This window comes from Typha angustifolia, chromosome 15, assembly GCF_048772165.1.
Source record: "Typha angustifolia cultivar Huaian chromosome 15, ASM4877216v1, whole genome shotgun sequence".
NCBI lineage: Eukaryota > Viridiplantae > Streptophyta > Magnoliopsida > Poales > Typhaceae > Typha > Typha angustifolia.
The window spans coordinates 8,464,160-8,606,475 of record NC_133253.1 but is presented as its reverse complement, the minus strand read 5'-3'; the positions used below and the strand labels follow the sequence as shown (position 1 = coordinate 8,606,475).

The window sequence follows — 142,316 nt, the reverse complement described above, 5'->3', positions numbered from 1 at the left end:
TTTGAGGTATGTTCACCTAAGAAACCTTACATTTATTGATCAAGTAGAGTTGGTATATTAATTTTAACAGTATGACACACTATTAAGGGTTATTAAATATAATTATGATCACTATTCCCTTAATAATTATTGATTGAAATAAATTAAAAATAGACCGCAGCGATACAGGAAAGAATGGCTCGAAGTCGACGACGGGAGGCTACCACATGTAGCCTCCACCGGGGAATGGAACAACCCACCAAGGGCATCACTAGTAAGAGGGTAGCGAGAGAGAACGATTAGGACCGATGGTGGAGGCACAAGGTCGCCACCTTGCCAGATTTTTAGCAAAACCGAGAGGAAAGAAAAAATGGGCAAAATAAAAACATTAAATACTTTATTAAACCCAAATTACTAATACATAGTTGAAGAGGACATTCCGGGGCATTGTTCCATGGGGTTAGCGTCCTTCGGCGGCTCTTTGACACGGTGAGAGAGTAGATTATAGTGGTAGTTACGAGAGAGAAAAGAGGAGAAAAAAAGAAGAGATGGAGGAGGACGTGGGATGCCCCCCCCCCCCCCCACCACATGCATTATTATTATTATTATTATTATTATTATTTTAAACTGTTACGGGATGTTATAGTAGGTGACTTGAGTTGAGTTATATATTAACAAAAGTTATATTTTACTATTATGAAATTATGCCCAATATTACTTTACACTCTTGTCTCAGATTAATCCCTGTAATTATAACTAAAGTGAGATAATTAATTTTAGGTAAACAAGCCATAATTAGAATAGTATATATATAATGACAAACTTGCTGGAAGTATCACAATAAACCAATCACAGGTACCTGTTTGTGCTTTTTTCTTTAATTATATGAATGTTTGTGATATTATTTGTCAAATTTAAAATAAGAGAGAGAACAAGAGAAATCATACCACATGACTCCATCCTATACTCCATTTCTAATTTTAAGGGAAAGTTAGTCATAAATTTCTTCATTCATTGAACACACATGATACACAAATTGACTTTAGAAATGGATTGACCACTCTTTGACACAAATCTCCCGAGTGGTTACAATAGTAAATATCATAATAAAATAATATAAAATATTAAGTCCGAGGGTACCAATAAAATACAATAAGATGGATAACCTTAGTAGATAGATAGAGTGCAAAGGACTTAAGATTAATCTGCTATTCTATCACGATCCAATAGTTGAACGCAATCCTATGAATCTCCAAAAAGCAGGAGAAAAATCCTCAACCAACAATTTAAACTTTACATGAGAACAAAATAGAAAGCATAACACACAAATAGGTCTAAGAAAAAAGGGGGCTAGCATTCCATAGCCACAATGTAGAGGAGTGAGTCTAACATCGGTGGTGCGAGAGATAAGATAACTGGGTTGAGCTAGGGAGGAAGAGATTGACTCAGAGTAATGAAATCGACTGAGGTCGAACAAATAATGACAGTAGACATAATTGATAAAGAAGGTAAAGGGTTGGGCAAACGATGACTAGAGAGAGGATAGCGACGAGAAAGGGAAAAGGAGAAAGAATGAGGGAGGTGGAAAGAAAATGAGAGGGAAGGAGAAGACCTTTCCCCTATTCAAGCCATTTGGGGAGGGGATGATCTCGACAACGGTGAGAGAAAGACCCCTTGAAAGAAGGAGAAAAACACTTGTGTCTAAATCATAGCAGTTCTAGTGGGTGCGTAGAGAAAAGGGATTAAAGATATCCTATCTCTTATTTATCTGCCACCTTTCGATATTTTGCTGCTTTTAGATAGTTTCACCAAGCATGACATCACATGCTCATAGTGATTTTTTTTTATCATTCATGAGCCCGAAGGCTAGATTTGGGCTAGACAAAGGGCCAACCCTCCGTAGATACAGAGGCACTTAGGCCCCACCGAGCTATTAGTTACCTAGTGTAGGCTTTAAGCCATATGCGTCACCGGACAATTGCTTTGAACCAAATGTCGTCAAGACTTGCTCTAAGATATTGCGTTGTCAAGCTAACCGCACTACTGAGCCGTCAATTGAATCGAGCCAAGCCACTAAACCACCAACTACCAACCACCAACCACCAATCACCAACCATCAAATAATTTCTCTACAATATTATTTAGAATTGGAGTTGAACTCATAACCTCCTTAATTACTCATAGTGATTTTAGATAAGAGAAGTAATTTAACATGAGCCACATATATTTATAAAGCCTCTGTATATCGTTAGAGGTTATAACAGCATTCATTTTTCTCCGATCTAGATTAGAGGCAAAATATCAAATCATTTCTACACTACGTTGGAAATAGTTTTCATCTAGATTAAATCTTATATCACAGATAATCTAATTATTTTTTTGCTCTTAATTTGACTAATTATTTAAAAATCTTATTAGACTATTTATTTTAAAATTTTCCCTCCTCTCTTCCACCATCTACATATCTCCATTCACTAAATTTTTTGCATCTCTCTTCTCTCTCGTACCACGCACCTATACTTTAGTTTAAATTTATCTATCAAATCAGGAGTATCTAAGCTAAGTCCTACCTCTTATTTATACTTTTAACTCAACCTTATATCAAAACTAAAAATATTAATTATACTACTATTTTAGTTTACAACTAAATATCAAATTATCCTAATACTATATTAGAGGTACAATTATAGAAATAATAAATTAGAATAACTACTCTAAATTTTTTCTTCTTAAACCGAAGACTAAATGGGGCCGAAGCAAACTGAGACTGAGAAAGTTATATAAAGGACTCGTCATGACCTATAGATGTTATCTAATTTTCACCCGGGCTGTTGGCTGGAGTCTTTGAGCCACATAACAATGCGCCAAACTCCTCCCATAGCTCTCCTCCTCCTACTCCTCCTCCTCCTCCTCGTCTTTGCCTCTGCTTCTCCCTTCAAGGGCCACGTCATGTCGTCGCCTCTGCGGATCGTCAACAGGAGGCTGTCCCTCTCGTCACCGCCACCTCCAGCCGGCAGCCAGTCAAGACGCTTATCTCTGCCTCCTCCTCCACCTCCACCTCGACATCCTCGACATCCTCGACATCTTCCTCCTCCTCCTCCTCCTCCTCCTCCTCCTCCTCCTCCTCCTGCTGCTGCTGCTGCTGCTGCTCCTCCTTTGTAAGCCCGGAGAAATCCGCAGCATAAAGGAGGAAAGCTGCTTTCTCCCCCGCCCCCAGCAACTCCGTAGAGTAACGAGAGAAGTTGTATGAGCGAAGTAATTAATGAGGTGGAATAAAGTATGCTGCACTAATCTTTTCTTGTGAAGAAAAGATTATGTGGCCAGATATAAGTTATGACGTTCAATATGCGTTCCTCTTCAATGCAGGAGAGAGGAGTACTCCAGTATCTTAAACTTGTGATCATGTCGTCCAACTTTTTACTCTCATTTTGAAGCAAAGCCTATGAAAAAGAAGAAGAAAAGTTTCTTCCATATTGTCCTTGTATTTTGAGTTGAAGTTGAATTTGATGATATTTTCATAGACTCGACCTAACTCGCTTGATTATTATATTCCTGTTTATGTTCCCTGCCGACTAGTCCTTAGTAAATACCATTTAAGGAGCACACGGTCTTTGACTCACTTTCCTTGTCCGCGATGTTCAATCCAATTATCTAACCAGCATCTCTTCATCGAGAAAAATATAAATAGATAACACCAAAAGTGTTTGTCTCGTCCTTCAACAAAAATAAGATTAAAAAAAGAATGGATGGACTACATCCACGTCAACGTCAACGTCAACGTCAACGTCGGAATGGTAACTTGTAAATTTTTTTTAATAAAAATAACTTTAATTAAAATGTGTTCAAATAGGAGGTTAAAAACTGAAGAAAAAAAAATAAAATAATTAAAGGAAAACACTCAGCTAAGGTTTGCGAGATAGTCAGCGGCGAGATTAATATCTCGGTGAGTATGAGAGATTTTATAAGATTGGAACTTTCTTAAAGAGTTTGAGATTGTCCTAAGTGAGTGCTCTAATTTTTCAATGTGGTTGGGTAACTTTATTAAACATTTTGATTAGCGTTTGCCAGCTCGCTTCTATATATAATTTGGTAATGCTTAAGTGCAATATTGTCTTAATAGCAGTTTGAATAACTATTGCCTTTGCAAAATTGATTGAACCCAACCTTCGACACCTGCAACCTACAAAGATAGGAGAACCATCAGGTAGGCTTACCCTACCTGCCTCAGTGGGCTCTACGAAAGAGCTGTCCGTATTGATTTTTACGCAACCATTAGATGGAAGAAACCACCAATTTTTGGGGCTAAGTGCGGTTCGCCTTGTGACTTTTAATGACTTTTATTTGAAATATTCAATGGCTAGAATTAATGATCATTGTCAAACCTTATCTTTATCTGCAAACTCTTTGAGGTTTCTAAACAACACATTGTTTCTTCTTTTTCAAATTTGCTAGTGAATGAGAATGATAACCACCTTCAAAAATACCCAATTTACCCTAATCAGACTGTGCCCTTGGAGAACTAATTTCCATTTTTCTATTTTTGCACATTGAACAAGTTTGCCTAGAAACTTTCTCTAACAACATTCCATGGGCTAGTGGCAAATGTGCATTCATAAAAAAGATGGGAAATAAACTCTCTAACAATGCCATAATTTAGGCAATCTTGGTCAGGGCCAAGGCCCATTTGAAAGAGAATATCACCAGTCTGAATTCTGCCCCAGCAAACTTTATAGAGGAACATTTTGATCTTGGGCGGTATACTTAATTTTCAAATATAGTTCCACCCCTTTTATGATTGCTTAGAGATAGGTAGATAATGCATAATAATAACATAGACATTTTTTTTGCTGTAGCCAGCCCACTAGGATGGGGAGCCTAGACCCAAATGTCTGGCTTATCCATCTTAGAGAGATAGATGTCAAGAACTTTATCATTCAGATTTTGGCCAAAAGAATTGCAAATTTGATCAACATCTAAAGTCTCATTCTGCATGATGTCACTGACGTTTTTAATTTGTCTGACATTATCACTATTAACAAATGTGGGCCATTTATTAATGGGAACGTGGCCCATCCATAGATCGTTTTACAGAATAGTGTGGATCACCTTAATGGCCATCTATGATAGCCTTTGCAGAGTCGGAGATCAACTTCTAGCTCCAAGAGCTTTTGTTAGGCCTAGGTTCCTTCAAGTGTGAGGACAATCATATTTAGCAATGGCAAGACTTGTCCATTGTAAGTTATCCTAATTAAGAATGTTCAAGACCTCTATAGCAACCAAAGACAGTCTAACAATCCAAAGGTCCCTAATGGTGAGACCCCCCTTCCTTTTTAGACATAGTAAGTTGCCTCATCCAATTAAATTAAGACCTCGAGTATAGTTCGACTAATCCCACAGGAACTTATGAAAAAGCTTGGCAATCCAATCCACCACTGAAAGAGGGGTCCAAGAGGAGAAAAAAATGCACAGGCATAGAGTATGGAGTTTGTAAGAGTAACACACCCAGTTTGTAAAAGCATTCCATCTTGAAAGTTTAGCTTCAATTCTTGCAAAGAAATTCTCGTACTCATAAAAGAGTGACCGTTGAGGTGAGATTTTAGCTCGAAGATACTTGAAAGGGAAACCCCATGGCCTTCTACCATATTGAGAATGCACAAAAAAGATATCTCTACCTTGCAAGGGGCCTAGGAGGGAAAAACTCCACTGACTTGCTATAATAAATGCGCAGATTTGTAATACTCTCATACTTTCTAAAGATATTCATAAGATTTTTATAAGATAACTCAGTAGCACTAATATAAATCAGTAGATCATCATACATAAGGTGGCTAATAACAATATTATTGTGAATTTTAAGAGGTTAAATATCAGAGTTTAATATAACTTCTTTCATAAGAGCTGAGAAAATTTCATAAACTAAAATGAAGAGGTATGGGGACAAGGGATCCCCCTATTAAGTACCTCTATTAGTTTGAAATTATTTAGATGGAAAACCATTTAACAAATCAGCAAAAAAAGGCAATGAGATGCAAGTTGAAATCCAATCTACAAAAACTTATGCAAAACCAATTTGAGACATAGTGACAGTGACAACCTCCTACTTTATATCATAGGTTTCTCGAGATCTACTTTAATCACAATATAGTTCTCACTGGCTGCAGAGGCAACAAGAGAGTGGACTACTTCCTTAGCTAAAATAATATTGCCATCGATAGGTCTACCAACAATAAAGACTGTTTTATGTGTCTACCAATGATAAAGACTATTATGTGTCTACCAACGATAAAGCCTGTCTGCTCAGGTCCCACCAAAGAGGTTAGGGCAAGCTTTATCTTATTTGCAAGGATTTTAGCCAACACTTTACAGTTTACATTACTAAGAGAAATGAGCCTATAATCCACAACCTTGATAGGATTCTCTTTTTTTAGGGATAAAAGGAAAATAAGTATAACCCCAAGTCTAGGGAATAATATTGGTGTATTGAATTTGTGAAATAGACTTATACAAGTCCTCACCTATGATATCCCAATAAATTTTATAAAATTCACATGAAATATATCTGGACCAAGGGCTTTCCTACCCGGTAGGGACCACAAAACCTATTTCACCTCCATAAGATCAACATCATAATTGAAATCATCATCGCAGATAGTCCTAAGGTAAGGAACCATTGGCTAGTCCTTTGAGGACATATGTTCCTCGACCTCCTTGTGCCAGATATTCATATAAAAATCAAGAAATTTATTTTCAATGTCATGGAACTTACTAATTATGTCATCCATCGAATTGGTAATATTCAAAATCTGGTTTCTCCGACAGATTTTGGTATAAGCATGAAAGAATCTAGAGTTAACATCTCCATCATTGAGTCAGATTATCCTAGACTTGCTCTACCACTTTAGATTGATCTATCTAAGCAAGGTAACATACTTATGGTAAAGGGTAGAAACTACTATTGACCTCACTAAAAAGTCTCAGGTCCTCTTTGACCTCAAGCTTAGTGATATTAGCTTTGGAGGTCAAAAGACAAGTTTTCAACTTACCAAGATAGTGCCTATTCTAATTCTAAAATATAGTATCTGACTTTGACTAAATTGTTGTTTAATTTAGAAAAGGGATCACAGCTATCCTAAGAAAAGGAAAGAGCCCAAATTTACTCAATAATATCCCTAACTTCAGGGTACTCAAACCATAACCACTCAAATCTAAAGGGAATAGGGTGTAATTTAACATCCATACCAAAATTTATCACCATGGGAGCATGATCAGAAGCAACTCTAGGTAGATGATTAACAAAAATTTTGGAAAACATATTCATAAGAGCTTGGCTACTAAAAACTCTATCTAACCAAACTAAAATCCTAGCGGTGGTGCTATGACGATTATTACACAAAGTAAAAAGTAAATTATAAAAACCAAAGTCGATCTGGGCAGCTATAGGAAAAAAATCACATAAAGTCTTAATAGAATACGTAAGCCTAAAGGAATTTCCACCAAGTATGTTCTTGGAATTTAAGATGCAGTTAAAATCTCTTATGATACACCAAAGTAGATTCCCATACTTCAACTAACTAAGCTCATGCCATATCCAATTTCTATCAGCAACTGCTGTATAGATAGAAGCTAAGTAGACTTACTTATCTCAGACACTATACAGTGCAGAGCTTGGGGGAGGAGCTAATGACAGTAGTCATAATCTAATCAACCTTGAAGCAGATTATAATGCCCCTTACCACACCTAAACCCACCACAAACACTTATCATAAGTAGGTCTCATTTTACAAATTAAACCCAAGGATTTGGTATCATTAGTATGCATTTCCAACAAAATAAACATATCAAAATTTTAATAATTTAATAAATTGAACAGAAAAGTATGCCCTTCCCTTTTTGCAAAGCCCCTACGATTCCAATAAAGGATCTACATTAGGAAACCATGGGGGAGGTGTTGTCTGTCTTAGAAGCAGCAGGTGCCTGTAGGGAAGCAAAGGAAAACTTTTCACTAATTCCTTCAACTAACCAGGCTAGGCTTGATTGACCCAACCTTACCAGCTTTGTTCTTATTGTTGACTTTTGCTAAGACCATTGCTTTTTGGATCTTAATTTTGTGGATAGTTGGACCTTAGGGTCCTGGCTCAAGATCGCACTCTGGAGGTTCCTGAGGCATATCTATGTTGGTTAAGCATACTCGGTAAGAGGCAGCCCAAAACACATTAGCTACCTCCTTGAAGGTAGTGAGAGGTATGGTGGTGGCGAGATTTGAAAGGGCAAGAGTGGGTTTGGTAGATAAGGATGGCTTGGAAGACAATAATAGTGAATAAGGTAAGGGTGAAGGATTTAGAGAGGAGAAAAAAATAAGAGAGGATACTAGAAGGAATAATCCTATTAGCCCCAAGTTGGTTGAAGGAAGTCAAAGTGATGGCATGTCCATCAATAGCCATTAATTCTCCTTGACAAGGATCATCAAAGCTGTTGGAAGGGTCAATAGAAAAATCAGGATAAACGGCAATAGCATGAACCTTATGAGCATCAATCACATCAACATTAACATCTAGCCCAACACTTATACTATCAAAGGCCACATCAGCATGGCTCGGGGCGAGAGGAGCATTTAATTGACCCCTTTCTTCTTAGGTCATACTAACCAGCTCGAGCTGCCCATCGGTAGGATCTTAGATCTTAGAAGATCTAGCATCAGGGAAAGGGTCCCGAGGCAAAAGATCCTTGAGGACACCCTTCCCTTTAAGCCTTCTTTCCGTAGATCTACCATAGTGTAACCGTTTAGGCTGAGATAGATTGGATCTAGTGGGATTAGACCCGGTATGTTTTGGACTAAAGATAGACCCGATAGTTTTAGCCACCTTAGGTTCGCCAAAACAACAAAACCACCATCTCGCTCTTTTCTTTCTTCAGTGCTACCTTTTTCTTTCCAATAGATACTTCTCGTGGAGTAGGTCCCGCATCCAACCAATCCTTTTTTCACAAAGAAACGAGGGAATTCCCACTACCACTGTCTGGCCATTCGGGCCATGAGCGCAGTGGGAACGGGCTTCCCAAAAATTGGATCTTTCAGCAATCCACCCCATTATAGCTATTCTTGGGTTGGATAAATTATCTAAGAAGGATCTTTTAACTGTAGCAAGAGCACAAAAAATTGAGCATTTCTTATCGCAACTCTTCTTCGTGGAAGAAGTATTTACTGGTTCTCCAAGCTCTATGCCACTACATTGCACCCAACTATTTCGGAGCTAAGGGGATCATTTACCATATAAAGAAAGAAAAATAGTCAAAGAAAAGATGATTCAAGTCAAGATGTCTCTGGTACCCGATGTCAATAAAAAAAAGAAAAAGTAGAATATTTGATGGAAGAACAAGAGATCCTTTTGAAATTAAAGCAAATCTTGGTTTTCTTTTCCCTTGTGATGGACCTGGACGAGAGGAGACATGTCAAGTCTCTGCCTGGAATCTATTCATTGATAAGAAAAAGAAGAAACGTGAACGGTGATTGGATTGATTATAAAATAGAATCCTAGGTTGTGAACAGTGATTCAATTGATGACAAAGAAAGAAAATTCTTGGTCCAATTCTCCAGAAAGTCTGTTTTATGAAATATCCAAGAGATTAAAAGAAAAAGAGTCATAGATGGTTTGTTTATCACCAAATAGAGATGAATATTATATGGCCACAGCAAGAAATTCTTTAGCCTTGAATCTCGACATCGTGGTTCGTAGCCATGTGCTCTAATCCTCTGAATAGACATTACATACACTCAGTGTGACCTCCCAAACCATCTTTTTTTTTTAATTTCATAACATAAAATTTTGACATATTTTATTTTATTATAATTATGAGAATCAATCCTACTACTTCTAGTCCTAGGGGTTCTCCTTTTCATCATTCTCCAGTTAGATTGGCGGTACATATACATGTTCCTACGGCTCGGATGAGTATAGTGACTGTTTTAGGGGATCCGACAATACAAAGCAATAAGTTAGAATTCAATCTCAAGAAATTCATTCAACTGAAAAAAACGAAAAAAAAATCTTTGTGTTCAATACTAGAGGGCACATAGGGTATTGTACTATGAAAGTCTGGGTCTCCCAAAAAACTTCTAGCTAGGCTATTGGCTCTACGGGATCTGCTGAGTATCAAACTGCTTGCTTATGTCAAGATCAAGATACCTCAATGGATGCTTATGTTTATTTTCAACTTTTCCATTTTCCTTCTTATTTATAAATCTCCAATCAAGACAAACCGAACACTACGGTGAGACGTGAAAACACCCGATCCCATCGCGGGGCAATTTCAAAAGTAGTTTATTTATCTTATTTACTTTTATATTTTAGTGAGAGGATCCCAAATTGCAGGGCGATTTGAAAAGGAGTCTATCTTCAATTTTTCCCAATAAATGATTAGCTACAAAAGGATTTCTTTTAGTGAACATGTCACAGCTAATTACTCCTTTTTTTACATTTTAAAGATTGGCATTCTATGTTCAATATCTCGATCTAAGTATGGAGGTCAGACACTGTGAAAGAAGATGGAAAAAGCAATAGCGAAGATCCCGAAGAAGGTCTTCTAGAAGTCAGAACACAGCCGGTTATTATCTTATCAGAGTTTTTATTTATTTATTTATTAGAGTAGTTTTGATTAAAGTTTCGTTAGTTTAGTCTAGAAATGATTTGTAGGATGTCGCAGCTTATTAATAATTTATAATCAAACTTATTTTCATAGTACGCTTACTAGTGACCCATTGGACCAAGGTAGGCTTACCACTATGAATTCCAGGAGGTATGGAAATAGCTAGTTGGTAACCTTAGCACCTCGATCAGGCTCATTCACTTTCTCTTGCTGCACCACGCCATCACTACCAATAGAGGTAGCGGCGGCGCCACAAGAGTTGTGGGGTTGTTTTTCCTTTTTCTAGACTTTAATCCACATACCAATCTTGGCTAGCGGTAGGAGGGTCGGTGCCCTTTTCAATGTTATGCTTTAAAATACCTTCACTTGGGGCTGAACGACCCCTCTTCTATCGTCACTGGCACCCGGTTCCGGGCTATCACAAGTCGCCAAATTATGCTTGATCCTCCCACATCAAAAACACATCGTGGGAAGGTTTTCATAAGCCACAAGTTTGAAAAAAAAAATCACCCGATGGTCCAACCTCGGTGGACTACTTCAAAGGGGCGAACATATGTATTTCGATATAGATCTGCTCGAAGCATCCCCTCGCCTGAGCCAAAGTATAAGCATCGATTTTTATGGGGCAGCCAATATCAGAGGACACCTCTAGGAGGAGATCTTTCGGCTAATATTTGATCGGTAAGCCCAGAAATTGGACTCATACTAGAGGCGACTTGATCTCCTCCATTAGTTGTTGGAAATTTAGGCGCCAAGGAATTAAAGTTAATACCAAACGTCTAAAAGTCTAAGACTCTCGTATAAGAATGTTAACCATATAGCTTTAAAACTAAATTTGAAAGTGAAAAAACCTACTGCCACGTTGAGGACTTGTAGGGTTCCTGTCTCCATCTCTCATCGTTTCCTTGCTTAGATAGGCCAACGACGGGGGCAGCCTAGAAACTTTCTAATAAGGCTAAATCTCTATTTCACTGTACTATTTTATAACCTTTCTGTATCAAGGTCCACTCTGGTGGATGACGATGCCTAAAGCCTTCTTAGAATGGAGTTGCATGTGGAAGTATCAAATGGAACACCCGCAACCTCATGTCCCTTTAAACAATTGGGCCCAAGAGGTGGGAATCGTATCAAGTTTTGTTGATGAAGATGTTGTATTGCTTTGGCAGGTCGCATCATCTTTAAAAGAAGATGTCTTTGACACCAAATGGGGTAGGTGAACTCTTGGCCCCACTCTGGGAAGGCGCCATAACTTCATTTGGAGGTAGGGGAGGGTCAAGAGCTAGTTGAATCAGAGTTGGTATGCTAGAAACCATAGACGGGTTTTTCCAGCCATCTATCCATGACTCATACTCTTACGGATTCAACTTGTAAGCTGAGTAGCATTGGCAGCACCAATTAAAATTCACTTCGCTACAACCATCACAAGTAAAAGTAGTACCACGCTCTATATATCTAATTTATTTCACTTTATTTGGTTATTGTAAAATTAAAATTGCTATTTTTTATTATAATTAACTAATTTATATGTTGAATTTAAAATATTTATCAGAGACAAATTTACAGATAATTAGATAAGCTTTTCAATATAGCTAGAATAATACTAATAAGATTTCATATGATAAAGATATGATGAATATAGTCTGAAAACTGGTATTATTTTAAATGTGTTCGAGAGCTTATTAAATTGTTTACAAGTTTATTTCTAATGAACATCTTTAAATTTGAATAGATCGATCAAATATGATAGAAAAAAATGAGTGTAAATATAATCACAAGAGAAAAATTAAAATAAATAAAATTATAGGAGATAGAATAAATTTAAGCCTTAAAACTGTAAAATATAATATAGTTTCTCCTAAATTAATTTATGTATTTAAAAAGTTAGCATCTCTATCGCTATAAGGAAAAAAGGGGGGTATAAAATCTTATTAATCTTAAACATTTATACATTCTGATCTCTTCCTTCACCACCAACCTCGCCCTCTTCTTCCCAGATAGCTAATTAAGCCATGTCACTATCTCCTTATCTACTCCTCCTCTTATCACTTTCGTTGTCGTCGGCCACATCGAGCAAGTGGCGCTCTGTGTCGCCGCTGCCACTGCGGTTCATCAGTAGGAGAAGCGGCCTCCCGTCACCGCCGGCTCCTGTGGGCAACAAAGGTAGGGGCTTCTTCAAGCTGCCATCGCCACCTCCTCCGCCACCATCCCCCTCTCACGCGTTGCCTCCGCCGCCGCCAGCCTACTAACGGTGAAATCATCATTTCGTTTGGACTATTTCCTTTGCAGTTTATAAATGGATTGATAAATTCTCTCTTTCTCAAGGCTAAGGAAAGAGAGATCTTCTACATGAGGAAAAGGTATAGAGACATAAGTTGGAAAATGTGTGTAGTGAATTATGCTGTCTAATAATTTCTTGATCTGTTATTAGAGCAAATTAAGTTGGAAAATTTGCTGATCTCTCTTCTAAGAAGCCTTTCAGAACAGTCTCTTTATTCCAGTAGCTTGTTCTTTAAGAGTTTGTTTATCTCAAATTCAATAAATTTTGACCAAACTAAGTACTTCATTAGGGTAAACACATATTTGGTTTACTATATTTCACAGTATTGTAGTGTGATGAGTACAATGAATAAAAGATGTAATTTTGAAATCTAGAGTTGACAGAAGTTAAGTATAGATTGTGAATTCTTTAGAGTAATTATAAAAAATTCCCTTATCACCAAGGTAATCCAAATTAAGATAGAGAGAAAACAAACCTGGTCCTCAATCAGCAGAGATCAAATCCTTTGGCAGCAACCAAAAACACTGCTACAGGTCCTGAAACTGTGAACTTGAAAACAAGATGTAGACATAACTATCACTGATCATGTAAAAAATTCAAATAAAACCTTGTTTGAGCACTCTTCCACTTCTTCATACTCTAATCAAGCACTCTGCAAAGATTACGAAAATGAAGTCTCAAGAAGGTTACATAAAACTTGGTTACAAATATGATATGAGTAAGTAAGTACCTGATAACACTGTTATGTTTGGTCCTTTGAGCTTAATGGGATTGGATTTAAGTTTGTTAAATAAGCCTATTTTTTAAAAATTCTACTTGATACAGACGATGAGATGAGAGGGTTTACGGCAGCCAAGATTAGTGAAAAGCCTTTGTAAATCGTCAACAGTATTCATTTTTCTCTGCTCTAGAACAGAGACCAAATATCAAATTATTTCCTACTCTGTTAGAAAGACTATTCGTCTATATTAAATCTTCTCTCCTCTCTTCAATTGTCTACCTACATTCAATAAACCATAAAGTTTATACTCAATTTTTCACCTATCTCTTCTCTCTCCTGCCACCATTTATACTTTAGTTTAAATTTATCTATCAAATCAAGAGTATTTAAGCTAAGTTTTATTTCTTATTTATACTTTTACTTCAACTTTACGTGTACCAAAATAATTATTACAATACTGTTTTAGTTTACAACTAAATATCAAATATATCCTATAATATATTAGAGGAACAACTATAGAAATAAAAAAATTAGAAATAGCTACATTAAATTTTTCTTAAATCGATTAAATGGGGCCAAAGCAAACTGGGCCTAAGCTAGAGTCTTTGGGCCACCTAACAATGCACCAAACTCCTCCCATAGCTCTCCTCCTCCTCCTCCTCCTCCTCGTCTTTGCCTCTGCTTCTCCCTTCAAAGGCCAGGCCATGTCGTCGCCTCTGTGGACCATCAACAAGAGGCGGTCCCTCTCGCCGCCGCCACCTCCAGCCGGCAACAAGGCAAGTGGCTCTTTTGTGCCGCCTTCTCCACCTCCACCTCGACATCCTCCATATCCTCCTCCGCCTCCTCCTTTGTCTGGCTATAAAGAAGTTGTATGAAGGAAAGTTGCTTTCTCCTCCGCCCCCAGACACTCCGTAGAGTAAAGAGAGAAAGAAGTTGTATGAGCGAAGTAATCAATGAAGTGGAATAAAGTATGCTGCACTAATCTTTTCTTATCAAGAGGAAATAAATTGATTTTTATATTTTATTTTTTAACACTATCGTAGAACCAATCAAGAACACAATATGTAGAATTGTTAGACTATCGGTCCTTCATTTTTGCTAATAGATGTAGGGAGAAAAGATGAAAAGCAAAAGAGAAGATTATGTGGCTAGATATAAGTTATGTAGTTCAAAATGCGTTCCTCTCTAATGCAGGAGAGAGGACTTCAGTATCTCATACTTGTAATTATGTTGTCCATTTTCTTAATCCCAGTTTCAAGCAAAGATGAAAAAAGGATTTTTTTTTTCCATATCTTATTTTGAGTTGAAGTTGAATTTGATAATATTTTCATGGACTCGACCTAACTCGCTTATTAGATTCTTTTTAAGGAGCTATAATAAATGTTCATGTTCCCTGTAGACAACTCGTGCATAGTTAGGGCTATCAAAATAATCAAGCCGACTTGAGCTCAACTCAAAATTAAATTCGAGTCAAGCTTGATCTCGAACCTGCTCGATAAAGCTCAAATATATATATATATATATATATATATATATAATATGAGTAATACGAATTATTATATTCTTTGATCTAATGGCTCAGCTTCTCTCTCCCTAAATTAGATCTTTCCAGAATGAGAATTGAGAACTCATTCTATTCTCTCAAGTCCCAATTCCCAAAGCTACCACCAATAGTCGACACCGACACCTCCGCACTAACTTTGCACGTCGGCACATCAACACCTCCGCACTTCTGCATGCCGGCTCCACCTTTGCACCTCCACATGCTAGCACCTCCGTACACCCTTATCGACTCTTTCCTCCACGCCAACAAGCCACTCCACCTCGGCATGTCACTCCACCTCGCACTTGTAGTCTTTTTCAACTCCGATCATCCCTACTACTTGATAGGTATGTATTTATAATGAATCTACTAATTTCTTGATAGGTATTATTTGTACTTTTGATTTTGGAATCCCTCCTGCTTGATTCAAGCCTAAATTAATTTAAACTTGATTTAAGCCTAAATTAACTCAAGCTTGCTCAGGCTCAAAGATGACTTGAATTGATAAAGATTAAAATTAATAATTGAGCAGTTTGTTTAAGCTCAAACTCGGCTTGAGTTTGAAATAGGCTCGAATTGAAATTATTTCAATTCAAACTTGATCATAAATCTAAGCTTGAAATTAATTTTAATCTAAACTTGATTAAAGCTAGGCTCGATCAAACTCGGCTTGTTTACACCCCTATTTATAATAAATACCATTTACAGAGCTCCCATGAATTTTTGACCAAACTAGCTATATTATAAAACTTATTTGTTAAAATAGACAACATCTAAACTTAAATACCAAAAGAATTTTATTTTACTATAGCGCTAACTAAAATGCTTAACTATTAAGTATTTTTCTAAGTATAGACTTTTCTAGGCTAAGGGATATGAAGTATTATCTAAAATATTTAATAAATATGCTGATAAAATTAACGTTTTACTTACATAAATAAAATGCTTAACAGTTAAGTATTTTATTTAAAAATTTGAATGTTATCTATTTTGATAAATAAATTAAAAAAATATGTCAACGTCAACGTCAACGTCAACGTCAACTTGTAATCCGAGAAACATAAGCAGCACCGACTGTACTATTGGTCTCTGCAAATTAAATTAAATTATATATGATTAAATAAATTTTATTTTTTTATATTTACCCTAAAATACTTAATATTAAAGTAAGACAGTTAATTTTTTCTTTCAAATTAACAGAGTACAAAATAAAAATTTTAAAAATTGAATAAAGAACTGAATTCCCTTTATTTTTAATTTTTTATAGATAAAAATGTCAATACTCCATATATATATATATATATATTTTTTTTTTCCTCTTATTTTCTAAATTATGCTAAATATATAATAAATTTTATTAGTCTCTTGATTCAAGTATCTTGCTGTTTAAGAGAGTGTTTGTCTCAAATTCACTAAATTTTGACCAAACTAAGTACTTTAGTAGGGTGCTATATAGAGTGGTACGTAAATGGTGTAAACCGAATATACGTGTATGTGTGTTTTATATATTTCTGTGATTAGATATTGTTAGAAATATCATGTATTTTAAATATGAAATATTTTTAAAATTTTTGAGCTAGATTTAAGTAGAGGTGTAAACGAGCCGAGCTTGATCGAGCCCGGCTCTAATCAAGCTTGGATTGAAATTAATTTCGAGCCTATCTTTGTGATCGCGAGTCAATTTCAAGCTTAAACGAGCTGCTCAATTAGCAATTTCAAGCTTTATCAATTTTAAACAATTTTTAAGCCTGAGCAAACTTGAATTAATTTAGGCTTGAATCAAGCTTAAAATAAAACCTAATTCAACTATACAGATATAAATATTACCAAAATATAAATTATAAGTAATAAAGATGAATTAGAAAACTACAAGTAACCAAAATATAAATTACAATTAACAAAGATAATTGTGTCAAAAAACTACAAGCAATCGAAATATAAATTACAAACAATAAAGATAATTATGTCAGAAAATAATGGCTGAAATTCTAAATGGGTGAAAGGATTTTAATTTGCTGATTCATATTAGTTTGATATTACTTATATTATACTATATTATATATATATTCGAGCCTTATCGAGCCAACGCGATCGAGCTGGCTCGAGATCAAGCTTGGCTCGAATTTAATTTCGAGCCTAGCTTTAATGATTAAGCTCGGCTCAGTCTATTTTTAAGCCAAGCTTAATCGAGCATTATCGGATCGAACTCGAGCCGGCTTGATTATTTTGACAACCCTAGATTTAAGTGGGTCCATATATTATTGATGATGAATTAATGATGAAATTGAAAGATAGAGTGTTTTTAATGTCATATGTTTATTTACATTTATAAAAAAAAAGTGAATAAAAATTAATTTTAAAGTGATTACCAGAAGCTCGACCCATTATGTCGGTCGTAGAATGACTCGTCAAGCTCACTTATTTAGTTCCGTATCGAAAGTTTAATTGTATTGAAGACTACTATATAGTAGTATTTTCCTATCAAAACTAATCAAAATTTTATGGTGGTATAATAATATTTGTAAAATATTTTTGATATTCGATCCATTATATCTAGTTCGAATCAGATATCTCACCAACTAATGGGCGGTAATAGTAAAAAATATATTTCAGTCCAATCCAAGATGGTTCATAGGTGCGCTGGCTTATTTATAGAGGGCCCACTGATGATCAGCTCTAACCTCGAGGGAGTGTTCGTGTTCCCTGCCGCCTAATAAATACTATTTAATGAGCAATGACCTCAATTAGGGGTACCGATTGGGTCGAATCGGGTCGATTTTACCCTAACATGAACACAGCCCGAGTTGCATTTATTAGACATGAATATGACATGATTATTAAACGGGTAACACGACACGATTCATCTAACCCGTTTAATAAACGAGTCGTGTTAACACGATACGATAACACGATCCATCTAATTCGTTTAATAATAGGTCGTGTTAACACGACACAATAACACAACCCACCTAAAATTATAATTCTATTAATTTTAGCACGAGTAGATCCTGAGCACAAAGAAGAGCAGCCGCCGCTTTGGGAGAAGCGCCGACGATAGCCATTGGGAGGAGCACCGACGACAGCCGCTGGGAGGAGTTGCTAGATCTGAAGTCGACGGAGAGAAGGGAACAGAGAGTGAAGTAGATTAAGAAGAAGGAGCAATAACAGAAAATAAGAAGAAACATATTAACAACTTTCGTAAATATAATAACAACTTTCGCAAATATAATAACAACTTTTGTTATTTTTTTATAGGCTTTCTATGCAAGTATTTATTAATCATTATCTTTTTTTTCTATACAAGTCTCTATAATCGCTCTTTAAATAATAAAATAAGAGATTAATTAGAGATAGTGGTGAGAATTTACATTTCGTTGTCTTTTAACAACTTCAATGGTGAAGTAGAAAGAGCAATTAGAGACTTATATAAGAAGAAAATTAGATATTAGAAATTAGACGGCGATTAGAGACTTCCATTAAAAAAATAGAATTAAGAGAAAAAAGAAGAAGAAGATGAAGAAGAAAAAGAGAAAGACGAAGAAGAAAAATAATAATTACTAGTAGCATATGAAGTTGAAGATGAAGAAGATGAGTACGGATTATTTCTCTTTTTTTATAGTGTCCCGTCAATATTTAATGAGGCACTAAATGACAGAAAGGGCAAAGTTGAAAGAAAAGTAAGAAAAAATTCTCAAGTGCAAAAAAAATCAAAAATAATTATGAGCTACGAAATCGAAAACTAAGTAAATTTTCGATGCAAATAACCCGTGATAAAATTATTGACTGTTTTTTCAAAAAAAAAAAACTTATTCATTTAAAGAAAAAAAAGAAGAAAACTTATAATCCATAGAGCATGACCGACGGTTCCTCGATCTGCCGGTCTAAGTGGTTGGCATCCTATTTACTAGCAAAGAGATTATGAATTCGACCTATTATTGTCTGGGCTTATTGTGGCTTGTTATTTAGACAAATTAACACATTTATCGAAAAATCTAGCCAATTTATCTTCCCTCGCCTTTATGCATTCTGACCTTCACCACCGACCCTCTCCCTCTTCCACTTCTTTCTCGGTGCCCTTCCCAGTAGCTAATTAAGCTATGTCACTGTCTCCTCATGTCCTCCTCCTCCTCCTCCTCCTCCTCCTCCTCGTGATGAATCCAATCTCCTCATTCTCGCTGTTGTCGGCCGCGTCGAGCAGTAGCCGTTCCGTGTTGCCACCGCCACTGCGGTTCACCAGCAAGAGATACGGCCGACAGCTAGCGCCGCCGGCTCCTTTGGGCAACCAAGGACCGCATAGCAGGGGGGAGCCCTTCAGGCGCCCACCACGTCCTCCGCCGCCATCCTCCTCCTCTCCGCCGCCTCGAGGGTCATTTCCTCCTGTTGTAGGAATACCCAACTCGTGTCCGCCGCCTGCAGCCTATTGATGGTGAAATCATCGTTTCGTTTGTATTATTCCTTCGCAGTTTATAAATGGATTTATAAATTCTCTCTTTTTCATTAGGCTAAGGAAAGACATCTTCTACATGAGAAAAGATATAGAGATATAGTGAGAGAGAGAGAGAGAGAGAGAGAAAGGAACAAAGGAAAGAGAGGAAGAAAAGAAGCAAACAAAAGAATGTGTGTAGCGAATGATTTCTTCATCTGTTATTAGAGCAAATTAAGTTGGAAATTTCTTTTAGTTTCTCTGCCCAGTAGTTTTTTTAACAAACTAATTTGTCTAGTAATTAGACAATCATCTTTCAAGAAAGTATTGGCAGATTTCATGGAACTCATATTCAAATTTGCCTTGCAGTTTCTTATACTTGACAGCAACGAGCCATATCACGCTAACTGAAAGCTGGAGCCCTGCGCCGGTCCTAGCTCTGCTAGGCTTTTGCTCTTCCTCGAGGGATTTTCCTCCTCACGCGCCGACGAAATCTTCTCCTCTCACGCGCCGGCGAGATCTTCTCCTCCCCTCCTCTAAGAGAGGGAACAAATCCCCTTTCATTTTCCCTATCTCTCTTTCCCTTCTTCTCCCCCAAAATCTGTTGTTTTAATAGCTCCATCGCTACTCCCCACAGCCATCTCTCCGCTCCCCGTCGCGGTCGTGCGTCGACAACCACCGCCTCTCCACTCCCTTGGACCACTCCTAGCCACGGCCAAGCTAGCTTACTCGACGCAGCCGCCCTCGGTTTCGGTTTGCTCAACCGTTGTTGCACCCTCATCTTAGCCTCCACCCTCACCTCTTGGCGCCGCAGTCCCTCTGACCACCGTCGCCACCGCTACTCACCTTGGCCTCCACCTTCCCCTTGGCGCCGTCGTTCATTGCCACACCACCACCCCACACATTCTACGGATCCACTGCCCACTGCACCGGCCTTGGTCCCTACACGGCGCGCTCGACTACTGCCATTTCTCACTGCAGAACTCTCGCTCCTTGCTAGGCCTACCATTGAGGGCACCAGTGTCGGGGCTGCTGCCGATGCCGTCTTGCTGGTTTTTTCTAATGTTATGCTAGGCTTTGTTTGTTAAGATCGCTTGGGTTATGTTCGAGGCTTGATAATCTGCTTACTTGTTTTGTTTAGGCAAATGTAGGGCTTGTTAAATAAATGATGTCCTATTTTCTTTCTTTGTATTTTCTATAATGTTGTAATAATTTGCAAGATAATAAAACATCAATCTATACTAGGGGTGAAAACAGATTCAATACGGATTGGATAGTGCTCAACCCACATCCGTATTTATAACTTTTATTCGGATACAAATATTTAACGGATAACAAAAATTAAAATCATATCCTAAGAAAACAGATACGAATAGTTTTCAAATACGGATAAGATAGTTTTTGGATCTTAAACGGATACATATCATTTCTTGTTTGAATTTATATTCTTCTAGCATTTCTTCAGTAATTATATTATGCTTGTTCTATTCTAATTTCTATAGTGTAATTTAAATGACAATTATCGATGTTCTTATGGGAGAAGTTCTTTTCCTTGACTTTATAATCAAATCATACATGGAAATAAAATGTATTGCAAGAGAAGGGATAGGTTTTCTTGTAGACCTTGCAGCTTTGACAACATGGTACTTTAGAATCTTTGCCCTTGCTCTGCTGTGCAGCAATTTCATCAAGAAAAGCTTCGCTAGTTCTTTTATAGTCATATCAATAATTGTACTATCACTGTGAGAGATCCATTCCTCTGTAGGGGCAAAAACTAGCTCCAACATTGATCGATTGAGATCATAATATTCTGTAGATTAGGATGACTATAAAATGAACTGAACTAGTTTTGAGATACATTGACATAAAAAATGCAGTTTAGGTAGGATAATTAACATGAGTGTAAGGCTAACCTATTGACTCAAGAGATGAAGTGAAAACAGCGCATCCATATGCAGAAAAAATGAATCTATATTTTTGCACACAAAATTCTAATAGAATTTCTAGCATAGCTTTTTAGTAAGGAGAAGCAAGTACGATATCAAGATGACGAGAACTTCAACCATGCTTCATAGTAGGCTTCGCTGAGCACAAGCTTTAGCATCGTTCCCTAAGATTTCACTTTTTAAAAGCAAAGTGGAGGGAGGACCGGTGGAGGAGGGAGGATCGAAAGAGGAGGGAGGATCGGAGGACCGGTGAAGGAGGGAGGGCCAGAGGAGAGAGAGGACGGAGCTCGAGGAGGGAGGGCCGGAGGGGGAGGACCGAGCTCGAGGAGGGAGGACAGGAGGAGGGAGGGTGGTGATGGCGACGAGGGATTTTAGATGGAGGCGGCGACGGACATTTCTTTCGTGTTACGATTTGGGAGAGATGGGAGATGAGAAATAGAGGGGTAGGGTTTAGTTGGTATTTATATAAGTGAATAAACGGATATCCGTTATCTGAATCTATATCCGATAAAATTAACTATAGTCATATCTGTATCTGAATAAAAAAAAGGCTATCCGTATCCGAATCCAGATTCGAACATTTTTGTAAATGGCTATCCGTATCCATATCCAGATCCGGATCGAATAGGATTTTTCTATCAATATCCGATATGTTCCGGATCAGGTAGCGGGTCGGGTTGGACTTAATCTGACCCGTTTTCTCCCCTAGTCTATAGACTTTCTTTAAAAAAAAAGAAAAGAAGGAGAAAAAAAGACAACAACCAGCAATGCCTCCTAAAACAACCACAGTATTCTGGCATACTTGAAAAGATGCCAAGTTTTCATCCCAGGAAATTCTATGGAACAAATAGGTCAAGAGCCAAATTAAATACGTGTACAACTACCTTAACCTTAAAATAGTATATAATAGTATATATACGGCACAAGAAACTATTTCAGTCATACATGTAAGTTCTGATCTAATAATGATCATATCCAACAATGATTTCCTTCTGAAGTAGAAAATTAATAGTAACAGATAAAGTTGGATGTTATTACTCTTACAATGTACTTATACTGAGATTCACTTGCAAGCCTCACGTATAAATATCTAAAGTTGCTTTCAAAATGCTTTTCCAGAAACAATCTTTATGATTAGCAAATGTGACTATGTTTCCTTTGAGGGTGGTCTCGGCAATCCTCTTTCCCCTTATTGGATATCTCTTAGTCGACCTTGAAACTAATAAAGTTACCAATTAATTGACTCATGCTAATACTGCTCGTATCATCGGTTATAGTTATACTTGGACTAGAGCCTACGGGCCAATCTTATACATATTTTAGCCTCAGATGATTCTAAGGCATTTTGTAATTATGGCGATTAATTAATCTAACTTCCTGTCTCATAGTCTTTGTGGGTGATGTTTTGTGCCAAATGACAATTTTATTGTAACAAAGAGAAATATCAGGATAAATTATAAATTTCCTTTCTGCGGTCTAAACTAATATGAAATTATTATGTTTTTCATCTAAAGCCAAAGAAAATTTAAAAATTCTTATCCGGATTTTGCCCACCAGAATTGCCTTTCCATCTTGTTGGTTCTTCAAACTTAAAAGAAAATATATTTTTTCCCTTCTATCTTCTCCTACTCTTCTTCTATTCTCTCCTACTTAAGATTACAAGCATTAGATATTGGTTATCATCTATCACCATGTCCTCAATAATTTAATAGCATGTCTGATGGATAATTTGATTTTAGACATAACTAATTTACCCTAAATAATACAAAGGTTTTTCTCAAAAATAAAAAAATAAAAAATAAAATACGAAAGTCGTTGGGCCGGCCCAATTCCAATTAGTGGGCCGCCAGCTCACGCAGACCTCTTAATTGGTTCCTCTCATCTCTTGCTCTTCCGCCTCTCTTCTCTTTCGTTTCGATTCCCTCTCAAATCTCTCGCAGGCCGGACGGCAAAGGCACTAATCTTGGCTTTCTCCCTGCTCCGTTCGAGTTTGTTGCTCCAATTCGGATATGGGGAAAGCATCCAAAGACAAGAGGGTAATTTTTCTTTTTTGTTTTGATCGTCATCGTCTTGCTTGTTAGTATTCAATCTCCTAACGTTCTGTGTTCGGATGTATGCATGCGCAGGATATCTACTACCGGAAGGCAAAAGAGGAAGGCTGGCGAGCGCGGAGTGCTTTCAAGCTCCTCCAAATCGATGAGGAGTTTAACATCTTTCAAGGTCAGGTGTTTGTTTGGTTCTGAGATAAGAATGAGATTGCCATGCCTAACTCACTTTGCTTGACTCGTCATGGATTTCTCCCCGTTAGTTTTTAGTGTACGCTATTTTTGCTGGTAACGATATTTCTTTGTAACTTAAGTTGTAGGTTAGTTAGGATTCAGTAACTTTCGTTGATCTTAATGAGGATTAATCTATTGAAATCAGTATCTGTAACAACAAGTATTATAATTAATAGTTAGATGTTTTGCAAAAAATCAAGAGTTAGATGACTTTAATTGGAATCAGTAGACTAATTTAGTAGTGACAGCATTGAATGCAAGGCTCTTTCAACAACAGAAGGAATTAGAATTTGGGGGTGAGAAAACTATGTCTATGTTAGCCTATTTCACCCATTTTAATTGTAAAAACCATGACAGTTTATTCACTTTTTAGCCTTCGATATCTAGGTATTGTCATGTCACTCTTAGATCTTTTGTAATGTTGACAATCTTTAAGTTGTGTGAGAACAACTCTTTCAGTTGGTATCTTTTGATTCTTTTCCTAGTTTCAATAAGTTTTGTGTAATGTTTTCTATTGTCATGTAATGTTTTGCTTAATGGTTTCAATAAGTTAAAAACCATGGCAATTTTTCTATTTTCGTGTAATGTTTTGCGTTTGTATTTCGAGTTTATTGTCCATTCACTTGCTTAGACACACTTTTCTATTATTTGTCATATTTCTATGTCTATATTTACACCGAAAAGCCACAAAGATATAACTTTTATATACCAAATGATCTATAAAATTTGAAACCTAAGACTGGTAATCAAACTAGTTTTTGAGTATGAAGATTTTGGTATGCAGGAGTTAAGCGTGTGGTTGACCTCTGTGCAGCTCCTGGGAGTTGGAGTCAGGTATAGTGGGATATTGATATGCGGTTGGTGTGCATGTTGATTTTCATCCAATTACTCATTTTGTGTAATTGTGTATCATATTTCCTTTTAGTAATTATCAAACATGAATAGCGTGGAAGCATTTCATGACCAATATTCTTTTCCATGCTTGCTCTCAAAATATCCTCAAAAAGAAACTGTTTGCTATCAAAAGTTTTTGACTTTTTGTATGATCAATGAGAGGAATGGTGAATGCCTTTTATTTCTCTATGAATAACAGAATTTTGGCATTAAACAATTTGGTGACTTATTGTCAGTTACTTCTGGACTTATCAGCAACTAGCAAAGAATAACCACTTATTAGGATTGGAGGAGACTATCTTTACTATTCTATAGTGCTAATAAATTTTCTCATAGTATCATTGGTGTAATTATGCTGACATGCTTCTCACAACTCACAAGTACTGGAATGACTTCTTCCTTTCATTATGTTTGTCTAACTTGTTTGGTCAAGTCTGCAGGAAGATGAACTATACCTAGAAGGTTCTTAAATTGCTTAAGCAATGGACGCCAATTGCAATTAAAGAATATAGATTCTTAGACAAGTTAGAAAAAAGATTTCCTATTTAAACGGTTGGATAGTTGGCAGTAATTATTTTGGATATTGTTGTCTTATTACATGAGCCTCCCCCTAATGTGGGGGCCCGGTAAGGAAGGTGTATGCAAGTGGTTGACAGAATATTTGGGAAGAGAGATGCGTCGGTTAATAGTTGGGAAGAACAGAGGAGGTGGGATTTGGGAATTAGAAGAGTGGAAGACGACGGCTGGGTAAGGGATTTCTTAAATCTCAGTGAGTTATATATATATATATATATATCGGATTATTCAGTTGGTGGGTTGGCAGGTTTACCTGACCCGAAACGACCCGTATAATCAAACGGGTTAAATGTGTCAAAACTCATTAAAGGTATAAATCCGAATACGATTCAATTATTAATCGATTAAGCGAGTTGATCCGTTTACGATTGAACCTGATTAGATAAAATCAAACATTTTTGGGAGTCGGGTTATCGTATTGGATTATCGAGTCGGGTTGATTTTTGCCACCCCTCTCTATGGTGTGCTTGTTCCAGTGCCGGTCGTTCCCGTGCATGTTTAATATCAATATCACATTATAAGAGAATTGCAAAATTCACAATTATATGAAGATCATGTGAGACGTAATAATAATCAATACTATTAATGAATAACTTTTAATTATCGATAATATTTAACATAACATTTTCATGTTATTTCTGTGCTGATAAATGAAGTCTTTGATCATTTATAACATTTTATGTTCAACTAAGTATTAGTTTTTATTATTGAATTATTATCAATTAATGAATGTATTTTTATTATAATATGTGTTGAATAATGTTTCTATTCGACTTTTGCTACGTCTTTAATAATATAAGTTATTTACAAAAATAATCTAAGGATAAAAAGCTCTAATGTAGACTTTAATATATATTTGTACTAAAAATCAAGGATTGACATGCTAAATACCTAAAAATATCTCTAAATACACTTTTTTTTTAAAATATTAAAAGTGTGTTAAAGGCATGCCAATATATGCTGGTGGCACGTAGGATTGTGCCGACTGGGGTCGGCATTGCATGTGCCTTTGACACATCCATTGTTGTATTAAAGTAAAGAAATATTGCAGTAGGATCTATTTTTCTGCAGGAAAGAGATTAGAGGGGTGGAAACCTATGATTTGAGTGATGTTCTGCTGTTTGGGAATTGGGCAATTTGAAACAACAGGTTCAGTACTTCAGTAGGCTATAAATCAAGTGATGCACTACAGCTCTGGGTTGATGATATCATGATAACATATCTAGCTGTTATTCTTATTCTTTGAAAAGCTTTGTCTGTGCGCAAACAATCATGTTTGTTTTCATGATTCCTATATATCCCACATGCAGGTTTTGAGCCGTAAGTTATATGTTCCAGCTAAACAGTCGCCAGATTTTAGGTGAGTTATCTGTTTATTATAACAATATTTTCAATTACGAATCTTTGTTCTACAATTCTTGCCAAATTTACATATAATGATTGCATCCTGCTGCAACAAATTATGGTGTGATAATTCTCTGTGTTGCAATTAGTACTACGTACTTTTACTTCATAGTGATATAAGCTTTTATGCTGTTAACATGCTTCAGTTCGTGTGCATGTTAAAAGGTTGTCTTTGGTAGCTTGGTGTTGAATTGAGATTATACACCATAACTTTTCAGAATACGGTATAGACATGGAAATCATTCTGTAATTGTTGACTCACAACTTGACATTATTTTAAGATGGGTGTAAAGCAGCGCAGCGAAAAAGGTTAAGTTTTCTACCAAAATAGTTTACAGTGCACAGTGTTGTTCTTATCACATAAAAAAGTAAAGCTTTCAAGCTTTACTTGGACCGTAAATATACAATCATGTCATTACACAATTGTATTATATCTATGCGACATATTTCTGAGTCCTTTAAGTGGAAAGAATGATTACAACTAACCAAAGTAATTTACAAGTTGTTCTTTCTTCAATGAGAAGAATGATTACAAGTAACAAAAGTAATTTACAAGTTGCTCTTTCTTCAATGAGAACAACCAATTTTTATTAGTTTCTCTTATGAAAATCTTTGCAAAGAGTAGTAGTGTTTTTGGTATCCTTCCCCCACTATCTCAACCACCGCCACCAGTGTTCTCCTCTTCACTTCTATAACAGTTGCATCTATGAAATATTTCAAAAATTCATGATTGTCCATAGAAAAAGTTGACCTTTCTACGTGAGATAGGATTTTTTTGTAAAGAGGCAGAACAAGTATCAGTTACATCTGCTTACTGCACTACTGCATATGGTATTAAGTTCAAAATTGTCCCAAAAACAATACATGGACAAATTTCATCACCAAGTATTCCCTGTTCAAAATTTACAAATCTCATTGGATTCTTTTTGTGATGCTATTCATCGTTATACAGAATTAATTATTTCTTATTATTCCCTTATCAACTTGTTGGATATTTTTAGGGATGGTGATCTGCCGCTTATTGTTGCAATAGATTTGCAGCCCATGGCTCCAATAGATGGTGTAATTCAAGTACAGGGTGATATCACCAATGCTCGAACTGCTGAAGTGGTAAGCTGCAGATTTTTCATTTGAAATACTTTTTGCATTTATTTGAAATCTTAGATAGAAAACTTGCTTTTTGGCAATACTTTTACCTGATCTTTTGTACTTTAGCTCCTATGATTACAAAAAAACATTCTTTTCATGGATTTGAAAAGTTGGCATTGGCTTTAAATAAGTTCTAACTTGTTTCTTCAAATTGCTTGTTAAATCTTTTTCAAGTGCATATGTTTGTGATTTCGCTTCACATTTTACTGAAAATTATTGATTTTATTTCAGAGATTGAATGTGACGTTCATTGGCTTCTCTTTTGAAAGCTATATGTTCCACTGTAATTAAGTTACCTCGAGCTACTATTAATGTCAGTGTAGTGGACCAATTTTTATTTAACTGGGGTAAAATGGGTTTTAGGTTATCAGGCATTTTGATGGTTGCAAAGCAGACTTGGTTGTCTGTGATGGTGCTCCTGATGGTAAGCTAGGAGCTTGACACAAATTTCTGAATACATTCCTTTTCTATTTTCTACTAGCACAACCAATATATTTTCCTTAATTGTGATTTACAAATTGGTTGCAGTTACTGGTCTTCATGATATGGATGAATTTGTTCAATCTCAACTTATATTGGCGGTGAGGGCAATTTGTTTCACGTATTTTTTTTATTCAATCTGAATCTTATTCTTTAGCTTTTATATGTAATTATCTTAGTTTTGCTTGAGAGTTGGATATTTTTAGTTGACATCAGTATTCAATAACTTTTTAAATGTAAAATTCCTGTTGTTTTTATTTGTTGATGTTTGTTTCATCTAAATTGTATTTCTATTTTTTCATAAACATTGTCTGCTTATTTCTTATCTGATTGATCTTTGATTGATTTATCTAGGCACTAACAATAGTTACTCATGTGCTTAGAGTGGGTGGAAAGTTTATTGCGAAAATATTTCGCGGTAAAGATACAAGTCTCTTGTATTGCCAAGTAAGATGCCTTCTTCTTCTTCTTCTTCTCTCTCTCCCTCCCTCTCTCTATCTCTCTCTCTTCAAATATGGGTAGTGATATATTACATTAGTTGGTTTGTTATCAGGTGATTCATTCGTGGAAGAATATATAATGTTAGTAGAGGTAAGTTGAAATTAGTTAGTTTTATCAATATTTAGAATATTCATGGGCACTAAAGGCTGTCGTTAGAAAGTACAGATATGATTCAGGACTAAAAGAAGCTACATCTTTTACTTCTCCAATTTAGATAATTCAATTGGCTCCATTCCTTAATTAAGCACAATCTGTAAGCAATGGGCAGAAGGCATGCATTGGCTAGTTGCTGCCACCAGTTTCTTTAAATGCTTAAGCTTACAGAGAACAGTGATTTTCTTCTTTTATACTCAAGATTCCCCATTGCTTTTGGGCTCAAGACATTTTAATATGCCCAAAAGTAAATTCGAATTAAATTGTTGGAGGTTTCATATGTTAAATAGTAGATAAGTTTGGCGGGATTTAAAACTCAAGACCTCTCTTCTGATACCATAATAATTTATTAATTTATCTAAAAGCTTAAGTTTATAGAAAACTGTGTCCTTTTTCTGTTATATTCTTAACACATTTGAATCTGTATTTGTGGCTAGGCTATAATGTTGGACAAACATAAAGAAATAGCACAGTTTTGTACAAACACAATGTAGAAGACAAGAAAGCTCAAGGATATATAAAATTTGTCTCTATCATTATACTGAAGTCTGAAACTCTCTAATTAATTAAGAAGATCATGAAGATACTTCTGATTGATAGTGAGAGTTTTATTCAGTGTAATTTGTGACATTCATCTTGTTTATAATTGCTTTCTTGTCTAAGTCATCTGGTGCTTTCCCTTACCCAAGTTTTTTTGGTTTTAGGAAGTTTCTTGGCAACATTTATTTAATGATTTTTCTTTTCGTTTGCTTTCTTGCAGCTAAAATTATTTTTCCCTCAAGTTACCTTTGCAAAACCAAAAAGCAGCCGCAACTCAAGCATTGGTGAGGCTAGGTCCCTATGTCATGTCATTGCCAACATTGCAAGATCTTGACATTTCATAGATGTAACATGCTAATTCAAGTTCCTGCAAGTTCTTTTCAGCATGCACTGCTTAGGCATATTGCTTTTAGTTTCTTCCAGCCTAAGTATGAATTCTTCTGCATTTGTTAGCCAATGTCTTATACTTGCTGTTTCATGCTTCTAAACTATGAAATTGTGGACGAGACTAATACATGGTTGCAAAAAATTTAATTGTTTTTGGGTAATAGGCTCTTTTCCTGTTGCAATTTTTTGCTACATTACCTTGAATTTGCATCATTCTTTTTTGATGATATGCATCAAGCAACTTGTGAAGACATATTCATTAGGGAACCTGCTATTCCTGAAGCATTCATCCATGATTATTTAGGAACTTCTTTTGTTTAGTAGCACGTTCTTGCTACATCATTTTTGATCCCTGATTGTACAGCACACAACTGTGCACTCAATTAATGATAATCATCTAGCTGGCTTTTAGTCAACAACCCAATAAATGATGTCATATACTCATAGTATGATATTATGCATTCTAGAATTAAAAGATGAACCTACATGATATGGATTTAATATTTGTTACCTTTTCTTCTAAACAGAGGCATTTGCAGTTTGCGAGAATTATTTGCCTCCTGAAGGATTTAGTGAGAAGGATCTGTATCACCTGCTGGAGAAAGTGGGCACTCCTTCTGGAATCGATGATTTAGGTGAGAATGATATACATAGCCTCTTCATGTGTGAGTTCTCCCTTCTTTCTTAACACCTTCTAAGTTATATGCATAATGATCAGTTTCTGTCATGGATTGGAAGAATGTGCTGATTCTTAGTGGTCTAGAAAGTACATGTTAGCTTGCGGTCTATGGTGAATAGATTGATCAAAAGAATTTTGGATGGGGTTTCAGATGAATAGAGCCTTGTGGATTGATGTGGTTTCAGATGAAAAAAGTTGCAAAAGTAAATCAATTCTCAGGATATTGCATTCTGATATAATAACTTTTCAACAGAATCAAATATGCATTTTGACTTTTTAGGAGGTAGAGAAGATGGGAAATAATGTTCCCAGTTTTGATTGGTCCCGATCCAGATTGATCAAAATGCATTGGGATTAGCCATAGCCGATCCCGATTCAATGCTGGTTGCAGTCAAAAGATTGATTTCAATCTAGGATCCGCTGGATCTGCCTTCCCGCCCTCCCTCCCTCCCACTCTTCCTCTGTCATTCTCTACCTTGCTCTCTCTCTATCCCCCTCTCCCTCTCTTTTCTCAGCTGCAGCAACCCTTCAATTGTTGCGGCAACATAGTTTCTATCTTACAAAATCCTATTAACGAGAGAGAGAGAGAGAGAAGGGGGTTGGGGGGACAGAGAAAGAGAGAGTAGACAAGGAGAATAGACTACAAGGTTGTTAACCTCTCTAGAGAAAAGGATTTTCTTTTTATGGTCCGTCTTTTGTGAGAAAGAAAATCTCATTAACTTCACATAGAATAATTTATATGGAAATTGATAAAAAATTGCCCTAGAATTTTCTTTTATTATCGTTTACACTCGACCTTATAAGTATTTATCATTCGACCCCTTTACTTCGGGTTGAATCCTTAAAACACCCCAATGTTAGTTTTCTTAACTGAAACTAACTATATATATTAGTTAAATTAATCCTAGATGTAAAATGACCAAAATGTCCTTAAATAAGTTATCCCTCCCTAACTCTAGTGTCACAGACTCCCAACTTCCCGTCTCTTTTCCCTCTCCTCATCTTTCTCCTTCTCCATCTTCCTCAACTCTAATTCCTTTATCCTTCTCTTGTCTATCTTCACTTCTTCTGCTCTTAGAGATTAACAGCTTCAGATAAAGTTGTTGCCCACACACCACCATCTCGGCGTTCATCTACTGCTACCAAGGCCATGATCCCCTAGGTTTCACCAACTTTGCTCGCCTTAGCCCTCGGATTCCCTCCCATCTTTATCCGCTTCCTCTTTCTTCCTCGACGTGATCCCTAGGATGGCATTGGGGTCTTGCACCAACCATAGGACGCTAACATTTGCACTCGTCTTCAACCTTCTCCTGTCCCTCCTCGTTGATCTCTTCTGCTCCCCCCTCCACCACCAAAGTTGGCCACCATTCGACCCAAAGACAAGGATTCTATGAGCGCTGCAGAGGCGGCCCAAGCGGATTCGTCAACTCATTCCATCTTGAAGTTTCCTTTCTATGCTTGTGGTATCATGCAAGCTTCCATTACTTACCTCCTCACTAGCCCCATATTAGAAACCACAGCGGCGCCAATTCCGATGTCGGATTTAAAGCCTTTTAAGTGTCGTTCCTCGATCATGTCATCTTCCTCGGCTTTCATGAGCCTTTTAGCTACAAATTGCTTTGTGTACATCTTCAATCCTGTGTACAATGAAGTTGGTGGTGGAGGAGACATCGATCTCGATGGCAATACGATTTTGTTTGAGATGTTGGAGACTTAGCCTTCGCATCTGGGTTTCGAAGAAGAGGAAGAAAGAAGACTAATGAAACCGGTTTTTACTATAAAATGAGGAGTAATTTATGTATTTAAATTTTTTATATTTGAATTAATGAAACATATTCTGTATTCTATCATTGGTTATCGGGCTAAATTTAAGTCATGGGGTTTTTGGGGATTAAATTCAAGATGCAGGGGTCAAATAATAAATACCCATATGGTAATTTTATACAATAACAAAAGCAATATTTTTTAATTAATTTCCCTAATTTACATTATGCTATTTTTCTTTTTTTTTTTAATTTAAAATTTTTTCCTATGTATTACAATATTTTTTAGAATTTTATATAATATTAGTCCAATATTGAAGCAACCGATGCGGTCGATACTATCAATCCATACTGTTTTTCCAAGCAACCGATCGAGCTCCCGATTTTTAAAACTTGATGGGAAGAATACTTAGGTATTGTTTCGTTGCTATGTCTTAATTTTTAAAGCTTTGTTTTATAAAACATGCATTGTTCTATCTTTTTATAAAATAAGCTTTAGAATTTTGTTTCTTAAAAAAAAATGGTCTGTCACCTTTAAACTATTTACAGATTTAGGTCTTTTCTCTTGTCATTTGTCATCACATCTATCTCTGCCACATCACCATTTTCCTTTCCTTTCTCTCTCTCTGATCTGTATGAAGGAGATTATCACACGATGCCTAAAGAAGAAGAGTTGAGACTAATGAAAAGAAGGAAAGACTCTTTTTATTATAGGAAAATTTGCATATGATACCCTACCTTATAACAAACTAATAGTTTATACCCTACATTTTTACTATTTATAAATCGAGCTCTATGAATATGTGTAGCAAATATTCTATTGTTAGATCACCTTCTGTTTCATGTGGATTCATAGAGTGAACAAGTGTGCAGAAAATATCCATCCACCTGTTTGAATTCAACTGTATTGTTGGAGGTCGCTGGTGCTATCGTCTTTTTTCCTCAATCATCCTTCTTCCATTTTTTTTTTTGGAAAAAGATCAGGATGTAGTTTCCAGCACTTCTTCTCGTGTCCTGTAATTTTGCAATGCTCACAGAACTTGATGAGGAGGAAGAGTATACTCTCTTACCTTTTTTCTTGGTGTGGCAGTTGTTGGAAATATAGGCTATTCGTCCACATCTCAATATTTGATGATGCCATCTAATTTATACAGATAAACTATCTATTCTGATGCCAGTCAGGTTAATGGGCTTAATGGAGTTTGCCTGAGGGCTGAGGCGAATGACTATTAATTAATCTCCCGATTACTGCTTCATCATAAGTTAGAGCATATCATTTTAGAAGTGAAATGAGCATAAGATACATAAGATGCGGTAATACTGGTATATTGTTTGTTACAATTGATTTCCACAAGCTGTCTAGGTGAGATAATGAACCATAAATCACCTAAATTTTTTTCAACATTAAAGGTTTTGAAGTTTGATAAATGCAGTAGGTAGTAAGATTTTTCCAACTTTCTTTGGAACATGAAGGCATTAATTGTTATCGATTGTCTTAAGTTATTTAATTTTTTAATCACTCTTGGTACCTCTGGCATGATGCTTTTTCCTGTATCCACTAGGAGCATTTGCATCAGTTTCTCTAATTCTGAGAATTTGGCTACTCTTTTTTATTCCATTCCCTAAACTATTTAAAAGTTATAGTTTCCAAAGCATCATCATAGCATTTAAAGGAAGGGAAGCTACATTTCTTGTTTAAATGTAGAGAAGCACTATAGCTTTCTTCAAATTTAAGGAATCTAGAGAAGCACCGTAGCTTTCTTTAAATTTAAGGAATGGATAGGAAATGTGATGTGGAAGGGATTTTAACAATTTTAAGGCAAACAAGTAGCACTTTGTTGTCTAAATTTTAGTATAGAGAATGAGTTAGAGACTGAGGAATGCTCTAATATGTTATACTTCTACTTTAGTTTGCCAAGCTTTTACAGTTCTATAGTTTCAGTGGAAATCGTAGTTGTCACTCTTCCAAACTTTAGGCCTTGTTCACATTAGGAATGGATGTGAAATAAGTATAATAAATATAAATTGTTATTATCAAAATGAGGAATTTATTCTAGGAATAATTATTCTTATGCTTATTTGTATTATAAAATAAGAATGTAATAATTATGTTTGATATGATAACCTGAAGATAAAAAAGTTAATAAAATACCCTTCAATTTGATTTAAAATAGATTGGTGGAATAGATGATAAATAAATTAATATATTTATGTATGTAATACTTTGGAGTTACATATTCAACGCTAAGCTAGGACATTACATATGCAATGCTAGGTTAAGACATTATGTATGCAATCTAGAGAGATAGATATGTAATGCAGTACTAGAATAAAAAATATAAAACGCAATGCTAGAGAGATAGATATGCAATACTTGTGTTTATAACGAAAAATATTTTAAATATTATTATATTATATAGTCGAAGTTAATAAAATTTTATTTTTCATGGAACATATATCTTTTAGTATATCTTGCAAAATGAGATTATTAATAATATTAAAATACTTACACTTCCATATGTTTTATTTTTAGCTTATAACATGAAATTATTAGTAAAATTTATCTATGAGTAAATATTTAATTCAATAAAATATTAGTTTATTAATATTAAAGTTTTGATGTTACTTATTAGTACATATAATAATTATTTTAATAGTAAGATAATTTATAAAAAATATTATATTAATTAAATAATATTTTATTATGAATTTTACAATATTTATATTTATATTTAACTATATACAGTTAAAATAAAGATGTGCTTATTTTTATGAAATATGAAATATTGATATTTATTCTATTTAACTTGAATTTTATTTATTTAGTATAAAATAAAAAAATATGATAAGAGAGGCGGGAGAGTAGAAAGGAGTAATAAATTATGATAAAATGTTGATAAGATATTAAGAGAAAAAATATAGGAGCAATAAATTATAATAAGATGTTGAGAGACACGAGAGGAGCTGATATGTCGTAGAAGTCTATTAAAGTTAACTTTACAGGTTTTCATGTGAAGCTAGATATCATTTGAAAGGGTGCTCATTATGCCATAGTCTGGTCTAGATTGTTACATTATAACCTGTATGACCAGTCTCTTAACTTTTTCTTTGTTTTAAGATTTTATGCATCATCCTATCAAACTTTTAAGCCAAGCAATTAAAATCTGAAACTTCAAGTTAAATCTTTCAGTCTGGTGCTTAAGCTCTAAAGTTGTGGATACTGCTGGTTTAGTGGAATTTTCCCCTCTGTTTCCTAAGCTCCTTCAAGCAGATAAACTATCCTTGTTTTAATATTTTCTCCGAGCATAGCCTTTGAAAAAAAATATATAATTATTTAAGGCTTCCTTGACAATGTCAATATCCTTTTGACAGATTGTCGAAGTGGATGGCTGGAGGGCCCAAACAAGGTTTACATTCCATTTTTGGCTTGCGGGGATCTCAGCGGCTATGATTCGGACCGTTCATATCCTCTTCCAAGTTCTGAAGGTGGTTCTTACCAGAGTCTGGATCCAGTACAGCCCCCAATTGCTCCACCTTATAAAACAGCCTTAGAGATGAAAAAAGCCTCTAATCATGGGATTGTAGAAATTGACAAGCTCTCTCTGGATTCTTGATCTTTTCCAGCATTTTCTTTTAATCTCCATATCTGCAAAACGATGCGGTAGCATTTATAACTTTATTCAGAATACGTTACATTTCCATATTGGATAAGTACTGTGCAAAATTCACACTTGCACTAAGTTATCTCAATTTCTATTTCACACTCTTTTTTCCGACTTCCCTGGCTGCCGTGCTGCCCAGAATTATTATTAATTACTTTTCATACTTTTTGTATTTGAAATAGATACTGCACATTCTCAGTGTTTAATAGATCAGTGGTTCGGCATATTATGATTGCCTATTTTAGGTTCTCTATTACCCTTTTTCCCCTCTCAAGGAGTAATGGATAGAGAAGTTTATGCCTACTCATCACTAAGAAGGTACTTACATATGAAAGTAGAAAGAAACTGGATATGTCTGCAGCTTACTGGTGGTTCAGGGCACAGGAGTAGCTGGAGAAAGACGTTGGACATGTCCACTGAGGAACTAAATAATGGACGAGAGAATGAATAAAAGAAGCGTTAAGACGAATTATGCGCCAATAAATTGACTCTTAAAAGCTTTGGAGGACCAATTAGCTAAGAAAAAGAAATCTTGGTTGTAGAAGGCGTGGTACCCACAATCTGGATCTTAACATTGTTCCTTATACTTCACCCTAACTTAAGAGCTGGCACATAGGGAAGAGAATAAAATGATAAAGAGGAGGCAGAGAAAGAGAAAAGGTTCATTATTATTAGCTGTTGCTGGTATTGATAATGGTGTAGATTCTACAATGTTTGTAGAAATATTTATAGACTCTGTCGCATTGAGTTTTGTAACTAATGGGTGCCATTTTACACTAGAAGTAAATCCTTGCATACTGTTGAGATAGTTAGGATGATATTAGAGTTCAGCATCATATGATATTTTTGGTGAGCCTTAGATAACTTTGAGATACCTGTGATAAGATTAAATCTTGGTGTATTATATTTATTGTACATTAGATCTGTTGCAGCAATTTAGTACTTATTCCTTCTTCTTCTTGTTATTTTGATGTGATTTTAATGTGCATATATATGGACATTTGGTCTTGCTTTGCCAAAAGGTGGTATTAAAGTTCTGCATAACTCCTGTCAGTGAATTTGGATGGACACTCTTTGTTAACTCATCAAATGTATAAAGCTATTAAAGCATTTTACTTTTTATATTACCAAATTTTGTTTTGCTAGATGTCAAAGAAAATTGGACAACATATCACTATATATATATATATATATATATATATTAACAGGTGCCTAGATAAAATAATAGTGAATATAGATTATTAGAAGCTAATAGTCCGAGTCAAAGACAAAGATTATCATTAGATCATTGGATGCTAGTGGAGTCTGTTAATTATTCATTTGTTTGGTATAGCAATGTTGGTTGTCCCAAACTGATCGGGAAAGATTAGTTCTTTTGTCAAATATGGTGATTTTCGACAACCAATCTTGCTAGGAGAAAACGGAATTCTTGAAAGGTATTCAAATTGATTTGTTATGCTAAGTCATGGAAGTCCTGCTTTAAACATTGACTTCATGTTAGAATGAGCAATGCTCAGTGTTCTTTATCATGTTGTCGATAAATAAGATGACCCATATGACAGTTTCTTTTTCTATATATATAAAAGAATAAATGAGAATTTGATGATGTCTCAATTAAATTGATGTGGCTAAATTTAAACTCAATACATTTATATAGTATGAACTTCTTTGATGATCAGTTTTTGATCGAACTAGCCCTATTCTATTTTTTTTTTAATCAAAATAGACTACTCCTCAAACTTATTATCAAATGAGGTCTAATTTACTAAACTAATCAGCGTTTTATCCCTAAGTAAAAATATTGATCAGTTTAGCGGTTTTGTCTGATTTTAAAACGTTAAACTGATCAGCGTTTTATGTATATAAATTTCTTTAACTTAATCTTTCAGCAGTTAAGAAAAAAATTATCTAGTAAGAAAAATACAAACTAATCAGTATTTTTATTAGAACTATAATGAATTAGACTTCATTTGATAATAAGTTTAGGGAATAGACGGTAAAAAATAAATAACAAAGGGTCTAGTTTGAAAAACTCCCTCTATCACCTGAAGAATTATTGGGAGACTTATACGACAAAGTTAAAATTGCAAAATGGTAGCCATCATTTCATTCTGATCCGTACAATAAGTTGCAATATTTATGAATTATATTTTTGTCTTTTGTTATCCAGATCACACTATCAATTGGTAGCATTTAAAAATAAGTCATAAACGACAATTTGCACTATTCATCGTCTGTCATTCTTGTTTTTTTTTTTTTTTTGTCTTTTTAAAAACAATGAGAATCTATAGTATTTCAATTAAACCATGAACCATTGATTGTACATACTTGTAATAGTTCAATAATTTTCTAATAGAATTTTTGATTTCTCTTGAAAGACTCTTGGACAAGCTATTATTAATTGGACCACTTGCTTTTCCTCCATCTAAAATGTTTATAAATCAAACCCCACTTTGTGTTACATAACTAATTCGGCTCATTCCATCCCTATCGATGGATGATTTCTCGTGTGGCATGAGAGCCTACCATAAAATGCTATGTCAATTCGTTTCCGTTGGCGTGATCTCCTCTGAGCGATTTTTATAGATTTCCACTGTCATTGTGTTGTAATGAAGGTTCTTTTTTGAAATGTGAGCCTATCTTATTCTTAGATTACAACGTCATTTGTTCGCAGAAATCCGAATTTTTTTATCCCTCCCCCTCCCCCTCCCACTCCCCCTTCCTTCTTTGCTCTTGTGGCTTAGGACTTGGCAGTTGGGTTGGGTCAATGTCTATAGTGCTCGGGGGCAATTCTAACCAATCAGTTCTTATCAACTTTCTCTTTCTCTCTCTTTGCCTCTATAGGGTTCCCTATAAAGGCACCTTCTCCCTAGTGACCTTGTTAAAGGACTACACTAAAGGTTACCTATTTTTACTAATGTTAATGGGCCCATCATAATTAATGAGAAGGAATCTTTCTAAGCCGAGCTTCACCTTGTTGTTGTAGCCTTTAGCGTCATCAGATTCTCCTCGAACTACTCGGGATTAACTTACCCTAGAGACATGGTTATTTTCAATAATTTTCTGTCAACAATAGGCTTCATTAATAGAGCCCTCCTTTCTTTAGGCTAGGATCAGGCCTTCTCTAATTCCTCTTACTTTGCCCTTTGTTGCCCAATGTCAGATCATGCCCTTCTGCGCTTTGCTACTCGAGATTCAAGCCAATTTTGTCAAAAGGACAAGGTAATACACTTATATTACAGGAGGGGAATTTCGTTTATAAGTCACCCTCCAAAATGTTTAGTTGTCTAGTGGAGGGTTCAAACAGTAGGGGCCTTCTAGGTCAGGGTGTTCTTTAACTCGGGAAATAAAAATTGGATCAACTTTTAGTCCAATAAGTGGTCTCAAAAAAGTGCTTTGAGATCTAACTTTCTAGAGCTTTCCTAGCTTCCACCAACAAGGATTCATGCCTGTTTGATATCTCATCTTTAAAATATCCTAGAAAGTTGGACATCCACACAACTTGGGAGTGGGAGTCCCTCTTCGACCTCCTTGATTCCTTTCCTCCTCAACATTGGATTTTCTAAAAAATGCCTTTTTTGGATCCTTCTCTACTTGCTTTCTTGCTATTGTCCTTTCTTCAGGGGACACTTCAATGGATTCCTACCTTTCAAATTTTGGAGTTATTCATATTGTCCTATTGGTGCCATGGATTTTCTTAATTCAATGCACACACCTATTAATTCTTGTGGAGGAGTCGTCTCTTGCCTCCTTATAAACCCCTCTCACTCTCCTCTTGTGTAATCTTTCAATCAGGTCGAGCACACTTTTCTCAGAAAAAAAAAGAAACTAATAATATCCATGGTTGGTCTCCTCGATATTGAATTTATTTTCTTATGCGAGGCTTATTATGAAGCGTAGACTCAATGCAAATTAGCTCATGCATATTAGCTTGTGCATATCATTAAATATATGTTAGCACATCGATCATATACATTTGACGATTCTAATTGTACCCAAAAAAGAAACAGGAGTTGTAATATTTAAATGAGGGCAGTTGGAGTTATCAAACGTGCGTGTCGATCCGTTGGCAAGCATATTACAGTCCGCTTAGACAATCTCATCATGATGCATTTAATAAGAGAATTAATTTAATTATTCAACCTAATTATTCAAAAGGTCATAGGACTAGATTGTTCATATAATGGATAATAGTTTACTTCACATCTTTTTCCTCTAGCAACATAGCATCATCCACCAATACATTTATTTATTATTTTTTAAATTAAAGGACTATGAATTTTTTTATGAGTGTTTTACAATAGAAATATAGTGAATTTTTATTTTTATAAATCAAGCCCGTTTTTTTCTTTCAATTTTACACTTTTGATACGATGTGATGGACCCAAAAGTCAAAGTGTCTAGAATCGATTAAATTACAATGCATTTCTTATATTAAGTAAGTAATACATTATAATTGAACATTAAGTATGTAATATATTTGAATTGAACTTATGTTATTTTGTTAAGTATATGTTACGATTCGACCACATGAGTTAAGTTGAATCAAGTCGAGTTGAGTCAAGTTAGTTACTTAGCTTTATCTTAATATTTTAAATTTTAAATAAATCGGATAATCCACATGTGGATCCGATCCGCTAGGGATTTTACTCCTATAAATAGGGGTGGACGTGTGTTGATAATTATCATTGAAGGGAATCATTGAAAGAAATCTGAATTTAGCATAGTTATTATTTTGTCTTTATATTTTATCTAGCTGTTAGATCGTTTTATATTTTTAGGAGTAGATTATAGCCGTAGAAACATTCCAACCTTTCAAACCCTAGCCACCTCTTATCTCCAGCAGCCATTCTACAATACGGCCATCCGCCACCACCTTTAGCCGTCCGCCACCTTTCAACGACCGCCGCAACATCAGATATTTTTCGTTCTATCCTTTCTGACCTATCTCCACTATTTTAATTTATAATTTTTCATCCTGAACTCCAATTTAGCTGAAACTTGAGCCATTAGAATCCTAACTCACAATGCTACATCCACCTAAATTTTTATAATTTTCTTACGTTCAGATCACTCCAGATCTGATTCATAACTAGGGCTGTCAGGCTTGATGAGCAGCTCAAGTCCGGCTCGGCTTGGTCAGAGTTGAGTCGAGCCTGAACCGTTGTAACAAGCTTGAAATTAATATCAAGCCAAGCTTGAGCTGAAACCGGCTTGCTCAAGCTCGGCTCAATAGGCTTGATAATCTGACTAGCTATAACTAAGGACACATAGCATAAAGATATATTATCACGTGTTCCTCACTAACCCACTATCACCCTCACCCGAAACCCATCCAGCACTGTCACCTATGCCACCCTCACCCATCACGTCACCCTCCCCTATCTCATCACCCTCCTCATCCTCACCCATCAAGTTCCTCTCCCACCCCATCCTCACTTTCACCCGCACCCTTACCCTCTTCCATCACGTCACCCTCCTCATCCTCACTCATCAGGCCATTACCCTCAAGTCCCTCTCCCACCCCACCCTCACCTTCACGCTCACCCTCACTCTCATCCTCATCCACCCAATCACCACTCATAGCCTAACCCCACACGCCGCCACCTTCTCCCTCTCTGTCGGCCTCCATCGACAAGCCACCACCACGGTGCCACATCCTCTTCTCCGTCGACCTCGTCCTCCTTCATTCACCATCTCCTCGTTGTCGCATCTTCCTTCATCCGTCTCTGACTCCTTTGACAAGCCGTCGTCCATGCCGTCATCACCCACGCCGCCACTGCCTCATCCTCTAATCATTTGCTCGGGCTCGGCTCGGCTCGAGCTAGGTTAGGTTCAGCTCGAGCTCAGCTCGAGTTGAGCTGAGCTGAGCCGAGCCTGAGCAGAATTATGAGACTTGAAAGTAATTTCGAACCGAGTCTAAGCCTGAGTCGACTCGCTCAGGCTCAGCTCATTTATACCCCTATTCATAATAGTACAAATCAGAAATTTAATAAACTGCTACGATATTCGCAAAGTTACAAGTGTTCAATAACTTTAAATTACATGTAAATATCTAAAACATATTTATTCTTTATTTAGACTCGTTGATCGACGATGCTTCAACTAATGGCCATCCCATCTTAAAAATACAAGAATTTAATAATTATGAATTAGGTAATAAAACTGCAAAATATAATTAGATTTTTATTCAAACTTGTTGTTCGGTGTAAAAATACAAATGTCCAGTAAATCATATAATAAAACTATGAAACACAACAAGTTTTTTATTCAAACTCATTTGATTGCGGACGCTTTGACCGCGGAACCCATCCCATCGTAAATACACAAGCATTTAATAACCAATCTTATTCATAAGTAAATGATACTACCGCTCCCGTAATGCAAAATATCTTTTTCTTTTCTCATCCAAAAGAAAGAGAATCCTCATATTATAGTTAGATAGTTATTCCATTCTTAAAAAAAACCATACTAAAAGAGGGAGAGAGAGAGAAAGAGAAGAACAAGAAACCATCACCTAGGATTCATTCAAAGGAATATTCGGGGCATATTAGTTCAGTAGTTTTGCTGCAAATAATAGATACCAAATTATTGAGCAATATCAAGCAAGAAGAAGATGCGTATATCTCTAACTAGCCGTAAATTGGTGGAGAAAGAAGAGAGAAGTAGAAGTAATTTAACTGATAGAACCCCAAGTATATGCTTGCATTTTATTCCCTTTAGTGGAATATACCTCCCATTTTTTATTTATGGTATCCAAAACCCGCACGTTCGCTTTTACAGCAACCCATCTGTCATTCGTTTTAAATACTCCCAATCTCTTCGTATCTACTCTTCCAAGTTCCAAGCTTGCTGATCTGTTCTCCTGCCGTTCTCTTTTCCTCACGTTATTCTTTTCTTTCTCTCGCTCTCGCTCTTCCTCTTTCTCTACTAGAACGAGGCAGTCGCCGTGAATTTGAGGAAACAGCGCGAAATATGACGATCGAGGAGGAGATCAAGGAAGAGCTGGAGGAGGCGCCTCTGCTTTTTGAGGAGAGCTCGGGGCCGCGACGCGTTGCGCTCTTCGTAGAGCCCTCCCCCTTCGCGTTAGTGTCCCTTTTCCTGATCATATGGTTTTTAATTGGGAAGATGACAAATTTTTTTTTTCTATTTTCAAAGCAAAGTTTAGAACTTTGCCAGTTGATTCTGAGGAAAAATAAAAGCTTTGGTGAAGATTAAAGGGGCTGTCATCGTTATTGTTATTTTTATATTAAATTTGTGGCCCAGCTTTGATGTCTGATTGTGTTCGTGATAGCATTTATTTCTAATGTCAATGTTCAGATTGTTTGTCTCCGTTGAAACTTTTTTGTTGTTTCTTAATTTCCAGTTACATCTCTGGATATAAGAATCGGTTTCAGAATTTTATCAAGCATTTGCGTGAAATGGGGGATGAGGTATGTATGAGCCTTCGTCATATTAATTTTTCATTTAATGAATTGGTTTTGAAATAATTAAGCATGGGGTTTGTAGTTTTCTGTGGATGTAAAGAAGGTATGGAAGAAAATGGATGACAATCCGAAAATTTTAGCAATTTCCTTGTTGTTACCTGGCGCAGGTCATTGTTGTGACTACCCATGAAGGAGTGCCTCAAGAATTCCATGGAGCAAAGCTGATTGGTTCATGGAGGTAACCCAAAGTTTCCTTTGGTTCAGCATCAGTCGATGGTTTTTGTAACTATCTCATGAGCTGCCATGATCATCCTATGTCAATTTTCTATCTCACAACTTCTAATGTCCTGGAAGTTTATTGACATGTAACAGTTTAGGAAATAATTTAGCTAAACAATTTCCCTCTCAAGTTTTCAATCAAGTAGAACTTTAGTATATCTACAGATCACTGCATTTATATGACATTTATTAATACTGGTTCTATGATCTTTCATCTCATTTTGTTTAATATAGGATAATACATTCACTAACAATCTAATCTACTGTAATTCATGATGCTTTATGTGTACAAAGTTTCCCGATAGCACAGATAAACACACAAGTCCGAGATATACACAATCTACATTTTTATTTTATAATTGGACATTTTGGGCTACTGGATCTCAATCCTTAACTTGACTGTTCACCTGCCTGCAGTTTATTGGAAGTATCAATGTTGTAATTCAAGTGATAAAGTTGTTGGAACCATACTGTTCTTCTGCTTATGGTTTTAAATGACTGTTTCCAGTTTTCCCTGCCCAATGTATGAAAGAGTTCCACTCTCACTGGCGCTTAGCCCAAGAATTATTTCAGAGGTGGCAAAGTTTAAGCCAGACATAATCCATGCATCTTCGCCTGGAATTATGGTAATTTTAGATCTGAAAGGCATATCCATTTATTAAATTTAAAATCCTCCAGTTCTCTCATGATCACTTCTTGGTACTTATTTCAGGTATTTGGGGCTCTAGTAATTGCTAAGTTGCTCTGTGTTCCTTTGGTGATGTCGTACCACACGCATATGCCAGCGTGAGTTGGCTACTGCAAAATTTAGATTCTTATCTGATATGCACTGCAAGGGCAATTACGTTAGAATCTTGATAGTATTGTGGACTAGTGATTTATTAAAAAAAAATTGTCTTGGTTCTTTCTGAATAATAAACATTGTGGCCACAAATTTTAGCTAATAGATGATACTCAAAGCACAAGTAGCTAACATTGATAACAACAAATTGGAGCTGATAGTTATGTACATATATGCATTATATATATATTCATAAGAACACTTGCATGTATAAATATGAATACATATGTTACAGTACTTAGTAAGATCTGATGAGCTCTACAGAGTATTAAACTTGTTTGACACATCTGTAGTTTTGCCAGTAAATAATTGAAAGAAAAGATAGTACAGATTGTTAATGGTTCATGATGTTAAGCAATAAATGCGGCAATAGATATGTACACGTGTGAAATATGTTATTTACAGAATGCAAAAAAGATGAACGTGAAAAGCTTGATGACACCCAAAATCTGCTGCAGACTTTTACTTGAGCAAGCTTGTGATTTTTGACCAACCATAATTATGTCCTCTGTGATTTATCCGCTCCTTCAACTGGAGGCATTACTGACAGTATTGGGAGATAACACCATAAACTTAATTTTATTTTTTAAACTTCCATTTGATATCATCAACACCAGAATTCCTCATTTTCCAATTTCCTGAAGGTATTTGCAGTTATATGCATGTATATCATTGCTTAAGATATACCTTAATAAATTATAGTCCGGCACTTGTAATTAAATTTACCATTATTTGAGAGTTAGTTATTTATTGTGCTAATTTGATTCTCATGGTTGCTTGGCAGATACATCCCTAGGTACACTTTTAGTTGGTTGGTAGAGCCAATGTGGCATATCATAAGTAAGCAACTTTTTTCTATTTCTGGTGTCTTGTTTAGACTGTCTCCATTTGTTACACCAGTTGGTACTGATTCTCTAATTACCCTTCAAGGATTCCTTCATAGAGCTGCTGATCTTACTCTAGTGCCTTCAGCTGCTATTGGGAAGGATTTTCAAGATGCTCATGTGATATCAGGTTAATGGAAATGCATTATTCTTTTCAAGTAAACTTATTCTACTTCTGCTAAATGCTAATTGCTTACTATCTTTCCTTCCCCCTCTTCAGCTAATAGAATATGCCTTTGGAACAAGGGTGTCGATTCTGAAAGCTTCCACCCCCGATACCGAAGGCATGAGATGCGCATCAGGCTAAGGTACCTTTCTGCTCCTATCATCCCTCTGTCTTAACCACTGAATAAGCACATATCAGTTGGAACACAAGAACAGTACTTGAACTAACTCACTGAGGTTAATTTGTGATATGTTTCCTCTCTTGTTAGTGATGGTGAACCAGAAAAACCGTTGATAATTCATGTTGGGCGCTTTGGACGTGAGAAGAACCTGGATTTCCTCAAAAGGTGATTTCTCTTTTTTCAGATTTGTAACTTATGAACATGATCTGAATGACAGAGGGCTTGTTTTTTTTAATCTATGTTGTTTCTGATCAGCTTTTAGGAAACGGGCAGTTTCTGTTGTAGCCCTCGTTTCTTTAAAATTGTGCTTTATGGCAACTATATCATAGCCAAACAGAAGATTTCAGGTAATAGTTGGGGATGATGGGGAGGGGATAAGACAATTTCTTCTTTTTCCCTTTCTTTTGCTTTTATGATAGTAGCCAACTATACTGTGTCTTCCCAGCAGCCCTCAGCTTTCAAATGGGCCACAATGTACACCGGTCGCTAACATGGACTTGAATGTCCTGGACACTATCTCAGCCTTTATCAGCCTGTTATACTTGCTGAGTTGGCAGGACTTAGAACCCAAACACCTGACTAGCTCAGCAAGTATCCTAACCAACTGAAAATAGCCAGATTAACTGAACAAAAAGGTGCAACAAACTTCTAGAGAATTACGCGATTATAGGTTTTGATCTATCAGACCCCAGAAAGGGATGCGTAATCCATCTGATACATAACACTATGTATCAAACAATAATGTTATCCAATTGCTTTTTTTATTTATCTTACAACAGATTAATATAGACAATTGACTGTAATCATTCTTTTGTTATTATATGTTGTGACTATGTTCTCCACATTGCACACTGAGCCTGCATATGTGATTGTGCAGGGTAATGGACAGGTTGCCTGGAGTCAGAATTGCTTTTGTAGGAGATGGACCATACAGGTACGTTATCTCACCCTATTTGTGGCAAGATGTGAATGTCAAATGCTGATAATACTGCTGTCTTGTTCATTCCTAATTTCGAATTTTCCTGAAGAATGATAATGTAGAGTTATATACTAGCTCACTCTGTTACCTTCTTTTACAATTAATTGGATCTTCTAAAGCTGATCTTTGGAGAAGAGGCATATGACTGGCACGCAAGAACTCTACCTTTCAATTCCTGAGATTGTACTGCATTGGTTGTTAACATGGTCTCTTGATGTCTTGGCAGGCATGACCTGGAAAAGATGTTCACAGGCATGCCTGTGGTGTTCACAGGAATGTTTCAAGGCGACGAGCTCTCCCAGGCGTATGCCAGTGGCGATGTTTTCGTGATGCCTTCAGAATCCGAGACCCTTGGACAAGTTGTATTGGAGTCCATGTCATCAGGTGTTCCTGTTGTTGCTGCTCGTGCAGGAGGTATACCAGATATTATTCCCGAGGATCAGGAGGGCAAAACCAGCTTCCTATTTATGCCAGGAGACCTTGACGACTGTGTGGGCAAGATTCAACTCCTCTTATCCTCCAACGAATTCAGAGAAGCCATGGGCAAGACTGCAAGGGAGGCAATGGAGAAGTGTGACTGGAGGGCGGCCTCGAAGAAGATTCGCAACGAGAACTACAGCACTGCAATCTGGTACTGGAGGAAGAAGAGGGAAGAACTGATTAAACCCTTCCAGTGGTTGATCCAAATGTTCCAACCACATCCAGAAGTGCCTAAACTTGAGGCCAGAAAGATGTAGATTGCTCCTAATGAGGAGCAATTGTGTGTCCATAAGTACTGAGCACTGGATTTATTTTCTTGTAAATTATCGTAGATAGTGCAGAAAGTTAGTTAATCAGGTATGATTAGTATTTAGATGGGGTAACAATGATGCAAGAATTTGTGTAATGTGATACTAATAATTATTCTGGGGAATCCTTGAGAAATTTTTATTTCGTTTCAGACCCTACATTATGTATATATTGCGTTTCTAGTCCCATAAGGATAGCTATCACCTACTAATAACCCGATAAAGTAATTTATCCTAACTTAAGATTAAACTTATACCATCCTCAATTTTAAAAAAGAAAAAATCGAGATCTTCAAATCCTAGTAAGATTCGGATAACTTACTACGTCGTACTGTTCTAATACGACTCAAACTCCTACGTGCTAATCTAAATAAAGCCGTTGTTGCCATCTACTTTCCATGCACATCCTCATCCGGCTCTATGGCGGCGAACTCGACAAGGCGGCGCCTCCTGCCGGACTCCGTCGATCTAGAGAGTTCGTACATTGACGTTGACGCCGACGCCGACTATGAGCACGACCGCCGGCCGAATCTCAAGTTGAGATTCATGCGCTGGGTGGGCGGTGGCGGCATAGCCGGAAAGGTGGAGAGGAACCTCCTCTCGTGGATTCTGGCGTTCATCGTCGTTTTGACGGTGATGATGGCGGCGGCGTCGACGTGCGGTCGGATGTCGTGCTTCGGCGAGAAGCCGGTAGTGCTGCGTCAGGCCGCAGCCGCCGGCGCCGGCGGCGACCCTTTGGGTTGGAGGGATGAGAGGCTGTTGACGCCCCTCAAGCTCCATAAATCTCCGGTTTGAGATTAATTCTAATCTTTCTCCTTCCGCTAACTAGACTGCATTGCGTAGTTATTTATTTATCTTGTTATGTAATATTAACGACTTTGTTGTTCATCTTCTAGCTTAGCTCTATAGCCATCTAAGTAAATTAAGCGTTCTTGGGTTGAATTTTTAGTTAATTTTTGTGGTATATATTGTTGTGCTTTTTCTATACCTAGATCTTTTCGTTCTTCCTTTCTTGGCTTGTGAGTGTATATCATATACATATATATAGTTAATTATTCTGTTCTTTGGAGTTAATTGATTATAGATCAACAATTGTGATTATATATATAGTTAACCGGTTTAAATCTATTATCCCAATCATCTTTTATATATCTTTCTCCTTCCTAAGCCTTGAATCAAGATCGGCAGACTCAAATTAGGCTCGAATAGAACTCAGCTTAAATTCCACCAAGTTGCCGAGCTTGATCTCATGGGCATAAAGCATGTGTTAATGTTGTGCTTAGTGTTACCTTAATGCCCATCTAATTAACTCTAATTTTACTTAATAATTTCCACAGCTCCCTGAGATTTGGTTGAAGCCAGATAGTGCTGGATACACCCAGTGCATTGAAGGATCAAAAGATCGACTCGGTAAATTCCTATCTTTTAATCTTGTACCTTTTGTTTTAAATATTAAAGTTATCTTTCTGCCAAATTAATCCTAATAGGTCTACTAATCTCTATGTAGCAATAAACAATCCGACAAACGGCTACCTCGTAGTCCGGTCTAATGGGGGTCTGAATCAGATGAGATTAGGGGTAAAGTATCCAACTCCTAGTACTAATCCTTGTACTAATTAATTCTATTTAGCATGCTATAATTGCAATATTTGTCTAACTTAGCCACATATATCAATGCAGATAAGTGATATTGTTGCTATAGCAAAGCTAATGAACGCTACATTGGTGATTCCTACCTTGGACGACACCTCATTTTGGAGAGATCCAAGGTACGATCTCTTTCTCTCTCTTTTTTGTTTATTTAGTTGAGCTCATAAGCTATTTGGCCTAAATAAAAAGGATTTTCTTTTTCACGGTATACTCTTCAAAAATCTCTTATTTGCTTCTATGTTCTTCTATGATTGATATTTAATGTATACTCATACAAGTAAATAGGAGATTTTAGAAGAGTATATATATACAAAAATAATAAAAATAAAAAGATCATTAAATACAAACCTGATATCTAATCGATCTCTAACACTTGTCATTGATCGATAGAACTCGACCATTAGACTTATGTTGCTAGATAATTCTTTACTAGTTATCGAACTCATGATACCTATTATTGGTTGGTAGAATCCAACCATTAGATTACAGTTGTGATGATAATGCTTTTTTGTTGATTTAGAAAGCTAATAAATTGCTGGCTGCATGCAGTGAGTTCAAAGACATATTTGACGTAGATCACTTCAAAGATTACCTGAAACATGACATTCCGATAGTGGATTCACTCCCCGAAGCTTATCAAAATGTCACACCAAATCAGATTGCACCAATCTCCTGGTCTAAGGTACGTATGATAATTTCCATATATGATTACAACCTAGCTTCTTAGTTAATTTATTTATAATTCCTAACAGTAACAATAATAATAATAATAATAATAATAAAAGGTCTCCTTATTTCTGTGAACAGACTTCTTATTACAAAGCTCTCTCAAGCCTCTTCAAGCATCACAAGGTGGTGAAGTTTTCACACACGGATTGCCGGCTTGCCAACAATTACATCCCTCCTTCAGTTCAGAGGCTACGTTGCCGCGCCAACTATGGAGCACTTCGATTCACCAAGCAGATTGAACAACTTGGGGATAAGATTGTTGATAGGATGACAAATTCCAACAGCAATCCTTATATCGCTCTCCATCTAAGGTAATTTTATGTCCGATTACAATCGTTCTATTACCTAATAATTCAAGCTTAGATAATATTAATGTGATTCGTTTAAGCTTTTGAATCAACTGGTTATCCTGACCTACCTGTACTGTGTTATAGGTATGAAAAGGATATGCTCGCGTTTACGGGCTGCGACCACAACTTGACCTTAGAGGAAGCAGAGGAGATCCGCAAATTGCGGTACTCGGTGAAGCACTGGAAGGAGAAGAAGATCAACGGGACTGCGAGGCGGCTGGAAGGGCGGTGCCCGATGACTCCCCGCGAAACGGCGGTATTCCTCAAGGCTCTAGGGTTTCCTTCCAGCACAAACATCTACATTGCTGCAGGTGATATCTATGGAAGAAACAGCATGGATGCACTAAGGGAAGCATACCCTAATCTCCACACACACCGTACCCTAACTACAGGGGACGAAATAGAACCTTTTGAGAAACACCAGAGTAGATTGGCTGCAGTGGATTACCACGTCTCACTTCGCAGTGATGCGTTCATGTATACTCATGATGGTAACATGGCTAAAGCAGTGAGAGGTCATAGAAGATTTGAAGGATTTCTCAAGACCATTGATCCAGATAGGTATATATATACATGCATGCATGCATGCATTCTTAATATTATTCATTCGATTTGTTAAAACTATGCTAACCTTTATGTGTATATAATTAGGGAGAAGATTGTGAGGTTGATTGATGAACTGGATGAGGGGAAGATAAGTTGGAAAACGTTCGAAGATGAGGTGAGAAAGTCCCATGCAAATAGATTTGGAGGTCCATATGCAAGGCAACCTGGAGCTGCACCAAAGAAAGAAGAGCACTTCTATGCAAATCCCTTCCCTGGATGCATGTGTGAGAAAATATAGAGTGAGAGCTTGACAGATAATTAATTAGGTTTACGTACTTAGCCAACATACTGATGTAGAAAAACTATATTTTTTTCTTTCCTTTTTATGGTCTTTTAATTCGTTGTCTGGGAGAGTGGAACTGTTCATCCACAAAGGATGATGGAGAAGAAGATGAATGACCTGATCAGCATGATTCTGTTTTTCTTTTTGGTTTAGAAAGTAGAACATAAAGATAACTGTACAAAATAAATGATTTGATATATAAATTTAAATTTAAGTTTTCTCATTTTTTGTATATATGTATTGCATACTTGCGTATATGTAATAAAATAAGTGAATGATAGGAGATTAAGACGTAGGTGATAAAATTAGGTGGAGAAATTAAGTGATGATTTTTTATTTGTCGAATAAAATAGATAGTATTTTTAGTTTTAGTCGAATTAAGGGGAAAATTATAACTGGACTTATGTGTGAAGTAATATGAATAGTATTTTTAATTTAGAATATAGATAATTTAATATTTTTTTTTAATTTAAAGTAGTGTTTGCTAATCTAGATTAGGAAAAGAGATATATCAAGCTAAAAGCAAGGAAGGACATGTTGGAGAATATTAACTTTCTCATCGATCACTCTCCTAAGAATTATACTAAGAAAAATAAACACTAAGTTAAATATGTACATGATCCAATATCAACTCTCAAGATGGGCTGCAAATATGTTTTATCGTTATCATGGATAAAAGAGAAAATAGTAAAGAGAGAAAGGCAAAGCTTTGGTAAAAATATCTGCAAGCTGATATTGAGATCGAATAAAATAGCAATTGATCTGGAATTTGCCTTTAAAGTTCTAATCCAGATTTTGCACTGTAACTTTATTTTTGAATTAGATGAATGCTCAAATTTAGAGTAAGGAGTAAGTAATCAATTACATCTTAGATTTATTTAGATTTTGCACCAACTTTATTTTTGATTGAGATGATTGAGGCAATTAATCAATTACATCTCGTCTTACATCATGTACTATCAATAGTCACTCAAATATCAATACTGTTTTGATGGTTTATTAACTATTTTCTCTAATCATATTTATTAAGGGAGAAGAATAAAAAATAGGAAATTTTTATTTAACCCTTTGTGTGGTTAAGACTAAATTTAATTCACCCCATATATATATAGTTTCGTTTATGTCATTTTACATTCTGATGGTTATATCCAAACTGAAGCCGTTATCTTTTTATCATATTTTGATCAATGTATATATCAAATTTGAAGATATTCATTAAAGATAAAATTACAAATAATTGGATATATATTTTAATGGATTTAAAATAATATTGATCAAATTTTAAATGATAACATATATTTTTTATCTAATTATCTACAACTTTATTTATAATAAGTATTTTTAAATTTAACCTATAATATAAAAAATATATAATTTTAGTTTAACTATAATTTTAAAGGGTAAAGTTACACGAATGTGATTAGTAAATTTAGGTCTAATCATTCGATTAAAACTCATGTAGTTTGCTTATAAAAAAAATAAGAAAAAGATAAAGAAATTTATCACGAGATAAATGATGTCAATATTTTAATTTTAAACCAAATATATAGTTTTAAAAAATAGAAAAAAATAAGTTAAAAGTGGGATAAGAAAAAATAAATCGTTATAGAGATTAAATTATGACGATTCTTTATCATGTGGTCTTCGCATACCAAGTCTTGTCCAACGTTGGCATTAACTTTGTAACTTTGTAACTTTGCATGCGAATAGACTTGATTAATGACTTGATTACGTATTACGTTGGCCTTCCTCGTAGGTTAGACTTCAATTTGATTGAATTTTGGTTAGCCCGTTGACAAGCTTATTAATGAGCTAATCTTTCGAAATTCTTTTTTTTATGGATAAAGAGGATGAGAACGTTTATGATTGATATAGACGTGTGGAAAAAAAGATAGAAGAGAAATTAAGTTTTGTCTGTTGTTAGAGAAGATCTTACTACATTACAAAAAGGATTCTTCAATGCTGATACACTTGTATCTCTAGAGAATAATTGCATCTATGGAAAACGTGAGGCCATCTATTTGGAATAGGATCTCTATATATAATATTCTTATGTGTTTTAACGGTATGATATATTATTAGTCTATTACTTAATAGTTTAATTAGCTTCAATTAGATCAACTTATTATTTGATATGTCTAAAGTTTAAATTTAATTTATTTTCTCTACTAGTTATCTTTCAAATGGTTAGGGTCATTGCTCCTTTGCTACTTAGAGTTTATCAAAATCGATTGAGCTTATAGTTTAGGATTAACTTTGTTGTTAAGGAAATCGACCTTACTATTTTATAAACTACCGAGTCTTACCCTAGTAAACTTCTTTACTATATGTAAAGAACTATAAATCTTTTTAATGTTATACTGGAGCTAGACATACACACGAATATAAACATTCTTAAGAGATCAAAGAACTCTTCAAACTATAATAATTAATTCACCACAAGGCTACTTACGCTTAGACCTAATGTAAAACAATAATTCACATTTGATTTTAATACCCAAGGCATGAATTAATTTAGAGAAGGAAAAGAAAAAAGTAGAAGCAAATTACAAAGACAATCACCCCTCTAATTGCACCAAAGATTTGGCTTAAAAATGAGATGTTCAATGCTCTTACTTCAATTCTATCTTTAGGCTTAATACCCAATATATATATTATTTTCCGTCAAGCAGCAAGTGAAGCTTGTTCCAAAGATCATCTCTTATTCATTGAATACTATCTCAACTATAAAAGAAAGAGACAGACAGACAGAGAAAGAGACAGACAGACAGAGAAAGAGAGAAAGACTCGCAAGTCTTGTTGCTACCATGCATCATGCGAAGTCTTCCAAGAATATAAAGTATTAAATATATGTATATGGCACCGCGATAAGATTTCGTTTAGAATAATAACGATCAAAGACTTGCACACTAGGAAAAGTAAGTAAGCCAGCCTCATTTGGTTTCTTATAAATACCAGTCTGCTCACGTCTCCTACATTATTCTCAGTCGTTAATTTTCTCTTTACAAATCGGCATACTTCTAGATGTTTTGAACCAAGTAAATGGAAATGGTTAAGAAAGTTCGTACTGTGAGTTTTGAAGCTTCCATCAAGCTTCTAATGGAAAAGTCAAAGTCCAAGCAATAATTAATGGAACCCTTCCCGCGTTGTTTTCGACCAGAGGGAAATAAGCGTATCACCCACGTTCTCATACGTGGCAGGTCTCGATTGGCCCCAATGCCTCCTCGCCGAATATAACTAATTGAATCTTTGTATTTTAATGTTTTAAAATTTAAAGCCACAGACGACTCCAAAATTACCGCAGACTTTCTCGGAGCTCTCTCTCTCTCCTCCTCCGCCTCCTCCTCCTCTCCCTCCTTCTTCAACTCTCTATAAATACCTTCCCCAACCCTCTCAGCTAAACCCAAACCGTAGCATTTGAGCAATCGCTTATTGCCCACCTAAATAGTAATACCAATGGCTTCATCTCTCAAGATGGCAGTGATCCTCCTCTCCTCCGTCTCTCTCCTCCTCCCTTCAGCTCTCGGTACGTAGATAAGAGATGTTTAATTCTTTTATATTTTATACAAGATTTAATTTAGCGAGCTTTTAGTAATAAATATTTCTTTTTAATTTCTATGTATATATAGCTGGTGTGATATGCGAGGAGCTGCCGCAAGATTTGTGCGCGTTCTCGATCTCGTGGTCGTCGAAGCGGTGCTTGCTGGAGAGCGTGCCGCACAGCGGCGGAAGGCCGACGGAGTACCAATGCCGGACGTCGGACGTGGTGGTGGAGAGGATGTCGAATTGGATCGAGACGGAGGAGTGCGTGAGGACGTGCGGCGTCGACCGGAACACCGTCGGGATCTCGTCGGACTCACTCCTCGAGCCGCGATTCACCCAGAAGCTATGCTCGCCGGCGTGCTACCAGAACTGCCCTAACATCGTCGACCTTTACTTCAATCTCGCCGCCGGAGAAGGTAATTTTATTTCTCTTTATAGATTCATTTATCGTCTACGTAGCTGCATGCATTTAAATGTTTACTATTTCTATTTTGACAATTATGGGACAACGATATATACCTAAAGTTGTTACGTGGGTGCAAAGTGTCACATAAATAAATAATTAGAAGGGAAATAATAAAGCCTTCTCCTTTACTTTACTTCTACTAGAAGAAAGAAGAAGAAAGGAAAATAAAAGAGAGACTCCTTTCTCACGAATATGTGAATCAACACTATCTTATATACATACATATATATATATATATATATATCTATTTAAGCACAGTGCTTTTGGAATTTATTCTCGACAAATATTCTCCGCTAACAAATTTGACTAGAAAGTATTAACAGTAGAATAGTTCATCATGATTAAACTTGATTTAAAGAACTTTGAAAAAAGAAGAGAGGATATTTATGACTGGAAGCATTTCCTCTATATTCTAAGTTTAATTTTTCTTCCGTTGTTTATTGGCTAATTAATTACCATTGAAATTTTGGACATGAACAGGTGTTTTCCTATCAGACCTATGCCAGGCTCAACGTGTGAACCCTCACCGTGCCATGGTGGAACTCATGAGCTCCGGCGCGGCCCCCGGCCCCGTGGCCGGTGGTTCTGTCAGCAAACTTGAGGCTTTTGCTCCTGCCCCTGCCCCTGCTTCTTCGTAATTAATTACCCCGAGAGAGTTATTACTTGGGATTCTTTGCTTTACCTCATGATGCGTGATTTAATTAGTGCCTATATTGTTCAAGAATAATAATTATTAGCAGAGCAGCGGATGGTGTATTAAGTTTTCAGGACATTTGTATCTTACTTTATGTGAGGCAAATTCTTTGATGCATATGTATGCCGAGAAAGGATGGAAGAACTATTTGTATGGATTGGTGATTTGATAAATATGAATGTATACATTTAAATTTCTTCTCGAGAACTTAATTATTTGTATGGAATGGCTGGCCTGATGCACCTACGGATTACTTTGTAATCGTGAATGCTTGAATGAATTTTTTATGGACTTTGATTAGGAAATAAAAAAAAGGGATGGAAGAACTCAAGATGAAGAGAGAATAAGGAAAGCAACAGGAAAAAAAGAATTACCTTTGGTATTGTTGATCAATAGCGAACTTCGATAGAGATATTAATATATCTCAACCTCTACTAATGTTGGTAGAATTTGTGAGAAGTGATCAGCTTATGCAGCTTCCATCATCATAATATTTTTGTGATCATGCAAGAATATTTTCCCCGGATGAAGAAAGGAGGAGTAAATTAATGGCTAGAGGAGGTATCCAAAGGGATGGCATGATCCTAAATTGGTGCACAAAAGGATCAATGCGATCCCTTTGGATGCTTCCTTTGAGCCATTGCTAATGAGATGAACTCTCTCTCTCTCTCTCTCTCTCTCTCTCTCTCTCTCTCTCTCTATAAGAGCCCAACATGCTAAAAGGTGAAGAGAGGTGTTGTGGAAGAACACTCAAACCAAAAGGAATCCCTTTTAAAGGAATAATTTCCACCATAAAAAGAAATAATTAACTAGCTAAGTTGCCAATAAGGCCTCCTGTTGGTTGAGAATATAAATTATAATTTCAAGAATTTTCTTTTTCATAATTATCATTATAATCTTTTGATTCTTTTTAGAATTATGAATTAGTTTGTAACGAAATATTTATAAATTATACTAATAAATGCATATAGATAATTCAAATACCTACCTTTGAGTCTAAAATAATTGCTATTCTTTTCTCACAAAAAGTAAGAATTTTCTCTTGTACTATGATATTAGATAATAATATTGAATAACTTTCAGATCATTTTGATCAATTTATACTAGATAAACATAGTATTCTTTTAATCTTATTTTAAAATGTGAAGCTAGTGATTGCAGAATCTATTGATCAGACGTTTCTGTTTCTCTAGTCCATACGTCTCATTGTTCTTATAAGATTCTTATCTGAATTAAGTACTGCACTCTGCTATGAACTTTGCTTTTGCCACTAATAAATCCTAAAAAGGTTTTTGAATTTATAAGATTAAATAAAGTTGAGAAACATTTTATATATATATATATATAAGGGAAGATTAATTGCACAAAAGTGGCCAAATTTTTTGGTGTAGAATTATAGTATTCAATCATGCATCCATGTCTACTTATAATGTAGTCATCTCTTGAAAGCTATGTTAATTATCTCACAGTTAATTGACTTCCTTTGCATCATAGTCATATATTTATGACAAGCTAGTTTATTAAAGGGAAGTTTTATATAATTATCACTGAAAACTTTAAAAATTAGTCATAATAATAATTTTAAAAAAGCATCAGAAGGGCAGGTTACACTCGAAATCCCTAATTGGCTAGATCTAGTCCAGCCGGCCAGACTCTAACGCCCTAGGCTGAGTCTTCATCTTCTTTCCTTGACTAATCTTCGGGGGAGGATCTTGACTTAGGTTTATATTAATTGTGTAAGATATTTATGTACTTGGTAATACATTTAAAATATTTATAATATGTAATTATGTCTTGAAATTTTGTATAAGATATGTACAAATATTGTAAAGATTGACTAAGAAAATTGAAGCAAAAAATAAGTTTCCTTTTCAATGTGTTCACACAGCAACATGCCTCTTTCAAACATAAATTTTGGTATTCTTAAATACAAAGACTCAGTTTTCCAAAGTTACATTTAAAATGGTGTTTAAAGAAGTTAATTCTGACACGCTTTAAAAGTAGTTGGAATGCTAGTATTTAAAATTAATAAAAATATATAAAATATAATTTTAATATTGACTCATAGATCATGAATTTAATTTTTTCTGCAAATATTCAATTGAATTAAAAGATCTATTAATACTTGATTAAGATTAAGAATATCCATTTGCAAGGGTTGCCATATTAACTTTCTATTCATCATCTTCCTTTAATAAACTTCACAAGTATAGTTTTACAATTTTGCATTTCGGCTCCTCCTGATTAGATATTACAAAACGTATGTATTTTATTCATAAATTGCTAATTATAAATTAAACACTAATTAGTATTTGCAATTCTATGCTGTGTGTAAGGAAATATTTGTTCATTCCCTAAGAGAGATATTTAAATTAAGTGTTGCTTAACTAGAAGGCTTGGAGATGATAAGATTGGACTTGCCCATTAGGTGTTTGACAAAATGTGGGAATGAAAGTTTCTGCACATGCATTGAAGTGCAGGAAGCAGCAGCCTGTTGAGGAGTACACGCTACTGATAGTATGTTTGAAGTTTGAAGTCATCGGCTATGATCAATATATATATATATATTCAAGCATAGCACATCTTTATCCACATAAATTTGGGTATGCCACCCTTGAAGGCCTATTCGTGTCAAAGCTACCAAGTCTCCCCATGTTTAAACTATTTGTGTCAAGATCCTTTGATATTTGGGATTAATTCTTACAATATTTGGTTTTTTTGGATTTAGCATCTTCGGACCCAAATGTGTAGGCCGTGCATATTTAAAATTTATGTCACTTTTTGATAAATTTCATCAAAGTTTTAGAATTTTCACTGAGGGGGCGAATTATTAGTTTTTTTTTGCTCAATCTAAGCTAGATTATTCGTATTTATAGAGACCTATAAAAGGGTGTTTGAACGCACTAGGGCAGACATTCAAATGCCCCTACAGAGTTTCTTCTCTTTTGTAAATCATACCTATAAATATCTTATGATAGGTTTTAGGGTTAACAAGAGAGGATAGAAAAGAGAGGGATTTGCAGTAATAGAAGATGACTTTTGAAATAACATTCTTTTATTATATTATGGAGAGATTAAAGGGTTGAAAATCTTTTGTATTTGCATCTCTATTAGATTGGAGGCTTGAAAATATTATATTTGCATATCTATTAATGGATTAGAAATTGCATTGCCTATGCATATAGGCACACTGTCGAACTACATAAATATTATCTCTTATTTTATCTTCTTTATGGTTTGTATAGGTTTGGCATTCTTGTTTATGATTGTCTTAGGTGATTAAAAGTTCTCTATATCTAGTATCTTGGTTATGGATTTCTCGTTTGGGATGGAAATTAGCTTTGCTGATATTTGTTTACCAAAATTTATTGCTATTCCATTTGCTCTCATTTGTGGGTGATTAGGGATCCCTCCACCTTATTGGAGTATTACACAACATACCCCAGATACGTAAAGTCAATTAGAAGTTAGGTTGGCATTATGAAAAATATAAGTAACATTAAAATTCTTGAGTATTTTTGAAGAAATACTTATATATCCAAAATGATAGATTCTATAGCCCATGTTGAAGAAGAGCCGCCTTATGTTTACAAAAATTTGGGAGTCTATTATAATTTGGGTGCTATCAATATCACAATCTTTGACTACATGAAGGCTTTGTAAACTGCTGCTACTTCTACTAGTAATAGGGATTAGTTAGTAGCATATCAGTTCTCTGCCAAAATAATAGTACTATTATTTTTTGTCAAGCTAGTGGGTCGGGCCGAGTTTGAGCCAAGTTAGAATATTTTAGCTCGTTGCCGTCCACTAGCCTATTAGATATTAGGTTATATCTTATTGGGTTGAGTTTAACAGACTTATATAAAGATATTTTAGTTATCTTTTATAGGAATATACTTATATATTGATATATATAGTTTACTAAATATTTAATACGAGACTATAAAAATTATAAAAATATGTATACATTATGAGTTGGGCTATAGATGAGAATAATGGATAGGGTTTTCGGGCTAGGCTCAACCCGATTAAAATTGATCGAGTTTGAGCCAGATTTAGATGAATCGAGCCTAATGATCATATATCTACTCTCCAAAAGTCCTTTCTCACTGGGTTTACCTCCTCTTTAAAAATTTGATGGTAAAGATTGTTGAAAATTTTGAGATACTATGAACGAATAAGTGTGTATTTTTCTATCCCCTCCCGTGTAATGCCAATCACACTTGCTTAGATATTATATCCAATTTTGGCCCACAATCACTGAGTGAGGCAGCTAAGTTCACGGGTTGCATTTACTAGGAGTGTGAACGACTCAAAAAATAAAGAGTTCATGAGCTCCAACACTACCTCTCCGTTCTGCTGCTCCTTCAAATCATTTTAACCAACTAATTTCTCGACTTATTTTTGTTAAACGAGCTCACAATCTCAGCTCAAGCTCGACTCCTTAGTTAATGAACTAAGCTTGAGCCGAACCCGCTTAACCAAAACCTTGTCGAGATCGGTAACAAAGTTCGATGAATCAGCCGGGCCCCGCCCGATGAAACCAATGATTCTTCTTGTCTCTCTCTTTCTTCCTTTATTTATAATATTTTACATATAACTCCCTATCATTAAGCAAATTACACCCTGCCTTACGCATTTTACTCAAAGTACAGGGTTCTTTGAGTAAATTACCTTCTTACTTTATTTATCTTTTCCCAACAAAAACCCCCCACTCTCTCTCTCTCTCTCTCTTTCCAAAGAGCCAATTAACTTTCCACCCAACTACCCCCGAGATTTCCCAATCATCCCCTCTCCCCTTGGTTGAGAGAGAAACTAGGGATCGGAAAATGGCAATGGGAGCTGGACGAGGCGACGACGGCATGGGCATGATGATGCCCCCCACCGATACCAACATGGAGCATGACATGGGCGATGGCGCCGTGATGCACATGACCTTCTTCTGGGGGAAGCACGCGCAGGTCCTGTTCGCCGGCTGGCCCGGCGACCGCGGCCTCGGTATGTACTTCCTCTCCCTCGTCTTCGTCGCCGCCGTCGCCGCCGTAGCCGAAACCCTCTCCGCCATCTCCGGCAGCCGGAGGGGCGTCTCTGGTGGTGCACTCGCCGTCGTCCATGGCATCCAGATGGGCCTCGCGTACATGGTGATGCTCGCCGTCATGTCCTTCAACGGTGGCGTGTTCATCGCCGCGGTGGTGGGCCATGCGCTTGGATTCCTCCTTTCGAGAAGCTTCCGATCCAGTGCTAGTGATGAAGAGGCTAACAATAGGAGCACCTCCAAAAACTAAAGCGTATGTTAACCTTTTTCGAATTACTTTGTGGTATGGTATCCATAATAAATCAAACTATGGAGTTTGAAATCATAGGTGAATGCAATTAAGTAGCCATTTTATTAGTTTTATATATACAAGTTTTGTTTGCTGAAATTAAAACTGATGTTTTCAGATGTGCAGATTTACACTATATGGGACGGTAAATATAGTATGGAATTAGAGATACCATCCATCATGATGTGCTAAAATTGGAGAATATTCTTACAATACGCTTACCATAGTCTAAATGATTATGGTAAATACTTACCATATATACAAGCAAGGGCTTCTGTAATTAGGAAAAGAAGAAAAAGGAAAGAAAACCAACCTTCCAAATATTCCTCTCCTTCCTTAAAATCTCCAACCGGATCGCTGGTTGGTCATTTCTAAGCAATTGCTCTATCACTTTCTTTGTTGGCATCCTTCAATGAGTGATTGACACGTGTCCCACTGATAATAATGATGTACTACTTATCGTTTAAGTTTAATGGGAATTTTACAAATAATATCGGTATATTTTAACTATTTGTGATTCCCACCCAAAGTCTGAGTATTTTATACTTCGACCCTTCGTTTTTTTTATTAATTTTTATTTAATATTCTGATGTTATTTTGACTGACTAATATCGATCAAATTACTAAAATATCCATACCATTCTCTCTTATTTTTTATATCCTTTTACCATCTTCTCCATCTAGCGTCGTCATTGTCGTCGCCACCATTCTTGTCACCACCGTCTTTTTCCTCTTCTTCTTCTTTTTTCAAAAAGAAAAAATAGAATAAAAAAGATAGAGATAATTTAGGTATTTATAAATTATTTTATATATTAGAAAATTTAATAAAGTATACCATATATTTTATCTATTTTATGATTCACACATCGTCTTTGAGATTTTTATAACTCGACTCCTACTTTTTCCTTATAAATTTAAACAGTACCGACAAAGAAATATTTCGTAATATATAAAATAATTTTAAATACCTAAATTATTCATGCCTTCTTTAAAAAAGGGGTACAGAAAATAATGGTGATAGTATTTTAGTAATTTGGTCGATATTAGTTAGTTAAGATAACGTCAAGGTGTTAAATAAGAACTATAGAGAAAAATGAGGGATCAGATTATAAAATTATTAAAGACGGAGTATAAATCATAAAATAGGTAAACATAGAGTGTAATTCATAAAATATTTATTTTTTAATATGGTCTCAATTAATCCAATGTGTTAAATAAGAATTATAGGGGAAAAAGAGGAGTGTGGTTACAAAATCCTTAAAAGACTGTGAATCATAAACTAGATAAATTATAGGGTAAATTTATAAAAATCTCAAGCTTAATTTATTTCCAACTTGCTAATTTGTTTATTTTTCTTAAAACCAGAATAAACTCTTTTGTATTATAATAAATTATCTATAACTCAAATAGGCTTGTTCATAACCGGAATAAACTATACAAATCCAAATCTGTGTAACTTGTTTATTGAAAAGGTTACACAAGTAACTCAATGTCCGTATATAACTCAAAAAGGTAGAATAATTTTAATTAATTCTAATCATAAACTTAACGTCTATACATGTTACTTCCTCTTCAGGGCAACTCCCATTGTTGTTGACCATATAGCTATATGCTGTTGAGAAAATTTTTTTAGTGAATAACCAGTTGGTGAGACTAAGGTTACCAAACCTAAGAAAGGCTTAAGTCTTACTATTAGAGATATGCAGACTATACACATCACTCTTATGGTTAGGAATGTCCAATGCATTCTTATTTGTAGTAATAATTTATGGACCGTTCCAATGTGTGCTAGATATGACACTCTCACCCTTTGGTTGAATAAGAAAACCTAGAAGTGCTCTCGGAATTGGAGGCTTGTTCTCTCAGCTATGAATGAGCTCAAGGGCGAGCTCACCAAGCTTATTCAAAGTGTGCAGAATATAAATGTTTGGAAAGATCCATATACTGCGCCCATCCATTTGGATCGGTGTCGACCTATTTTAATATTGATCCCAGAAACTCAGTTATTCATATCTCCCAACTTATTAAGAATAGTCATTGGGACTACCAGAGTATTTTAGATATTTTAGCCCAAAAATTTAATGGTTTTGATTCTTAACATCAATATCTTTTATGTGACTGGAAGGATAATTGGATCTGGAGGGTCTATCCTTTAAGGCATGCCTCCTCTAAGTCTAGTTACCAACTTCTTCACACCACCCTCAATAATTCTAACTTAAGATGAAATGGATGGGCTAAGATTTGGTTTTCGTCAGTCTGGTCTAAGATAAAGACTTTCTTGTGGAAGTTAGCTCGGGGTTGATTAGTGAGTAGAAAATCTCACCTCTTAGCCTTTGGGCTTGCCTTGGATACTAGGTATTTCATTTGCTCTCTTAAGATCGAGACCATTGACCATTTATTCTTCTAGTGTAGAGTGGCCACCACTCTTTATGATTTTGTTAAAAGTAACATTTTGGTTACTCTTTGTTTTGAGGATAGATGGTCAGAGGGCTGATGGATTAATGAGAGGAACGGGTTCCCAGAATCAAACAGAGCTTAAGTCAAGACATGCATCGTACTCTTACTCTAGCAAATATAAAAGTTTTGCAATCAAGTTCATTTTAGCGGTGAAAGAGAAGACTTGCATAAGTTTTAGCTTCGAACTATTTCGTTAACAAAGGATTATATTACTCAATTATTTGTTGGATCTCTTAAATGTTAATAGTTGTGGCTCGTTCGTTAATAGAAATGAGAAGGATGGGTGGGTTTCATAGTCTGACAAACTAATGATAACTTTTGTAACACCCATCACCAAATATACGTGTCTCTTATGTGGATGGAACCCACGTGATGTCCATATGATCTATTGGTCAATATTTTAATATAATAAACATGAGAAAAACTCACATTTTCATAAATAATATAAAATAAAAAGTAGCCCATAATATCATAGGCCACAATAAGCCCCAAAATATAAAACTATAGACAAATGCAGATTGCCCAAGTAGGGACTACAAGCCATTAGCTCAATTGATAAAATAAATAAATAAAAAGACAATTATAAACTAGTCTCCACCATATCCTCCACGAGCTCAAACCCAATTATTGATTTGAGAATAATTTCACCAGAAGGTGATGACCATAAAGCACAGCAAATGTTAACTACTATAGTCTAACAGTAGTGCAAATAATAATGTCGTAATAGGTAAATATGAATATGTACATCATGAGCAAATTAATGTATTAGTACCACATACTCATCGTGCTCATCCAATACGCAAATGCATTAGTAATCTATAATATGACATGCATCAACCCAAACTATCATGTCCCCAAACTCGAGCTCCACCTATAAGCCATGTTAATAATATACAACAGGATATATATATCTCTTTTTAGACTATCAAGACTTCAATATAGGCTTATACAGAGTTATGCCCGTAGGCCATAACAACACTCACACCCGACTACACAATACCCACAAGGGAGGATAGTGGTAACTCGTTAGCTCATCATCTAGCAAATAGTATGATCGATTGTTCGCCCTACAGACTAAGAACCTCAACCGTAAGCCCATCACATAGGTAAGTATTGCATATCGATACTATCATCTAAGCTCTCGGTTCTATATCATCGTACCACCTTGCGGAAATCATGAGTCGTTGCTTACAAACGTCATCACTCTAATTCATTGAAAATCGCTAAGTCTATATCATCATACCCTTCGCTTTATAACTTAAATATCCTAAACGGTTCAACTCTCATCAATCAATAGTAAATCGTCTATCGTCCGGTGAAATGTGACTTGATTGTCTATGATCAACAGACTGAGACCTCAAGCATGAGCCATAATATATAAATATAATAATATTCTTCACCATTAACTTTGGCTGGGAAGGTGTTGGGTACTGTCAAGACGTAGGAGTCATCCTATTTATAGTTGTGCACGTGTGCAAGTGATAAGCTAATCTTCGAACAAGAGAAATATTCACCACAAAAAACCTGGCGAGTAGTGAACCTCCTAGGGCTCAAAGGGATGAGTTTCATTTAACTCAAAATAAAGACTTTCATATATCATCATTTGCATCATTTCTAAACTCTCATTCATCCATATAATAATATAAGCATTCCCCAAGCCACAATGCACATGCAGGTCAAGTGCGCTCCAGTTTTTTTTTTTTAAGGGATGCTACAACTTTATACATGCCATATGAATCTCAACCGATTGCGGAGGCTATAGCTATTAGGGAAGCACTAAGGAGTATTGCCCGGAGAAGCTTAACCAATGCATAAATAAAGACTGACTCTACTATTTTTGTCCACATTTTGAAGAATGGTTAGACGCCACTTAAGTCCATTAACAATATCATTGACGATATCAAAACCCTAACTAGCAATTTCAACAATTATAAAATTACATATATTTATAGGTAAGTTAATCAAGTATGAGCTTAGGCTTCACGTGTATTAGGGATGGAGGTTTCTCTTATGCGCTTGTGCAAATTTTGATCTCCTACTCTAGAGGAGACTTTTGTATTTGCAGGTTTAATTTCTAATATAGTTTTTATTTTTAGAAAAAAAAACTCATCTAACTTGTTTATATTTGCTTAATAAGCGAGTCATATTCGTAGTTAATTTTATTAATTCGTTTGATAAGTGAGTCATGTCGTCTGAACCCTACAAGATGAATACCAACCAAGATATTTCTTAGATTAATTGAAGTCGTCGGAACGTTAAATACAAGCAACAATTGGCATGTAAAGATATCAGAAACAGAAACAATAACATAATATTTTATGATTTTTACATAATTATCACAGAAAACTTCTAAAAAATATCATAATCACCACCAAAATTATTGTGATGCTTCAAAAATAATAGTTAATTAATTAAATCTAACTATCATGATTAAAGCACAACTTAGATTTTAGAAAAAGAAAATAATTTGCACTTGTCTAGATTATTAAAAATAGTTTATTACTCAATACAATAAAATATACCTTATCTTATACGAGATAAAAATTATTGAAAATTATTTGACACTAGAACTTAAAAAATAGATATGTGTTAGTCATTTATGTGTTTATTAGCATTAGTAATAATCTGTTAGAAATATTTTATTGAAAATTAACTATAATGGCAATTCTAAAAGAGTCAAAATAATTTAGTGGCAATTATGATATTTTAATGAATGTAGTGATAATTATGATATTTTAAAACTTTTCAATGGGAATTATGTAAAAAGTCCTAATGTTTTTAGTTTAAGAATTGAAGTAATTTCTGCAATAAACAACAACATTGCAACAAAGAGAATTTCTCTTAAAAAAAAAAATTCAACAAAGAGAGCCTCGGTGGCGTGGGTGTAAACGAGCAGATAGCTTGCATTGAAATTAATTTCGAACTCTACTTTCTGATCAAGTTTGAATTAAAACAATTTTAATTCAGACTAATTTTAAGTTTATTTTGAACTCGAGCCGAACTCAAGCTTAAACAAGCTACTCATCAGGGATAGTCAGAGTCCAAGAAGACTACAAGTGCGAGTTGACGATGGTGTGTAGAGGTGTCGATCAGCTTTGGCATTGGCATCACCTGAGTTGGGATGATAGTGGGAGAGAATATAATGGATTTTATCTCTAGATCTTTCGATCTAACCTAGGGAGTAGGGAAAAAGAAGCTAAGTCATTAGATCTTTTGATCTAATGGTTGATATTACTCATATTATTTATATATATATATATATTAACTCTTATCGAGCTGACTCGATTGAGTTAGCTTAAGATTAAGTTTAGCTCGAATTTAATCTTAAAAGCCTCTATCACATTTTCAAACCGACCTTGACACCCCTCTTGTAGGAAGGTTGACGTTTGGTTCACTTTCACTCAAGCAACCAAATTATTAATAGCTTGCGAGTTGTTCAAGTTTCCAGCATTGGGAGTAGTCCACCAGGTCAAACATGAAAGCTTTCCAAGGATAATCAATTGTCATTGCATATTATCACCTAAATTGTAGTCTTTATCGCATAAACCCACCGATGTATGGAACGTATTTGCAAATAAGGTAATTGTCAAGAATTAAATTACTCCTCTAAAGTTTTATTTATATATAAATCTTTATCCTTGTTTGCTTGCCCCGTTTAGTTTGAGACTAAGCCTTAAATATTCTGAACTGGTTCAGGAACCTCTAAATTGGTTTCGGTAACAAAAAAATTAAGACCAATTAAATAAATTCGAGGCTTAGTTTCAAACCAAACGAGCTAACTTTTTCATTGAAACTCACTTAGAAAATAAAAACTATTATAATACTTTTATCATTATTTGAGTAGATATGAATCTTATACTCATGTATTTAAGATGGTTGAATTTTTTTTTATTTCTTGATCATATACTTAAAATGAGATATACTCTAATAGTTAGATAATAACTAAGATTTAAAACTTGTAATATTTTTTTATAAAACTATAAAAGAGTATAAAGAAATTCTCATACCAAATAAAATCGTAATATATAATTCTACTATAATTAGCAAGTTAATCAGCAGCACAATTAATCTCTCTAAAATTATAAGCTACTTTATAATTTTAATAATTATAAATAAGAAAATTTATGTCAACTATTATAACAGTTTTTTTTAAAAAGAAAATTGAAGTAAATGATAGGGTGAGTAAATCTTACGAAAAGAGAAAGACAATTTTAGTAATTTAAAATTCATTATAGCATATAAAAAAATCAATAAATATTTTACACTGAAGAAGCATATTTTACTTATTTATATGTATTTATTAACTTTAAATATAATTATTAGGAATGTTATGTCAAAATCTAATCTAAATGGTAATTTAGAAAAAGAAATTCACCGATAATTAAGATAATTTAAAGAATCTAGTGTGGCAATTATAATATTTATAAGTTTTCCAAAACCCAATCAGTGGCTTTAAAGAATGTAAGTATAATAAAGGCAAATATAGGGTGTTCTTTAGTAAATTTTCCAAAAATTAATAGTGGGTTTGGTGTTTTTCTAGTGGATTTCTACCTGAAGGCTAAAGCTGCCTTAAAATTAGCACACCTCACATGGGAATCATTAATCCACACTGGTCAAACAATGCAGCCCCTGTTTCCAGTTTCCATAGTTCCAATCTTCGATCTCCTTCTTCCATTCGCCCCCACCCACCCTTCTTAAACAGTTCTGAATCACTTCGATTAGAATCTCATGGCCTCCGCCATTAATTTCCATTACCTCTGCTACCTCCTCTTCGCCTTTTCCATGCTCTCGTCCACATCCTTCATCTACTGGTCTCACTGCTCTGCTTCCTGCTGCAAACCGCCTACCCAATCCTCCGTCCTCCTCCCTCCCCTCGAACTGAACCAAACACTCGACCTCCTCTCCTTCCCTTCCTCTTGGAACCACCTCTCCTTCTCCCCGGACCCACCTCCCCTCCACCTCCGGATCGCCCTCTTCGTCAAGAAATGGCCGCGCCGCAACATCGCCGGAGGGCTCGAGCGCCACGCCCTCACGCTCCACCTCGCCCTGGCGCGCCGCGGCCACGAGGTCCACGTGTTCACCACGTCATCCAACTCCACGTTCGCCACCCACCCAGATGCCAACTTGGCCTTCCACGTCACCCCGGCGACGAGGGGCGGGTACCTCAACCAGGCCCTGGCGTGGGAGCAGTTCCGGGTAGAGAACAGCCACAAGGTGTTTGACGTGGTCCACACCGAGAGCGTCTCGCTGCTCCACGGCCGCGCGAGGAATTTTAGCAATCTCGCGGTCTCTTGGCATGGGATCGCGTACGAGACCATCCATTCCGACATCGTTCAGGACCTCCTCCGCGGCCCCGGAGAGCCGCGGCAGTCGGTCTTAACCGAAAGGTTCGTCTGCCCACCAATTCGTTTAAAAGCTCAATTTGACATGAGACAAATACAAAATGTAATTTAACAGCAGCCCATATATGTTATAACCAGGTTAAACAAGGTGTCGGACGAGGTCAAGTTCTTCCAAGATTACAAGCACCACGTGGCGACGAGCGACCACGTCGGAGATGTCCTCAAGAGGATCTACATGATCCCAGAAGAACGTGTCCACATAATTGTCAATGGCGTTGATGAGAACATCTATACTTTGGATGCTGCAAGGGGTGAAGAGTTCAGGAGAAAGATTGGTGTGCCCAAGAATGCGACTCTGGTGATAGGCATGGCAGGGAGGTTAGTGAGGGACAAAGGCCATCCTTTGATGTTTGAAGCTTTGAAACAAGCATTCATGGAGAATGAGACCTTCAAAAGGAATGCATTTGTTTTAGTTGCAGGAGATGGGCCATGGGGCAATAGGTATAAGGAACTTGGATCAAATGTATTTGTTTTGGGTCCTCTGGAGCAGACCCAACTGGCTAGTTTCTACAATTCTCTTGATGTGTTCATGAATCCTACGTTGAGAGCGCAAGGGCTGGATCATACAATCATAGAGGCAATGCTCTCAGGCGTGTCCGTCGCCGGCACGCGGTTTGCAAGCATTACTGGATCTCTTATCGTGGGGCAGGAAATCGGTTACACATTTTTACCTACAATTGATTCAGTTAAGAAGGCCTTGTATAGGATTTGGGAAGATGGAAGAAGTGGAGTTCTAGTGAAGAAGGGGGAGGCAGCTAGAAGCAGGGCAATTCAGCTGTTCACTTCCACAAAGATGGCAGCTGCTTATGAGAGGCTCTTTTTGTGCATCTCTAATAAAAAGTACTGCAGATATCCTCATGCTTGATGTCATCGGCAGTGATGTACTGCTTCCAGTTGAGATTCTTTCTAGGATCATTTCCTAGAAGATTAAATAAACACAAGTAGGTGGTCATACTTCTAATAAGTGAAAGGCCAAAGAATGCAAATCTCTCAGCCTGCTCAGTTATAGCATCAGTGTAATGAGGAAGAAGGGTTGATGGACATGAAAAGGGTGCAGCATCTGACCTTTTGGGTTACAGATGTGGAGGTTTTGAACTGGTTGTCCTAGAATTCTGAGCTATTTGATCCCTGGTTATACTTTGCCTTGGAATGTAGGGGGCTAAGGAATGGTTGTAGCTTCTGAAATTTACTCTTTTGATGGTAGGGAGGGCATAAATTAACTTCTGGATGGATGTAATATATTGCTAAAGCAAGAAATGCCACACAAGTTTGGCTACTGTTCTACTTAAAACTTTCTAATGCCTCCATTTTTTAAAAATCTTGTTGAGTTGTGCAGGATTAAAAAAAATCACTCTTTTATAACTTATTTATCAGAAAGTTCATTTTTCTCTTTAAATTTAGGTCTTCACATTAGCTGCTGCTGTATCATACCTTTAGACTGTAATTTCTAAGCCACTGGTTTTGATATACTAGTCAAGATCACATCTGCTCGGTTTTCTCATCACTTTTTCAACCTATTTCTAACCCTGATTCCCTTTCTTACATGAACCCTACATCAGCTACAGGGAACAATAAATGTTAAACCATCAAAGGCCAAATTAATAACCACTTCAGTACTGAAGTGCAATGCTACTAGACACATAGAAATGAAGAGATTAAAGGCCACTACTGCCAATTTATAGGAAATGTATAGAAAATGGTGCAGAAGCCCAACCTCCTTAAGATCATAGAATACCTTCGTGTTCTACTATCATCATGTGATGAAGATTGCTGCTAGAATTCAGAACCAGAGATGCCAAGGTAAACAGCCAAGCAGCACAAGCAAATCAATACTATTAAGGGAGTGGGCATTAAAGATCAACCTAAGGAATAAGATAGAATAATAGAGATGAAGGAAACATAGCAACAAGCTTGCATCAAAGTAGGAGTATGCAGCTAACTCATAGCAGTTAAAAGACATTGCTGCTTTATGTTGGTAGCTGATGTGCCATACCTTCCATTTGATTGACCAATAGAAGAACTAAGAGGAGCTTCAACCAATAAACACAAGTGAAAAGTTTAACATAATAGTAACTTTGAATATAAAGCTCGTACAAACTACAAAGCTGGGCATCTATCCTCACCAAAATAAGCTAGAGAATAGAGCCTGGTACACTTTATAGACATACTGAGAACTGTCCGCTGCTCTTATATAATATAAACAGTCTCTATACTTATATCCTCAACTACAAAGAGAAGATATATAAACTGGCTGGAATAGTAGATTGCAGCAATCTAAGGCAGCTCCTCCAAGTACCTGAGAAATAACACATACACTCTAACTTCTCTCTGCCTAAGTAGTTAGAGTTTCCTCAATAGTAAAGTGAACCTGAAACAATAAAGAAAGCAGAACAAGTAAAGATCTATCCTTCCATTGAATTAAAACGAACTAGCTAAGCTCCTTAGTTGACATATATCATACCTTGCCACCAATTACCTCTAGTGGCATAGTTTGAGCTATCTGAACTATCCTCTTCACTGTTTTTATACTGGTAATTACGACCAAAGAGACACAAAATGATGCATGTTAGATGAATAACATCAGTTTGATACTTATAATATTTTCATGTGAGATATTTCCTTTCATCTACAACTTACAGTATTAGTCGTTTCAGGAGTATTCTTCGACAGCGAGCCGGGGTAAAAATCGCGGCAACCGTAATGGACAGATGACCCAAAGTAAGGTGACTCCGTTGGCTCAGCAGAGTAGATCGGTTTCCCATCCTTGCTAAGCTGAGTGCTCTGGCATTTGCTTGGGCTTTCTTGCGTATTACGATCTGCAAAGCAGCAAATGCACGTCAAGTGTTACTCAAAGTTTGTCAACCTTAGAAAGGAGAAGTTTTATTAGTACAAATTAGAGGCTTTGAATTCTTTCTTCTTTCAAAAACCAACATTATCTACATATGACTAGCAAAACCTGGAGTGCCACTGCGAGCATTTCCAGCTTTATTTGAGTTCTGTGAGTCCTTTCTCATAACCTGGCATCATAAGAACGCAAAGCCATGAATATGCGAGTCTATGTCAAAACTGGCAAGAAACTATGATCAAAAAGAGCGCCAAGATCTCATCTCTTGGTCAAAGTTAAAAACAGAACTAACCGCGGAGGGAGGAGGGAAGACACCACTGAAGTAGCCATCATGCGAACCCACCTCCTCTTTCTTGCCAAAGATCACATCTACAAGAGATGAAGAAGAAGAAGAAGAAGAAGAAGAAGAAGCCTTTCCTGATCTCTTCCCTTCCATGGCGAACACCAACAGACAAAACTACCTCTCACCAAGCCCAAGACCAACTACTCCTCTGTACCCAAGAACAACAACTACCTATCTTATCTCTCTTATAAATAGACCCAAAACCCAAGAGAGGAAGATTGATGAGAAGAAGAAGAAGAAGAAGAAGAAGAAGAAGAAGATGGCTTATAGAGAAGACATGCGGCAGCTCTGGTCTTGCTATGTGTCCTCCTCCTCCATGCCATGTGCCACCATTTATAGCCTCCTCCACTCCCTCCTAAAAAGTCCATAATTACAACTAAATCCCCATAAAATCCTGTAATAATTTTCCCTTTTTTTCTTCTGGGGGGTTTCTGATTTAGTTTCCAACCACCTTCCTTCCCAAGGTACGCTTCCTCTCTCTCCCTGGTCTTCTATTGGGAAGTGGATAATGCCACGTGGAACCGTCGATGCCGCTCTGGTGGGACCCAGGAGCGTTTTTGGACGATGCGGTCCTGCCACGTCACAAGCTGGATAGATAACGGCCACAACTGCCCCATCTCGGCGTACGGGTGGATTGATGCCGTTTTTTCCCCTCTTCTGTCGGGTTTTTTCTTTTCTTTTCTTTTTTAGTAGTTATAACTAAATATCATTAAAATTTAGTGTTCAAAATTGCTTGCCTCAAAATTCGATTCTCTTTTGACTTACTTATACGGCAGTGACATAGATTAGAAGTTTTCTTTGTAGATCTAAACTAGTATATACATTAAAAAAAAAACACCCTGGTGTATGGTGATTGCGAAATCCAAGTTAGATTTGAGAACCGGATGGTTGGTCACCATGAAGTTTGATAGCTCACTCTTCTTTCTCTAACCCATAAAGCTAACCTCACTAACGTGTGTCTTTTTAAGTCCGAGGATTTCTATATTCCTGTAGAATAATAACAATATATGCTATTAATTTACTACAATTAGGATTGCTTTTAGATTTTGTTTCCGTATGTCGGCATCGAGTTATCAAGAACTCTTCAGATTTCTATACCTCTCAAAATATGCGTCGTTAATTTCTCCACACCACATTAGAGTAAAAGAAAAAAAAATAATAATAATCAAATTTAATATTGTATTTAATACTATAATATTTGGAATAAAATGGGGGGCCCAAATAGTGACACTAATGAAACAAAATATTTCGATTACATAGTATTATTAGTGAGAGAAGGTGTCTTTGGACACAATGCTGGCTGCGCCCATGGTTTTGAGGGCTTTTACATGCATTTATTATGTATCTCCATCACTATGATAATTGATAGGATGGGAAGGTGTTCATATTGAGATAAAGTTAGATGTAACAGTGAATCCAAGCAAGGTAAAACAAGAGTCATATGACTCCTCCAAAATCCAAAAAGCACTTCACATAAAAATAAAATTATTATTTTGTTTCTTAAGGAAAGTAACTAGATATTAGGGCATGCATGAATGACCCCACCAACGACCGACCCAAAACTTACTAGGCTGGTCAAATGCACACGTGGCATAAGTCTTGACCAAGATGATCTCCATTAAATAAAAAAAAATTATTCATAGAGCAGTCGGTGAGTTAATAAATTATTAAAAGAGTCAAAAAGTTATATATATATATATTTAAATCTTAATATAAAAGTTTCATTGGCACGTCAAAAAGCCTAGGAATAAAATAAAAATATAAAATGTAAATATTATAGAGTAAATAATTATTAAACTACTTAAAAATATAAAATATATATATATATATTTAAGTTAAATTTACTGACGTCGATGGGACAGGATTTGAGAGGATCAGGTGGAGACTTTATTTATTTATATTAGTTTATTTGGTCAATATATAGAGGTATCTTATTCAAAGGCAATATTTGTGTTGATTTGGACCACATGTGTGTAGTGTGTGAATGTAACATGAGACTTACTGGCCAAGCTTTTTGATCACGGAGTGAAAAGAGACTACTGAATGAGTAGAGATGATCTAATAATAATGAGGTATATTTTGATGTTGTTTATATATATATATATATATATATATATATGTTCTCAGATATATTTGTTAACGAATAACTATTTACTAATTAATTTTTATAAATATTATTTTTGTGAACACACTATCGCTATGTTTAATTGTAGAATAAGGGTGGAATAAATATGATTATTCTAATTTTTAATATTAGACGAAGAGAGCTAATACTAGTTTAAGCTATTTTAATATTTAATTTAATACCAGTATAAAGAGTCATAATTATATTTAATGTGATATAAAGTTGATACTAAAGTATCGAAGAATAATAAATTTGTATTGGGAATTAGTGATGTTTTATATTGAATGATAAAAATACCATTAATTGGATTATTGGATTAGTAGTAATATATATTTATCTAAAATTATAATAATTTTTGTTATAATTGCGGATTTAAAATACTTCATATACCAACATAGAAAAGAAAAAGTGTTGCACTGTATGGTTATAAAGGGTTATAAGCTAGTACTGCGGAGAAGTAACCCCGCACTTTATATAAAATAATCATGCACTATGATAAAATAACTATGTATTAGGGGATAATGTAAGGTTATAAGTCCGCACTAGGAGAAAATATAAGCCCACACACCAAGGTTATAATTGTTTATTATAACTACGGTCGTATTGAACTCTATATACTCGTAACTATGTATTAAATAAGCACTACCTACATTTTTGGGATCAAAATATTTTTTACACTCGCCTTCTCCGTAAAACATAAAATTTACAACCACGCATTGAATAAGCCCTACTTCTTTGCACCGATCATTTCCTTTCATTTTGCTGCACTGCCGGTGAATATCCACATTTTTTTTTTTGCACTGCTAGTAAATATCCATGCATTTGCCACATTGCTAGTGAATACCCATGCATTTCTTTGCACTATGATTAAATATCTATATTTTTTTGCCGCAAAATTGGTACCTATATATTCCTTTGCACTACGGATAAATAAGTCTGCATTGCATCTAAAGGCTGACAAACATTCAGCACTGAGCATTACATAAACTAAGTCTGCACTATATAAACTAAGTCTGCACTATATAAAATAAGTCTGCACTGTATGTTATTACTGATAGATACTAAGCACTATAAAAAATAAGTCTGCACTGCGGGAAAATATAAGCATGCACTAACTACCAATAAATTCATGTATGCATACCTATAAATCATAAAATAAGTCAGCATTAGATATTGCTACTAATAAATACTAACCACTACGGTAAAATAAGTGACACTGAAGGCATGTCACTTTAATGGATAGAAATATATAGCAGTATCATGAGTTGCACTTTTCTTGGTAATAATTGAACTCCTCTTTCTCCTTCTAAATCTATGCAGGATATATATCTAAGACTAGATATTTAATAATAAAAGTAATACTATAGAGCTAGCTAGAGGTGTCGTATTTGCAACATCTTGCTGACATTGCTAGCACCGAAGACCTTGTGGATGATGGCAAACTTATGGAGGTCGTGGGAAGGCAAGAAGGGGAGCAAAGATGTAGTCTTTGATGTATCATCTGCTGAGTAGCTTATTGGAGGCACATGGCAAGAGCAGCAGGAGCTTCCTTCTTGTTGGTTGATAAGAGAAATGTGAGAGGTATGCTTTTGCAAGGAAAGTGCTTCCTCGGAGAAAAGCTTACTCGTAGTGCTTCGTTGGAGGAGAGGTTGAGAGAGCTCGCTAGGCTCGGTGAAGGAAGTCATGGCTGACTTTCAAGAGAAGAGAAAGAGAAGAGAAAGGGAAATGTAATTGTAGCTGATTAAACCAAAAAATAAGTGCTCTCAGCTCATAAGATAAAAGAAAATGTTGAATTACTATACTAAAATAAGATAAGATATTATTTAGTTACTATACCAGAATAAGGAGGCTTATTCTAGAATAAGTTTATTCCTATTCCACAAATGAACATGAAAAAACCCTTAAACACACATATGTATCTAACCTTTAGGCAATGATATCGTTCGTTCACTTAAGTAAAAGTCGGAAAAAATATTAAAAACGAAAGTAGAGATGAACACCAAGATTTTAACGTGGAAAACCTAAACGGGAAAAAAACCATGGATCCAAACTCGGATCAAAACTAATCACTATGATAGTAACAGTTACAAGACTGACTCACAAAACAACCCGTCGATTCAAACGACTTTGTTCCTCTCAGTCTTGATCGCTAGAACCCACGATTCACTGCTTCTTGTGATTGAAGTTCAATCTTAATAGCTCTCGAGATTGATCTTTCATCTAGATAGCCCTTAAGACGAAAGATTGAGATTTTTGTAGATGAGTGGAACCTTGTTAGTTGAAGAACAGTTGAAAACCGATGTAGCCTCAAGAAATCTCCTTCAATAATTTTTTTCAACCACCCTAGAGATAGGGTTTCACAATCCTTATATATGATATTCAAGATAGAGCCAAATCCGAATCTTATCCGTACTCACGAAAATCCAAGATTTTCAAACTTCGTTGGTATGACTTGATATCATCAACTTTGCTTCAATAATTTTGCAATTCTTCAAACCAGAGATTTTCTAGACTTGTGTAAAGCTCATATACATGTAAAAAATACACTTAGAATATTTTGTACACAATTGCCAACAATTAAAAACCTAACAGAACACCAGCTATAAAAATAAGAAGGAGAATTCAATCTGAACATTCTAGGAGGGTAGAGGTTTTTCCACGGTAAATCCAAACCATATATGATTATTTAGAAAACAACAGCCCCCGTGAAATTAATCATCAATTTTGGCCTTTGTTCCAAATATATGGTTTACCAAAACTCCTTTCTCAAAAGAAGATGTTACCATCTAAACTTTATTGTCAAATTAGTCTGATGTGGTGTAGATAGCTAGCATTATCCAGTTCTTTTTCTTGAACCCAATGGATAATGCATTTCGTTTTCAAAGGTTTTACATTAATCATGCATGCATGTATATATATAACGATGTCTTTTTTGAAGTCGTCAAATAAAAATGGTGCTCACTCCTACTTTTTTTTTCATGGGTCTCCATTGGATACCTTACAACAGTATGGATTAGCCTTAGCTATCTGTCTCAAAGTTGATTGTGATGCATTTACGTATCATTTCAAGAAGATAAATACTTTATTTTTCATGAATGACTATTTAAAGAGCCAGATTCCTTGATCCAATCATGTTGACACTCAAAGTGCTCTGATACCAGATTAATTAATCGCCCAATTACGTTCACAGAGAACCTAATGAGGATTTTATTCTTTTATACTCTAAAACAGCTCTTTGGGGATGTGATTTGGAGGTGTAAATAGGAGATGAACGCTGGTATATATTCGCATCTCATCTAATCACATCAAGTTGTTAATATCTTTGTCAAGGTTGATGATCGATATGAAAGGTTATTAGTCTTTTCTGCTGCAAGATAACGCATTATATATCTACTCTATCTATGTCGGCACAAATTGCTTAAATAGTGACTCCTATGCATTGATCCCTACCCACTAATATATACTACTGTATATGCACTTCACCTCTCTTTCATGTACCAATTAAGTGGCAAGAGGTGATACTTATACTCCAAAAATGTTGGGAAGATGCACAGATGTATAGGGAGCAAGTTATATATTTTATACAGATGCACTGATATTTGATATGACATGTTCGAATTGTAATTTTAACTCGATATATTACTTTAGAGTTTAGATGCCAAAAGCATCTATAGCGGAGGACATACCAATTGATCCTGGACCAAAATCGTAGGTCCACAGTGGACCTATGGATATGTGCCCTCCAACTAAGATGGACACCAAACTAAGATAAGGTATGCAAGAGGATTTTAGCCACAGTGTGTGGGTCCATATCTATATCCATATCCATTTATCTAGGTACATCTTTTATGCTCATGCCATATCTATCTATCTATCCATCATTTTCTTTATATCTTCCATCACTTGTGGATGTATGTATAACAAGGATAAAGAGATGCCAAAGCCAAGAAGTGGGAGGCGAGCAGTCAGCAAAGGAGAGAGAAAATTAACGGCGGATAAGGAGGCTGAGAGAAATAATTTCAACGCTACTAGTGCAAGGTGGCCAAAATGGAGAGGCCCTTCGCCTCTTTGCATGCACTTTGCACCAGCTACGTGTCACCTTTACTTCTGGTTGCTTTAGATTCTAGCAGAAAAAGAAAACCAATGACTACTTAGACCATCCAATATGATGGAGCCATTTGTTATATAGGACAAGACAAAACTATATTTTGGCTTATATGCATATCATTATCCCAAGGTGAGTTTATATATATATATATATATATATGTATGGACTTTTGGTCTTCTTCTATATACTTTATAGATGGTCAAAGTGAGGTATAAACTTTTATTCAGTGTGTGGGCCCAAATAAGGATAATATATGTGACATCAGTCATCCACGAATTTAATTAGTACCCCACTAACAAGAGCTTGTCAGGATTTTGTATGGAAAATATCTTGGGAAAACCTAGAAGATGAAAGGAAGGAGACAAGAGAATTAATGCCCTAAGGTCTTTGGCATGTATGTGTGTTCATACCTAAGCTATATGCATCTGTAACATAGTTGAATAGAGATCAACAGAAGCCAAAGAGAATCTCCTTAATTTACTCTACCAACTCATGGTTAATGTCATAGTTGACCCATGCTGTGGTATATATGTCTCTTTGGAGGGATAGACTGAATTAGATTTCGAAGATGTGTCAACTCTCAAATTAAATTTTAATTGGAGTATGGTTCTTTTGCCACAGAAGGTTCTCAAAAGTTTCTGATGTGAATACTATTGTCACATATCGACACAATAAAGCCAGTATCTAAAGTTTTAAGGCATGAGTCACTACTCACTACTCACTCAGAGTCCTGAGTCATGTTCCACTACTCCTTTATGTATGGTGGGCTAGCCCATCCCAGCCCGGCCCATTAGAATAAATAAATTAGTCTAATGTGGTGTATAGATAGCTTGCATTATCCAATTCTTCATTTCGTTTTCAAAGGTTTTAGATTAATCATGCATGCATGGAAACAACTAGATAGTATAATATTGTCAAAGAATAATTCAAGTGTATATATATATATATATATCTTTCAAGGATGTCTTCTTTGAAGTTGTCAAATGAAAATGGTGCTCTCTCCTACTTTATTTTTGGGTCTCCGTTGGATACCCTCTCCTACTTTATTTTTTTGGTCTCCATTGGATACCTTCCAACATTATGGCTTAGCCTTAGCAATCTGGCAGCTCAGGTAAAACAAGCCTTGTCTTCTTTTTCTTTTCTTTTTTTGAATTTTATAAGTTACACAGAATATTTTAACTATTTTATGATTCACAATTTTTATTCGAGAATTTTATAAACCTACTACTCAGTTTTCTCTATTAACACTCGGAGTTAATTTTTTTAATCTTAACTAAATAGAATGGTACCAGTAAAGAAATATTTTGTTATAATATACTGAGTTATTTATGGAATACATAAATTACTCATGTCTCCTTCATCCTTTCATTATCTCCCATTTTCCTCATCATACTCACTGCCCTATCATGCCCAAGCTGAAGGTTTTAAAGGTAGGAGCAAAGATAGTAGTAGTAGTAGTAGTAGAAGAAGAAGAAAAAGAAGACGAGGAAGAGGAGGAGGAGGGGGAAGACAAGAGAAGGTGGCAATGACAGGCGGGAGAGGTGGTTAGGGGAAGATGAAGGAAGATGATAGAGGGTAAAGGGGAAGGGAGGGGGCAACATCAATATTTTGATAATTTGATAATTAGAGTTACATAAATTATAAAATAAAATTAATATTAATTAATAAAAATAACGTTAGAGTGTTAAATAAAGATTATAAAGAAAAAGGAAAGGTTAAGTATAAAATCTTTAAAAATGAGGTGTGAATAAAAAAAAAAAGTTGAAAAGTAGAGTGTGGTTGTCAAGAGTGTTAAATAAAGATTATAAAGAAAAAGAAAGGGTTGGGTTATAAAATCTTTAAAAATAATGTGTGAATCAAAAAAAAAAAAAAAAGTTGAAAAGTAGAGTGTGGCTGTAAAATTCATTTTTTAATCTGGTTAATTAATTATACTTTGACCCTCGTACTACTATTATCTTTTGCATACCTCTCTGAACTTTCTTTTGTGACAATTATATCGTTGAACTATTGAAAATATCTCAAATATCTGTTCCATTAGGTCTCTGTTAGTTATATGACATGTTTACTCTTATGTGATGAAGAAGAGAAAAGAAAAAACAAATTAGTTTATTAAAATATAATTTTCTTATTTTGGGAGTATCTTGCTCCTTCTAGTTTTTTGTTACGATCCAACTACGTGGGTTAAGTCACTCAAGTCAAGTCAAGTAAAATCAAATTATTTAGTTAGATTTAGTTATTATTTTTAATTTCAAATAAAGTGAATAATCCGCATTTAGATCCGATCTGCTAGGACATTTCTCATATAAATATGAGTAGTTATGAATTGATTATTTTCGTTGAATGAATCTTGAGTTTAACCAATTTATTCTTATTATCTTTATATTTTATTATAGCCGTTAGATCATCTTTATCTTCGTATGAGTAGATCATAACACTAGATCTATCTTCAAGCACCCAAACCCTAGCCACCATCCTCCATCACTAGCCACCCTACTTTACGGTCGTTCATCATCACCCTCCGACGATCGTCACTACGTTGATATTTATCGAATGGTCCCGTTTTGACCTTCCTCTACTATTTTACTTTTAACTTTTATTTCGACCTCCAATTCATCTGAAATTAAATCCATTAGAAACCTAACTCACAAAGTTGCCATACATAAAAATATCATAATTTTCTTACATCTGAAACATTCCAAATCTGATTTGTAATATTGGTATCACAACTAACATTCCTCAAATGATGGCTAACATATGATCCAAGAGGAACGAGGAAGGAACAACCATGGAGGACTAGGAACTCATCTCCATTCCTGTGAGAATTTCTCTAGTGCCACCTCCACAACTAGTAGCCACCGTCAATGACGAAATACCCTCATGGATGAGGGTGTTGGTCGAGTCCGTGGAATCATCGAGATCTCCGAGAGGATTGAGAAGGCGATCGGCTGACTATTTTTCTAGCCTAGCATGGCCACCCCATCGCCAGCACCGCCGATCGCGATGAAAATTGGCCAGCCATGGCTAGAGGAGTCCACCCACGAGGGAGGTGAAGGAGAGTCCCAAACCGCAGCCAAAACTCCACCTCTGGTCGCGATGGAGACCCTCCCAGCATCACAGACCCAAATCGTCACTACAACAATGTCAGAGTAGTCGGCCGAGGTGGGTTTTAGGCCATCTTCCCCACCCGCAATGGAAGCTAGGGCTCAAAACCCTAGCTTTCCATCGACGGTGATCCAGGCGATCCCGGCTTAAAACGTCATGTCCACTCACTTCCTCGAACCACCCGCACTCGAGACACTATTGTTCGTGCTAGAACTGACTGGAAGACTGCCGATGATGGTGGTTATCGTTGTAGCAAACTCGTGACTGGTGACTGCGAATTCGAGGCTTCCATGACCATCGACGGCCACGATTGACTTCCTGCCGACTAGTAGCCAATGGTGGTCGTCGTAGTTGCTGACGATCGTTGGGTGGCCAAACTTGACAACTACCACTAAGGGGAGCTACCCTTATGTCGAGGTGGCTTTGCCGGCGCTTCCCGCCATCGTCGATGCACCCTGGTCGCCACTATACTAGGTCGAGCTCAATTTTGGCTAGCCACGATTGCTTGTCGTTGCTTCACTGCGAGGACCTGTCAGACGGCGAATGTCGATGGCTAGCCACCCTGCCTAGTTGCCACTGGGGCTACAATAGCTTGTCATGGTGCCCCTAGGTTGAAATCCAAATTTAGCCCTAGGGTTAGGGTTAGGGAAAATGCATAAAAGAGATAAAATATATGAATTCCAAGGCAAGCCAAATTTTCACGAACTGATTCGACCACCTCATGCAAACCAGTTGAGGCTTATGAGCATGATCTTGAGCCCGAGCACAAGCTTGAGGATGACTGGTGGAACGACCTAATGGACCCATGTCATCTAATTGAGCTGAACCTACGAGTAACCTATGCACGACATGAGCTGGTTATGTGGGCTTATGACCCACATAACCAACCTTAACCATGTGATCACTTGGCTCGTGACTACAAACCAAAATTTGGGATTCCAAGCTCAAAGAAAACTTGATTTTTTAAAATTCTTTAGAGGAGACTCGCTAGACTAAACCTATCTAATGGAGCAATTTTTTAGTTACCACAACACGCTGGACCACCAGAAGGTCTAGCTAGCATCATTCCACTTAGAGGGCGTGGAGATTATGTGGTACCAATCGATAGAGCAAACTCAACCATTCGAGTTCGCTAATACAATGTTGGTAAGACTTTGCTAATACGATTTGTGCTCGGTTTGATCCGACCTAGTTCGAGGACATTCAAGCTAAGTTGACTAAGATTACTCAATTAACAACAATTTGAGCTTACGAGGAGGAGTTCAAACAAATTTGCAATCGGGTCACCAACTAGTTAAACTCAGCCCTAAAGAGTACCTTTATAGTAGGCTTAAGCCTGACATTCAGGCTAAGGTCAAGACTCTAAGGCTGGCTATCTCTGAGGAGGCCTTCTCATTGATAGTTTTGATGGAGTCCTAATAGGATTAGCTGAACAAGATTTACAAGAATGAGTGAAGGAAGATAGTCCAAGCCCATCGCCCACTAAAGACTACACCAAACCCGACCCAGCTTGTGTAGACAGCTCAGGCCAACCACCAATAAATCTCATGTCACTTTGTACCCAATGACTTGGAGGAGCGTAGAAAGTAAGATTACCTTTGATAATAAATACAAGTGCTAGCTAGTCCACGTCATATTCCTCAGCAGTCTCAAAGAGGATGAACTTGATCCTTTGACCCGCATGATAAGCTGTACAAGTGTAAGGACGTGAGGTACTAGTCACTTTGAGGACAAGGCATTAGAAGTGTAGTGGATTATTATGATTTGACCACGTGAGTTAAGTTAATCAAGTCAAGTCGAGTCTAGTCAAGTTATTAGTTAAATTTGCTTATTGTTTTGAATTTTAACTAAAATGGATAATCTGCATGTGGATCAGATCCACTAGGACTTTACTCCTATAAATATGAGTGGTTATGGGTTGATTATTATAGTTGAATAAATCTTGAGTTTAGCCAATTTATTCTTATCGCCTTTATCTTTTATTTATATCTGTTATATTATTTTTATCTTCGTAAGAGTAGATCGTAACCCTAGATCAATCTTCAAATCTTCAAGCACCCAAACCCTCGCCACTATTTTCCATAATGAGCTACTCTACTATACGATCGTCCACCACCACCACCCTCTGGCAATCGTTGCCACATCAAATATTTACCATCTGCCCTGTTATGATTTCCTCCACTATTTTATTTTTAATTTTTCATTTCGACCTCCAATTCATGTGAAACTAAAGACATTACAAATCTAACTCTCAAGAACTACCACCCATAAAATATTATAATTTTCTTACGTCCAGATCGATCCAAATTTAGTTCGTAATGCTTTTCTGTATATCATATTTTCAATAGTTCTATGTGTAAAAAGAAAAATTCAGAGAATCTATCTAAAAAAATGGGGATGGTTTACGAAGTCTAAGTACAATTATTTTTTAAGAAAAAAATTATATTAAATTAAGAACACGGTAGGTCGGAAGAAAAAATATGTTTAAAATCAAGCACGATTAGTTTCACGAAACACATAAAAATCTAAATTATGTTTAAAAGAAATATTGAGGGAGAAAGAAAATATCAGCCACAAGAAGTTTAGTTTGGTGGCCCACTTGGTGACGTGAATGCTATTGATAGTATTGGTTAGGAGAAGAGAAGTCGGTCTCTAGATCCACATTGGTGGCTTAATTCGTTGTCATCCGACAAAGGAGTAGGAGTGCGTGCTTCACGGATAGCCCAACATTTTTACACCTCGTCATTTTAATAACTTGCATTTTATTTTTTATTTTTTATTTTTGGTTATCAATAAATCAACATTATTGTAGTTTTCAGAAAACACCCCTAACTAAAGTATATATATATATATATATACATTTTTTTTTTGGTGAATAAAGTACAATTAGCACAAAAATACGGGGAGCAAAATGGAAAATTTCAAAATTCGAACGGATGGATGCCCAACCACTTTCCGCCGACTCTCTCAATTTTCACACGAGAAATGGGTTTAGCTGACAGGAGGCGAACAGGAAACGCCTGTGAAGGATCTCTTTTTCGTGCCACGTGTCGGAAGAGTAGCTCGCACATGCGATGTCGGTTTCGAAGAGGAGGGTGTCGTCTAGGGTTTCAGTTTATTCCAAATCGGACCCTACGCTCCTCTTTGCTTCCAATTTTCCACCCTGGAAGCGGAATGACCTAGAAATCTTATACCTCTCTTCTTCCATTTTATGGGATCATAGGGTTACGGTTTCCGAGAGTGATTTGGTGCTTGTAGAGGAAGGCTGAGGAGGAGATGCAGACGGAGGCGAGGGTCAGGATGGTGGTCGACGGCGGGAAACAGAGAGCCCTGGCTTCCGGTCACGGCGGCGCAGCCGCCGTCGAAGGAGATGCCAGGAGATTCTCCACGCATCACCACCAGAGCCAGAAGCAGCAGCTGCATCACCAGCCGCAGGTTGGGACGGTGGCGCATCTCCTCGCCGGAGGTGTCGCCGGAGCGGTGAGCAAGACCTGCACCGCTCCCCTGGCCCGCCTCACTATCCTCTTCCAGGTGGCTCTTGTACTCATAACTTCTCATCTCTCTTATGGTCAACTGAGGGTAAATGAAGGTCGTCTTTATTCTTATTTAGGTAATCTTATTATTGTAATTAATGGTTATCGAAGGAATTGGATGTTTAACTAGTTAAGATGCTCTGTAACTATTTTTTTTTCTTCTTCTTATATGGGTGCGATATTGGAAAAGCTACTATAGCGTCTACTTCTATCGGTGCAAGGCATACACTCTGATATAACTCGATGTTAAAAACTGTAGGGAAAAAGGTTATCTTTTGATTCTTCATTAATTGAGACAATAACATTCTACGAGTTCTCTTCTTGTACCCGCCACTTCTTGAAGGGATTATAGGTTGAAATGAATTCTCTGTAACTGCCTTAGTGCTCATTCTTATTTCAAAGAAATAGCAATGAGAAAGACAGCTGTATATGTAATCTTATGACATCCTGTATAGCTTAACTAGATCCTTTATAGCTATTTTATTTCTGTTCTTAATTGGATGCAGGATTAATGAGAAATAGATGATCTTTGTGCTATCTCATGGCGCTCTTACTTGTATAGGTGCAAGGCATGCACTCTGATGTAAGTCGAAGCAAGGCTAGCATATGGCGCGAGGCTTCCCGCATTGTTCGCGAAGAAGGGTTTAGAGCATTTTGGAAAGGGAACCTAGTAACAATTGCCCATAGGTTACCTTATTCCTCTATTAGCTTTTATGCGTATGAACGCTATAAGCATGTAAGTTGGAATTCTCTAAAGAAACATAGCGTTGCTAATCAGCTAGAAGGCTGTCTTAATGTTTTGATTTTTTTTCTATCATTCCTGCAGTTGCTACAGACGGTTCCTGGTCTAGATAGACATAAAGATTATGTGAGTGCAGATATATGTGTCCGGTTGCTTGGTGGTGGTTTGTCAGGTGTAACAGCTGCATCTATTACTTATCCATTGGACTTAGTTAGGACACGTCTGGCAGCTCAGGTAACCATGTCATCCTATGCTAAATTGCATTTGATTTACTTAAATTGTTTTAATTAGTGGAACTGCTAGTGGTAGACTTGGGCCTTTCTTTGCTTTACATGCTTTTCTTCTTTCAAGATTTTTGATATAAAAATTTACTAGTTCTAGGAAATAGGAACGCGTTGAGGTTTGGCGAAAACACCGGATACCGTTACTCTTTGAAAAGCTTTAGAGACCTGTTTTGACCTCTCAAATTGTGGCTAGGCTAGAACACATTAGTGGTTTACCAAACAATCCCCTAGTCCTTGTGCTTACATTGATGATAAAAATCCTAGAAACAGTCATAGAACAAGCAAATCCAGCAAAAACATAACCAAAACAGGGGGTACTAGGTTCATTCAGCATTTCTACTGTTCATTTAGCAAATCCAGCAAAATCATACCCAAAACATGAGGTACTAGGTTCATTCAGCATTTCTACTTTCCATTTAGCAAATTCAGCAACATCATTAAATTCATTCAATCATTCAACATTTTTCTATTTGCAAATTATACTAAAAACATGAGGTGGATCAAGTATTTACAGCCATGATAATAAGCGCACACATTAATCTTTGAAAATAATCAGGATAGTTAAAAGGAATTTAGTGGCTATCCTACCTGATAATCATGGAACATAGGCACAGCTGGCTGATGACTGCTGACACAAGTTGTGCTGTGGTGGAGCATGAGGAGATCAAGATGGAGGCAGAGCAGCTTGATCTGGGAATGTTGAGGCTGAGGCATCACATTGGTAGGAGAGGAGAGTGCTAGAACTTAGAGATTGAAAAGTTCTTAAATCACAACTTCGTTCATTCTAGCAGTTCTGCTTATTGTGAAATTATACCCCGAAAATACTAATTTCTCTATCAGTGGATAGTTGATGTAATACTATTTTTAGCACATGTGATGCATCTGATCTAGAAAGTGGATTAATGGAAAAGGAACAACAATTTTTTGAGAAATTTTTTCAGTACTTGTTCTTTTCTTGATTTATTGTCTCTCTAATCTTTGTGTGCACTGTATCTACTAGTAGATTTTAACTGCCTTCCAGATCTGTGGTATGGACAGATTTAGCTTCAGTTTCTTTTGGCATACTAATTGATAAGTTTGTCATTTTAAAATTTACGAGACCCCTTGTGTAGGTGTAGGCACTGTCTCTAGCAAAATGGAGGTTTATTTGAGAACTTTGATGATTCTTGACTACTATGTTAGCAAATTAATTGATAGATGAATTGTTTAAGGAATAGGGAAAATTTGGGATATTGGGAGGAAAAGGATTAAGGTTGATTTCATTATTCTTTTTCTTCTTTTTTTCTGATGAAATGATTTCATTATTCAGTACAGCATTTTCTGGCTGCATTTCAGCCAATTTTGCAATATAGTTCTGATTGTCTGAGGTCAAACTTACGAGTGTTGATTGAACAGAAACTGATGTTATCTTTGTATGGTTTGGCAAATCCCATCCATTTCAATCATATTGTTTCAGTATAATATTGGTGTGGTACTTTGTGGTCTTTTATCGTATAGATGTGTACGTAGGCTTTTCTATATTGATAGCTAGCATGCCCATCCCTGGTACTTTCAATCATTGTTTTTTTCCCCCGTAAGGATGTTTTATATCTGACTGGCTCAAGAGATGCATATTGAACTGCTTATTTATGAAACTTCTTTTTATCTTAATTTCTGCAGACAAATACTATATATTACAGAGGCATATCGCATGCACTTTACGCCATTTGCAGAGATGAGGGTGTCAGAGGGTTATACAAGGGTCTTGGTGCTACATTGTTGGTGAGTTCATATATTTGCAGTTTTATATTTCATCTGGGCTGCAGTTGACTATTTTAAGTTGCAGGGAGTGGGGCCTAGTATAGCAATCAGCTTTTCTGTTTATGAAACCTTGAGATCCTATTGGCACATCAGAAGGTGAGTCCTTGATTATTGTTAATTTAGAATTTCGTACGCGACATCCCATGTACTCACTTTTGATGTATCTCTGAACTATGCGGATATCAGGCCACAGGATTCTGCTGTCTTAGTTAGCCTGGCTTGTGGAAGTCTTTCTGGCATTGCATCATCAACAGGTAAGATGCTATGATTGGACCATTTTATAACAAATTTATCTTAAGAAGATTACGGATTGATACTGTCATAAAACAAAAGTCAAAATGTATTACTTTGGGTGGAATATAGAATCCAGAACAGTATTTTAATCTTTAGCACAACTCCTTTTTTTCTGTGTTGTTCTGGATTTTATTGTACAATGTTTATTTGAATTTAGTTTCTATTGAATGAATGCTGATCAATAATCAGTTATTGTTCTGTTCCCTTTGATGTTGATGCTAAATCACAACGAACAAACTTCACATTCATTCAGTTTGATTACAGATTGTTGGTTTTTTTTTTTCTGATCATAAGCTTGATTAATATGTGTGCCATGATATGGTTAGCAACACAGAAAGTAATCCATCACTATGATTCATAAATTCCTGCACCATCAGCCATTGAGTGCTTTAATGAGCCATCCTCCTTTATGTCTTTGCTAAAAACCATCTTTTGATATGTAAACCTAGATTGTTCTGTTTTTCCAAGGAAAATGAAGTTAAAGAATGGGGCATAAAAGAAATTAGAAGTTAAAACTGTATACTGATATATTTATTAGCAGTTCATGTATCTGATGGAGTTGCAGCAAAAGACAGCCAGCTCTCCTCTCTCATGTTCATCACTGTGCTCTACTCTGGAATCAAAGTCTATCTGGTTTGTGAAAGTCTTATCATGTATATCTAGCTAAGCATGGAGTATACAGTTTGGAGTTTGGACATCCAAAAATGTCCCATGATAACATGTTTAACATTCTAAATTTTAAACATGTGCTTGTTCAATATTAAAGACTTTGATGTATAGATCTGTAGGGTAATGCATTGATCTGCCTCATGCTTTTCATGTAAGACCTGGACTTTTGGTTGTTATGTTTAGGCATTCATCAGGAATGACTTGGTGACATTTCTGAATTTCATCTCCACTGAAGTGCCTTTTTTTTAATTTACCCAATTTGTTCCACATGATTACCTTAACAGGTCTTATGTTTATCTGCAAGATTGCCACAACTCTTATCTGAGAGGGATAGTGCCTGATTCTCCTGTTTCTTATCTCTGTTTTCTGTTAATGGGACTTAAATCAGGCATTGCTGGACCTCCCTTTTACATACTAGAAATCTTTCCCCCATGTTACAGTATCCAGTGGTAAACAGGAGTAGAAGGCAAAATATGCCCCTGTAATAGTGAACATGAAATTGTTATTATGTAGTACATTAGCTTTTACAACTATTGTTATTATTGCCTTGCTTTGACTAGGTTGTTGATTTTGGCACTTGATTTACCTGAGTTGTTTATTTCAAATATGTTGTCTCTAGTTCATGTGTCTCATTTACTATTGAGTCAGTTACTGTTGAGCAACTGGTTATGTACATCTACTAGTGCATGTGAGTCTTCTCATTGGTGTTTGGGATACTTTGATGTTCACTTAGAAACAAGGCTGGTGCAAACTGACTAAATTTATTCATAGCTTTCTACGGATGATTTTCTGCTAGCAATTCTGAAGTTACTTGGAAGCTTATAGAGAAATTCTTATCTGCCAAAAGTTCTCGGAGCTGATGCAGACTGCTTAATTCCAATCATGTTGCTCCTAATTGCACATCATCAATCTTTTTTGCATATTGTGTTTGACTAACAACATCCACTAGGCAGTTGCATTTACATATTTTTTCTGCAAAGAGATAGAAATTGTACAAGTCTCTGTTGTGTGCCAGCATTGCCCTTATGGCTAGACAATTAATTTGTTCTGAAAAAGGACTGAGTGTGGGGAGGCAAAAAGGATGGATGAATAGTATAATTTTATTAAATGTACTTGATCTAATGACAATGTTGACACTGTTTGAGTACACATATTTTTCATTGTTTCTCATTGTGATATTTATGATACTAATTGTTACTTAGATAGCAGACGACGACCTTATAATTATTCCCAAATTAATATGCCGTATCAGGCATTCCAGGTTATCATGGATTTCCAGTTAGTTCTGCAAGGTTTTCTATTTTTCTTTTTTTGGTGCTCTCCTGTGGTGACTTAGACCACTACTTTGTTGCAGTTACATTTCCTTTGGACCTTGTGCGGCGGAGAATGCAGTTGGAAGGGGCAGCTGGAAGAGCTCGTGTGTACAAGTCAGGTATCTTTGGGGCATTTGGCCACATTGTCCACGCTGAAGGTCTAAGAGGGTTATACAGAGGTATCTTGCCTGAGTACTATAAAGTTGTTCCCAGCGTCGGCATTGTTTTCATGACCTACGAGGCACTGAAGTCCTTCCTGATGGGTGCACCTGCTGATGAGTAGTACCAGAATCCTTCTTTTGTGCGGCGAAAAATTGCGATGCTCCACCTCTCTTTCCCCTCTTGTTTAGTGACACCAAGACGATAGAATTATTGTTTAGAGACTAAGGTAGTAGAGTTTGTGGTGGTAAAGTTTTGCAATTGCTGCCATAAAAGAGGTTTCATTATACCTGTATAGATATATTTTTGGATCGCAATTTTATGTACATGTTAGAACAATCATTCATCATCCAATTTTGCAGTATGCCCTTATTAATCCCGTGTAGTTTCTAATTTTCTTTACTGTGGAGGGAAACTGGTCCGCTGATTGCTTGGGAGATTGTGGTTTTAAACTCCATTATATTAATTTTACCTTGAGAAGATTCTTAATCTTAGTTCATTAAGATTGTTATTAATTGATGTATCGTAGTGTACAGAATCGCTTAATCTGGTTTGACGTGCTGTGATGATGAGTAGCTTAAGCAGATTCTCTTAATTAATTTGTATATTTAACCTGCTTAATATATTAAATGTGCATGAAGGAGAACATAACAAAAGGAAAAAGACTCTTATTTCCTAAACCACGAAGGGTATTACCTTCATTCTCCCTAAGCCTTTTGATAGGCATAATTCAACCTTAATCGCTAACGAAGAAAAAGATTATTCCCAAAATTGGATTCGACTAATCCTTGCAAATGAAAGATGATTAAATATGCATGAGTAGCTTAAGTAGATCACATAATTTCTATAACTCATAATTTGTGATGCATCATCATTGTCGTACATAAAATTCTATATGGCTATCTACACCATGGATATAACCTCACGATCTCAAGCAATGACCATCCTTTCTCCGTCTAAACTCCATTGGATACCATGTCATGAAACATCGCCATGAATATATTAATAGAATCATACCTGCAACGCAAAATACAAGCCAAAACATGCAAATTTATTCCTTCTCAGTAGATTGTACATGGCTTTTAGAAAATTTGGCACCATTTGTTACATCTACTTCCGAAATTAAACTACATAAGAAGCCATGACAAACAAACGAACGTTGATTCGGTAATAATTCACTATAGCGTTTAAGCACAAATCTACACCATAAGTCAGGCAAGGGTAAAAAAAAACTAACAAAGCAAGCTCAAGTGTTTACAAATATCTGGATTCACAATTCCGGGGACAATCTTAGAAGAATGTTTGGTGACTATTTACTCTGGTTGAATAGTCTGATAACTGGAACAACAGTTTCAAATGGCTCGAATGAAATGAAAGAAGCATACCACTGCATGTTTGGCAACCAACGAATAAGAAAAATTGTAGGCCAGATGCCTGCTCAACCTGTAAATTTGAGGATCCTTCCGATTGAGCAGCAGCAACAAAATGCTCAGTGGAAAGTCTTCCTTTGACCTCCATCCACATCTGGTTTATGTAAATAGTCGCCGAAGCAGAAATTGCAAATAGTGAACTGAGACTTAATTAATCTTCAAAGAAAGTCATTTCCTGATTAATCTCAACACATCACCCACAAGGTGCAAAGAACCAGTGACCAGGACCTGAAGAAAGCATTTCAAACAAACATATTAGTGAGAATATATTTAGAGGCCGAAACAGAAGGGGTATAGCTCCAAGATGACCACAAAATAGGATGAAGTCCTTTATTGCAATCTACACGGTACACCACATTCTTGCAGACGTACAAAATATTTATACTTGTCATTCCACAGGGGAAGGGAAAAAATAAAGGAAACTGACCTCAGAGCAGTCAAGAAAAGAAATATAATAGACCAAAGAAAAGGTACAGGGCTAGCCAGCCAGTGGTAGTCACTTTAGCAACCCTCATCTACAGTGCTATACATTTTCATTGCTACGACAATATATTAATATACAGTTCTTTAAGATGAAGTAGAAAGTGGATTTTATCATTTCCTAATTTTCAGAGTAAGCAGTTTGGTGAGTCGTACTCTAGGTTGATAAGAGTGCATATTTCATAAAGGTCACCATTATTTTGTTTTGAGAGGAACTTTTAAGGGGGAAGCAACTTTGGAGCACACATGTGAAAGATATAAAAAGGTAAATATGAAAACTAAGGGCATGCTAATTAAACATGATAACACTTAAGTACATTTAAATATGATCATTGGGCGGGTTGGGACGAGTTCAGGCCAGGCTTACCGGGCCAACTAGGCTAACCACTGTGTTCGCCAGCTAGCCTTGGGCCGGGTTCAAATCTGGCTAGAATAGTCTAACCCATTATCACAAGTTGGCCAGTGAGAGAGCAGGCTGGCGTGAGTCTTTTTTTTAAAAAAATTTCTAAAAATAGAGGAACAAAAATATTTTTTAAAAGATAAGCTAACGGTAAAAAATTTCAAACAATACAGAATACTGAACGAGTGGACTTTTGTGGGGGCTGACGGGCGGGCTTCTAGATTGAGCTTCCGGGTTAGGCCGATGGACGGGTTTTTGGGCCAAACTGAGCAGACAAAGGACTGACCCGTGCTGCCCATTGGGTAGTTCTGGCTTGAGCCAACAGTTTGGGCACGGGCCTGGTAAGTCCCAAAGGCTTAGCCTGGTCCAAATTGGGCTAGGGACGGACGGGCTAGGCCATTTGATCAGGTCTTAAGTACATTCAATTATTCTTTATTGCATCATAGTTTGGCACAATACAAATCGAATGCCCCTATAGCAATTGAATTAATTTGATATATGGCCATAAGGCCATTGTAGTATTGTACTACTAAAAGTAATGTGGTGGTAATGAGATCTATTTGAATTAACACCATAAGTTCTTGTACCTGAAACCGAATAGATTGATTTTGTTGAGCGCTTTCCCTGAGCCACTTAATTGCAAATGGGACTGAAGGGAACACTAAACTGTTATCGAAACCACCCGTGCTACTTAGACCTGCATGATTTCCAAGTGGGACCAAAATTCACCTTTGTCAGCTACTGCTAGATGAATGCAACAAGAAAAATCATGAGAATTCTCAGCAAATTAAATCTTAATTTTAGTTGGATGGTGTTCACAATTCTAAAGCTAATTAGGAAAAATTAGAATCCTTAAGAAAGATACCTTTGTTACTATGGAGCAGGCTCTCCCACACCTTTTGCAGTGATAGCTGCCATGATAGATCAATTTGCTGAGGCTCTGCTGGTGGTGATGCATTAGTACCAAGCTTGTGATATTGGGACTGGTTTGGTACGAACAGGGCCTTGTGGAAGTGAACCCCTGAAAACAATGATGTTTCATAGTTCATACAGGATTGTTTGTGAGTACATTTCAGCTGTATAACCAATGAGTTTTTGCCACTTTTGAGATGTATTTAATCCAATAACAAGAGAATAAAGAGAACCAATGCATCATGCATTACAATGCATAATAAACAAGCCCTTGTGGAAATCCCTCTGGAATTTACTTTATTAAATTTCTGAAACTGGCGGAGCAACTTCAACAAGTAATTGTATGAGAATCAGCTATAAATTAATAGGAAAACAACTTCAGAAGTGTAACGAAAAATGCAATGAAGATGTTTGCAAGTAAAAAGTTCTTCCCATAATAATGGTTGAAAAATAGCTTTAAATATAACAACTGTCAAGTCAAATAAAAGAAAGGGTCATATATACCAATACATGTAAATAAGGTATAAAAACAAACCTACCTGCATACAAATAGTCAAATATATTTAGACACATACTTGTATGTAGGCATAAAACTTCTTATCCATATGTATATACATACCCGCAAATATATACACACAAGCACTTATAATATATGCAAGAAATGTATTCATCCTTACTGCCAATATCGAAGAATCTGTTATTATATATGTATAAACACCCATAAGCATATAAATTTCCATTTACAAGGATATACATACATAAACACCAATAGAAATAAGAATTTTTTTTTTTTTTGGAACCATGATTTCACATACCTAACATTCAAATCATAAATCAAGTTGGTTTCAGAAAGTTAGACTTATGGCTCATGAAGCTTCTTACCATGCTGAGCACAAGTTTTAACTAAACGTGGAAGCAACAGTTGAGGATCTCTCACTGACATGCAATTGAACAGAAGAATCTGCGTTTAAGAAGAACTAAATTATCCTGTAACCTTGTACACTGAAAAGCATGAAGTACACTTGCATCTACAAATTGAAACTCAGTAAGGCAATACCTGCCTGGAGCTGCAGCTGTTGTGATACTGTTCCCCCAAGGGATCTAAATGTTTGGGAACCTCCTTGATAGCATGTGAATACCATCTTGCACACATCTCCATACTTTCTGGGCTATGTGCCCCATCTAAATAGAAAACCAACTCCGCAAGGTTGAATTTCTGGCCTTCTACACAGACATGTTTATCATGGACAATTTGTGCTCGGCCTTGCAAACTAGCACTTGTGAGACCTCTGATGAATTGCTCAGGCAAGGAAGTCTGGTTTTCATAAAACATGATGAATGACCCTTCATCCTTGTATCAAGTGGTGAAAAGTAAAATATAATAGATAACAGGACATACAGTATGTTCAAGACACAATTTGTTCATATGTCCCTCTTTTTCAAGCCAAGCACTAGCCAAAGCAATTGCAAGGCCTGCATTTAGAAATTGATGCTCACCATGGAGTCCAAGATCTTGATCCTTCAATGACTCAGGATTCAGAGGTGAGACGATTTGAAGAGGAACCTGCATTGCAATAATTTGATTCATGTTTCTTATGCATTCAATATCTCCGATTGAAATTTTTTTTACATAATAAGAGGTTATGAAAGTCACAAACAGCATATATATTTATATATACGCTCCACCTACACCTAATTTGGAAGCCCTATCCTCAAGCACAGACATTGCCTCTTCTGGCTGGGGAACAGTATAGGCTGGAATTCCTCTCTGTGTTAAATGAAGGTACAGTCAGAAAAACCAAAAACCATTAAATCAAGCCTTGCTGCATGACATTGAAAATCTCCAATAGAAGTTCACATCATAATTAGGAACCTTGAAAATACCAGCTTTCTCCCCAGCAATTTCTCCAAGTGTATTTCCTGTTTGTGGTACAATTGGCAATTACAAAGCTAATTACATAAACATCGGAAAAATTGAACTTTAACTCAATATCCCTATGATAAATGCAATCTTTTACACGCTTTCCATCATTACACCAGAATGTGCAAGCAGTATGGATGACTGACATTTCATCTTGACACACTTTGGTCAACTTATATGCTCACGGCAGGTCAAGGTTCTTCCTTTCTTGCTAATGAAAGTACCATCTAGATAACTAATTTAAGCAAAATATAACAATGGTCAAGCCAATTAATGGTAAGACAGATAAACATAAAGCAAACATATTTGATCCGTGCTATAATTGCTCAAAGGATGAATAAAGTGCTTTGACAATTATACTATGTTGAGATGGCAGGACAGTTATCTAACACAGAAATGCAAAAAGGAATAATACAACAAAATTGATGAATCACTTCAAATCTTATATGAAGCCTCAGAAGTCAGAGGTTGCCCATGAGTCCTTCGGAATGAAATCAATCACAATAAATTTGAGTGAAGTGTCTCAATTTTACAATTCCTACACAAATCAGGCTCCATTTAAAGTATAATATCTGAAAGATGCAGTATCTGATGTAGTTGGTGCATGAAGTACACATAAAAACAATTAATCCACATTGACAGGAAAGAAAACAGAATAGCAACAAAAAGGAAGTGGACTAGGAAATCATTAACAGGACCACATCATCAAATTCTAAGAAGTCCACCAATGTAGTTCTTGGTTATCGTCAACAGTATAATTTTAAACCTAGAACTAAGCATTTAGGTTATGAAAAGAGGAAAGAAGAAAAAGGAGGTTGTTCTGACACAACACAACACAACACAACACAATAGTTCATTAAGTTCTTCCTCAAATCACAAAAAGGATAGAGTGCAGAGTATATAACTATATATTACAAATCCTGAACAGAAATAAATTAGAGTAGTACACAAATTACCACCATTAGACATGTCCTTCCCTTTACATTTACTGGGATCCGATGCAGGAAATCTAAGCCAGTAATGATCATAACTTACTAGATGTGCAACAACTCTTATTTCCGTTATCGTATAAAATCATATAACATTTTCCACAATAATTTCAAGTCATTGTCATATAAATAAGTTCCTTACATGAAAACCTATATTCAACCGACGAGCATACCTTCAGAGAAGGTTGAACAAGATAATGTTTTGAGTTCTTTGATGTGACTTTAATGCTTAATGAAAGAGAATCAATCATCAACTCCCAGAGGTATTCGTATATATTCAAAGTTGATTGCCTCAGTTGTGCTCCCTTCTGTATATATACATAGGCTCCTCCTTTACAACATTGTAACTTCTAAAATTACAAGCATCCTGGACTCTACAAAATAACCTCGAACATGTAGGTAGTTCTATCTAATAATATAGTTGTCAAAGGGTGACAATGCACAGCATCCCTAACCTCCCTCCATAAAAAATGTTAGTTAGGCATACTAATAGTGATAACAATTATTATAAAAAAAAGGCTGCCATCATAAGTGGAACAAATTCTACATGAGCTCTTGGAGAAAGCCACTACACCAATTCCACCATCAATTGGTAAGTATTGATAAATTCATAAAGGCAATCAGTATTTCAAACAACTAAATTAAAAAAATTTCATCCTCTATAAGTCTCCTAAATAATCTTGTAATATGCAGCTAATGCCCGTTGCTATACCTTTATATTTAAATTTTTATTATACAATGTCCATGAATTAAGCTATCTACATCGTTTCACCTCTTTTATAGTTATTTTTAGAAAATGGCTGTCCATAAGACTCTAAATTCGGCACTAATTTTTCTAATTCAAAGACTAGATCTAGAATTTGGCACTAATTTTTCAATTCTATTACATACTGTTTGGCTAATGGCTAGAATTCAAAGACTACATCTGCTTTTTTTCTGTATAAAACAATTTTTCTACTGGTTCTAATCAATGTTACATCCAATAAAAATTCAAGACATATTGTATGTATGCGTAATTAAAGGAGAGGACAAGATGCAACTAACCAAGAATTTCCATATGGTCGTAACCCAGGGAAGTTATTCCACAAACAATAGGTTCTTGCACCTGCAAAAATTGCCAATCTTTAACCATTTGGCATGTTTACTAGTGACAATGGCTATAAATATATGTATAGAGAGAGAGAGAGAGAGAGGTGCCAATCTGCCCAGCATGATTCAAACAGAAATAAAAACTTCTTGCCAGACTGGCCTTAACATAAAACTTGCTTTATCAAGCAAACCTAAAGATGGCCCAGGCATATATTGTTATTACACCCAATCTCACGGCCTGCCTCATTTTCATAAAATCTGAACATGTGATATGCCGTTTTTCTGGGAAATTATTTCTGTACAAAATGTGTTCTGGCCTCACAAGAGTAAGAGCCCATCGATACCCCTAAATAGTTCTTTGATTCAGTATATAAATTATGCTTATGCATGGTTTGAATTTTCATCCGAAACCTAGACATTCTGTTGGTCCCATCTGATCCAAAACTGCCCCAGACCCAATAGCATCCAACTGGAACTGCCATAATACAATTTTTCTTTAAGTACGTTTCATACTCGTGCTGGATTTGGATTGAATCCAGCTTGTTCCTAACCCAGTACCAATCTCATTCTTACATGCTAATACATCTAGTGTAATGCACTGAAAAAGAAGATTACAGGAGTACACACATGAATTCCAAGAAGGATTTGACATGAATTTGATCTGTTTCATTTTCGTAGCGATGATAACCAGCAATTTTTTGACTAGTTTGATAATGTTATGTGGGTCTTTCTAATTTTGTCTCTTATTGTTCTCAATTTCATCATGTTTATTTAAATCTTTAGTTAACTTTTGAAATTTATTTATTAAAATAAGACTGAAACTAGAACTGACAAAATGTTTCATTCTTTAGTGGGACCGACACCAAAAGTTCAAACTATGTGCCTATTTACACCAAAAATAATAATAAAGAATTTTTCTTTATCATTCCAAATATGAGCTACTTATACATAATATATGGTAGCATCAGAACCCAGAAGTCATAAATATTTTGCTAGTTAGAATTATTTGAACACAATATCACGCACCACATTTGTTGCATCAAATTTTCCTCCTAACCCAACTTCAAGAACAGCAACCTCGACCTGCTTCACTTGAAAATAGTTAGGTACATCAAATGTTTGCAAGATGATATCACAATGTAAAAAGAATCTAGTGTAATAGGATATAAGCAGATAATCTTGCATGAATATGAAAAGGATGATTAACAATATGTTAAGCACCAGATACAAAAGCCAAAGTGTACCAAAAGTGGTACAATAATGGTATCATGACAAAGATTGGATAGTACAACTAGAAGAATGAATCATGATGATGCAAAGTATCTGGGGCAGAGTAACTGCAATTGTAAGGTTTAAGAGAAATCCATCATTGCACAATAAGAATCCATCATAACCTTGAAAATGTAATCCTAGGAAAAATCTATCATGATACCATAATCTATCAGACTTTCAAATACAATTGTAATAAATATGGTCAGGGACATAAACTTCTAGTAGAATGGCACAAGAAGAGTTGAGAGATGTAAAATTAAGAACAGACTGCAGCATTATCAAAATGAAATATGAGCAATGCATATGGGATAACCTTAAATCTATTAGTATCCCGGAAAACAGATGCTGCAGCAAAGTGATGAACTGATGTTTTTCTAATAAAAATAAAAGGTAAAGTTGCAAAATAGCCTATCGAACCATGACAATGCATGCATGCATCACCATAGTTATGAAAAATTAACAATAGTTAGGGGTGCTCAAAAAGCCTGTGAACCCGAAGCCCGTTCATATACAACACAATAAAATCGGGTCATAACCCGTCCCAAGCCTGCTTTTGACCCGGCCTAACTCAACTCAAAAGTCTACTGGATTGGCTTGGGGTTAAGCTATGTTCAAGCCCGGCCTGACCCGAGCCCGCAATGCCTAGTCTGTCCATAAGGCCCATAGATAATGACTCGTTTTTGAGTTATGTCCATCCGCAATTAGTTTGACTCATATCTATTATATTTAAATTTATATTCTTTAAATCCTATTTAATTGCTTATATTTCTTAAACGTTAAACATATGTTTCTATTATTATATTCATAAGAGCATTAGCAACAGTCACAAAATTGTGACTAACTTGGTCGAGATTAGAAACAATTATCAAGGTTCAAAAAATCGGGATCGGGATAGGCCTTTTGAAAAAAAGATATATATCGGCTGGATCGCCCGAATCGAATTAAATTTTTTTAATTACATAAATTCTAAATATTATTTAAAAATACAGAAAGATTTCTAAAAATTTAGAAAACATGACAAAAAAAGAGAAAATTATAATTATTTACATATGAGCCTTAAAAATTAAACAAAAGTACTAACTAACTCAAAAGTCAAAATTTGATGAATACCAAGTTAGCTCTTGTAAATTCCTGTAGTTGTCATCATAATCATTATAAGTTTGAAAATAATGGTGTCTAGATTTTAGTGCTCCAAAGAGTGATTGTATCATATTATTTATATCAAATAGATTTTATTGAATCTAAAGAAGATAATAATTAATATATAGATCTTGCGTCTAAGAATATTGAGAAGGATAATAATTAGCATATGGATCATGGGATTATTCTAAATAATGAATACTTAATAAACCATAGTTTGTTGGAGTTCGCTCGAGTGAGATTTGCATCGCCGGAGTTCGTTGGAGCTAGATTTCTCCATTAGAAAGTGTGTGAGAATAAAAGGAGAATGAAGTGAGAGAGAGAGAGAGAGTAAGAAGAAAAGAATAAAAAGAGAAAAGGAAAGAGCTTAGGGGCATCAATAATTGATGTCACTGGATCGGATTCGAGTCAGATCCATAATGGGTCTAACCCGATTTGATCAAATCAGCTGATCTCGATCCGAATCGGCCAATCCTGGCCGATTTCAGTCATTTGACTATTTGACTGGGATCGGATATGGATCAAGATTGGGTCTGGCCAATCGCAATCATGATTAGTTGATCCGACGAACCTTGACAATTATGGAAGTGAGAACATTTAAAAAAAATTGAATTATATAAAAGCATTATTTCTAGGCTTTTAGAAAATATTCAACCGTATAAAAATATTCTTTCTAAACATTTTGATTCAATTAGATATGGTATGTCTGTCCACTCACAATTAGCCCACTCAATAACATGAGCATAGATTGGACTAGGTCAAAATACTTGAACTCAACCCGAGCTTGGACCTTGTTCAATACTAGTATAGGAATAGACTGCGCCAGATATTGTCCAAGTCCGAGACCGATTTTATTTTGTCCGGGTCAGACCCAACCTGGTCCATGAGCACCCCTAATAGTAGTTAGTATAGACCAACCAGACAACACACAAATAAAATAATAACTTTCAAGCTCTAGCCAAGTGTATGTTCCTCAATAAGAAATTGAAGTGCCCTTTTCTTGTTCAAATGGGCCATAGAAAACAAGAAATTAGCTATATCTAGGAGGATCAAAACAAGATAGTTGTGGACCATTTTGGCCACAGTGAAAAATTATGTATAGGCTTTGTGAGCAATATGTGCCAAATTCGAGTCTCAATTGTTCACCTAAGCTTCTAGAGGTTATAACTTTTTCAAATTATGTCCAATTTTCAGTATTAAAAGCCAAAAAAGACTGCTCAAAGAGGCATAAATGTGGTGATAAAGGTGATTGTCAGTCAAAGGCAAACTGTTTCGAAATTGTGTAATGCCTCCTAATACCCAATAAACAAGAGAAATGTTAATATAGACTCTGAGACTACCTCTAATAGTCATAAACTATTTCCATGTACTCAAATTCTGAAAGTTAACTAGCAAAATAAATTCAAATTCTATTTGACACTTGTTGCTAATATAAATATAGCCTTGTAACTATTCAAGTCAAAAACAGTATCGGGAAAGCAAAGTACCAAAATCCCTACTTCACCACCCCAAATCTTTTCTCTTCTCATTCTAAGCATCCAAGCATAGCAGATTGGAAGAACTGATACCCCTCTGTTTGGTCAAGGAATCATGGTGCTTATGAAGACACATTAAGAATATGTGCCTGCCAAATATCCTGATATCTGTAATATAATGAAATCTGAAGAATAACGGCCTGCTACATCAAATCTTTTCAGGAAGTTGATACCCCTTTTCTGAGCTGTCTCCAAAAGCATGTTTTAAAATAGTAACCGAAACTATCCTAAAGATGCAATAGTGTCAAACCTTAGATAGTTTCCCTTTTTTTTCCTAGATAAAATTTAACCTCAATAGACTTCCAACTCATTAAGGTGCTTCCATTTCCTCTCATTCAGCCTAAAATAACATTTGTGGTTGCTGCCTATATTGGTTGAATACAAATTTCAGGTGGCTGAAACAAGATTTTTTATATATGGCCTCCTGTAGGCAGGGTAATCTCAAGTTGACTAAACAGTAATCTTTTCATGAAAGGAGAATACTGAAACAAAATTCTATATTTCCAGTGGATGAATTTTCCAAAACATAACATAACAAAGGAACCATTTCAAGGCTTTCAGGTGATACAACAATAAATCCAGAGAAAAGGAAAACAAAAGGGGAATTCACACAAACTCTCACACACTTACAAAGAGCAAAGGTTCCATCCAAAATTTCAAATATTAACCTTTCAACTTTTCAAATGCTTAAATGACCTCTCAACAGTTGAAGTTAGGCGTCTTTCAACCCAAAAAATACTATATCTCATTCTTCAAAATGAAAATACAGGAAAAATGCCATAATTACCAAGACAAGTAAACTATGAAATGTATGTTGACATATATCAGTATTGCAAGAGAAGCAACAACTGATATGAAAAAAGAAAGAGGATATACAGTTGCAAGATTTTGACCTGCTCAGCTGAGAATATTTTGAATGCTAGCAACGCAAGGAATCTAAAGTAGGTTGGCATTGGGACATCATCATTAGTCTTCTCCTGCAAGGGGGATAAAAGTCACCTCACCATCCATTAAAATAGAAGAAAGAAGAGAAGCGTGAGAAGACTACAACTGAACAAATAAAGAAATATGAGGATTCACGGTTTCAGATATTATGAAACTACAAGCACAATTCAGTTGAATCAGTTCAGTAACAAGATGAAAGAGTCGGGGCAGACATGGTACATTACGGCCTACATTTCATCAATCCAGAAAACAAGTAAAACAAAAAAGAAAAAGATAAACTCACCTGCAGTTTGTTCCAACACCACCAGAAGTATTTCAAAAACTTCTCTTCAGAAATATCCACCCTACAATTCTCAAATCGTTGTAAGAGGAAAATTAGTACGGCAACAGTATTAAATGCTTTAACGCAGCAACGTAAAAGAAAAAACAAATCCAACGTACAACTCGTAAAATTTTAACTTAATAAATTCTAAAATATCAATAGAAAAACCAAACGTAATAAATAAATAAATAAACAAGATTACCCATCAAGCCGAAAACGCTCCCGCACATCCATTAAGTGAGGCGATGTGAATAGCCCAGTCCGGAAACCGCAGGAGCGCAGAATAGATTCGGTAAAAGTGCATGTCGAACCCTATAGAGCTTTATATTAACAACATAAATAAGATACCAACAAAAAAGACCCAAATTTTAATTCACCTTTCCTTTAGTCCCGGCGACATGGATAACTTTCAGGTCAGCTATCGGTTTTTCCAACTCCAGAATCTAAATTTTTTTTTTTTTCCCAAAAGAAAGAAACATCTCAATTCGACTACATAAATCTCGGAAAAGGGGAGAAAAGGAAAAGGCGAGACCTTTAAGTAGTCGAACAGGAGATCGAACTGGTCGCCTCGGTTGGAGCCATCGGCCCGAGTGCGGCGCGTGATGAGGGAGGACAAGCAGTTGAGTGCCTCCTCGTACGGCGTTGGAGAAACTGCTGTGGTGGAAATAGAAGGTGGAAAGTTGGAGGATTTGGAATTGTATTCTCGAATGGAAGAATGGAGACGCAAGAGATGTATTTACCTGAAGCGGCCATGGTTCGAGTCCAACGACGGTGGAAGCGAGACGTTTGTGGCGATAGGAAGGAGGCGGAGGTGGAGAAGGAGGAGGAAGGAGGAGGAGGAGAGAGAAGGGCGGCTGAGACACGAGACAGTGGAGATAGGAGAAGGTGTGGAAATAGATGGGGCATCAGCATCCTCTCCACTGGCCACGGCCCACGCGTTAGTATAAACAGTGAATAATAATATAGGATCATTTGCAAATCACCGCCTATATATTAGCCTTATTGCTATCCACCTCATGTCCTTTTCTTGGTTAAGAATTAAGACGCTCTTCTTTTTCTTATTTTCCTTGTAGTTAATATGAAACTATTTTATGTTTTCCGTCCTTTCAAATGAGTAAAAAGTAGTGCTTTATAAATACAAGATAAAAAGGGGGTGAATATGCAGTTTGTTAAACTGACATAGCAGATAAACAACCATTTAAATCTATATTAATATACTAATATTTACATCTCTCTTCTCTCTTATTTTTATTTAATATTTTTATATTTATTAATTATTATTAGTTTATTAAAAACGATATTATTTTAATCAACGATTATTTCAACCATTCTCTCTCCTCATCTATTCATTATAAGAAATATTTTTATTATTTGCTAACCTATATTTTAATTTTATATTATTACACACTATAATAATAACCCAAAAACTCTATTTTATTTACTGGTTTTATTCCGGGATTGGCTTTCTAGCCTTAGAAGCCATGTTTGCTTTGAATCTAGGGAGCTCTTTGAATTAATTTAGAGACTTATAAATTGGTTCAATAATTAAACATTTTATTATATTAATTCTAACTAAAGAAAATACTTTATTAATTAATTAGCCAACCACCAGGCTGCCACTTTCACTGCACGATAACAATAAAGTTACTCTTTTGGGTTGCAAGATTGCAGTCATAGATACAGGATTTAGAGAGGTGAGCAGCAGATTTTTCTTTTTTTTTAACCAAATTAATCCTCTTCCTAATTTTATATTTTATTTTTAGATGTTGTAATAAGATACTAATCTTATTAATGTTTTAATCATAAAAAAATACTAAAAATTTCAGAGCTTTAATAGGAAAAGAAGATTTTATCTTTTTTATATAAAATAATGAACAATTAAGTATTTTATCATTAAAAATACTAAATTTGTTTAGTGCGTTATTAAGACATTAAACTAAACTATTCGATTTGGAAGGTAATAACTTTCTAATCGGTAGTCCATTTTAAATATGTGATATATTCGTTACAAACAAAAACAAATGCAATTGATATTGATGAATAAATCTCAGATGAGAAGTATATATATATATATATAAAAGTTTAGAGCATCGAAACTTTATATTAGTTATTCATTTTACCGTTAAGTACTTATGTCCAAAATCACTTTATTTCATACTTTAAAAAGTCTCAAACTAATCCTTGTACTTACATTGAAGTGAGATCGTTAGCTTTCTATCCAAATTAACGGGGAGTGTCTAAAAAATTTTAAAATTAAATGAAGGATTGAATTCCCTTAAATTTTAATTTTTTATAGATAAAAATGCCCTTCTCCTCTTATATAAGCATTTTTTTTTCAAAAATATTCTTATGTTTTTCTTCTCTTACTTTTAAGATTATACTAACTATATAGTAAGTTGTATTAAACTTAATTTTTATAAAGTTTAATAGTTATGTCACAATTAAAAACAAGACAAATATAAGGTTAAAAGAATATTAAATAAAAAACTTATCTATCTTTCTTAAAAAACACGACGAGGCTATTTTGGTTGAGTGCGCTCCATTAACTTTGATAGAGAAATTGACGATTTCAGTTTAGTTATAAGTATAAAGACTAGTTTGAGACTTTTTTAAGTATAAAAGGATAAAGTGATTTTAGGCATAAATACAGGTAGTAGTATTATACGACGCCTCATCAAAATTTTGGTTGAAATCAAAATGCCGAGAGTATAAGCAATACAATAGTAAAGCTGGACTCGAGAAGCACTATAGTAATTAGGCAAAACTCGAGCTTATTCATTGCTGAATAAACCTTAAATTTATAATAAGGACAAAGGATGACACTTCTTTGAAATAATCTTTAACCTCCTAACTATTTAGAAAAAATATTTAGGAAACTAATAGCTAAGTTTTCTTTTGCTTATATAAAGACTTGAACCCATTACTTGTAAATACATCTAAAGTTTTAGTAAATGAAATAGAAGTAAAAAAAATTGCTAAAAAAGCTTGTCTTATCTAAGTGTTATTAAAGTTTTTTTTTTTAACTAGCTAACTCTAGTAGATTTATAAGTATCTTTCCCATGACCAAGGAAGTTATAGGTTGGACTCCATCCCCAAACAATATTGTAAAAAAAATTGTTTAGTAGTTTGACTCAACGGCTCAACTCGGTTAATGACTTAGCAATACGATTGGCTTGGAAAAACAGCTCAACAGCTTGAAACAAACCTCAACGATATTTGGTTGAAAATAATTGTTCGGTGATGCACAAGACTTAAAGCCTAAATTAGACAACTTACTATGTTAGCTAAAAGCTTGATAGATCCTAAGTATCTCTATATCTATGAAGGATTGCTCATTTATCATGCCCATATTTAACCTTTGAGCTCATGAATGATAAAAAAATATTTTTTTTCTTTTTTTACTTCTACGTTATCTTTACTTCGAAACTTAAGATAAAAAGCTTTTTCTTTTCTTTTCTTACTTCGACGTTATTTTACTTCGAGACTTACTTTATATTATGAAGAAGTTAAAGTGCCACACAAACTTACCAAATAATAAAAAAAATATTAAGTTCGTGACAACCAATATGCTTGACTTTGAGCAGCTCAGCTCCGTGGAGCAGATCAAGCAGTTACAAGAGCTAACAGAAACAGCTTGAGTTAGTTTGGCCAACTCATTGGCTGCAGCACTATGAAAATTGCCTAAACATATCAGCAGAATGATCATTTTGCACACATGATTTTCTATCACTGCCAAAGCTCTGGCAATTCTACTATAACCTACATCCACAGAGTTTAGTAACGCCTTGTTACTGAAAGATGAGATAAAAAGAGTCATTTAGAAGCCATAAAAGACATCCAGGAAAAAGAAAAAGAAATAGTGGATGATATAGGAAAGCAGTGAATTCAAATAACATCAGAACTCATCTGAGGGATATAGTGATCAGAGTAACATATGCCGTAAGTCATCTAACCAATTGCATTATTACAAGTAGCTAAACTTTGTAATCAAGTGTAAAGAACATGCTCCCTCTTGTTGGCAGACCTCTCAAAATTCTCACTTCTCAAAGAACTGCTTCAAATTCTTCAGCCAATGCAAATACTCTCGGCTATCTTTGTTTATCATGTATTCATGCAAGAAGTTGGTAGTCATGGGTGAGATCCCTCGTATCTCCAAATACTTGTGAAAAGCTTTCTGCAGGTTCTCATCCAGATCACTACAATAGACAAAGAAGAACAATAAATCAGTTATTACTTCTTCTAAAGAAGCTAATCGATCTAGTGCACCTGAACGTTCATTCCAAATAGTTGTGTAAGAGAATAATAAGCTTACTTGAAGTCAGGGCCTTCATAGGCAATCATCTCTTCCTCAGATGGATTATTTTCCCTCACAGACATGCTATCGATCACAATCTCATCTGGATATGCCGTGCAGTTGAATTCCAAACTTGGCCCCTCTCCCTTGGATACATTAACAGTCAGTGGAATGCTAGACTGACTGGGCTTCTCATTGTCCTTGTCATCCCCATCCTCATCATCATCAGCCTCTCTGTCGTTGTCCGGCTCCTCTCCCGTGACAAGGCTGGGCATTGAAACTACAACCTCAATTTCCTCACGCTGATAGCTTCTCCTCAGGGTAATTATATTCATTCCCTTGTCATCTTTGATCTCAAAAGGGAATCCCTTTGGTATTTCCTCTACCTGTTACAGTGCAAACATAAGTAGTAGAATACTCGACCATTGCCATCTCGAATGACAAATCTTTGTCGAACATAAGCCCACAACGAAGACAAGAGAAATCCAAAAATCCCATCTTTAGGTATTGTCATCTGTCATCTTTAGGTATTGTCCAAAAATTGCCATCTCAATTTTAATTTGATTTAACTTCCTCTCTTTATTAGTCTAATTTCATATCTATCAACTCTCAATACATTAGTCCTACCACTACAAGTACTAAAATAATGCATAAGTGTTGTCAAGTTTAGGATTTGAATTTGATATATCTTGAGTACTGCCAAAGGAAATCCAAAAAAAAAGCTTCTTTTTTCTTTTTTTGTTGCGAATTGATGCAAATGATCTCAGTATTTTGCGATTCCGAAATAGAGATGATGGGAAAAGGGGAACAAGGTGTTTCTCACCCGGTCGTGGTCGTCGCACTCCTCGGCGCACTTGATCTCGGAGTCGATGACACGGAGGAGGGTAGAGCCGGAGCTCGGCTTCTTCGCCACAGCAGTAGAGAAAGGAGCGGCCCGGGACATCGGAGGAAGGGAACGGAGGAGAGAGGAGGGGTGGAGAGATCGATGGGTGCTCCCAGCGACGCCACGAAGAGCGAGAGCGGTGGCGGAGGAGGACGCACGGCGGAGAGCGGCGCGAAGGAACGCCATGGTCGTAGGAGGAGACAAGGGAATGAGAGCTAGGGTTCTAGAGAAGTGTTCGGGTATCAGGGTTTAAGCAGGAGAGCGAGTTTTTGACCAAACTACCCTCCCAAACTTTTTCTTTTCCTGAATACATATTTATTTAATGGAAATAAAAAAAAATTATTTAAGATACTTCAATATGATATAGTGATAAAAAAAATTATGATGGTAAAAATATTCTCATTCCAAGTGCAAGATAGATACACGGAGTTCAGATCGGATAGTGCTCGATCCATATCCGAGTCCATATTTTTAGTCTGATATTGAACGGATAGTAAAATTTAAAACCATATTCTAACTAAACGGATACGGATAATTTTCAGATAAAGGATCAACGGATATTGATTGAATTTAAAATAATTATAATATTTTATTTAAATATAATTAACACAAAATTATTAAGAGTTTTATAACAAATAATTTTTTTTGTATGTCAAATATATAAAATTATAGAAATTAATCTCCATAAATAATATATAAAGTATTATTAGTAACAATATTAATATTTACTATTTAAATAAGCAAACTAAAAACTATAAATCATTTAAAAAAATATGCGGATAAACGGATATCCGATATCCGTATCTGAATCCAAAAATTATATCCCACCCGTATCTGAATTTGTATCCGAATTTTTTTCAAAAATTCTATCCGTATCCGAATCGGATAAGAATTTTTTATCCGAATCCGATCCGAGTCGGGTCGGATGGCGGGTTAATCCGACTCGTTTTCACCCATAATTTAACCCTATATTAATATTTTTTATGCTAATTATAAATTATTGTGCTTCATTTATTAAACACGTTATATTAGTCGTTTCTTATTACCTATTTCATAAACAAATTATATTTATATTACTAAATATATAAATTATTTAATAGTCGAATCATATTTGTGTTAAAAAAAAATTGCCTACGTTTGAATTTAGCTGAAGAGAGGATTGAAGAGATGTATCCCTCCAAACTCTAAATGGTATCATCTTTAATGCAATAATTAATACATATTATTGACATTATGGTATTAATCTCAAGCAAGGAATGAGAGATAGAATAATTATGACAAGGTGTCACAACTTGCAAATAGGCCTGAGGTTTCTTCTACATTTGGAAAATTTCCCTACTGGTTTTAGAGAATGATGGTGTATAAAACCCCTGCCCTGCCCTGCCCTGCCCTGCCCTGGTGAAGGTTTTTATTATCCATAGAAAAGATAAGTAGCAACCCTTTGAGAGCCATGACTAGGATGGAGGTCACCCGTGTGGCTCTTTTCCTCTCACTTCTAGCGAGTCTAGTTGCTCTTCATCAGTGTAAGTATAATCTTTACTGCTCATAGATGTTTTTATAAAAGTCATATCTTACTTCATTGCATATATATTTATATTATTTTTGTATATATTTTTCTCTTCAAAGTTTCTTATTTCCGTCTATACTCTTTAAAACTCATAGTTTTTATGTAGATCCGTTAGAGAGGTTACCTTTTCGACAACTATGAGTTAAAAATTTAGTAATTTAGAGAATGAAATTAAGAATATTATCTTTTTCTGATGATTAACTTGATGAAACCTTAATCGGTTGATTATGTTTCATAGCTATGCATATAAAAGCGATGAATTTTTAAGAGATATCTATGCAAAGAGTTAAATGTTTTAAGAGATACATGCAAAAAAATTGAAGTCTTCATATTTTTTGCCAATTGGCTTAATTAAAAGATTAATTCCTATTTTTTTTTAAAGAAAATCATATGAGCTATATATTTTCTAATGATATATAACATTATTATTATTATTATTATTATTAGGTCTGAGTTCAGAAATAGAAAAATTACAAATATGGTCACAAGTTTTTTTATAGATAAATATATTCCCATGTATGGAGATAACTTATTTTCATTTGTACTAAACATTAGGAAGTAGAAGGAAAGTAATTAGTATTTGGATTCAAACTCAGCACAACTAATTCTATATAGAAATATAATTGATTTCATTTAGGCATAATTCAATTTATTTTATTTGGAAATGAATTTCTCTATTTAAAGGATAATATAATTGAAATCCATTGAATCATGTTATTTGGAAAGAGATAGACAGAGAGAGAAACTCAATTTATTATGTTTCTTTTTCTGTATTTTATACTTAGGCATTAATAAGAACATGACAAAATGATGGTTAATTTTGATACGAAAGTATCCAAATACAGTGAATATTAAATCAATAGAATTCCACGGATCTGGTGTTTCCAAACAACGTCTTAAATAACACCTGAGAAAATAAGTTAAATAACATTAACTTCTTCTTCTTCTTCTTCTTCTTCTTCTTGTTGTTGTTGTATTTTGATGGCTTTCAAATTAATTAGGCCGCGAGATTACGAGCGTAAGCGAGGGATTGAGTGAGAAAAGTGAAGAAGCCACAGGCATGAAGGAGGAGATCAAATTGAGTTTCAAGCCATGTGCAAGTTGGAGATGCGAAGGAGGAGGCAGATGCTATTGCTGTTTGGCACTGGTTGGCCAGCCGTGCTACTGGGAGAGGTCAGCCTGCTTGGAAATCTGCCCTGTTTGCAACCCTAAGTGCCCAAAGCCACCACCAATGCATTGAGATAAACTTTCTCGATCGCCATGGTTTTGTCCATCCTTGGTTGCTGATAAGCTTATGGATATATATATCCCAATGTTTGATGAGCAGTACTATATATATAGATTAATAAATTATGGGCTAGCTGTTGAATGACGCATTAATTGGTATTTAAAGTCAGACATTTTGTTGCAAGTATCATACAGTAAGTATTAGATCATTTGCTAGTGAAAAAAAACCTAAAAACGCGTATATATCTAAACCCTAGATTGAAATTATTTGATTATATAAATGTGTGGAATAAATATTGCAGTTATATTTCCGAATACGAAGCTTATATATTTATATCTGTAGGCATATATACATTTATCCATGCTTCGCATTAACTAGAAATCTTAAACCACAAGACAAACTCCCATCTCCCAAATGAGAAACACACGCACTTTAATCTTAATGCCTTCCAACTCTCATCGAAATCTTAAACCTCAAGACACCGCTTGTGTTATATATATATATATATATATATATATATATATATATATATATATTATCTCTTTCACTTGTAGTGCCTCCGAGAAGTAGTGAGGAAGCTGACGAGAATGGCGGGTGGCCCTGGCACACGAGTTGGGTTGTCAATTAGGCTGGCGAGGTGCCTCCTCGCTGCTGCATCAGTCGCCTTCATACGATTGAACAGTTTTCCTCGGCGGACAGAATATACAGTGTTCAAGTACTTCTCTTCTCCATTTATTAACACTTAATAATGTTTGATTTCAGCTTATCCGCACTTGCAATGGTCATTCCAGTCCTGTGGACCTTTGCATTCGTCTGCTACGATATCAACAACTTGAGGGTTAGAGTAAATCTTCAGGATCGCAGTCTTCTCACAATCTTAGCAATTGGTGACTGGGTAAATACATGCAAGCTCATATCGTACCCGGAATTAATTACTACATGACTCTTGTTTCTTCACACATACCTAAGTTTGCTATGACTTATGATCAATCACCTGCAATTTCTAGGTAACTGCGCATCTGACACTTGCAGCGGCATTCTCTTCACTAGGTGTGGCAATTTTTCTTACAAGAGATACTGGAATGTGCCAATCTATACAGGGTGCTTGTAGAAAGGCATTAATCTCTGGAATTATGGCACTGGCTTCAGGGCTGTTGAGCTTCTTCTCTGCACTAGTTGTGATTAGGACTCGTGCAACTTTAGTACATCAGGAATAGGTGTACTCTATTTATACCTTCATATGGGTTTTCTTTTTCTTTTCTTTTTTGATGAACAATCGGTACGTATGTAGACGGCTTAATAAAATTATATCCTTGTGTAACTTTTGCTTACCATAATGGAAATATGCAAGCTTTGCTGTGTCTGAGTGCTCTATTAGTTTTAGATATTTAAAAGTCGCATGCTACGTACACATGAGCTTACCTTAGATGTTAGGATATAACTACAAAACTTAGATGACGATTGAACCAGAAGCTCGGGATTTAAACAACCTAAAAAATTGAGCCTAGCTAGGTGACATGCAAACAGTTTGAAGTGACGCATTATATAAGTTGCAGTTTCTGGTCGGCACCACCTGCAGATTCAATGCTCATAATATACTCGATCTCCTCCGCTATCTCCTTCATGGATGGCCGGTTTTGCCTCCTTTCCTCCAAGCAACCCATCGCCAAGAACCCCAACGCTTTAATGGTGTCCAACTCCACCTGGCTCGCGCCTTCCTTGAGCGCCCCATCCACGATCTCCATCATCCTCTCCTCCTCCACCTTCCTCTGCGCGTACACCACCAGGTTCACGTCGTCCGACTCCCTGCCGAAGTCGATCGCCTTCTGCGAAGTCAGCAGCTCCAAGAGCACGACGCCGAAGCTGTACACGTCGCTCTTGTCGGTGAGCTGGTAGTTGCGGTAGTACTCCGGGTCTAGGTAGCCAAGGGTCCCCTGGGCGCAGGTGGAGACGTGGCTGAGGCCGGGCTCGGCGAGGCGGGAGAGGCCGAAGTCGGAGACCTTGGCATTGAGCTTGTCGTCGAGGAGGATGTTGCTGGACTTGACGTCGCGGTGGTAGATGGGGGGGACGGCGGAGGAGTGGAGGTAGGCGAGGCCCTCGGCGGTGTGGTGGGCGATGGAGAGGCGGCGGCGCCAGGGGAGGAGGGGGCGGAGGCCGTGGAGGTGGTCGTAGAGGGTGCCGTTGGGAATGAACTCGTACACCATGAGGGGCTGCTCGAGGTCGACGCAGCAGCCGAGTAGGCGGACAAGGCTGCGGTGGTTGACCTGGGAGAGGATCCGGACCTCGTTCAGGACCTGGTCGGTCGACTTGGTGTTCCCGAGCTTCGCACACTTGACGGCGACAAGGGTGCCGTCGTCGAGGACGCCCTTGTAGACCTCGCCGAAGCCGCCCGTGCCGAGGAGGTTGGCGGGGGAGAAGTTGGCCGTGGCGCGCTTGATCTCCTTGCCGGTGAAATTCTTGGCGGAGCGGCCGCTCATGTTGTTGGCGTTGAGGATCTCCTCGCGCTCCTTGGTGAGGCGCTCGCGGGCCTGGCGGATGCGGCGTTGCCGGCGGTAGAGCAGGAGGCCGGCCACGATCGCAAGCAGGACCACGCTAAGACCAGACACCAGGCCTGAATGAATGAATATATTGTAGAATAATGTTAAAAGAGTACTACTCTCTATCCTAATCCAACGCAAGATATAACATATTATTATCTACCTCTCCTCCTCTGTTTTAAACTACGGCCCAACTAACTTGAGGTCAAATTAAATTTATACAAATAAATGCAGGCTGTCGTGCGCGCATACATAATTAATACTCACTAATTACTAGCTAGCCAGGTTAGGTTATGACAACTAAGAAAATCAATCTCCTTTTACTAGCTTCTGGTCAACCTTCTTGGTCTCTACCTACCTATCTATCTATCTTAAAACCGAGTACAAGAAAGAAACTAGCCTGCGATTAGCGGCCCATGGTTGGTCGATCCACCGCACCCTCCTGCGCTGGCGGCGCAATCCGTCACATCTACATTACAAAGCAACCAAATCCCAATCAATTAAATCAATCAAGAAAGAAAGAGAGACAAAATTAAAGGGGGGCGTTGGATACTCACTGGGAGCACACGTGCCAGCGATGGGGTTCCACACGAGCCCACTAACGCAGAAGCAGCGCTTGACCCCGTTGGCTGCGGGGTCCACCGTGCAGGTCGCATTGACCCCATCCTCGCAGTCCGCATGCGACCGGCAGATCGGCTCCCGAGGCGACGCCCACTGCAGCTCCACCCCGGCCCGGTCCCCCCACGTGGCCGCTGGCCGGGTCGGATCCAGGTCAACGAAGCTTCGGTACGCCGAGCAGGACACCGCGGCGACCCGCACGGCGTAGGAGGTGGAGGAGCCCCCGGCGACGAAGGTGCAGCAGAGGGGGAGGGAGCGGCAGGCGGCGGCGGAGGAGGAGGCGGCGGAGGCGTAGATGTGGCAGAGGGAGTTGGAAGAGCAGTTGAGCGGGGAGAGGAGGAGCTGGGAGGTGCAGTTGAGGAGCATGATGGTGTTGCTGCCGGTGACGTTGAAAGGGAGGGTGGAGTTGAGCTGGATGCCGTTGGAGGCGAGGTCAGAGGAGACGCAGGAGGAGGGGGAGAGGAAGAGGGAGGGGGCGATGACGAGGCGTTGGCTGGCGGGGGAGATGGAGGTGATGCGGTAAGTGGAGTTAAGCGATTGAAACAAGAGCGTGGAATTGTTGTTGTTTTTGGAGCAAAGGATTGAGTAAGAGGGATCGCCGCAGGTGGGAGAGGTGGATAAAGGGAAGGGGACTGGGGTCGACCCACATGGAGGGCAAACCTTCGCATGCACCATGGATGGGATTAGGAGGAAGACGAAGAACAAGAAGAAGAGGGGATGAAGAGAGGCGGCCATGGGAGGGAGAGAGAGAGAGAGACAGAGAAACAGAGAAACAGAGAGAAGAGAGAAGAGAGAAGAGAGACGGGAATTTGTTTTTAAAGCATTCAATAACATGTGAGAGGCAGAGGTATTAAATATTGGAAGTTGGGATGGATCATGGATGGGTGCATCTCGATGGGGGTGTCTACAGAGTCTTCCTCTGTTCCTCCCTTTCGGTCAACTCAAAGGGTGTATGTTTGTTGATTTCTTTTCTGAAGGTTGGAGTTTGACTCTTGACTAAGGAAAATTGAAATCTGGGGAAGAGACTATGATTTCACACATCTATATACCAATTGTCCAACCTCAAACCACTGTATAATTTTTCTCTTTTTGTTGCTTAATTACATTTTACCCGTGTGTAATTCGATCTAATTTTCTTTTATTATTGTCTAACAATAGCTAACACAAAATAAAATTAAAGTATTCAAGTTTAAAATACATAGAAATAGAGAATTGCCCACTCTGTATGCCCGCGTCGCTCCAAGTTCTAATCGAACCAACACTAACAAAATCGAAAGAATTTTTTCTCCAAACTAAACTTATTTGATAGAAATTAAATCCCCTTCCCTAAACTATACCTTATTTTTAAACCTTTGACGGCAGCATCCTATTGCAAAGGAAACTACTATAACTTTCAAAGACAAGGTTTTTCAACCTCCGATGGTCATGACGTTTGCAAAACTCCGATAATTTAGGCAATAATCTCGACGGCTTAGAAAAAAAATTGGAGACAGAAAATGACAAATATAAGTAATTTATAAATTATTCAGTTATATATTTTAACAAAATATTTATTTTGATGGTACTCTTCTATTTAGTTATAGTTACGTCAAGTTAACTCCGAGTGTTATATAAAAATATTTAAAAAAAATTAATTTCGGTATTAATTAGAAAATAGAAAAAAAATATATAAGATGTGATTTATGAAATTATCTTTAATTAGAGGAAGAGATTTAGATAATTAGCAGCTAAGAATTGGAACCTTATCTCGTATTCCACCTACCACTTAGGAATTAAATTTTATTCTGTTGGCTTTGGTGTTGACTTGTGGGCTGATATTCTACTAATTTGTTTTATGCTTCAGCTCTCATTGAAAGACAATTTAAGCTTTGACTTTGTTTGTCCAAATATATCACAATTTGAATACTAATTTGTTCTTCATATTTTACTCAATTTTTTTATATCAAATATTTGTCTAAATAGTGACTGCCTCATGGAATCTCATTCAGCCCAAGTATTATTATTCCCTTTCTTATTCTCTTCACACAAACCATTAGAAATCATCAATATCAATTTAATTAAGGGGGTATAGAAAAAGAATTCATAGAACCTCTTAATTGTCATATCATGATGTTGATAAATTAGTAGGCTAAACAATACTTTGGCTAATCATTCTAACCTATATTAATTCATACATAATTATAAATAATATTCCACTTAACATTCAATCGTGACATTAGAACGACTTGTGGAATTGAATGATTTCTCTATAATTTATGATTCATAGATATTTTTTTTTAGATGAATAATAATACTTTTGCTCATGATCTAACTAGTTTGATTTATCATCGGCAACTACTACTTATGAAATGGATTGATTTAATAATGAGTTCATAACTTAATTATCTACTTAGTACTTAATGGATTGTTTACTTACTTATTTTTTTCAAAATAAAAATAGAATAAGAAGAAGAGTTGAGATGTGACATTCTTCTTAACCTAATTCAAAGCTTTTTAGAAAAATATTTCTTAACCTATAGGAGGCCTAGATCCTCTATAGGTTCGACTGTAGGAATTTCCAGTAGTCCTCAATTTGGCTTTTTTTCCCCCAAATTGCCAAATCATTTCATTATTTTCAAATTACGACCAACTGATTAGGAAGAATCTACTCCAATTGGGTACTTCTTAACGAATAACAGCTATATTTATTACCACCATAGTTTAGTGATTGAGTCTTATTCACTTACAACAAAGATCATCGATTCGATTCCTCTTGTGAATGTGTTACGAACCGGTCTAATCCGATCCGCAACGGTTCCGAAACTTAGATCCTAGCTTGATAGATGCTAGTATTAGTTCTTGGTGTGAAAGGGGAAAAGTTGTTGTGGAAGAGAGAGGTTAAAGGCTAGAAGAGGTCGACCAAAGACTTGAGCGGTGGAAGGAAGGAGATGAGAGAGGATGCCAATGGCTAGAGTCAAGAGAGAAGAAAATGAGGCTAAAGCCAATTCCAGTCCATATAATAATAATCTCAATTAGGGTTTCCTCCACATAAATATAGAGGCTCACCTTAAAGACTCCATAATTAACATAAAAAAATCCCAAACTACCCTAACATCCCTAACTTAATCCGCGGTGCGTTCAAACGCGCCCGATTACGTTCGAATACGTCAATTATGTTCTGAAGCACAAATATGTAAATAATTAGATCTATTTCTTGAGAAGATTGTGTATAATTATTTAATCTATGTATTTGAAAAGACTAAACCTCTTATCTAATCTATATGTAACTTAGAAACTTGTGATATATATATATAGTGCTGAGAATATATAAGCTCAAACAAGATACCTGAGATTGTATTGACTAATGGCATTAATGTGTAGTATTTCTAGGGGTGTAAACGAGCCGAGCCTGAGTGAGCCGACTCTAGCTCAGGCTCGGCTTGAAATTAATTTCGAGCCTCAAATTTAGGCTCAAGCTCGGCTCTATTCAACTCGAGCCGAGCTCGAGCCGAGCCAGACCGAGCTCGGATCAAGCTTGAGCCGAGCCCGAGCTTTATTAGAGGAGGAGGAGGAGGAGGCAATGGCAGTGGTGAAATGGATGGTGGTGAAGAAGTCCGACGCTAGGATCTTCTTCAGCTTCTCCCTCAAAACTGCATCTCGAATCAATCAAACCAAAATACCAAATACTCTAAACCCACCATGACCAAAGAGATCAACAAATCACAAGTCCAAATAGCAGATCCTCCACGAAACCCTCAGCTCTCTTCTCCTCATATTTCGGTGGTGGCAACGACGGCGGTGGTGGGGGGAGACCTCCTAGGGGCACAGCGAGGGGGAGGCAAAGCTTCTCGAGCTCGTCGATGAGGGCAGTGACGAAGGAGAAGACTACTTTCTACTCCCCTCCGACGAGGCTCTCCTCCATCGGGATGATGCGCGGCTTGCCAATGGAGGACGAGGCGGCGACGGCTGGATGAGGAGGACGAGGCGGCAACCGATTGAGGAGGACGAGGTGGCGATGGCTTGAGGAGGAGGACGAGGCGGTGACCGATTAATGAGGAGGACGAGGCGGCGACCAATTAATGAGGAGGACGAGGCGGCGACCGAAGGAGAAGGACGAGGCGGCGATGGCTTGAGGAGGAAGACGACGAGGCGCAACTGAGTGATGGTAAGATTTGGGAAATTTAAGCTGTGTGATTGTGAATACTAATTTTTTTATATAAACCGAGCATATCGAGCTGAGCCTGAGCGAGCCAACTCAAGCTCAGGCTCGGCTCGAAATTAATTTCGAGCCTCAAATTTAGGCTCAGGCTCGGCTCAGCTCACAACGAGCCGAGCCGAGCCCGAGCTTCAGACGAGCCGAGCCCGAGCCGAGCCCGAGCTGCTCGTTTATTTTGACAGCCCTAAGTATTTCTTATGTAGCAAAGTTTGTAACTTCAATAATATTGTCTAAGGCTCACCTAGCTATCATCCAAAACAAATATCTTACTATTTATAATCACAAATCATTTATTTATTTTTTTAAAATTCAACTTGAAGACCCACCAACAACAATATCATAGGACCAAAAAGTCAAAATTTGGTACCAAAGAGAAATCATTCAAGTTATAATAATAATAAATTTCAAATATCAAATCAAAGTGGAAGCTGCTCAGAAGGAAATACATTGAGTAGGACAAGTTGGTCAATGAGAGAAACCAATAGAGATGATAGTGATGAGCAGCAAAAGCATCACCATCCAATGCAAATTCCTTTTGGTGGAGGCCAAAACTGGAGCAATTCTTATCCTTGGCCTTTGACAAATTGCATAGCAGTGGTGGATCCTGTCTTTTAATTGTATCTATATATCTCTTTCAATGCCTTCTCTCTTTTTTTAATCTATGCAATTAATGTACTCAAATGGGAATTAGGTAGGTGTTTTTTGGTTGCTTATGTGTGACTACCAACCTTATTAAATGCCAAGGCATTGGCCTATTTGAGTAGGAGAGGACATGTACATGGAGGAATTCATTGAAACTAGCTAATTGGATTCCACACAAGTTTCCTTGTTATAGCTTGGAGTTTTTGGCCAAACTTTGTCCTCCCAAGTTTTTTTTAAGCGTTTAGTACCCTTCACCACTTAAAAATAATATTAGGTGTATTTTAAAAATAGATGACTGGGATAATAATTTTTAAATATAAGATTGCCGACTGAATTAACAACTTATATATGAAAATTTTTAAAACCGTCAAAAAAAAAAAATTACCTAACTCTTTGAAAATTCCTTTTCCATATAAACTATTTTTCTATTCAACGATTTAATTGTCGAACCAGAAAGTAATTTATATAATAGATAATTTAAATTTGTATACAAATAACTATTTAAGTGATTTTAAAAGCACTTAGTCTCGTATTTAAATTTTAAAATATGGGAGATGTATAAAATAAAATTAGGACAAACTTAAAGTAGTTCAAAATAAACTCTATAGCCTCCACAGTTGGAGTAAAATAATAGGACACAATGTTTGTTAATTCTTATAAAAGAAGACATATTCATTCTTCTAGGTCCTTGTTCAACAAGAATTGATAACTAGTAATGGCTCTATAAAATCTAGCTATACCATGTTATATAATTACTTGGCTTAAAAAGATTAAACTATAGATAACATAATAACAATATATATATATATATATATATTACATTTTAAACATTGTATCCACCTTCTTAAGAAAGGTTCACAAACCACCTATTCCTTAGATTCATCCCTTTCACCAAAATACCTAACATTATTTCTTGTTTGATAAACGAAAACTTAATATGTCTTGGTTAAACTAGTGTAATTAGAATTCAAATTTAAAAATACCCGTACAACATGAGCCTCTTTAATTATTTGATTATAATTTAATTGGTAATTTAGTTGGTACTTACTAGAGTGACTTGTTCCTATAGTGAGCTATCCCTTTTCCGTCTATAATTATTTTGGTTGATTAAGATGAATTCATGTAGTTGAGTCCAATGATGTTCTCTAGAACAACATATATATCTTAATAGAGAAGGGGAAGGGGAAGAGAAGATTATGGACAAAGGATAGTGATAATTAATCTCACTTAACTTGTCATTAACTTGGTCAAGCAATCCATATCATATTCTTAATCTACCATTCAGCAATAGACAGTGATTTGGAAAAATAATACAAAGATCCACTATTCAAATATTATAATTACAATCATTGTCACAGGATCATTTATTATAGCTTTATGCTTTCCGATTTCATTACCCCATGTTTGGATAATTATATCACTGAAGACTAATTCCAACCGAAGATCTTATCCTCAGTTTATGTGGTTATCTAAGAGGATAAGCCTCCTTCTTTTGTTGTTTTGATTAATTTAATGATAGAGGGAAAAAAGAGAGGATATGTTTCAGGTATTACAGTCTAAAGCTTTGATTTGTATTCCTCCAAATGTCCAATACCATGATGACAAAATAGAAAAAGAAGAAGATTATTAACAAAAGTATGACAGAAATAAATCCTTCATTGCAATAGATAATCACTATTTACACAGAGTTCATACACTTATCCCCATACTTCTTTGATACCTCAGTGGCATGGCTAGCTCCTTTTGCAAAGCCATATATTATTAAGAAAAAAAGAAAAGAAAAGAGAAAGAAATTAACCAAAAAAAAAACCTCATGAGTACACCAAAGTGAAAAGATACCTTAGGGAGCAAGAAGGATGACCACTGACAGAATTATGATAAGCTAGTCATTTCAATTAAAATGACAATTATCATATTTTCTTCATATATAGTATACTTTGCTATGTACCCTAGCACGCCGCCGAACGCCTTTGCACGCTCCTCCCTGTATCCATGTGGCATGGAAAGCAGTGAGGAGACTGCGTTCCGTTAGTAGTGGCGGTGATGGTAGTGGTCGTCGAAGAATACAATTGTATCTCAGAAGCTATCGAGAATCTACCGGAGTCGCCGGCCAGCCGCATGTAAGAAGCCGAGGGCGAGAGAGAAGGTGATTCATTGAAGAATGGATTCCCCATAGGAGTTTGCCCTCCATTCTTGTAGTGGACTATAGCCCTGTAGACAAATGGAATTAGTCCTTCCATTTAACTAGGAGAGAGCAGAAGAAGAGTCAGTCGTCTCTCCACTCCTCCTTTAGTTTGCTATTTTTCCTTTGCTTTTGTGCTCAAATGTATGGATTTATAAAGGGATGGGAGTGTGAGTTTTGGGATCATGGGTGGAGTCCAGCTGACAAAGGGAGGAGGATAAACAATTGGTCATGAGAGCAACTTCGAGTTAATGTTGATTAATATATTTGGCCTTGGAGAAAAGTAATGGGATAAAGTATACGTAGCTTTCTGAATTAGAACTAAAAAATAGGAGGAGAAAAATACCAGCTGTTGTAGGAATTAACACCTTACCAAATGATATAAATGGAGTATTGGGTTTGTTCCAACTTGGTATTGACTAATTCCAATGGATTGATTGAGAGACTTGACAACATCAATTATAATATAAGATTCTAGAGTTTTTGACTAGTTTAAGTCTTTCAATTTTTTTTATTTATTTATCATGTATCTAATTTATGTTGAAATTTATATACTTTCTAAATTAGTTTAAATTTTATAGAAATTTAAAAGTAGCTAAGAAAGTTATTAAGTTGATCCAATCAACGATTTATATTTGAAAGTCATTGAAAAATGACTTATATGAAAAATGCATTCTTTTAAAATCTTAAATAATTCTTTAAGAAAATTTTTATGTAATTAATTAAGTTTGGGTTCCTTAAATTTTCTTGGATTTTGGATTCTGAGACCAACTTCTTGTTTCATTATTTTTTATATTGGAGAGTATAATTATCCATATTTGCAATGGCAATCTTATTGTGTTTAAAGAAACTCATAGATAACACCCTAAATTTGACAGAGATTGTGCAATTTAATTATAGTTATTATTTTCATTAGTAAGATTAAAATTTTAAAAACTAAGTAAATATGTTTTTTTTATAGATGATATACATTTTATTATAATAGAATCTAGATAAATTATATATGTAAAGTTCATTAATGCTAATTGACAAAATGAAATATAATTAAGTTAAAAAAACCCTAATTATGACTATATTATAAATAAAGGCTTCTTTTCATTATTTACAATTAGAGGCCTTAGGCTAAGAGTTAATTTAACAAGCCCTTGACAGATTGTAATAAAAAGTAAAATATTTTTATTCATTTTAAATGATAATTCTGTGTTCTTCTAAATTACCCTCATCTCACTCATCTAACTGACATTTGAGATTAAATAACAGAGTACTGGATTGATTGATTTTATTATTTTGAATGCTTGGTTTAGTTCTAACTTATCAGAATTTATCTCTATTCTTTTGGAGAGGCTTGATTTAATCTCTATAGTTAAGTTAATTTAATATTGAGCTAGACTCAATCTATCTATCTATCTATCTATCTATTGTTAGATTTCACTAATGCTTTTATTTGTCATATAATTAAAATGTATGGCATTATTTATAATTCTCTCTCTATTTTAAAAAAAAAATAATAATAAGTTCATATTGTCCAAGCTTAACATTAGGTACTTTCCTGTCTATTGTGTTTATTGTCCATTTATTTTTCTTGTCTTGCACGTTTTGTCTCTCATGTTTTGTTGGTCAATTGACTTTTATTAATTCGTATGTTTAAATGGTTAAAAGAGATTGATATTTTTTGAATTCGTTACTGTGATTACAATATATGATGATGACTCCAGAAAACAAATAAGTATATATTTATAGTTTTAATATGTGGATTTAAATCTTTTAAATTAGCAGTGACAATCAAGTGTAGTTTTAAGTTTAGCCTCTAAACCTATATATATATATATATATATCAAACTTTGAGGCTATTCTGTTCGGATTTTTTTCTTTTTTAGTGTATTGACAACTATATTTGCAAAGATATATAATTGTCAAGCACTGATTTGGTATTGACTAATATGTGGTGATTATTATTTTGAGTATCCTGCATCCCTGGCATTCATTCCCTGGATAAAGACTTGAAATAAGAGTTCCTTATTCTGAGTCAATTATGAATTATATATTGAGCTAAGGACTGGTAAACATCGATCATCAATGGTAGAATAGTATTACTCTTAGAAATTTGAATGAGCAACTCACATACAGCATCCATTCTTCCAGATTGGCCAACTCATAGAATGATCATTTGCACATATGACAATCTTTCTCGTCGCCAAAGCTCTGCCAATTGTACTAGAAACTACATCCAAAGAGTTTTATTAACGCCTTGTACCTGAAAGATGAGATAAAAGGATCATTATGAAGCCATGCATGCATAAAAAGCATCCAGGAAAAAGAACTAAAAGAACTACAAGAACATTGGCATTATTACAAGTAGCTACAATTTGTAATCAAGTGTAAAGAACATGCCTCCTTCCTGTCGGTCAATGCCTGCAGTGGTTTCCACACATCCTCTCTCTCTCTCTCTCTCTCTCTCTCTCTCTCTCTCTCTCTCTCTCTCTCGACTTTGAGAAGCGTTCTTTGAATGTTATCCTTTTATTGCCCATATAATCTCAATTTTTAGTGCCTCAGAGAAGTAGTGAGAAAGAAGACAATGGCAGGTGGTTCTGCTGGCATTAGAGTGGGGTTGTCAATTAGGCTGGCGAAGTGCTGCTTCTTTTGCTGCTGGTTACTCCATGTTTCCTTCTTCAACGAATCAGGAGAGTAAAATTAATCGAAGGATGGAGAAGATGGAGGCATACAAGGGGATGTAACTTGAAAAGAATGTGATCGCTAGACCGAGGAAGTAGTGTAGGTCATGAAAGCAATGTTTGATGCAGCAGCGAAGAGAGCACCTCGCCAGCCGACTTGGCAACCCAAGTCGTGTGCCAGGGGCACCTCCCATTGTCATCTTCCGCACCACTTCTCTCAGGGACGACAAGTGAAACGATAACAACAAGTGGTGTCTGGAGGTTTAAGATTTCGATGAGAGTTGGAAGGCATTAAGATTAAAGTGCATGTGTTTTCTCATTTGGGAGATGGGAGTTTGTCTTGTGGTTTAAGATTTCTAGTTAATGCAAAGCATGGATATATATGCCTACAGACATAAATATATAAAGCTTCGTATTGGGAAATATAACTGCATGCAAGCTATTATTCCATTGCTGGCATGAAGTGGGAAAAACGAATGACAAAGAGGGGGAGGAAAGAGGTAGGAATTCTTTCACTAAACCAAATTAAGAAGAGCATTTCCCTCAGTCTTGTCAGGAATGATTTCTTTTATTATTATTATTATTCTAAGATGTTTATTTTTGTGAATAAGAATTACGAGTAGGATTTTGTGCATATAACCACCAGCTACTCTATTTCAGTTATATTTGCTATGAGATAGTTATCCGGCATCCCTGGCATTTATTCCCTGGATAAGGACTTGAATAAGAGTTACTTATTCTGAATCAATTGTGAATTATTGAGCTAACTTGTCAACATCAAGGATATAACTGCATTAACCCTAGAAATAAGGGCGACTCACATACTATCCATGATGTATAAATCAGAGTCGGTGATATTGATCAGAATAAAACAAGCATTACTAGATTAAGCTGACAAATGAGTATTGCGACTATATATTAATTAGGGAGTAGGTAATTCTAGTTGCAACCAATGCTTCCAACCAAAAGTCAATAAGAGGTTTGCATATTCTGATGAACAAATAACTGAATTTTTACAATTATAACATAAAATTGATCAGTGGAACAAAATCTTCACTAGGTGGAAACTACAAAACATGAACGAGTTATAGATGCGAGCGGACAAATATTCTTGCCTTGTCATCTGAGGCATCCTTAGATAGGCGCGAGCCTACGAGCTGAGGTGGAAAACTTGGCAGCTTGGTTGGTAAGATATCTTGGTAGCTTCCTGTTCAAACTTCTTCGTTGCAGTTTCATTCTCTTCCAACCCATTCTGAACAAAATAGCGTATCCACCATGATGAACTCCTCAATTTAGCCTACAAGCATGAAAAAAGAAAATGATGTCATAATGAATGAACTCCAAAATCCTACAATAAAGTCCTATCATCCCTTGGTATTCAGACAAAGTGGACCAACATCCCAAACTATCTTCTGCAAATTGTAGCGCACAAGCTCATGATGAAATTATTGCTAGTATGACCGGTTAAGTTCAGAATAAATGAATAGCTAATACCAGTTCAGAATAGAATAGCTTAGGCAATTCCCAGACTGTCTTCTCAACTGATATGTGATCAAATTCACTCTAATCAATCTCTATTAACACACAAACTACTCTAATAACTTAATTATTAGATAACAGACTAACAATGTATATCATACATTGAATAGCCTTCACGTGCAGACCTTGTACACCGTTCGTGGACAAATGAAAAGTAATAAAAATAAAGATTAAATGAGTTCGACAAGATTTGACCTCCAAACTTTTTAGAAAACTAGACTCTAATACCATGCTAATTCACTAACTATATTAAAAGTTTATGTTGTCAGAGAATAATGGTTTTTACAGTTTATATTCTAACAATCTCATATTGGTGAATGGCTAGGACATGAAAAATCATTGGAATGACTTGCTATATTGTAGGTTTGTCAAAGGAACAAAGCAAAGAGCAACAAGATTGTTAATTTTAATTGGGTTCCAAAGATATGCAACTGTGCAAGTTACCAGGTTGGTCTCAGCTGGTTGAGAGGTAGAATCAATAGATAATAAAACAAATAGGCCAAGTGACCTAAAGGATGGACAGTGATCCATATGCTGCTCAAATATAATTCCAGCACTATCTCACCATTCACCAGGAACCTAAAGTAATCTTGCTGACAAAACTAGAATTAACTAGCATGGTCAGTTTGACAACTCTTGTCAATTAGGAAAATCTTAATTCTCTTCAAGAATTTCGCAACCAAATGACACTGGATTCTCTTTCAAAAAGACCCCAAAAATGAGAGGAAAGGCTAGAATGCCAAACAGATGTCTACCTATTCTCTAAGTCACCTGATCCAATAGTACCCAATTTGGGATGTCAAGTGTCAAAGTCACTAAATGAGTAAGTCATTAATCCATAGAACAGACTTTGTAATGTACTTTATATGTTATGGGTGCTGGTGGATATTTTACCAGAGGTTTCTATCAATCTTTCCTTGTGTGGTTTCTGTTGAATCATATACTCGAGGTGTGTGTGCAGGGCAGATGAATTCCAAATGCACTACTCATTCATTAGGATAGAGAAGACCACATGACAGCTTTTTAATATAAATAGTGCACCAATAACATAACAAATGCTCCATTGGCCAGAAGACAACATAAACTTGCAATACCAATCTTCTCTAGGTGCAAGTTCTCTTCATTCTGGTGGGAGAAAATGGAGATCAGTTGTCGTCTCAACCACTTTACAAAGTACCCAGTTTGCAATTCAATGAAAAATGTTGCAATATGTCTTGATTAGAATGCTAAATTTGATCACTTCATGGGTGTGATGCAGAACAGTAAAATGAAATTGGTCATACACAAAACACAATGTGAAGAAAAGGGTGGGAAGTACTTCAGCAAGACAACTGAAATGAATGTCTATATTAGATTAGAAACATCTCAGTATGAAGAGAATGTTAAAACTTAAAACCATATAAAATAAAAAGATAAGATAGTTGTACATAAGATCGAATTACCAAGGATCATAATGATGCCTAGAGAGGTTGGGTAACCAATCATATAAGTAACAGTATATCTCAATATAAGTGAATAGCTGTAAACATAAGTCAGTGCATACCGGCCTTCCAAATTTTGATAGCTCAGAAATTTTTGCTCTTTGCTGACCTGGATAACCTAAAAATAAAGTGAAAGGAAATGAAGATGAATGATTTCATACTAAGCAATATACTATATAATGATTAATAATATATTACATCCTTGCTAACTTGGATCTATCATATAGTCCTAATTTACAAATAGCATAAACAAATAAATGATATTGCAAGTTAATATACTTCTAAAAGGCCATGAGGACATTAACCAGTACATTTTCTTGGCGGAGGCTTCCTCCAAGGTGGGTCTAGGAGAAAAGATTGTACAGTCAACATCATTACTGAAGAGGCATGGCCATTTAGGTACCAAGATGTGATAGACAAATTGATTCCAGAAATTTAAGCCAACTTATAAGAAGACTCTATGCAACACCAGCACATAATATAATTGTCAAGTTACAGTTCCAAGTAACTTCTAATTCTCCTCCATCAGCTTAAAAGGAATTAAAGGAATCAGCTTTGATAATGTTAATAGTTCTAGGGTATACCACAATACCCATAAGATAGTCAACTATCACAATAGAAGGGCAAGAATGAATATTTATGGGTTCAAAACAACAACAAAACAAAATTTTTGATGACAAATGGACTAAAATCCAAAACTTTCCAATATAGACTAATTAATATGGAAGCTATTTCAATAGATAGAGAGTAAACACTTCACCATTTCGAAAACATACCAGCAAATATAACAAGACCATCTGCTGATACCCTTGCCAAATCTGGTAGAGTTTTATTAAGGTACTTTGGAGATAAGTAATCCAGCGCATCTGACACTATGACAAGGTTAAAAGACTTTGACTTGTAAGGTAGAGGAAACTTAATATCAGCTAAACGCACGAAGCCCTTGCGGACAAGGCCCTTGCAGCTACTATCAATATCATCCAAATCATAAGGTTCCACACCCCATGCTTCAATATCATCTTCTTTCAACAGCTTTGAAACCACTGTACAAGTATCAGGGCCTACGTGAAGAATTTTATTCATGCTATCACCATAAGCTTTCTTTAAAGTTGGTATTGCTCGTATAACTTCTGGTGTGCAAGATGCACCTGTCATGAGATAATATAATGGGAAGTTAGAAGAAGTATTAATCTACTTGTCAGAAATACACAAGGTATCATTTATAATGCAAAGAACAGCAACAGACTATTTTGCACAACATGCAGCTATAAAATAGTATGTTCTCTCTCTGAATAAGCTCAATAGCCAGAACGCTTCTTGTACTTAAACAACAATTTTTCATTAAATCATTAAATATTAAAAGAATCAGTGAGTTTCAGGGCTCAGGCAGTATAATGTCTTCAACTCTATATATCCCATAGGCCACAACTGCCAGGGCATGGTCTATACAATCCAAAACCACCATACATATGATTGAAACAATGAGAATGCCGTCATGCAGATGACAGGATGGATGTACACAATAGCCACTTGACAATACTCCCTACAATCTAGAGTAATTGCAATTCTTCTACTGCTCAGTTCTACATTTACCATAGACTGGTGACTTGGTCGGTACTTGCAGCAGTCTCCAAAAAGCATCAGTGCTTAATGGTGACAAGGCAGTTGAAGGATAAAGAAAATTTCAAAAACTATACTGATAAAGAAGTTTCCAGAAGGCCCTTCAAATTTACACTCATGAGAACATGTGAAATCTATTCTCCATCTAATTGATTAGTTCCCCTTCGTGAGACTCCTGCTCTTTTAAAAAATTTAATATCTGAATGAGAATACAAAGAGAACAAGGAAACACCTGAACTGTGTTATAACAGCATTCACTTAAAGATGATACAATTGAAAAGGATATCTGAGAACCAACTTTTTATCTCATGAAATTTGAAATAATAACTAAGCCCTAAATCATTTGGTAATGCACAAAGAATCAAAACACTGGAACATTTTAGACCACCAGCATCTGGTTGTCATCAAGAGTCAAAAGCAGTGGCACAGAATCTATGAACCCATCAATATCATCATGATTCCAACTTCCAAGAAGGTCTTGATTATCTTACCAATATCATTATCATGTAATTCCTAACAAGGAATGCCTAGAGATATCCTGTAAATATTGCACATTTCACTAGACAAATAGGTAAATTACTATATATCAATGTCTAAAAAATTCAACTCTCATGGAGATTCAATACAGCACCAAAGCAAGTGCATATCTGTTCTTTACTCCTGCTCTGAGCAGCCTTGGGGAGGCCTCTTACAGCCCTAGAAAGCCCTTACATGCCTATTCACAGTCATGGAAAGTGTCAAGTGTCAATACTAGACTTTCAAGGTTGCCATCAGCACCACCCTGTGCCACATGCTGACCTAGTGACAGCATGGTAAGTGCCTACCTGTATAACAATCCCTGCAATTACATATTGTAGTCTTATAGATAATTTTCTTTAGTTGACCCTTGGCACTCTTTCTAGAAATCCCTTGTCAAGTTTACTTTCAATAACTTGTTAGCAAGGCAAGTTCTTTAATGCCAAAGTTGTTCAATTATATGAACATAAGTCTAAGTTAGAGCCTAAGCAGATACAACTAATTTAAGCCTGATCTCTTCTTACAAATGCCCTTTGAAGTGGATCAGATTGCATATTTCACAATCAATTTCGACTTCTTCTTCAAGAGAAATTGATCATCGTCTTCTCCAATCTAGGGCACACTACAAAGCGAGAGATCTGGCAATAGCAATGGAATCAAATAGGTAAGACATATATTTTCCTTCCTCCTCCCTCTTTCTCTCCTTCTATTTTCCCTTTTCTTGGCATTGCTTGTGTCGACCATGCCATGAGTTAGTACAGCACCACGCCAAGGGTTGTAATCGGTCAGCACGGCACATGCCAATGACAAGGCAATCCTTGTGTACTTGTACACAAGAAAGATTCCAAATCTGAATGGCCTTTCAAAAGATTTAGTATTTCAGTACAACAAGAGAAAAGATTAAGTGCTTCAATACAACACGAGAAAATTCCACTTGCCAATCATAAGTCAGTTAAGAAAAAGGAGACACAAAACAAAAATCTAGAAAACAAATTCAAATTAGAAGTCAAGATAGTGGGCATAGGCAATTGAAACTCCTGCCTAACCAAATTCCATGGATGGGAGACGTACATAGCCTTAACCTCTTTTATGAAGAGACTATTCCTAAGAATTGAACTCATGACCTCTTGAATGCAAAAAGCAAGTTGTACAGTCACACTAAGTGACAACCTCTTGTTTCAAAATAGAACTAAAAAATAACTTTGACTGTTTAATTAAGATAACGATAAAGTACCCAAAAAATAAGTTTTGTAGGTTCAGGAGAAAAATTGTAGGAAATTTTGTTATACATTAAGGCAGAAAATTTGCAAAGCTCATAATGGGATTCAAAGAACATGTTTTTTTAAAGACCTGTGCCTTAGTTTAAGTTTATCCCCTCAAAAGGTTTGCTGCAGTTAAAAAATTGAAAATCTCAATATGGTAATGTTTCTCTACATTGTTGATTACCAAGACTTGTGGAATAAAGACTAAACTAAACAAATAATCTTACACTATGTGGCTAAAAATATTTAATCAACCATGGCTGCAAAAATGCCTTTCCACTAGAAGTAGTTTGAAATTTTGGGGACTGACCTAGTTCTTGATCATTAAATGAAAAGGTAATCATGTACATTTTGGTGCCTAAATACAAAATAAAGGTAGTTATAACATCGGCCAGGTTATTAGGACAAGAAATGCAAGCAGCAACAAAAGTTTAATTTACATACGTTCAGAATGACCAACACCAATTACTAAGCTGAAATCCTACTAAATAATCATACAGTACTCTATACTCCATATAAGGTAATAAGGCAGAACTTTTCACTTCTATTGAAGTTAACAGACCAAATGTCATCCTGAAAGAAGAATACTTTAATTTAAGAACCTGATTCCAGTATCACTATTATGATCAACATTGAAAGTGAAAAAATGATAACAGAATGAAGTTCTCACAAGCTAGTTAGAAATAATTTCCAAATCTGACAGACATCATTAAAACTAGTGTAAGCAACAATAAAGTTCAGTGTTCACAAGACTATAAGCCCATCCAAAGCCGCATAAAATATTTACAGTGACGAACAAAGACGCAGATTTGTACCTCCATCTCTGCTTATAACTTCTCTAACACCACCAGATCCACCTAATCATCATACGATTAAAAATTAGTCCACACTACAGAATGAATCACAAGTTTTGCCTTAAAAGTAGCCTAAATCTGTGGCAATCTTGTACTGACCCGAACCACTGTACAAGTATCCAATGAGAAGAAAAGCACCCTGAAATTATTACAGAATTCCACATCAACGTAAATATACATAAATCCAAAAGCAGAAACTACTGTGAATTCACACAATTAAACGAAACCCACCAAAAGAACCAATCCAACCGACAGTAATGGTGACGAGCGCGATTTGGGATGCAGCAAGCCAGAAAACGGAGTATTCCCAGTATCAACCAACCGCCGGTTCGGATTTACCGCTCTTCTAGCCATCACTCTCCCACCGTCAAGCTAATGCGCACCAACCTAAAAAGCATTACAAGAGAAACGAGATCTAACAACAAGAAATCCCCAGGAGAAAATCCTATCTAAGCATTGCAATTAGAGAATCGAAATCGAGAATCTGGAAGAAGATTACAATTCCGCGTGGCAGATCTGGCGCGTTTCTTGCCGGATCTAAACTAATTTGGCCACTCCAAGCTAGAGAGAGAGAGAGAGAGAGAGAGAGTAGTGTGAAGTGCGACGCGCCGACCGTGGATGCAGTGTGAGGCATCATATTTAAAGCGGAAAACAAGAATGTCCAGCTATTTTTTATTTTATTATTATTATTATTATTATTATTATTATTTACTACTTTTTTTTAAAGGTCCTAGAGGGAACCAATAGCAAATCTCGGGTCACTTGGCTTAAGAAAGATGATGCAAATACTTCCCACGTGTCCACCAAGTTTAGAAGACAAAGGAACCGCATTACCTCTATTTCTAATGGGGATAGGGATGGGGATGGGAATGGGGATGTGATTAGGACTCCAAGAATGTCTCAAGGACCCGAGCACTCTGATAGCTCCTTTAAAGATATTAATTTAGCTGAGGTGAAAGAGGCTTTCGCTAAGAAGACTCCTTGCTCTGATGGCTTTTCATGTTGATCTTCTATACAAGCATTACTGAGATATTTTGGTATTGACCTGGTCCGATTTTGCCATATCTTTTTATTCTGGCTTGTGAGATCTCCTCTCTTCATGAAGGATGCTATCCTAGACATAGACAAAGACGTCGTTTCTCTTCGCATCACGAGAGACTGTATTATTACTCACGATGATTTATTTTTGTGCCTCGATGCTAGCATATCTTATGCAAATATTTGACCAATATATGAAAAAATCACCGATCTTTGTATTAATTTTACTAAATCTAAAGTCTTCTTTCTATCGAGTTCCTAGTTACTTTGAAAAGTAACCTTTTAAATATTTTCCGTATGTGCAGAATTGTTTTCTTTTAAAGTATTTAGGAATTATAAAATCTTGCCTAAATACTTGCTTGTCTATAAGGAATTTCTTGCTATTATAGAGGCCAAGTTAATAGATTAGAAACACGCTTCATGTCACAAGCAAAGCATCTCACCCTTATTAGCTCGGTCTTAAAATCAATGCCGATTTACCTCTTTCCTTTGTCATGGACACAACTAAATATGATAAATTGCACCCTTGGTCCTCCACTAAACCTAATAAGTGTCCTTGGAGTTGGAGGCTCATATGAGGCTCTATGCTTGTATTTCCTACTTTTTTTTATACTTCGTTTATAAATAAATCTATCTCTAAATTATTTAAAGATAAAAGAGGCATTAGACAAGATGACCCCATCTCATTATATCTTTTTATTCTGGCTTCTGAAATCTTCTCCTCTCTTACTAAGGATGATGTCCTAAATAATAGCATCATTCATTTTAGCATGAGAGATCACCTAATTTATGTGGATGATTTGATTTTATGCTTTAATACAAGTATATCTTATTGTACTAAAATCATGCAAATATTTGACCAGCATGAAGAAATCACTAATCTTCGTATTAATTTTAATAAATTTGAAGTCATGTCCCATACCAAGTTCCTAATTAATTTAAAAATTAACCTTTTCAAATATTCTACATATGTTGGAGGGTTGTTTTCCTTTAAATATCTAGGAGCTAAAATCTCACATAAATGCTTCTTGTTCACAAAAATGAAGAATTTCTCGCTAGGGTAGAAACTAAGTTAGTAGGTTAGAAACACACTTTCATGTCTCAAATACGACATATTGACCTTATTAATCGGTTTTAAACTCAATGTTGGTTTACCTCTTGTCTTTATCATGGACACCGCTAGCAATCGATTAATTGGGTAGTCGAGCTATCTCAAAGAATTTTATGGATACAATCTAATCACAATCATGGTCTCAACTTATTTAGCTGGGATAAGGTAACCAAATTGAAGAAAGGGAGTCCAGCCATTAGAGACTTAAAGGATCGTTCGATTGTCCCTTGTAACCAAGGTCCTTTCAGTCCTTGACCAGGATCAATCCATCCCTTTGAGGTAATTTGGTTGCTGCTAAGTATGGTAAATTGCACCCTTGGTCCTCTAGATCTAATAAGTATGCATGGAGTTGGAGGCTCATTTGGAGCTCTATGGTTGCTATTCATACTAGGCTCTTGAAAATAATTAGAAATGGTAGATCGACTAATTTAATGCATATCTCTGACTCTCCTCTATTAATCGAGTCAGTGGCTTATGCTTATCAATATGAGGGTTGCCAAAAGCTTTTCTTTTGTCTTTGGCTTAATTCAGCATAGGACTATTCTTAGTGAGCTAATTTTTGCCATTTATATGACTGGAAGATAAAAGAGATTATTAGGTTTGGACCCCAATATTTAAATATAAACATATTTATAAGGGAAGATATGCTTGTTTCGGAGAATTTATATTCACAAGGAAAGTAGGATTTAAGAAATTCTTTCTTTTCATAGCATCACCAGATTCATCCCGTTTTAGTTTAGTATTCATACATGTCAGGAATCAAGCTGTAGAAGGATTTCTCTAACCATTTTAAAAGTATTTTAACAAGAGATGCATTTTTGAAGTTATCTCGTTGCAATCTAATCACATAAATATTACACAAATTGTTTTGGAAACTAATATGGCTTCTTTGGAAGAGATCTATAGGATATAAACAACCTTTTAGGTCAAAGGGGCCACAAGATGCTAAGGAAGACAAATTCTATAAAATGACATTGAAATCTAACTGTTGCAAGTTGCATGCAAGGTTTAGTTCAAGTTCAGAGTTTTAAGAAATGAGTTCACTTGAGATTATCCACACAGCCCTGTATAATAATAAAACAACCCTGAAGGTAAAGAATCAGAATGGTAGTGCAGTCGAACAGTTGTAGCTGTTGTGAAGTAAAGGTGTAAAAATAAAGAATCATGAATGATTCTGTTTAATTCACAAATAACAAGGCATATAGCATTTTCATGGAGGAAAGTAAAGAGAGTCCAGATACCTGCACTGGTCAATGATTTTGTATTTCCAATCCATTTCTAAGAAAATAATAATAAAAATTCACGTCACGCCGCTTCTGTAGTCCAATGGTTAGAACTTGAACAAGATTCTGATGCTAAAGAGAATGTATCGCAGCTTATTTATTAATAAAATACATAAAGCACTGAAAATGATAAGGTACCTATTATAACATTTGCGAGATTAATTTAAACAGAGGCCAACACTCAAGAGGAACTAAACTATTCAGCACCATAGGCCCATAATAGATACATACTTATCTTTTGCCTAGTCATTGGTTGCGTATAAACCATTTACAGACATCCCACCATCAACAGAAATGTTCTGTCCAGTGATGTAAGAAGCAGCAGGTAAGCAAAGATATGCTACCAGAGATGATACTTCCTGGGGCTCTCCCACCCTTTGAAGAGGGGTTCGATTTGTTATCCTTTCCAAAAATTCCTTTTGCTGAAGCAACTGCAAAGAATAAAGAACAAAGAACGGATGTTACTTTTCTTTAGTTTTTATGATGAAGAAATATGTCAAGCTCGATGCTTCTTTGCAGGTTACATGACCGAGCATTGAAAAACAAATTTAAAAATTCGCCTACTGTTCTCATATGCAAACTGTTAAAAGTTCACAAAAAATTGGGCATCTAAAACATATATATTCCTGACTAACAACAAATATGATTGCTTCTTACTTAATAAATCGCAGCAATTCTCAGCCACCTCAACACTGTCATGTTAGCTGCACATACTTTCTAATGAAAAATTACCAAAATTGCGTCTCAGAACCAAAAACTTCCCAGTGATGACTTTGCAATTTTGAGTACCCACTTGATTGAGAGTGACAAGGTAGAAAAACAGACCTAGGCACTGTCTTTTGATAATCCTGGGCCTTGAGTGGGCAATAATCCATGTCGAATCCCAAGGACTATCTTTAGAGGTGAAAATAGGTCAATTAATTCTGACCCAACCCACTACCCAACCCAACCGGGACCAGATTCAAGTGCAAAAATCTTACCAATCTAGATACGGATATGAATAGCAGATATCTGTTTTACTCCCATACTACATGTAACTTAATAAATAAAAAACCCTACCTGACTACTTGCCCCATTAACCTACCTCACAAGTTGATAAACCTTACTCTCTCAATTCCCTCTTCATCTCTAGAATCTCCCTCACTTCATCTTCGTCAGACACCACTCAAAACCTTACTTCCTCATTCCTCGACTCCCTCACTCTCCTTCACTCCCGTTAACCCCATCTCCATCTCTCTCCCTCATTCCCTCACTCTCTCGACCCCTTCAACCTTCATCTGCTGGATGCCGCCTCCATCTCGCTCCCAACAACTCTCCCTCTTCACCTGTTGGTTGCCAACTCCATCGAATGAATGAGTTCATCTTCTCATAGAAAAAGTGGGCAATGAGGTCAAGTCTTTACGAAGAGTGATTGCATTGCCTTGGATCCATGGACCAGTAGTGGATGTTGCATACATTGTAAGGGCAGTTGCTACAACCTCTGCATTGACATGAAGTTCTTTCCCATTCCCTCTGTTCATGCCTCACTAGCTGATCAGGTCTCTCAAAATTTATAGAATTTTATTTATTTATTTTCTTTCAGAACTCATATATCAAATTATGGACTATTTGACATTCAAGTAACTAAGTATCAAGTTTTTCTGTTCTTTTTTAAGAAAGATCATGCTCCAAGCTTCCTGATAATGTGAGCCTAGAGAAGGTGCAATCTGTGAGTTCATATTCTTCATAGTTGGTGTCTGTGATATATGTGTGTACTTTTCCTTTGCGTATTAGGTGTATGCTAAAATACTCAATTTAGGTTTACGGAATAAGCAAATTAGATAGGTAGATTAATATTCTGGGCATTGTGAATAATTCATTTATCACCTATCTGATTGAACGTCTGGTTTAATTTCTTGGTAGGTATACGGCAGCCAACTAGCTGGTTATTTGGATAGTACTTTCATAAATTTGAAAATATTCAGGGTAATTTACCAATTTCTTTTGGGGATGGAGATGTTCATCTTCTATAGCTAGATAGTAGACTGGTTTACTTTCTAAACAAAATTCTACTTTATCAATTCATTTCTCAAAAAACATTTAAAGGAAGAGAGCCTCTAATTGATTCTTCATTAGAAGCTTTTTAGTCTTCATTTGGAATGTTTTTGTTTTTCAGTGTAGTAGCTTTTAACTAGATTTTAAATATGAGTCAGTTGACATATAATAAACAGTTGTAGACATGAGCTAGAAATTTCAGTGTCAGCTTTCGCTGTGAGACTTCCCTTTTCATGTTTATAGAGTGTAATTACTTTCAAACATACATGCATGGCCTTGTTCAACCTGTGCCGGTTAACACAAGATATTTTATTTGTTTTACATTTTAAGAATTAATGTGTGTAAATGATAGATCTACCTCGATTTTGCTAGATCTACTATTAATAAAGGCCTTTCTATATAGATCTAGTATTTTGGTGTTGGATCTATAAAAAAATACTCTTTAAAATGTGTGAATCAAAGAGAAAATTTAATTTTCCTTATATTTCAAAAAGTCCAAAATTAATATGCCAAATTCATTCAAATTATATCAAAGTTGGTATATAAATATATTAAACTTAAGTCCGTATGAGTTAATTTGAACACAAATTTTATAATTTTTACCTAAAGTTTTGGCATAACTAGATTTCCCCTAATTTTTCCAAATTTTAAAAATTCAAAAAATAATATATCAAATTCATTCAAAGTGGTCAAAATAATATAAGAACATGTTAGACAAACTACATTCAATTAGGTGCTAGTTTTAATTATTGATCTATTATCAACTAATTAATAAATTCAATTATATTATGTGTTGAATTATATTTTTATTTGATTATTATTATATCTTTAATAAAATAGATTATTTATAATTATATCTAAGAATTAAAAAAAATCTAATGTAGGCAATAATATATATATATATATATATATATATATATTTAAATAAAAAATATGTATAAAGACCCTAAAAAAAGTTAAAGACAGATCAACAGTATACCACTAGCACGTAGGGGGCATGCCAACTGAGTATCGACAGCGCACGTGCCTTTGGCACAACCATTACTTGAAACCCACAAATAGGGAAGAAGAGCACGAAAGCTAATCTAGATGGATAAATTCTAGACAAGAAAATAATGACTAGTATAAGTAGAGAGATATACAAGAAAATGTATGTTTACTCCATTAGTTCCCGGATGAAATGATAGCAATTTGTTTACAGACTACAGAATACAAATTTCACAAATTTGAAAAGGTACCAAAAGCAAGAGGACTAGAAGTTGCCATGTTAAACATATAAAGATAGATAGTCTAAGACTATGACAATGAAAACCAAGTTCCGTTATCAAATGAAAGCAATTTGTTTTCAGACTGCAAACCATGAATTTCACAAATTTGAAATGGTATAAAAAGCAAGAGCAGTGGAAGTTGGCCATGCTAAACAGCTAAAGACAAATAGTCTAAGACTATGACAATGAATACCAAAAGCTAGGTATATACATGCATATACATACAGATTTATATTTACATTTAAATAAGTATAAGCCTATAATGATGGTAAAAACCATTTAGAAGACAAGAATTTGTTTCACAGTACTAAGATACACATCGGCAGCAACAGGTAACTAGATCTGGAAAAAAATTCCCTTCATTAAATCATTATTAATGGTAATTCTGGAGACATAATGTAGAGAAAAATCTTACATGATCTACAAGTGAAGTCCTGATGTACCATGGACAAACAGAGTTGGTCCTAATGTTGTCTTTTGCCCATTCACATGCCAAGTTCTTTGTCAACTGGTTTATTGCACCTGATACAATTGCATACAAAAGAGGTAATGTAAACTGATACTGAAATTGTACTTGACCCACCATGAATTACACTTGAAGGATGAAATATGCCATTACAGCATCACCATAACCTTTAGTTGCTGCATATATGGTCCCGCTATTTATAGCTACCACCCCAGCAACAGAGGAGATGAATACAATACTTCCCATCCCAGATGCCTTGAGAATAGGATGTGTAAGTTGGCACATATGGTATGCAGATTCAAGATTAGTGTTCATAATGAATGAGTATTCCTCTTCAGAATATTCAACAGTCGGTTTCCTTATATTTGTTCCAACATTGTTTATCTACAAAAAACAAATTCTTAACTATTAATTTAGGAATGATAAAAAAATTGAAAACATAAGCTTCATATGAAATATGCCTCTACGAGTAGCAATATTGATTTAAGTACAATAACCTTGGATATAATTCATATTTATAATAACTGTCCATGCTTATACCTTTCATAAAGGAAATGGTATATATGCTTGGAAATATGAAAATTGCAAAAAGCAAAATCACAGATGAGGTTCTTTTAATATTCATGAGTAATTCAAAGGATAAATTTCTTTTCCTTCCATTATTCATACAAAATCATAAGAAGATGTGGTTCCTTAATTGCCTTAGCATAGATTGCATCTGCACAGGTGTTGGTACAGTTGGACTGCATAATAGTACATGAGCTAACCACCTTATTGTTGTACATTAAAGGTAAGCATAAGCTGGTAAACAATGGATGGAGATAACTAACTACTTAACATCTAATTGTAAATATAAAATGTATGTATTGTTTTTATTTATTAATAATTTCCATAATTAAAACATTTGTTTCTTCACTACTTTACTTGGAATTGTGATATGATCAAACAATGTTACAGTGTTTAATCTAGAAGTCCAGCATGATCATCCAGATTACATAGGACAGAGTTCAATTGAGAACAGAATAAGCTTTACAACAGAAATTTGAAATCCAAATGAGAAATATCTCAAAATAGCTTGAAAACATCATTATGAGTTACCATGGGCAAGTCCAACAACCGTCTCCCAATATATTAAATTTAAAATGTAATTAACACCAGCATGAGCAAGACATCATATCAAATCAAGAACTAGACAGTGCGTCATCACTAAAAGTATAATATAGCTGCCTGGTAGTTGTTTGCAATTTGATCCTTGCCTATATTAAATTCACAAATTATATTAATTTTGCATCAAATTGCCACAGAGAACAAACCAGCATTGATTAGCAAAGGTCCTCATATATACTTATACTCTTCTGTTTGACGGATCCGATTTTAGGACTCATATAAGAAAATAAACAAAGGGAAATAATTTTGATTAAAACTAAGAACAATTTGAGTAGATGGCACAAAAAAAAAGTGTACTTACATTAACGCAGGGTCATGTCTAAATTTTGTTGAAAAACCTAACAAGGGGAGCTTTTGCTTGTTTTACATACAAGAGAGGGTGTGAGTTGCAAACGGAAAGTTGTTAAACTATAGGGTGCTGCTTGCAAATTTCCCTAAGTTCTTGTGTATCCATCTCCTCAATGCTATTCTTCGTACTAATGTTTAATAAGTATCCTTTCATCCCCCAAATTTTATTGAACTGAATCCCCCATTAGAAGAATAAACAAAAAAAGCCTATTTCTTCAAGAATAAAAACTAAGAAGAACAACAAATAGATGCTTACGAGGATATTGAGCTTTCCGTCGAAGATCGAAGACGCTTTCTTCATCAATTCTTCTCTCTGCTCCCTGACGGACAAGTCGGAGACGGAGCCGGTGACGCGAAACCCTAGACCCTCCCATTTCTTCAAGCACTCCTTCAATTCCTCCTCATTCCTAGAGCACGTGTGCACCGCCGCCCCCAGCGCCGCTAATTCCTCCACCACCGCGTGCCTGAGAGAGAGAAAGAGAGATGGAGAAGAATAAGAGCAAATCTATCGTAAGTAAAGTAGAATGCAAGTGAATCTAGAGAGAGAGAGAGAGAGAGAGAGAGAGAGACCCGATCCCTCGGGTACCGCCGGTGACGAGAGCCGTCATGCCGTGAAGAGACCATCTTCCAGTTATGCGGCTGCTGCTGCTCTCTGCCTTCTCCATCTCTTCAATTATATCGATATAAATCCCGTTTCCGATCCAGTGGAGTGATATTATATAGTAGGAAATTTGCATATGACACCCTATATTGAAGCGAATTTGCAGTACACACCTCTCACGTACCTCATGGGTTGCACCATGCATCCATCACGTGCGAAGAATGCAGATACTGCTGAAGAATGCTAGTTTAGAATATTAAGCTATTCCCCTATTATCTCTACTATTTTATTGAGATTTAGAAAGGGAAATGTGGCATACTTTTGGCCTCCTTTAGTTAAGAATAAATTAATTCTAGAATAGATATTCCTCTTTCTTATTTTTAAAATGAAGTCTCTTTTTTAAGAATAATTATTTCTAAATAAAAATATAATAATTATCTTTTATATTATATAAAGTGAAGAAAATAATTTTTAAAATGTGTTTTATTTTTATAAAATTACTATAAATGCCCTTTGATTTAATATAAAATAGATTGATGCGATAAATTTTAAGAGTAAATTAGTAATTAGATTAATATGGGATATAAAATATAATTTTGTTTATATTCTAGGATGGAGTTATTGTGATGTTTAGTTGTTATTCTAAAATTAAAAAAAAAAGTTATTCATGAAGTGAACAGGCTTGGGTAATTCGGAAGGCATAGAAAAAATATATGTTCCGGCAAATACTTCGATACTCCTCTGAAATTTATAATCCTAATCCTATAATAATTAGTTTTATATTTCGTACTAGTTTTTCGGTACCAATTTCAAAATCATATTACGTAAAAAAATAGCATATTAGTAAAAAAATATATTAGATTAGGTGGTTACATGTTCTTTTCTTCCGTTAAATTTTTTCTCTTAGATATAATTATAATAAATTTGATTAAGCTGAGATATTATTTAATACTAAATAATTTAAATTTGATTATTTACCTTTATACAAAGATAGACTTCAATTTAAATTTGATTATTTAGCTCTATCTATTATCAATTTTTTGTTTAAACCAATCTTAAACTAATAAGAAATATATGCAAATAATTAAAAAAAATTCAAGAGATAGAATTTAATTAAAATTTTAAATATATGAGTACCCTAATTATAAAAATATATATACATTACTCTTGATTAAAGATATATATATTTGATAAATTATTAAGATTACATAATAAACGCACATCTTAACAATAATGTCCGCCTTAAAGAGAGATGGTCGAATGGTTTTTGAATTGCAGCTGGGCAATGGGTTATCATGTCTGGGCAATGGGTTATCATGTCCGAACAAGGCTTGGGTTCAAGGCTATTGTGCAGTACTCCTGTGGCAAATTTGGAAGTTGAGAAACAAAATCATTTTCTCTGAGGAAACAGACGATATTAAGAAGGTATGGAATCTAACTATATCACTTACTAAATAATGTCATCGGAACTTATATGTCGGAAAGATGAAGCCTAACCTCCACTCTACATCTGCTCAATGGGACCCTCCACTGCCCGAATGGGTCAAAGCCAACTGTGATGGCTCTTTTGTAAATAGAATAGAAGTGGGAGGAGTCAGATTCATACTTCGACAGGCTAACGGCAAGCCTATTCTTGCAGAGTGTAGATGTGGGCCCTATAAATTGGTGCTCATTGCCAAAGCCACTATAATGAAAGAAGCTCTACTATGTATAGTGCAAAGAGGATAGTCCAAAGTTTGGCTCAAGTCGAACTCAAAGATTCTAATCGATATTCTGGAAAATGATCAACAACCTCTATGATCTCTTAGCTCTATCATTGACGACATTAACTAGCAATTCTAAAAATTACTTACATATCTCGCCAAACTAATCTCGCTGCAGATTGGCTGGGAATAAAAAATAGAAGCCTTGGCTTCGAGTGTACGTGGGGATGGGAGATTTCGTTCGTAACTTGTTCAATTTGTTCAATTTTTTATCTCCTACCCTACTCTGGTGGAGACTTTTATACCAAGTTACCAACTTAATACAAAAATTTGCCAAAAAAAAGAAAAAAATCTTGTAGCTTGATTCATGCACGTCAAAAGATATTTTCTATTATGCCCCAACAAGAT

General features: G+C 35.9%; 14 protein-coding genes and 1 long non-coding RNA gene across 20 annotated transcripts; 9 read left to right on the top strand and 6 right to left on the bottom strand.

Moving 5' to 3' along the window:
- The first annotated feature begins 19,111 nt into the window (after positions 1–19,111).
- LOC140778129 (uncharacterized) lies at positions 19,112–20,694 on the top strand. Its single transcript, XR_012107153.1, has 2 exons — positions 19,112–19,588; positions 19,955–20,694. It is a non-coding gene; the product is annotated as an uncharacterized lncRNA (long non-coding RNA).
- Positions 20,695–23,432: 2,738 nt separating this feature from the next.
- LOC140776920 (uncharacterized) lies at positions 23,433–36,102 on the top strand. 3 transcript variants are annotated; one of them, XM_073120763.1, is made up of 11 exons: positions 23,433–23,567; positions 23,658–23,751; positions 24,595–24,644; positions 26,591–26,640; positions 27,686–27,794; positions 28,197–28,257; positions 28,362–28,414; positions 28,668–28,760; positions 29,728–29,791; positions 30,422–30,529; positions 35,709–36,102. In XM_073120763.1, exons 1-11 carry the CDS (start codon positions 23,541–23,543, stop codon positions 35,948–35,950), a joined length of 951 nt encoding a protein of 316 aa, XP_072976864.1. In that variant the 5' UTR covers positions 23,433–23,540; the 3' UTR covers positions 35,951–36,102. The 3 variants fall into 3 exon arrangements, with proteins under 3 accessions (XP_072976864.1, XP_072976862.1, XP_072976863.1); XM_073120761.1 differs by having other exon boundaries at positions 30,422–30,559; XM_073120762.1 differs by having other exon boundaries at positions 28,362–28,434; positions 28,697–28,760; positions 30,422–30,559.
- A 6,672-nt stretch (positions 36,103–42,774) lies between these two features.
- On the top strand, positions 42,775–47,695 carry LOC140779555 (sulfoquinovosyl transferase SQD2-like). 2 transcript variants are annotated; one of them, XM_073124672.1, is made up of 11 exons: positions 42,775–43,083; positions 43,365–43,431; positions 43,593–43,663; positions 44,213–44,330; positions 44,417–44,490; positions 45,330–45,385; positions 45,476–45,559; positions 45,650–45,737; positions 45,864–45,941; positions 46,654–46,710; positions 46,982–47,695. In XM_073124672.1, the coding sequence occupies exons 1-11, from the start codon at positions 42,974–42,976 to the stop codon at positions 47,490–47,492; spliced, it is 1,314 nt and encodes a 437-aa protein (XP_072980773.1). In that variant the 5' UTR covers positions 42,775–42,973; the 3' UTR covers positions 47,493–47,695. The 2 variants fall into 2 exon arrangements, with proteins under 2 accessions (XP_072980773.1, XP_072980774.1); XM_073124673.1 differs by lacking the exon at positions 42,775–43,083 and having other exon boundaries at positions 44,122–44,330.
- Positions 47,696–48,196: 501 nt separating this feature from the next.
- LOC140779313 (O-fucosyltransferase 19-like) lies at positions 48,197–51,322 on the top strand. The gene is made up of 8 exons (XM_073124331.1): positions 48,197–48,332; positions 48,881–48,953; positions 49,051–49,121; positions 49,224–49,312; positions 49,743–49,875; positions 50,001–50,233; positions 50,357–50,833; positions 50,924–51,322. The coding sequence occupies exons 1-8, from the start codon at positions 48,210–48,212 to the stop codon at positions 51,114–51,116; spliced, it is 1,392 nt and encodes a 463-aa protein (XP_072980432.1). The 5' UTR covers positions 48,197–48,209; the 3' UTR covers positions 51,117–51,322.
- A 3,205-nt stretch (positions 51,323–54,527) lies between these two features.
- Positions 54,528–56,071, top strand: LOC140778377 (uncharacterized). The gene is made up of 3 exons (XM_073123055.1): positions 54,528–54,687; positions 54,791–55,120; positions 55,651–56,071. The coding sequence occupies exons 1-3, from the start codon at positions 54,618–54,620 to the stop codon at positions 55,806–55,808; spliced, it is 558 nt and encodes a 185-aa protein (XP_072979156.1). The 5' UTR covers positions 54,528–54,617; the 3' UTR covers positions 55,809–56,071.
- A 4,496-nt stretch (positions 56,072–60,567) lies between these two features.
- LOC140778681 (copper transporter 6-like) lies at positions 60,568–61,307 on the top strand. Its single transcript, XM_073123505.1, has one exon. It carries the CDS (start codon positions 60,694–60,696, stop codon positions 61,147–61,149), a length of 456 nt encoding a protein of 151 aa, XP_072979606.1. The 5' UTR covers positions 60,568–60,693; the 3' UTR covers positions 61,150–61,307.
- A 6,933-nt stretch (positions 61,308–68,240) lies between these two features.
- Positions 68,241–70,373, top strand: LOC140778501 (uncharacterized). Its single transcript, XM_073123246.1, has 2 exons — positions 68,241–69,032; positions 69,126–70,373. The coding sequence occupies exons 1-2, from the start codon at positions 68,374–68,376 to the stop codon at positions 69,910–69,912; spliced, it is 1,446 nt and encodes a 481-aa protein (XP_072979347.1). The 5' UTR covers positions 68,241–68,373; the 3' UTR covers positions 69,913–70,373.
- A 714-nt stretch (positions 70,374–71,087) lies between these two features.
- On the bottom strand, positions 71,088–72,690 carry LOC140778454 (uncharacterized). Its single transcript, XM_073123171.1, has 5 exons — positions 72,185–72,690; positions 72,004–72,064; positions 71,685–71,863; positions 71,509–71,575; positions 71,088–71,415 (listed from the first exon to the last, which is right to left on the bottom strand). Exons 1-5 carry the CDS (start codon positions 72,326–72,328, stop codon positions 71,399–71,401), a joined length of 468 nt encoding a protein of 155 aa, XP_072979272.1. The 5' UTR covers positions 72,329–72,690; the 3' UTR covers positions 71,088–71,398.
- An 11,995-nt stretch (positions 72,691–84,685) lies between these two features.
- On the top strand, positions 84,686–90,740 carry LOC140778563 (uncharacterized). The gene is made up of 7 exons (XM_073123354.1): positions 84,686–85,101; positions 85,666–85,839; positions 85,930–86,079; positions 87,789–87,890; positions 87,955–88,025; positions 88,116–88,183; positions 90,247–90,740. Exons 1-7 carry the CDS (start codon positions 84,847–84,849, stop codon positions 90,486–90,488), a joined length of 1,062 nt encoding a protein of 353 aa, XP_072979455.1. The 5' UTR covers positions 84,686–84,846; the 3' UTR covers positions 90,489–90,740.
- A 654-nt stretch (positions 90,741–91,394) lies between these two features.
- On the bottom strand, positions 91,395–103,737 carry LOC140777253 (folylpolyglutamate synthase). 2 transcript variants are annotated; one of them, XM_073121238.1, is made up of 16 exons: positions 103,540–103,737; positions 103,332–103,453; positions 103,177–103,242; positions 103,002–103,111; positions 102,761–102,821; positions 102,426–102,509; positions 98,612–98,668; positions 97,541–97,601; positions 95,460–95,506; positions 95,277–95,354; positions 94,986–95,150; positions 94,644–94,901; positions 94,469–94,547; positions 93,540–93,695; positions 93,262–93,371; positions 91,395–92,022 (listed from the first exon to the last, which is right to left on the bottom strand). In XM_073121238.1, the coding sequence occupies exons 1-16, from the start codon at positions 103,709–103,711 to the stop codon at positions 91,963–91,965; spliced, it is 1,686 nt and encodes a 561-aa protein (XP_072977339.1). In that variant the 5' UTR covers positions 103,712–103,737; the 3' UTR covers positions 91,395–91,962. The 2 variants fall into 2 exon arrangements, with proteins under 2 accessions (XP_072977339.1, XP_072977340.1); XM_073121239.1 differs by having other exon boundaries at positions 103,332–103,450.
- Positions 103,738–106,668: 2,931 nt separating this feature from the next.
- On the bottom strand, positions 106,669–108,213 carry LOC140777475 (uncharacterized protein At2g39795, mitochondrial-like). The gene is made up of 3 exons (XM_073121615.1): positions 107,917–108,213; positions 107,112–107,479; positions 106,669–106,995 (listed from the first exon to the last, which is right to left on the bottom strand). The coding sequence occupies exons 1-3, from the start codon at positions 108,160–108,162 to the stop codon at positions 106,836–106,838; spliced, it is 774 nt and encodes a 257-aa protein (XP_072977716.1). The 5' UTR covers positions 108,163–108,213; the 3' UTR covers positions 106,669–106,835.
- A 3,145-nt stretch (positions 108,214–111,358) lies between these two features.
- Positions 111,359–111,988, top strand: LOC140779391 (CASP-like protein 5B1). The gene is made up of 3 exons (XM_073124425.1): positions 111,359–111,486; positions 111,534–111,666; positions 111,779–111,988. The coding sequence occupies exons 1-3, from the start codon at positions 111,359–111,361 to the stop codon at positions 111,986–111,988; spliced, it is 471 nt and encodes a 156-aa protein (XP_072980526.1).
- A 135-nt stretch (positions 111,989–112,123) lies between these two features.
- LOC140777474 (wall-associated receptor kinase-like 20) lies at positions 112,124–114,918 on the bottom strand. The gene is made up of 3 exons (XM_073121613.1): positions 113,866–114,918; positions 113,709–113,777; positions 112,124–113,382 (listed from the first exon to the last, which is right to left on the bottom strand). The coding sequence occupies exons 1-3, from the start codon at positions 114,758–114,760 to the stop codon at positions 112,313–112,315; spliced, it is 2,034 nt and encodes a 677-aa protein (XP_072977714.1). The 5' UTR covers positions 114,761–114,918; the 3' UTR covers positions 112,124–112,312.
- Positions 114,919–124,554: 9,636 nt separating this feature from the next.
- Positions 124,555–131,519, bottom strand: LOC140777885 (probable pectin methylesterase CGR2). Its single transcript, XM_073122288.1, has 7 exons — positions 131,389–131,519; positions 131,121–131,276; positions 130,989–131,028; positions 130,851–130,892; positions 127,414–127,785; positions 126,700–126,755; positions 124,555–124,914 (listed from the first exon to the last, which is right to left on the bottom strand). The coding sequence occupies exons 2-7, from the start codon at positions 131,241–131,243 to the stop codon at positions 124,768–124,770; spliced, it is 780 nt and encodes a 259-aa protein (XP_072978389.1). The 5' UTR covers positions 131,244–131,276; positions 131,389–131,519; the 3' UTR covers positions 124,555–124,767.
- Positions 131,520–134,292: 2,773 nt separating this feature from the next.
- On the bottom strand, positions 134,293–140,296 carry LOC140777884 (tropinone reductase homolog At5g06060-like). 2 transcript variants are annotated; one of them, XM_073122287.1, is made up of 5 exons: positions 140,175–140,296; positions 139,861–140,068; positions 138,257–138,473; positions 138,039–138,145; positions 134,293–134,752 (listed from the first exon to the last, which is right to left on the bottom strand). In XM_073122287.1, the coding sequence occupies exons 1-5, from the start codon at positions 140,267–140,269 to the stop codon at positions 134,564–134,566; spliced, it is 816 nt and encodes a 271-aa protein (XP_072978388.1). In that variant the 5' UTR covers positions 140,270–140,296; the 3' UTR covers positions 134,293–134,563. The 2 variants fall into 2 exon arrangements, 1 of the variants encoding a protein (XP_072978388.1); XR_012107109.1 differs by lacking the exon at positions 138,257–138,473 and having other exon boundaries at positions 134,711–134,752.
- Positions 140,297–142,316: the final 2,020 nt, after the last annotated feature.

Coding starts and splice junctions, on each gene's coding strand:
- LOC140778681 (XM_073123505.1), top strand. CDS start 60,694: ATGGCAATGGGAGCTGGACGAGGCGACGACGGCATGGGCATGATGATG.
- LOC140779555 (XM_073124672.1), top strand. CDS start 42,974: ATGACGATCGAGGAGGAGATCAAGGAAGAGCTGGAGGAGGCGCCTCTG. Junction 45,738..45,863: donor GAGATGCGCATCAGGCTAAG/GTACCTTTCTGC, acceptor CTCTCTTGTTAG/TGATGGTGAACCAGAAAAAC. Junction 46,711..46,981: donor GTAGGAGATGGACCATACAG/GTACGTTATCTC, acceptor ATGTCTTGGCAG/GCATGACCTGGAAAAGATGT.
- LOC140777475 (XM_073121615.1), bottom strand. CDS start 108,162: ATGGCGTTCCTTCGCGCCGCTCTCCGCCGTGCGTCCTCCTCCGCCACC. Junction 107,480..107,916: donor AGTGCGACGACCACGACCGG/GTGAGAAACACC, acceptor GCACTGTAACAG/GTAGAGGAAATACCAAAGGG. Junction 106,996..107,111: donor TATGAAGGCCCTGACTTCAA/GTAAGCTTATTA, acceptor TGTCTATTGTAG/TGATCTGGATGAGAACCTGC.
- LOC140779391 (XM_073124425.1), top strand. CDS start 111,359: ATGGCGGGTGGCCCTGGCACACGAGTTGGGTTGTCAATTAGGCTGGCG. Junction 111,487..111,533: donor ACAGAATATACAGTGTTCAA/GTACTTCTCTTC, acceptor GTTTGATTTCAG/CTTATCCGCACTTGCAATGG. Junction 111,667..111,778: donor TCTTAGCAATTGGTGACTGG/GTAAATACATGC, acceptor TGCAATTTCTAG/GTAACTGCGCATCTGACACT.
- LOC140778563 (XM_073123354.1), top strand. CDS start 84,847: ATGCAGACGGAGGCGAGGGTCAGGATGGTGGTCGACGGCGGGAAACAG. Junction 85,102..85,665: donor GCCTCACTATCCTCTTCCAG/GTGGCTCTTGTA, acceptor TTACTTGTATAG/GTGCAAGGCATGCACTCTGA. Junction 86,080..87,788: donor GGACACGTCTGGCAGCTCAG/GTAACCATGTCA, acceptor TAATTTCTGCAG/ACAAATACTATATATTACAG.
- LOC140777885 (XM_073122288.1), bottom strand. CDS start 131,243: ATGGCTAGAAGAGCGGTAAATCCGAACCGGCGGTTGGTTGATACTGGG. Junction 127,786..130,850: donor AGTTATAAGCAGAGATGGAG/GTACAAATCTGC, acceptor ATCTCATGACAG/GTGCATCTTGCACACCAGAA. Junction 124,915..126,699: donor TATCAAAATTTGGAAGGCCG/GTATGCACTGAC, acceptor TCATGCTTGTAG/GCTAAATTGAGGAGTTCATC.
- LOC140778501 (XM_073123246.1), top strand. CDS start 68,374: ATGGCCTCCGCCATTAATTTCCATTACCTCTGCTACCTCCTCTTCGCC. Junction 69,033..69,125: donor CAGTCGGTCTTAACCGAAAG/GTTCGTCTGCCC, acceptor TGTTATAACCAG/GTTAAACAAGGTGTCGGACG.
- LOC140776920 (XM_073120761.1), top strand. CDS start 23,541: ATGGGGAAAGCATCCAAAGACAAGAGG. Junction 29,792..30,421: donor CAGCCGCAACTCAAGCATTG/GTGAGGCTAGGT, acceptor TCTTCTAAACAG/AGGCATTTGCAGTTTGCGAG. Junction 30,560..35,708: donor TATACATAGCCTCTTCATGT/GTGAGTTCTCCC, acceptor TCCTTTTGACAG/ATTGTCGAAGTGGATGGCTG.
- LOC140778377 (XM_073123055.1), top strand. CDS start 54,618: ATGGCTTCATCTCTCAAGATGGCAGTGATCCTCCTCTCCTCCGTCTCT. Junction 54,688..54,790: donor CCTCCTCCCTTCAGCTCTCG/GTACGTAGATAA, acceptor ATGTATATATAG/CTGGTGTGATATGCGAGGAG. Junction 55,121..55,650: donor CAATCTCGCCGCCGGAGAAG/GTAATTTTATTT, acceptor GGACATGAACAG/GTGTTTTCCTATCAGACCTA.
- LOC140779313 (XM_073124331.1), top strand. CDS start 48,210: ATGTCGTGCTTCGGCGAGAAGCCGGTAGTGCTGCGTCAGGCCGCAGCC. Junction 49,122..49,223: donor TGAATCAGATGAGATTAGGG/GTAAAGTATCCA, acceptor ATATCAATGCAG/ATAAGTGATATTGTTGCTAT. Junction 50,834..50,923: donor AAGACCATTGATCCAGATAG/GTATATATATAC, acceptor GTATATAATTAG/GGAGAAGATTGTGAGGTTGA.
- LOC140777884 (XM_073122287.1), bottom strand. CDS start 140,269: ATGGAGAAGGCAGAGAGCAGCAGCAGCCGCATAACTGGAAGATGGTCT. Junction 140,069..140,174: donor GGCGGTACCCGAGGGATCGG/GTCTCTCTCTCT, acceptor TCTCTCTCTCAG/GCACGCGGTGGTGGAGGAAT. Junction 134,753..138,038: donor GGACTTCACTTGTAGATCAT/GTAAGATTTTTC, acceptor TATTCTTTGCAG/TTGCTTCAGCAAAAGGAATT.
- LOC140778454 (XM_073123171.1), bottom strand. CDS start 72,328: ATGGAAGGGAAGAGATCAGGAAAGGCTTCTTCTTCTTCTTCTTCTTCT. Junction 71,864..72,003: donor TGCTCGCAGTGGCACTCCAG/GTTTTGCTAGTC, acceptor GCTGCTTTGCAG/ATCGTAATACGCAAGAAAGC. Junction 71,576..71,684: donor CTCCTGAAACGACTAATACT/GTAAGTTGTAGA, acceptor CGTAATTACCAG/TATAAAAACAGTGAAGAGGA.
- LOC140777474 (XM_073121613.1), bottom strand. CDS start 114,760: ATGTTATTGAATGCTTTAAAAACAAATTCCCGTCTCTCTTCTCTCTTC. Junction 113,778..113,865: donor CGCTGGCACGTGTGCTCCCA/GTGAGTATCCAA, acceptor TTTGTAATGTAG/ATGTGACGGATTGCGCCGCC. Junction 113,383..113,708: donor CCATGGGCCGCTAATCGCAG/GCTAGTTTCTTT, acceptor TCATTCATTCAG/GCCTGGTGTCTGGTCTTAGC.
- LOC140777253 (XM_073121238.1), bottom strand. CDS start 103,711: ATGCTGATGCCCCATCTATTTCCACACCTTCTCCTATCTCCACTGTCT. Junction 95,507..97,540: donor CGACCATATGGAAATTCTTG/GTTAGTTGCATC, acceptor TACCACAAACAG/GAAATACACTTGGAGAAATT. Junction 94,902..94,985: donor AATTGTGTCTTGAACATACT/GTATGTCCTGTT, acceptor TATGAAAACCAG/ACTTCCTTGCCTGAGCAATT.